The sequence below is a fragment of the Scatophagus argus genome, chromosome 8 (assembly GCF_020382885.2).
Source record: "Scatophagus argus isolate fScaArg1 chromosome 8, fScaArg1.pri, whole genome shotgun sequence".
NCBI classification, from domain to species: domain Eukaryota; kingdom Metazoa; phylum Chordata; class Actinopteri; family Scatophagidae; genus Scatophagus; species Scatophagus argus.
This window is the reverse complement of record NC_058500.1, coordinates 5,763,396-5,882,958: the sequence shown is the minus strand read 5'-3', so window position 1 is coordinate 5,882,958 and position 119,563 is coordinate 5,763,396. Positions and strand designations below refer to the sequence as shown.

At 41.7% G+C, this 119,563-nt stretch overlaps 11 protein-coding genes across 27 annotated transcripts; 5 read left to right on the top strand and 6 right to left on the bottom strand.

Annotated features, from left to right (window-relative positions):
- Positions 1 to 9,997: 9,997 nt before the first annotated feature.
- nt5dc2 (5'-nucleotidase domain containing 2) lies at positions 9,998 to 18,343 on the bottom strand. Its single transcript, XM_046395945.1, has 14 exons — positions 17,864 to 18,343; positions 15,804 to 15,988; positions 15,640 to 15,714; positions 15,483 to 15,538; positions 15,185 to 15,278; positions 14,283 to 14,411; positions 13,825 to 13,885; positions 13,639 to 13,741; positions 13,451 to 13,552; positions 13,207 to 13,288; positions 12,945 to 13,031; positions 11,667 to 11,807; positions 11,160 to 11,224; positions 9,998 to 10,758 (listed from the first exon to the last, which is right to left on the bottom strand). Exons 1-14 carry the CDS (start codon positions 18,240 to 18,242, stop codon positions 10,497 to 10,499), a joined length of 1,821 nt encoding a protein of 606 aa, XP_046251901.1. The 5' UTR covers positions 18,243 to 18,343; the 3' UTR covers positions 9,998 to 10,496.
- Positions 18,344 to 19,605: 1,262 nt separating this feature from the next.
- Positions 19,606 to 34,969, bottom strand: zgc:162200 (uncharacterized protein LOC558638 homolog). Of its 2 annotated transcripts, none has more exons than XM_046395946.1 (10): positions 34,608 to 34,969; positions 33,166 to 33,498; positions 30,914 to 31,126; positions 30,617 to 30,769; positions 29,055 to 29,573; positions 26,989 to 27,852; positions 26,220 to 26,399; positions 25,013 to 25,164; positions 23,200 to 23,560; positions 19,606 to 22,165 (listed from the first exon to the last, which is right to left on the bottom strand). In XM_046395946.1, exons 2-10 carry the CDS (start codon positions 33,415 to 33,417, stop codon positions 22,160 to 22,162), a joined length of 2,700 nt encoding a protein of 899 aa, XP_046251902.1. In that variant the 5' UTR covers positions 33,418 to 33,498; positions 34,608 to 34,969; the 3' UTR covers positions 19,606 to 22,159. The 2 variants fall into 2 exon arrangements, with proteins under 2 accessions (XP_046251902.1, XP_046251903.1); XM_046395947.1 differs by lacking the exon at positions 34,608 to 34,969 and adding an exon at positions 34,504 to 34,600.
- Positions 34,970 to 35,001: 32 nt separating this feature from the next.
- Positions 35,002 to 38,350, top strand: apex2 (APEX nuclease (apurinic/apyrimidinic endonuclease) 2). Its single transcript, XM_046395948.1, has 6 exons — positions 35,002 to 35,245; positions 35,359 to 35,442; positions 35,680 to 35,860; positions 36,066 to 36,209; positions 36,585 to 36,654; positions 37,078 to 38,350. Exons 1-6 carry the CDS (start codon positions 35,131 to 35,133, stop codon positions 38,215 to 38,217), a joined length of 1,734 nt encoding a protein of 577 aa, XP_046251904.1. The 5' UTR covers positions 35,002 to 35,130; the 3' UTR covers positions 38,218 to 38,350.
- Positions 38,351 to 38,956: 606 nt separating this feature from the next.
- Positions 38,957 to 50,660, top strand: LOC124062886 (sodium-coupled neutral amino acid transporter 3-like). 4 transcript variants are annotated; one of them, XM_046395952.1, is made up of 16 exons: positions 38,957 to 39,315; positions 42,792 to 42,903; positions 43,099 to 43,183; positions 43,339 to 43,454; positions 45,254 to 45,327; positions 45,433 to 45,525; positions 45,632 to 45,713; positions 45,826 to 45,908; positions 46,113 to 46,171; positions 46,272 to 46,400; positions 46,621 to 46,700; positions 46,797 to 46,897; positions 47,055 to 47,179; positions 48,889 to 49,033; positions 49,162 to 49,265; positions 49,374 to 50,660. In XM_046395952.1, exons 2-16 carry the CDS (start codon positions 42,863 to 42,865, stop codon positions 49,476 to 49,478), a joined length of 1,422 nt encoding a protein of 473 aa, XP_046251908.1. In that variant the 5' UTR covers positions 38,957 to 39,315; positions 42,792 to 42,862; the 3' UTR covers positions 49,479 to 50,660. The 4 variants fall into 4 exon arrangements, with proteins under 4 accessions (XP_046251908.1, XP_046251906.1, XP_046251907.1 ...); XM_046395950.1 differs by having other exon boundaries at positions 38,958 to 39,315; positions 42,788 to 42,903; XM_046395951.1 differs by lacking the exon at positions 38,957 to 39,315 and adding an exon at positions 39,322 to 39,457 and having other exon boundaries at positions 42,788 to 42,903.
- A 204-nt stretch (positions 50,661 to 50,864) lies between these two features.
- On the top strand, positions 50,865 to 55,042 carry LOC124063308 (wiskott-Aldrich syndrome protein-like). 3 transcript variants are annotated; one of them, XM_046396826.1, is made up of 11 exons: positions 50,865 to 51,127; positions 51,949 to 52,089; positions 52,268 to 52,354; positions 52,486 to 52,582; positions 53,006 to 53,035; positions 53,134 to 53,169; positions 53,290 to 53,494; positions 53,589 to 53,767; positions 53,878 to 54,491; positions 54,623 to 54,734; positions 54,810 to 55,042. In XM_046396826.1, the coding sequence occupies exons 2-11, from the start codon at positions 51,979 to 51,981 to the stop codon at positions 54,866 to 54,868; spliced, it is 1,530 nt and encodes a 509-aa protein (XP_046252782.1). In that variant the 5' UTR covers positions 50,865 to 51,127; positions 51,949 to 51,978; the 3' UTR covers positions 54,869 to 55,042. The 3 variants fall into 3 exon arrangements, with proteins under 3 accessions (XP_046252782.1, XP_046252780.1, XP_046252781.1); XM_046396824.1 differs by having other exon boundaries at positions 50,865 to 51,134; XM_046396825.1 differs by lacking the exon at positions 53,006 to 53,035 and having other exon boundaries at positions 50,865 to 51,134.
- Positions 55,043 to 55,231: 189 nt separating this feature from the next.
- On the bottom strand, positions 55,232 to 65,948 carry LOC124063307 (semaphorin-3F-like). Its single transcript, XM_046396823.1, has 18 exons — positions 65,531 to 65,948; positions 63,603 to 63,739; positions 60,460 to 60,620; positions 60,281 to 60,343; positions 60,045 to 60,164; positions 59,761 to 59,854; positions 59,526 to 59,645; positions 59,256 to 59,401; positions 59,034 to 59,148; positions 58,857 to 58,926; positions 58,556 to 58,700; positions 58,218 to 58,440; positions 58,035 to 58,123; positions 57,904 to 57,945; positions 57,633 to 57,790; positions 57,478 to 57,545; positions 57,252 to 57,379; positions 55,232 to 56,811 (listed from the first exon to the last, which is right to left on the bottom strand). The coding sequence occupies exons 2-18, from the start codon at positions 63,712 to 63,714 to the stop codon at positions 56,434 to 56,436; spliced, it is 2,232 nt and encodes a 743-aa protein (XP_046252779.1). The 5' UTR covers positions 63,715 to 63,739; positions 65,531 to 65,948; the 3' UTR covers positions 55,232 to 56,433.
- A 4,483-nt stretch (positions 65,949 to 70,431) lies between these two features.
- Positions 70,432 to 76,216, bottom strand: tspy (testis specific protein Y-linked). Its single transcript, XM_046396653.1, has 8 exons — positions 74,574 to 76,216; positions 74,390 to 74,467; positions 74,183 to 74,294; positions 73,464 to 73,618; positions 73,047 to 73,123; positions 72,566 to 72,783; positions 72,178 to 72,225; positions 70,432 to 71,949 (listed from the first exon to the last, which is right to left on the bottom strand). The coding sequence occupies exons 1-8, from the start codon at positions 75,537 to 75,539 to the stop codon at positions 71,912 to 71,914; spliced, it is 1,692 nt and encodes a 563-aa protein (XP_046252609.1). The 5' UTR covers positions 75,540 to 76,216; the 3' UTR covers positions 70,432 to 71,911.
- Positions 76,217 to 76,841: 625 nt separating this feature from the next.
- On the top strand, positions 76,842 to 86,379 carry si:ch211-167b20.8 (protein phosphatase 1 regulatory subunit 3A). 8 transcript variants are annotated; one of them, XM_046396649.1, is made up of 5 exons: positions 76,843 to 78,019; positions 81,045 to 81,091; positions 81,641 to 81,726; positions 82,092 to 82,156; positions 84,513 to 84,645. In XM_046396649.1, exons 1-4 carry the CDS (start codon positions 77,151 to 77,153, stop codon positions 82,116 to 82,118), a joined length of 1,029 nt encoding a protein of 342 aa, XP_046252605.1. In that variant the 5' UTR covers positions 76,843 to 77,150; the 3' UTR covers positions 82,119 to 82,156; positions 84,513 to 84,645. The 8 variants fall into 8 exon arrangements, with proteins under 8 accessions (XP_046252602.1, XP_046252605.1, XP_046252603.1 ...); XM_046396648.1 differs by having other exon boundaries at positions 76,844 to 78,019; positions 82,092 to 82,118; positions 84,513 to 84,646; XM_046396652.1 differs by having other exon boundaries at positions 76,845 to 78,019; positions 81,644 to 81,726.
- Positions 86,380 to 88,839: 2,460 nt separating this feature from the next.
- On the top strand, positions 88,840 to 94,220 carry LOC124063754 (probable G-protein coupled receptor 173). The gene is made up of 2 exons (XM_046397725.1): positions 88,840 to 89,909; positions 91,013 to 94,220. Exon 2 carries the CDS (start codon positions 91,179 to 91,181, stop codon positions 92,388 to 92,390), a length of 1,212 nt encoding a protein of 403 aa, XP_046253681.1. The 5' UTR covers positions 88,840 to 89,909; positions 91,013 to 91,178; the 3' UTR covers positions 92,391 to 94,220.
- Positions 94,221 to 97,960: 3,740 nt separating this feature from the next.
- wdr13 (WD repeat domain 13) lies at positions 97,961 to 104,194 on the bottom strand. 2 transcript variants are annotated; one of them, XM_046396658.1, is made up of 10 exons: positions 104,087 to 104,194; positions 103,451 to 103,538; positions 103,085 to 103,316; positions 102,590 to 102,699; positions 102,206 to 102,336; positions 101,812 to 102,119; positions 100,189 to 100,369; positions 99,893 to 100,034; positions 99,614 to 99,732; positions 97,961 to 98,873 (listed from the first exon to the last, which is right to left on the bottom strand). In XM_046396658.1, the coding sequence occupies exons 2-10, from the start codon at positions 103,489 to 103,491 to the stop codon at positions 98,689 to 98,691; spliced, it is 1,449 nt and encodes a 482-aa protein (XP_046252614.1). In that variant the 5' UTR covers positions 103,492 to 103,538; positions 104,087 to 104,194; the 3' UTR covers positions 97,961 to 98,688. The 2 variants fall into 2 exon arrangements, with proteins under 2 accessions (XP_046252614.1, XP_046252615.1); XM_046396659.1 differs by lacking the exon at positions 104,087 to 104,194 and adding an exon at positions 103,771 to 104,015.
- A 2,050-nt stretch (positions 104,195 to 106,244) lies between these two features.
- On the bottom strand, positions 106,245 to 119,003 carry LOC124063229 (protein-serine O-palmitoleoyltransferase porcupine-like). 3 transcript variants are annotated; one of them, XM_046396657.1, is made up of 18 exons: positions 118,497 to 119,003; positions 118,303 to 118,396; positions 116,829 to 116,979; positions 113,324 to 116,685; positions 112,445 to 112,582; positions 112,152 to 112,344; positions 111,962 to 112,005; positions 111,628 to 111,809; positions 111,376 to 111,506; positions 111,257 to 111,277; positions 110,958 to 110,972; positions 110,724 to 110,849; positions 110,516 to 110,616; positions 110,307 to 110,383; positions 110,129 to 110,192; positions 109,836 to 109,921; positions 108,623 to 108,733; positions 106,245 to 108,102 (listed from the first exon to the last, which is right to left on the bottom strand). In XM_046396657.1, the coding sequence occupies exons 5-18, from the start codon at positions 112,578 to 112,580 to the stop codon at positions 108,001 to 108,003; spliced, it is 1,389 nt and encodes a 462-aa protein (XP_046252613.1). In that variant the 5' UTR covers positions 112,581 to 112,582; positions 113,324 to 116,685; positions 116,829 to 116,979; positions 118,303 to 118,396; positions 118,497 to 119,003; the 3' UTR covers positions 106,245 to 108,000. The 3 variants fall into 3 exon arrangements, 2 of the variants coding, with proteins under 2 accessions (XP_046252613.1, XP_046252612.1); XR_006844072.1 differs by lacking the exon at positions 110,129 to 110,192; XM_046396656.1 differs by lacking the exons at positions 106,245 to 108,102; positions 108,623 to 108,733; positions 109,836 to 109,921; ... (9 more) ...; positions 112,152 to 112,344; positions 112,445 to 112,582 and having other exon boundaries at positions 114,558 to 116,685; positions 118,497 to 118,819.
- Between the last annotated feature and the right edge of the window lie 560 nt (positions 119,004 to 119,563).

Below are 119,563 nucleotides of genomic sequence, written 5' to 3'. Positions count from 1 at the left end.
TCGACCCTGTGGAGTCTCGGCCTCACAGCACCGCTGGCTGTGCCGTGTTTCAAAGGCGTCTTAGTCAACAGCAGTGCTGCTTATTGATCAATAAGAAAGAAGAACTGCAAGTAAACTAAAAGGGCAACAATATAATAAATGTAAGCATAACACAGTGCACATCCACCAGTGAATAATGCCACAATGTGTCACATGGTACTGATTAGCAAGAATCCACTCTAAGTAAATGAGCTATTAGGCTAAATGACCACTTTAGAGCTGTTCGTGATTGTGACCAAGTTTTAAATGCCACACTGATCACAACATGATCGTGTCCAGCACTTGTTTTAATGCGTTTTTTAGTGTTTTAATTACATGTAAAAGTTACAACTAATTTTATCACAGAAACTCAATTTAAAAGGTCCCATTTAATGCTTTAGGTTGAGTCAAGGGAAATGAACTTAGCCTGATTAAATTAAATTAATGCAACTTGTATTTGAACTTTATGTGTTTATTCAAGTGATTATTATTATCATTACTCAGGAATGATACATTAGAGAAATGCATTTCAAATTATTATTTTGTTTCCTGTGCTTGATTTATAGATATTGACCCAGCATGAAAAAAACACTGCATTAAACGAAACCTTTCACACTAACCAAGCCATCAGCTCAGTTATTTTTAATCCGGTGAAACAATGTGAAACCACTGACTTCATCCCAACAAGCAGACAGCTATTCGTCTCGGGCCCAGCCGCTGTCCAACTTTATTTAAGTGCCACTCTATTGATTCAGCGCATCAGTCTTGGTGCTACCTTCTTGTCTGCTTTCCTGACAATTCAATTAACTAAAGCAGTCGTGGCGTGTGCGAGGCATTTGAATGGGTGCAGCCCAGACAGAGGCCTTTAATCACATCACCTCAGGAACAAGGCCCAGTCCTCTGGCTCCTCTTTTTGTCTTAAAGGAAGTGGACGGGCAGGAAAACTCTCAAGAGGACAAAAGAAATGGAGTTCCCTGTCTGATATCCATGTGGTCAGACTGCCACAAACTACTGATACCGCAAAACCAACAAAACACGCAGCAGAGTTCACAAAATATAAGCGCTTTCATATAAGAGACAGAAGCAGACACTGATCAAGACCCTTGTTAATGAGCTGCTTCTTAATTATCTTAATCATTTCAGTGCTTTTATGGGAAATCTAATTTTTGGTGTGGGGGTTTAATGTTGTTTGAGGCTGGAAACAACATAAATCATCTCTGCAGTAAACAACAGGACAAAATACTGTCCTGCTGACTCAACAAAATCATCGTTTGAAAGAAAATGGAGCAATCAGACTTTATGCTCCATCTTTTACTCTCACTGATATTAGATTTTTTAAACTCTCCTAGCCCCTCTGTGCTTTCAAAGCAGGGCAAAGAACTTGTTTTATATGTTATTTTTTTCATAAATAAATCAATTCATTTCGAGACAATCATGACATGTGACAAAGTGGCTGATTTGAGATGCAGCAGAGTTAGCACCAAATCATATTTGTAATTAATCACTTTAATGACAGTAAAAATCTATTTTGTCAGTCAGCGTTTTACCGTGCGTGTGGGGCTCCTACATGAACACACAGATTTCTGCTAAAACAGAAGTTTGAAGAGATTTCTTAAATTCTGTTCTTCTGTGTGCTTCTCTCACCGGTTTGCCGTGAGGGAGACTCATTTTAAAAAATATTTGAATTAGAGTCTGATGACTCTGATGGCTAATCGCTTGCTTACTGTCAATCAAAACAAAGCAGTTTCTGAGTGTTAAACAATCGCTAATGACACCCCATCATTATCTACCCACACAAGTTGGGTACATTTAGTTTAAAATATTTAATTTGAAATCATCTGAGGTCAGGCAGGATGTTGTCTGAGCTTCATGGGTCAGGCAGTCAGTGTATTAATTTAGAGAGAAGCTCTATTCTAAATTGGTGGATGCTGAGCTACCTAACAGCCCCTTAAAAGACGAGGTTAATGATTCAACAATGTTTATACTGTATCGTTATGAACACACCGCCTATGGTCAGGGTATATTCTAAATATTTTCCAGATACTTGACTGAACAAGGAGCACACATACACTCGGATATTTGGAGAGGGTGAGTTTGCAGAGGAAAGGGGTGCCATACAAATATTTGAAGGGAGTGAATATTCAGGGGGCGATTGTGCTTTGAAGCATGAGGAAATAAGCTGGGCCTTATCTGTGCAAGCACTTCATTTTCATTACACTTTTCAAAATTCGGCTGCTGACCGAGCATTAAGAACGCATGACTGAAGCCACGGCAGATGCAATTATTTTAAGTTTTATCTATTTCTCGGTCTGGATGGTTCACATTGCCTGTCAGGTCACAGTGACCAGAGGGAGGCTGCTGAACTTGACTTTATTTATTATCACTTCAAAAGAGTAGAAGGGAAATTTAACATCATATTGCCAATTCGGCCCTCCTTCTCATTTCATCTTTTGTTCATGTAGAATTTTCACCAGATTCACATCCTCTGCTGGATTCGTCCCCACTTAAAGACCAGACTCTTCTATCAGACGGCGCAGCGGAGAAGTTGCAGTACGGCTTGCCGACTGTCTGGCTGGGAGGAATGGATCGAGTCCACTGAATCGCCCTCCTCCCAGTGAGCCTACGCCCCCTTAAAGTCCCTCCGAGCCACTACAAGCGGCCTCACGCGCACACACTGTGGCCTTTCATAGCTTCTCATTAGAGAGCCAGGATATTATGGTGGACACAGAGGAAGAAAAGAGGTGTTGTTGCAACGTGCTCGAATCGAATGAGCCCTCTTCCACTTTACATTCCACTCTGTTGAGGTTTGAATGCAGTCATCAGTTTCCTATATTGTCCCCATTCTTTTAATTACCACGAGAGGCTGGCTATAGTAGGTGACAAGAGAGATTATGCATGTTCATGTTTTAGTCAGTTTGTTTCATTTCTCAACTACAAATGGCATCATCACAAATTTACAGTAACTTTCCAAGAGCTTAATAATAACAGGGACATAACGAAGGCTTCCTTAATGTATTAGCCTCAAAATCAATGAAACACAGCATAGCACTCGGTCTTCCTCAGACAATTTTGATTCAATACAGGCGGAGGCTAACAGCTACAGGGACATGCTGCTCATTGATCTCTGTTGCTCAGAAAGACCTGTTTCACTTATAATGAATCCTCAGTGCTGTGCTATCTCTTCGCTGTGTCCCGAGCAGCTCTGTGATGGATGATTCTCTGCGACTGAGAAGGACTTTGTCTTCATGCCAGGTGATCAATAAATGACTCGCCACACCAGAGACAGACTCAAGTTTAAATCCCTGGGCGGGTGGAGAAATGCCAAAAAGCTAGAGGGCAACTTTTAATCTCTCCGCTTTCAAGTCACGGTGGCAGTAGTACAAAGTGAGAGCTTTCTTTTCCACTGATCGCTATTGCTGAATTGAGCGATTCAGTAAGTATGAGCTGTTTGTGGATTCCAGAATCGCTTGTGCTGGAAATGTCAATAAGAAAGTTGGTTAAGAAAGTAGTGCTGAGTGACTTTAAGTGTTGCAAAGAGAAAGTCTACATGTGTGCATTTATTGCTGAATTTTCAGTGATGGTCATGAGAATGCAGAGTAACAGCGCCCTCTCCTGGACACTGTGGGTTTAGTTATATTATAGCTGACATTAAATATACATGAATCTTGCTGCAGGATAAAGTCTGTCTTGCGATTTGTTTAACAGCTTGAGTGGATGCTGATCAGTTTCTACATTTGCATGTAAAATAAGTAAATAAAACTGAAATTCACATCTAGTGACTGTTTTAAAACCTTTCATATTTTCTGCTTCAGAAAAATGACTAAACATTCTGAATCATTCTTTATAATAAGCTTCTGCTATTTCTTGCATGTTATCAAGTTTAATGGAATTTTCATTATTAAGCTTAGATACTTAAATCCTGGACTTCAGAAATAGTGTTTTAATGTATATATTAGCTATTACAGTACATTATTTATTTTTGTCTTAAAGGTTGCTCCCATTAATGTCATCAAACACACTTATCTAAATTATTTGGTGTACATTTCTTCTCCTTCCACGCATGATTTCCTCGTGGTTTTTAGACCATTTGAGGAGTTCTTAGAAACCAGGAGAAGACTGCACATCTGACGGTAATCTTTAAAAAGATTAACGGTTAAGTAATTGGACTAAAAAGGCTTCGAGAGAAAATCCTAAAACCTCTTGTTAGGTAACTACTGTCCTCCTGCTCATGTCTGGTGCCAGGCTTGACAGCTACTTCTTCTCAGAAACCAGATATAGACCTAACAGTGTGAAGAAAGAGTGTGAGTGTGTGTGTGTGTGTGTGTGTGTGTGTGGGCAGCAGGTGTCTCTGAGAGAGTCAAAGGTCTGCATGTGTCACCCAGAAAGCAGAGAGGGCAGGACAGCAGTGTTGAGTCAGGAAATGCAGCGGAGTGTCCTGCAACTGAGACAACCTTCAGACCAAGCTTTAATCCGCATCTGCAATACCATATGTTACAAGTTAACACTCTGAGTTTGCTATCGTGGCCGTTTCAAAGCCAAGCTTCTGCACACCAGATTGTGTGGGGTAACCTTCCCAGGATCCCTGAATTTCTATCTGCCTGTTACACATATCAGAGATGCAGAAAAGAAACATTATGAAGTCATCACAGAGAGGAAGAGCACATCCAGTTTCTCATTTATGCAGATTTCATGCTTAATCAAGAATAACTTTTCACCTGAATACTTAATTGCAGCTAGCTGTAGGATTCTCCACCACAGCACGCCTTAAGTACTAAGTAATCCAATTCCAGCATCTGTGATTAGTCAGCCATGTATTAATTTGTGACGATTTTGAAGGGTCTTATTGCTTTGAATCAAAGGAGAAGAGACAGAGACTCAAAAGAGCCTGTGAGGAAGATAAGTCAATAGTCAGATATCATGTAAGCCCTGTTCATACAAACCCTGTACTGCAGCAATATGTAGTATGCTGACTCTTACAGTACTCAGCTACCTGCACTGCATTTTAAAGTGTACTAATTAATTTTAACATTTTACTGCATCCAATTAAGGGATTGCTGTGCGACCAACGCTAATCTTAGCACATTCAAAAGAACTTTTCAGTAATGGCTGTTTTTAGGATCAGTGTTTCTCCTGTCATCCTCCAGACTTTTATCATGCAAGTTGTTATTTCTTCTAAATAAAAGCCTAAAGCACCGCCTGAAGATACTGCACCTGTGACAAGACATTTCTGAACGTTAATAAGGTGAACCCGGATGTGACTTAATAAATCAAATAAAACACAGTGAGACCACTGAGCAGACAAGTGTTCAAAGGCAACTTGTGGTGACAATCAATAATAAACATAGAAGCGGCACAGATACGGAGGCAGAGAGTGGGTGACTCATTCAAAGCCCATCAAAGAGACGGTACACTTTGGCTTTAATAAGCTGTTTGCAGTGGTCCAGCTGACATCCTCCTCTGAGCAGAGAATGCACACAAATGCAGTCTGCAGATGAATAATTCAACAGGGAGGAATATGATGCATCCAATTTCTAAAAAAAGACCTTTAAGTATCAACATGAGGCTTTAAATGTTATTTGTTTTGTTGTGCCTGCAGCAGCACTGGGACAGCTCTACAATTAAGATTTCACAAAAGAAAATACAACACAGGGGCTTGTAATACAGGACAAGATGGAGGTAAATTTAAGATTTAAAAAACTACATGACTAATGAGCCAAATCTAATTATTATTAATAAAATATCACCGCTGTCCAATGATATAAACTGTCCTTTGTCCATGTCTCCATCAGTCAGGTTTCTCCAGCTTCACAGTGACACAATACGCCTTCATTTAATGAAGCTTCTCATCCCTGACCCGCTGACTATGTTAATTACAGCACAGGCTTGCATTTCAGACATCACAGACAGGGCTGTAATTTACAGAAGGGTTCAATAACATATTAGACATCAGACGAGAGGGCTGGAGAGAGGAAACTGCACCACTACCGGGTGCATCTTCACGGACATCTATGTTTGACACGGAGCCAAAGGGGCATCCTACATGTATGATGATGAAAGAGTGGAGCGTCTCAGGAGCAGCCACTGGCCTTGCATAAACCATCATATAAATAATCCATGTAAAATCTGGCGAAGCTCGTGTGGAAGTTGACAGGGTGAAGCTCTGAGGCTTCCTCTGTTCTCCTTCAATATACAATAGAGGCTCACAAATGGAGAAACTGCAAGGTTGCATCATAATCCAAAGCTAAAGGTACAACAGAGATAGCAACAGGACTATAAACGACAACATGTAAGACTGTAGAGCAGTAAAAGCAAGCGATTTGAAAGATTTTGTTCCAGTATAATTGCATGTTTGTGTCCAAATAACTCAGAGTCAGGAGCTCAGACAGACTGTCATGGACGAGACCACGAGACAGGAATTAATCAGTCAAACTTTAAGATAAAAAAGGCATCCAGAGAAGTGACACTAAACAGAGATATGGACTTGTCTGTTTTGGTTGCCAACCTTGCTGCAGCACAGTGTAGATATCATAAATGAGTGTGCTGTAGAACTGAAGCTCAGGTCAACTAGGACTGTTTTTTTAAAACAAACAAACAAACAAACAAAAAACAGGCTTACCAGGGATGTCCAGTGATTTCACACAACAACATCTGTGCCACATACAGAAAACAGTCATATGAAGCCTTTAGGGGGAGCCGTGCAACATCTTATATTGCCTCAACTGAAGTCACTTGAGCCAATGTCGACTGGAACTGAATGGTAAAAAAAATCTGACAGTGCGAAGTTGGAAAGGAGTGATGTTAGCAGACGTCTGAAGGCAGCTCTTCACTTCTATATCAACCGCGACTACCATAACTCACCAAATCTCTTGCATTATGGGTAACGTAGGCAAGGAAGGTGAAATGAAAACAGAATGAAAAAGCCGATATCTTTAGTACTGCTGTATCAGTTTCGATACTTCAGTACAATACAATATTATAACAACTGTCCATCCAGTTACGAGAGATGCATGATCACTGCCACACAACGAGATCAGTTATCTGCCTCCAGTGTGACATGTTGCTAATTTAATATCAGCCTAAAGTCAAAATAGCTACAAAAACAATTTGTGCTAATGGTGATTTAACTTTATTCATTACAGACTAATTGCTTATCATGTGAGATCTGATTAATGATTACACAACAGTGAATTCAAACTGCCCCACTCCAGGATGTCAGGCAGGAGCCAATTAGTCGCTGCCCTGGGGGCCCCTTTCCCCTGCACATCCTCCAAGACTCTGGTGTGTGTTTAAACCAAAACTAAGACTTCCAGTCCCGGCAAGCCGAGCCCATTGGCTCCTTTCTTTGTTGGTCGACCAAAAAGGAATACAATGCTCTTGAATTAACAAAGGTTTTATAAAGTTTTTGCAGGAGAACAAGAATGGTGATACAGTAAATCAACATAATGCAACGTTTTCTCTGTGAGGCTTCTATTGTTTTAGTTTTTTTGGCTGATGAAGGTATGCAGCCGAGAAATCTTCTTACACTGTGCAGAAACCCTACGGTTCTCAGCTGTAAAAGTAAACGTCCCATTACATTTAATAATAGAAGAAGCTGCCGTGTGGAGGGACTGGCTGCCAGCGCACACAAACCACTGAGTGCAGAGCCTCCCACAGCCGGCACAGTGACAGACACAGAGGCACTCAACCGGAAGCATGAAGATATGAAGGAAAGGGGGGTTGCGCATGGAAAAGGAAGGATAGGTTTAGAGGTGAGAAAAATGGAGGAGCGGGGATGTAAATGGCGAAAGAGAAGGGACAGAGAGATAAAAGGAAAAGGGTGAAGAAACTGAGCTGCAAATGCAGAGAGAGAGAGAGAGAGAGAGAGAGAGAGAGAGAAATACAGGATGGCACGACTGGAGGACGAATGGTTCACCGTGGGTGAAGGAGGGGCTGATTTTAGAAGACCAAGATCCGTGCGGTCACTTCATTTTGACAACATATAAGTTTCTATATCAGCTGAATCATGTCGTTATTGCAATATACAGTAAATACATCAACACGTTTAAAGAGGTCACCAGAAAGGGAAAAAAATTTAGTCCTGGCAGCTGCTTCTGCTGCTCAAAGCAGACTAAATCAGTGAAGGTAGGCGGCCATGAAATGAACTGAAACACCAGTCAGCCCTGCAGATTCAGGCGTAGCAGGATAAACATCTCTCCTAGCACTTACTGTGCGTTAAAATGGAAAACTGTGTTAAATGATCACCAGCCACAAGAAATCAATTTGACGTCATATTATCTTGGCACCTGGTATCATAGCATTTAAAACGGAGAAATCTATCTAATGCTAAAATCGAACTTCTAACAACAAGCAAAAGGCCAAAAAAATACACTCATGCACTCAGAATGAATGAGAATGGGTGCAATCTTTAAAAATGTGCCAAAAGATGCCGTGTAGGGGGGGTCAAATAACACACACCCAGGGCTTCTCTGAAGAAACATATGTCCATAAATCCAAATGGAAAATTGAGAGAAAATGTCATTCTGTCATCAAATGTCACATAAATCTATAAACTCTGAACAGTAAACAATCACTGAATGTCAGCTGGTGTCATGTGACATTATAAAAGGCCGTCCATACTAAACAGAAGGCAAAGCTGCATTATTATGCAGTCAAAACACTTGAAAAGGGATGTGCTGACGCGAAATAAATTCTGTAAGGAAATAAAAATGAACTCCAATAAAACTCATTTCATTCTCTATATATTTCACTAGTTCTTCCATATAGACTATGTATTTCTTAATATGAGCGCTGTTGTTTGATAAGGACTTATTAAAAGTGAAAATATCGGTTTTTAGAAGACCCATTTAAGATTCGTTTTATTTTGACGTGAGAACTGTTGGCCTCGATATGTCGATGATCTCAACATGATTAATATGGACAGACGGAGAATTATTGCCCAGCCCTACTTTGAGGTGACCCTAACGGTGCAATTCAATACATTTAACACTGAAAGAGTGGGGTGAAAAAACGGCCACAGGTGACCCACAAGATGAGCAGGCTATTTTGGATTTTAAAAATCGTTCAGACGCGCGTTGTCCCAATATTGAAAAGTTTATTCCAACAGATTTTTTTAATAAATATAAAAAAATAAAGTAAACGTCATATTTATTCAGAAAAAACAACCGTGTCATACTTAGTAGACTATTAAAGACAAATTCCAGCTTCATAATCGATATGTAACGGCGATAACGCGGCCAATATCCGAGGAGTCTAATGTTAATTTTAATTTAGAAAAGCGATTCTCTAAAAAAAATAACTTTTGGACGTTTAGAGTCTGGATCCGGGTCAAAACGAGACACGAAATAAAGGGAAATAAATTCCCACACAACCACTGAATGAATTATTTCAGTGACTCAGTACGGGTATCGATACGTACATTTCTTTACTAAGAAATCCAACCTGCTGTTTAATCAACACAAACGTCCGAGCAGCGACGCTGCAGCCACCGCAACGATTCCCGCACGGGACAGCAGTGAAAAACTTGAATAAGACGGCAACACTTGGTCTCCCAGCTGTTTGAATTCAGCAGCAGTCCGAGCACACACACACCACATCACTTCACAGGAGTCTTTCAGTACGAACACTTTCTCAAAGCTGACCGCGGGAGGCACGTTACCTTTACTGTCGTCTTCAGGCAGGCGTCTGCAAGTGAATGACTTAGTGATGCCTTATACAGCGGTGATGAATGGATGCTGCGCTGCCTAGCAACCTAACGACCAATCAAATAAATGGAAGACAGTTTAACCGAGAAAGCTCCAAATGGACAAATCAGCAGATGTGTTTAATTAGCGTGTTAAGTGTTAACTCAGTGCTTGGCTGTACCAATTCTGTTCAGAATCCGTTAACGTTAAGGTAACTTGGTTTACTTTAACCTTAGCTATTGTTACATTAACACATGACCCGCATAAGAGGGTCAATAAGAGATCGACACTTCAGCATGTCAGATTTTGCTTGTTTATTTTTGGTAATTGTGCAAGGACAGCTTTATGTTGTTCGGCATTTTCATACTGAGGGTTGAACAAGTTCTTTAACATCGTCCTGTAACAAAAAACGATTAGGGTCTAAGTTAATGTTATTTTAAGCATATATGAACTGATATACTAAAGTGGTAGAAGGGGTATTCAGATACATCACCTGTTTAGAGTAGCAGCACTACTAAATGATACCAAATTACAAGTGATTCTGACAGCTACTACAGTGTCTGTCATCTTGTACTACAACACGTTTAATTGCATCGCATGCTTTCTGGAGAGCAGCTACATCTACAGTGCCCTCTAGTGAATTCATTGGGGAAGTGAGTCACAATGTAGAATAATGATACTTTGCCCCATTGAAGGGAGTTGTGCGGCGTAGCTTTATCAAAGAAATCCTCAGGCATTATCAAGTGTTTGCCAGGCCTAAAAACAAAAAATCTAAAGTCACTGGGGAGAGCACAGCTCTCATCGTATCTGAGACATTTCCTCCAGATGGGGCGTCTTCCTGCAGCCTGTGCAAAGCTGGTCCATCCACAGAGGAGCCTCGTGCTGCAGAGGGGTGCGGCGGGGATAGAAAGTGTACGACAGGTCATAATTCAAAAGACAGCTGAGGGAAGTCATGTAGATGTCGGAGAAGCGACACAGACGTCTGGAGAAGTAGGTGGGGTTGTGACACGTTCTGAAGATGCTGCCGAACTGAGGGTTGAACAGGTTCTTTATCATCGCCCTGCAACAACAACAACAAAAAAAACATTAGCCTCTAAGTTTTAGGACTTGTATTAGTATGTATGAGTATTCAGATCCTTCACCAGAGTTAAGTAGCAGTACTACTCAGTAGAAAATACCCAATTATAAGTCAAGTCCTGTACTCAGAATAAAAAGAGGTGAAAGGTCCTCTAAGTATCAAAACTAAGAGCATTAATTATGTAGCCATGATGGCTTCCATTGCTTTCATAATATTCAAATATCAATACTGTGGAATTAACATGTAAAAGGTTTTACTGATGTAGTATTTGCAACCCCGGAGGTACTCTTTGCAAATCACTAGAGTCGGGGGATAAAGTATTATAAATCTGAAATAATCAAGTACCGTAATGACCAAGACTGAGTGGAGATAACTGCACTCACCTGAGTTCTTCTCTCTCATTCTGCCATTCCTGAAAAACCTGTTTAGACTCTGCGTCCTTATGTGTCTGGGGATAATGAAGAAGACAAAACTATTAACAAATCAGTGTCTGCTGTTATATTTACCACACACATCACCAGCGTTTGCACTACAGTATAAAGATATTTTTCCTGCATTTTTGCTTCAGTCATTTCAGCATAGTGACTGGACAGTTTCTGACATCCTGTTTTGCTAACGTCATCATACCAGTTCCGAACTGATGATTAATATTTGGAAATGAGCGTCCGTGCAGATTGCGGTTTATGATCAGATCATTTAGCAATTTGAGGCTCCCCAAGCGTGACTAATCACTCGTTATGAAAAGTCAACCTCTGTCTCTTTTTACCCTTTGCACATTTGGGTTGGAGCTGGTTAAGACTGAGAGTTAAATTTTTAGGTGTGCCTGTGCTGTTATTTGGTGAATACAAACACAGTGAAAGCTTTGTACAATCCTGAGATTATCTGCTCACCTGTAGACGCTCGATCAGACCTGTTAAAGCCTGTAGCCAGGTGAGGTTCAAGGCATACCGGTCTGTCCTCACCACTTTGGTTTCCTGCTCCAGCTCAGGCACTATAGCTGCTGTACGCCAGCCATGTCGCAACATCAGGTCCTGCCACAGGAAGTGAAAGTGTTTTGGTCAAACTGTACAATGTGCAATGATTAGCTGTTGTATCATGTACTCATCAAGAACTAGCATGCAGGATCTTTATCTAAAAGAAGCAGAAGAAAATTACAGGTGAACTGAACGCACAGCAAAATATTTGATTGCTGAGGTGAGATACGTAGCAGTCACCCCTCTCCGACCACATATTTACATTTTTCACCCATTCTGGATGTCTTCAGTTCATGAGTGAATGAGCTGCTTCTGGTTACTTACAGAATGGATTTTAATGAGTTGCTCCAAGTTTATAAAACACATGCCTTGGAGAAAAATAGATTTCTGATCTGCTTGAAGGAAACAAACCCTGTAGACCCTTTAGACCTCTAGGAAGCAGTCAGAAGTCAAGAACGACTATAGATACTCTGCTATGTACACAGTGAACTAGCTAGTGCCAGATCTTTAGCCATTTTCAGATTTAATTTAAAAACTTTGCTGCTTTGCTGACTGGTTTCGCTATTGCACTTTTATTTCTTTTATTCTTACTGCTTTGTAATTGTTTTTCTGGTCTATTACATACACTTTCTTTTAATATTTGTATTTTATCTTTTGAAGTCTCTTTTTATTCTATTTTGTTTTATATATATTTTGATGTTATTTTACTTTTTCTTTTTTCCACCTTATTTAAAGCACTTTGAATCGAGTGTCTGAAAGATTCCATCCATCCTGTGGTTGGTGTTCTTTGTTGATTGCATCTAATCAGAGAGCACTTCATAGCACTGTGGTATAACAACAAATGTTTATAGCTGTTAACATGTTTGCACAACTTCCACAAGGCAATTCATGATTCAACATTTTGTGAATAATATCAGCCTGTCTGTACTGCCATCTGGTGCTTGACATTTTCACCGTGCAGCCCCCTCATGTCCCACATAACGCAAGATTAGAAATTTTCAATATTATGCAATACAAAGGAATAGTGGGCATCTGACAATGTGTGAATCTGTTTTGTCTGTGTTTGTGTACCACCATTTGCAATCATTAAATTAATGTCATAAAAGCAACAAACAATCACGTGTCAGTCAGTCATAAGTGGATCCTTAACGAGGTTATTCATCAGTGATGCTGTCACCACAATTTGACACTTACAGCCAAGTCACTGTAAAGATGGTCTCCAAAGTAAAGCACCTTTGAACCTCGCCAGCCTGTCAGCCTGAGAAAGTCAAACAAGTTTCCCTGAAACACAGAAGAAAGCCGTAAACCACAGGCCATTCTCTTTAGTTCATTATGACACACAAAATGCAATAAGTACAAGCATGCAAGACACAGTTGCCACATACAGATGTGGAACAAACATAAAGCAACATTTAGCTTTTAGAGACGTCAGACAACAGCCTGAAGTAATGCAGACCTGTTTGTAGATTTGTCCTTTATCCAAACTGTTTATCTTTTCCCACCGAAGGTCTCCATTACCGTCCAACCGCCTGAAAGGTCTGTAAGAGTACACATATTTAAGGACATTTCTGAGATCGCTTTCCAAAACAAGACACCAACGTGAATAAATGTGAGTCAGTGCGACTGTTTAGCTCTGCTAAATTCTATGAACAGTTCTGAATGAAGACTCATTACTCTGTTCACCACTTTGATGCACTCACTTGATGCAGTCAGTGAAGAAGTGAGGTTTGTCTGCCTGCACAATGACAACATCAAAGAAGTCTCTCCAGTTTTTTCCCACCATGTAAGTCATTCCTTTATCCCTGCACACAAAAAACAAACAAACTGCAGAACAGAACAGTTTATCTTTGCTATGAGTCAGAGTGGGTCACAGATAACTACCACTTACACAAAGCTGAAGGGACTGTTGGTGATGAGGAAGAGCTTCTTTCCATGACTGACCAGTCGATGCAAAACGGCATCAGTCTCTTCACCTCTCAGTATGAACTTATCTGTGAGGACAAGGACGACAGAATGTTATTTTATATGCAGCAATCTGCTGGCTTGATACAAAAAGATTAAAAGGATTTCTTACCGAGATCTTCCATGACCCATTTGTACATGTAGCCTTTGAGGTGAACCATGCCAATTGCCTCCTGAGGATTAAATAAGTGATACAGATTTGTGTTATAAAACAGATCATCTAACATGAGGGTTTCTGCTGAGCAACAGCTCCAAACTACAAAAAGGAATTACACATTTGTGAAAATGCTTAAGACTTTACAGTTGGCATATTTTTTGTTTAATCAAAGTGGATATTATGATGACATAGCAGACACATTGTTCATTGTTCTTTGTTCTGCCAATGAGAGTCCATTGCAAACTACTACAGAGCTCAGCAGATTCCTGAGCGTCCAGCTGAAGAATCACAGTACATGAAAACAGTCAAATACAGCAGACCAGCGTGCTTCTAAATCTCAGTTACAGGGTGAGGCCACAACTTAAAAACAGGTTGTAACATTCAACACCGTGAGAATCAGGGAGCTCACTCACCGAGACGTCCTTGAACAGATGAACTGGATCATATTCAATGTTGTTTGTGATGAAAAAATCATTTGCCACGGCCAAGAGAGTCATCTCTGGTATGGAGAATATGTCCATGAACTGCTTCACCTTTGGTCCCTGGGACAGAAAATGTATTGTAACGCCACCTTCTTACGTTTGTTTACAAGGACCGCAGTAAATTTGTAAAATTAAAATCATTGTACCTCCGTGATCTTTTGGGTGACTTTCTAATTTCATTTGGAACCATTTTCACTAATTCTACTACTCACAAAGGATAGAGGCTACCCTGAAAACAGAGCCAAGTCCCCTAATGAGATTAGAGCCACATCAAAACTATTTTGAATAGGACTGTTTTCAAGGAGAATTAGTAAATGGGAGGGGTGTACTTCCTGCTGCAGCAAAGCACTTAAAAGATCTCACAGACCGAAAACTATGTGAGCCTCATTCAAAACATCCCAGTCGAAATTGCTCCTAATTACCAAACAGGTCAGATTAGCATTTGTGACTGTCAGAATCAATAGAGATTTCTACTTGTTGTAACTGATTGAGTGCAACTCCCAAACGCCCTAACAAAAAATATTTTGTTGGACACAGAGCTCTTGGGGTCAGCTTTTCCGGGACCAGAACACTGCCTTCCAGCAGATTCGATGGAACAAATGTGATGACAAGGTTGAACATTGGGACTTATGTAATCGTAAAGCCACACAAAGCCAGACACTTGAAATATCTCGGTACAGTCACAGATTTAATCCTGAACTACATCCCTGTTTGAGAGTGGCCAGATGAGATTATAACCGATGGAGCTTTCCCATCTGTGCCAACCAAAACATGTTTCGCAGAGAAACATTCAGAAAATCTCTACCACACTACACCACAGGAACCCTCCTCACCTTGCCATAGAATCCACTGTCCTGCTGCAGGGGGACATGGTAGGTCCCCCCGTAGAGTTGAAGGACCTCCTCATCTGGCACTGGGCTCAGACCCCTGGGGACATCAAATAAAAATGAATGCACCAGCGCTTTCAAAAGCACATGCATAACACATACATAAGTAAGAAACAAGCAGAAAAACATGTGACATATGTGGACTAAGTGGAATTCATGACTGTTTAGTAAATTCCATTTCAGTGTTGCCCAAATGTCTTACTTATATTTTGCATCATTTATTCAGCACAGCATCAGCCCTTACCGGTACACCGTTCCAGGCTGAATGTAATGGAAGGCATCAATCTTCATCAGAAGGCCCTACAGAGGGAATAAAAGTATTCCACTTGCAATGATGTATACTGGGGAATATCAACACTTGTCTTCCTGCAACAGGACATTTGTGAATTAAAAGAATTTACCTTTTGGATGTCATAGTGAAGACCCCGAGCAGCAAAGTTGGGGATATAATCATATCTGTGGATGCCTTCAGGGTACTGTCAAGCACGAGGGAAAAAAATGGATAAATTAAACTTAAAAGTGGTCGTAATGTCAAAATAATGAATGCAATTACTGTGAAGCACACCTTAAAATGTTCGATTAGGAAGCCTTTCGCTGCATTGTAGATCATCGTGTTGAGCGCATTTGAGTAAAGAGCCAGCGTGTAGTCGTAGTCAAAACCGTAGATGTCCACTTCAGCCAGGCTGACTTCATTGTTGGCATAGATGGTGGAGGAGTTCAGGAGGTTACACGCACCTGGTGGAATCAGGTCTGAGAGCAGACGGGAAACCCTCATTCAAATGAAACAAGTACAATCAGACATCAGTGACTAAACGCGATAAGGGAACAAAAAACATTTCCTCTTTTTCATTTGAGGGAGGGTCGGATTAGGCCATTCACAAAGTCCAATTCATATCCTAACCTAAAAACAAATCTGTAATATTCTTTCTTACTATGAAATCTGCTGATTCTGTACTTCTGCAGAGGAAACAAGTAATTCCAATTGCTGTTTTCAATCTAGTGAGGCTGGCAACTTCATCGGAGGAAGATTGCGTAACGTGTGCTTCCAGAATATCAACTGACTCTGCACTCAACTAAGTCAGTCCAAAAAGAACATTTTGTACAGCCCTTACAAAATCAAGAGCTTTAAATTCACCGCTAAAGAGGAGCATAACATTCATTTTATCTTCTTATGTTGTTTTCTTTTCACTTTCAACGGCATGCAGGCCACTGTTTTGATAAGCACAACAGCCTAACACATGGGCACAGAATAAACAAACGGTCTGAAATCTGTTCATGACAGTCGGCCTCTAATACCCTGACTGCAGTAAGAGCACAGCGCTGTGCCGCTGCCAGTCTGTAGGTGGAAATGGGTCATGGTCTTCTGTCCTGGGACAGTTCAATGAGGGCTGCAGCTGGGCAGCAGACACGTATGTACCAACCCCGAGGCTTGTTTCCTTACAGTCGCTCTATACCTGGACACGCCACTACTTCCATGCTGAGACACATTTCAGAACAATGGATTTATGAAACCGCAAGTCAGTCTGAGAGTGCATCACCAGCTTTAATTAAAACCCATTATGTTTACTGCATCAGTTACTTTATATGTGAACATTATGCAAGAACTGTACTTATAACACAGCTTTTATATACTTGTACTTGAGTGTTTACACTTTATGCTACTTAATACTCCCAACACCTTACAAATATTGTACCTTTTACTTTCCACTCCTCTGTCACATAATCCAGGTCTACCTTAGCAAACAACATTAAAAAGTGTGCATGTTGATGCACCATAATAATAATAATTTATCAGAGTGGCGCTGTGGGGAGCCATTATGCCTCACAATAGGAACTTTAACTGCTACTTTACTGTTACTTCTCTTGTTATTTGCTGATATTGTTGTTTAAGTAGATTAATATTTCTCCCACAACTGTATTAACACGCTAAACATACGTCTTCGCATAATGTTAACCTAGCAAACTGACTCCATGAAACCTCATAGTGTTATAAAGTCTAATCACACTTGTAAGTAAAATAAATAAATTAAAACGATAAAGAGTCAGTGTTATTACAGGTACACACCAACTGTAATGGTTAACCTAACTAGCTTTTTAATTCACAGTAGCTAACATCTTAACTTCTCATGAAATATATTTTACATGACAGTAAATTAGCGGCCTGCCCTTCCCAAAACAATATGTTTTTCAACACTTTTAGTATCTGCTGACTACTAAATAACAAACAAACAAAAGTGTAACCTGTAAGCTAATGTTTTTGTTAGCTTACTTAAGTTCAGGGGTGTTTTGAAAACCAAAATAGAGGAACCGCGGGAGAACTCTCTCGACTTCATGTTGACTCCTTATTTATTTTTGTTGGTTATTTTATTTTTAATACCGATTGTTAATCTTCATCCCAAAATGCGTTTGTCGTGGACGAACCAACGTGTCATCTGTCCGATCTGACTAGCGTTACTTGGAAAGAGGATAAACACAATCACCCCAAGAACAAAATGTCTTCTCTGACATAAACATCGCTCGTGCTGGGAACAAAGCGCCCTGGTGACGTGGATGCTTCACCCTAACGCTGCTATATGGGGGTGGGGGGGACATATGGGGACAACAAGTTGGGGACCCTCTGCTTACCGTGAACTAGCCGTTTCATGTCATCGTAACGAGCCCACAGGTAGGACCTCTGGTCCACTGGAGCTGTGATGGAAGTGAATGACCGTCTTCTTACACCGGTAACACCGGGAGCACCCACGGGCTCCTTAGCTCGCTTCTTATCCACAGTCTTGCATCTGTGCGGAGGCTCGCTGGACGCTGGCACGTCGTCGCTGGGCCTGTCGGTGCAGGAGCCGCAACTTTGCTCTTTTGTTTTTTCGCGGCCCTGCTTTGTTCCTGCAGACGCCCTGCACGAAGTAGAAAGTCTGTTCGCTTTGGGGGACCGCACAACAGGAGGGGTCCTGTTTCCTCTAGTCCATAGTGTACGGGTTAATGCTATGCCCGCTGTTTTCAGGGACATTTTCACAGCTGTACCGTTACGTGCACACAAACTGCTGTCGAAGTTGCAGGCAGGCACGGGAGAACACAGCCGTATGTCTGGAATGTAGCCACGCCCATTGATTTAAAGGGGCGGGGCGGTGGTCCCCGCTGCCAATCAGAACTTTAAACCCGACTGTGTTCAATGGTCATGAACACCTACTCACATAATTAAACATCAGTGGACCAAGACTGATTGCAAGACCTTTCTTTGTAGTCTGAAACACAATATCTTATCTAATATAAACGTAGTTTATATTTAGTTTAATTGATGTTAAAAGACTTTGTGATACTATTCAGATCAGGTTTCAGAATTGCCTCCATCATGGCTGTATTATTACTTTTGTAGCTGGTCAAGATGGATTTAGTTTGTAGTTTTAGTTTTTTATCATATTTCAGAAAGTGATCTTACTTTGTAAAGTAAGTTAACTTGTAAAGAGTTAAGTAGATACAGTTGAATTAAAAGGACAACCTTTGCCTCTAAAATCTAGTGGAGTAGAAGTAAAAGAAAATAGCCTAAAATGTACTGTATTTAGTATATTGTACTATATTTTGTAAGTATGTTATACAGCCTGATCACATTATATATTACTTTTCTATATCAGCACAGATAAACATTATCAGTACTTAATCATCTTATATTAGTCTGGTGGATGCTGCATCTACAATACCTGCTGACTTGCTATTAATGACTACTGTCACTTACCTGCTACTTTAATTACTCTTGTATTTACTGTAGTACAATATTGAATGGTTATACCATAGTATAATATTGTGTAATTGCTATTTTTAGTTCTATTGTTTTGGCTTTATGCCTGCTATTATGTTTATCAGTAAATGAAAATGCAGCCTAGCTTTCATTCTGCATAACAACACAGGCGTCATTGCCCTGTTTGTTTATGAATGTTTTCTAAACAGAAATCTGCTTTATCTAACTTCTCACAGTGAGATCTGTGGTTTTCAAACTCGTTTTGCAGGTCAGTCTTAAGTTACAGGTTCAGTACTCAACACGGAAATTCTGCCTCTGACTCTAATTAGTTTTAAGAAACTCTAGTTCTTTTCTGTACTGTGTACAGCTGCAGGTACTTGTTTCCTGTGTATTTATTCTTTTTGAATGCTCATCCTTCCCTTATCCTTGCATGCTTTGCACCCTCTATATCTATATCTATATCCAATCTGTTTGCACTGCTACAGCATAGCATTGTAATTTCCCAGCGATGAGACTAATAAAGGATTATCTTATCTTATCTTATCATTTAGGGCTTTAATCCTTACTGTAAATGTTTTAGACTAAAGGTTATGCTTTGAGTGACTGCTGTTTTCCTTTTAAATAAACGTCACTGTGATTTATTATTTTTTGCCACAAGCAATGAACAAGTTGGCTTCTTTTTATTCGTCATGACAAAAGTGGTTCACAGGTCAATAAGAGGAACTTGCATACACATGTATATGTGCAGGTCATCCTCAAGAACAATTTAAACAGTATGCAGACCACATAAATACAGTTAAAATATTATACAACAGTGTTAATTAAATTAAAACACACATCTGCACAGAGTGAATTAAATAGATTAAGAAATCCATTTACAACCTTCCAAAGCAATATGACATAATGTTAAAGCATTTCCACTTTTTAGAGTTCATGATCCTGCTCCCCTGACAGTAAAAAAACTGGTATCATCGTTTTTAAAACTGTAACACTCAATCTGTAAGGTTTCTGATACATTATATTCTTATTTTTCTGCATTCATGATCTTTATACAGTAGTTTTTCTCAGTTCAGTAACAGTTCTCTAAATAAAAATAGATACTAACCATTAATTTCAGGGGAGGCTAACATCAAGTAATTCAATAGCTAATACTAATAGCTAATAATAGGACATGGCAGCTAAAAAGTGAAAATATTTTACCAAAATGAAATATCACCATATTCAGTGCTTAAACTGCTCAGTGACTTTCTTCAAAAATAAGACATGTCTTCAAAAACATCACAACTACAGTGTTGAATAGTAGCCTCTATTAAGAAAATGTGATACAGTCTAAAAACAAGATGAAAACCAAGGCACTAAAAATAAAATAAAAAATTTTTAAAAATCAGCAGGATGTGTTTTTAAAGCAGCCGTTTCCAAATGTGGTCTAAAACATTATGATTGGTCTCATCAGGTCAATTAAATTTGAATGAGACAGGTGACAGTGCTAGTGTCAACATATGTAGTGCTGTCCTCAAATCACAGCTGTGGTATCTGCTCTAGAACCCTTAACATAACGGGGGTATCAACAGATAGACATACATGTTTTGTTCTTTGCGACTTGTCCTTGCAATCCAGGCTCCTATGTGTGGATGTTGGAGTTACATCTTGCTTTGAAATTTTTGTTTTGCAAAATTTATTCCTTGTTTATTTTTGTTTTTAGTTGTAATGTGCTACTGGATATAAAATTCTGGGACAACACAGTTTAATTTTTCCACTAGCAGCAACGCTAACCACAGCCTGTTAGCATTCCTAAACTGAAAACAGCGGATGCTTCAGCCACAGGGGAAGAAAACTACTTTGCTGTGGGTGACACTCAATCATTACAACATGCTTATGCTGGTAGCACACAAAAGCATGGCAACATTTAATGATGAAATACAAAACATGAGCGTTGTTGCTTAGCCGTTCAAAGGAGTGAGGAAAAAGCAGAAGCTGAGTGGGAACTGTTACTATGTCCATGTAACCAAGACACACGAGCATTGCCCAACATGTTAGTATTCTATTTACCTAAACCAAATCACTTGTATTCTTAAATGATGTGAGACAATGTCTATCAAAGCACCAAAGCCCAAAAAGCTTAGCCAACAGGATGCTTGAACGTGAGCCACGTAGCACCACAGGCTGACTTCCGAAAGCTGCTTATTGTGAGAGATGCTAAATGGCTGTTTCAAAATGGCTGCAGGCAGTCACTGTTAGCTGAAAATGATGGTAAGTTCGAAAACCCACCCTGATCCTAAAGAACAGCTGGAAGTTTACAGGCACTGTCCTGACTTGATCTGCATAGTTTGCAAAGTAAGACACACATTAAAGATCTCCCAAATCTTGTATTTGATTACTCTGTGTTTGACCTGAGGTGGTGAATTTATGGCTGATCTATTTCCATCAATGAAAGGGCATGTTTACTGGCCTCCACTTAAAGGGCATGGCTAATAGGCAACAGCCAAAGAGCCAAACATGTAACAGGGTAAAAAAGGGCATGTAACTGTACCATCAGTAAAAGGGAGTAACCTCGAGACAATAGCAAGCTCTCTACTTGTAGGATAGCAATTCTGTAAGTAAGGCTGCATTGTTCTATAAAAACAACTACCTGGGAGAGCTATCACAAATAATCTAATGGCTTACGGACACTAAAAGAAGCCAGACAGGACACCAGAAAAAGGCAAGTGCCTATAAAGACATACAGCCTTAAAACAGATACAAGCCGTGAAACAAGTCTGAGGACCGTCAATACTGTACATGAAAAGTCTCTTGCTGTGGGGTAAACACTGTCAACGGCTCACCACAACACATAGCCTTAAACAAGACCAGATGGAAGCTGGATCCACTTGGGACAAGACACAATCAATGACCCCACAGTGCAACGAGCAGCACATTTGTCTCTTCATCCTTCTCCAGGCTGCATGCAGGTTTCTCTGCTCCAAGCAGAAAAACAAAGGGCGGGATGAGAGATTTTTTTTTGTTTGTTTTTTCGTTTTGTTTATTTATTTTTTTTTAACTTTTTAATCCATGGTTGGTAGAGTGGGGAATGTTGCATCATATCTGGGATGGACAGGATGTCTTGAGTCAGGAAAGGAGGTGGGAGCCGGGGAGTCAACATGAAGACAGGTCCTTATGGAGAGAAGGGGGTTTGGAGTAATGGAAGGAGTGTTTCAGCGCTACAGAAACAGGGTGAGACAGAGACAAAAAAATAAACATGTTTAGTTCAACTTAAAAAATTAAGTGAAAAAGGTGACGGTTATTTAGCAGGATAAACACATCATTACAACATATAAAGGAGCAGCAAATTAGGGGCCACCAACAGCAAAAACACATGATGATTGATTGATGTTTGATCCAAATATTCAACACTACTTATTTAATATTTCTTAGTATAAAGCTGGGTTATTCATTTCAGATATAGTAGTTTAGTAGAGAGAAAAGATCTGCTGGCTACTTCATCTCATCGCCTGCGAGATGACTTTGAGTGTGAACTCCGGGCCCTGGCAGGTGTGCCCTGAATTTTACTACCAGAGCTCTTACTGACTTGCGATTCCTCGGTGGTTCGACTTGTGGAGGTGGATAATCTATGCCTAGACTCTCTACAGACCCCAGTCATCCTGGTCTTACCAGAGGGAATGTGACCAGAGAGAGATGTAGTTGACAGGGCATTCATCTGAGAAGGGACGGTGTCTGACTGAAATCTGTTACGGCATGCAGCTACCGCTTGTACAGAATTAGATCTGTGACCCGACTGTTTTCTTCTGACAGAAGTATCTACATTTGGTTTGAGATCAGGCTTTTGTTTACTTTCACCCCATGCTTCAGATGTGTTAGGATACACATGCAAAGCTTTAGAAGAGGTTAGATTATCCATGGATAAAGATAACATGGAAGACTTCTGCCTGGTGGAAGAGGCAGGTACCACAGGAGTTGTAATAAAGGTGTCCTGACGTGTAGGAACTGAAGCTCTCCGGCCTGACAAACCTTTTCTTGAATCACTGACTTCTGCTTTGACCATTAACTCGCTGCTCATAGAACTGGTGGAGCCTTTACGCGCTGGGGAATAAGCAGGACTCATCTCTGCGTTAAAAACATCACTGACACTATGACTTCTAATGAAGGTGGCGTCTCGTGGGAGGCCTTTGCCTCTGCGAGAACGGTTGCCTGTCTGCGTGGGGTTCTCAGGACAAAAAGAGAGAGGGGTTCTTACAGGGCTTGTGTGGAGGCTTCGGGTGATACTTCGCAGGTGGTGTGTTGCCATAGCAGGAACGCTGCTGCCAAGGACCGGGCTAGCCCGTGGACTGCTCCTCAATGGGGGGCGTGCAGGACTGCTTCGGGGGCTGCGTGGAGCCCGGCCTGACTTGGTGGCCAGCTCTTTGGCTCGGGAGCGACGGGGGCTGCTGTTTAAACTGTGTGGAGACAGAGGGGCCTCCAGATCCTCCAAACGTTGAGTAAGAGCCAGTTTCTGCTGTATGGCCATACGCAGCAAAGAGTTCAGTGTCTTCTTCTCATCTTCGGCTGCTGCCAGCTGCCGTTGCATCTCATCCAACTGGGTGACATACTGGTCACACCTGGGAGATGCACACACAATGAGAAGATGCAACATGCACAAGCAGGCGAGAACACAATAAAGCACAAAGTTGGAGGGACACAACACACACAAACTTTCAACACTAGCTGTGACGAAACACAAGCTAAATTTTTGTTTTTTCAGTAATATAGCAGTTGGTTAATGAATTAGTTGTAAAACCATCACAGTTTACCAAAGTCTTTGCTGGTTACAATTCTAGTGTGGGTCGGAGAAATTGCATAATTCTGGGTCATCGTCTAATAGGAAGGTTGGTGGTTTGATCCCCAAGTCAAAGTGTCCTTGGGTAAAACCACCCCACCCCACCCCCCCTCAAAAAAAAAAGTGTGTGAAAGTAAACGGCTGATCTTATGCTGTGGATAGGAAATACTGTATCACTCCTGATGAGCAGGTTGGTCACCTGTAAAGTGCTTTGAGGAATCGGCAGATTAGAAAAGCACAGTATAAATACAAATACACAAAAGGAAATCTGCAAAATCAACAGATGAGAGACTGGTGACAAAAAAAAACCATAAAATAACATAGATATATGAGATTTTAATTAATACCGTAGATCAACTATTATTAATTTCCAAAGGAAGGAAAGAGGGATGCATGGGAATCATTATATATACTGTGGAAATGCAGTCACCCCAACTATCCACATGATGGCACCAGAAAACTTAATTATAAACAAAAGGATCTTTTAAAGCTGTAATCTTTAGCCTGTTACAACAGACCATAACAGTCCTTGACTACTGTCTGTTCCCCAATCCTTCTTAAGGATAATCAAATGCCAGCTCATAACTGTCTGGAGAGAGCCCAGACAGGTAATACAGGTCCAAGAGGCTTCTCTGATACATCTGATTAGCAACAAGTAAAAATGAAAATATTTCTGCTAACCATTACAAAAGCAGAATAAGGCCATGGAAAAAAAAAACATTAAAAAACAACTCCTCCAAACAATTAGTCATGCCAAGGGATTCTCAGAAGAGGTTAGCGATTAGTGAGTGAAGTGTTGTAGCCTTAAGAGCACCCTCCCACCGTATCTAACATCCCAACCACCAGACTGACATTAGGCGCCTTCTTCCCTAAGGTGACCTGGCCTGATGGGACAAATCTGTCTTTGCCCCCCCCCCGTCGGCACAGGGCAGAGCATGTGGTTCATAATCTTCACGTGAACCAGTGGACTGTCCAAAGGCGTGATAAGCATGGTAAGCTCATTACATGAGTGGTAGCGAAGGCTGTACCATAACAAAAGCACCATTACTAAGCATGAACAACACAAGCAAAGGGGCAGACCAGATAATCAAGACTAATATCTTTCTGTTAAAATATATTTTAGAGCGATGAATAAGCTACTTTGCTGTGGAAAATGTGTATAGTGCCCCATCAAATAAAGCTTTTTTTTTGTTGTTAACAGTATAATAAAGTTTTCCTAAAAAGAAAATCTTACCGACTGGCAAACATGACACGGAGTGAAGAGAAGGTGGCAGCGTCCTCCTTCAAGGCTTTGAGCTCGTTCCGCAGCTTCATCATCGTCTCTGACACCATGCTCTTCTCTGTTTCATACTTGGTTTTCAAGTTAGACAGAGCCAACTCTGCAGTCTGCATTGACAAAAAAAGACCAATTGCACCATGACAGGCAACTGTAGCACCATCATTCCCCTTTCAATGTGGAATGTTAAAATGTACATTATAGAACAGACAAAATATAGATTTGTAACTTACCAGAATGGGAAAAAGATTAAGAATATTTTTTTATAATTCAGCGGACAGATTATTTTTTATCTAGATGGTTAGACTGGTCTTTGGGGTCTGCCCATTATTCTGAAGCAACAAAGGACAAATCTGATATTTTCAGACATTGCTGGTCAATTATGTATATATTATGAAAAATAAATGGTTACTTCTGTGACTAGAGTATATGCTAGTGTAATGAGCGGTTAAAAAAACAAAACAAAAGAAAACTGGGGCTAGGGAGAGACCTGCTGCAAGTTTTCATATGTGACACTTAAACACAATCATAAATACAAACATGTCATGTGCAAATACCCTGATTACATCAGAGGAACACAAGTGCTGGCAAACACAGCCCTTGAAATCAGACTTTGCAAAGCTAAACCACTCTGTGAGAATGGCGAGGCCAAAGAGATTACCTTGAGTGTTTATGTGTGTGTGAAAGGGAGAGTGACAGCTAAGGGAATGACAGAAGCAGGTCACACAGTGCTTGAGGCAGAGGAAAGGAGAGGGGGAGGACAACTGAACACCTACGGAGTGCATCATCACACCGTACTCAAGGTGCAGGACCATGTGAGCCCAAGGGACAGTCTAGACAAGACACTCATAATACAGGTTGACTGTACTGCTTGCCTGTATAATAGTGAAGGCAGGCTCCCTGACCTCATCAGGACAATCAGTTTAACATTAAATGCTGAATATGGCTGAGTAGGTAGAAATATTGGCAAAAGAAGAAACACTATATTTCACAACAGAAAATCCATCTGTACCACAGGAGTTGTTTCTGTACATGTAAAGAAACTAATGAGGCATCTCACTACAAGCCAAAAGGAACAAATGTGGGATAGGAAACAAAAAACAACCAATCCACCAATTGACCTAGAGTTGAACATTGGCATTAGCCACTGTGTGTTGTAACATACCTGTTTGTTAGCCTTTAGGACAGTCCTGAGGGTCGCGATCTGCTCTCTCTTGGTGCTGAGAAGGGACTTAAGTTTCAGTACTTCTTCCAAGAGGCTTTCAGCATCCCGCTCTGCCTCGCCACTGCTGCTCAAGCCTGAGTAGGGCATCGCGCCCCTCTGACGACAGAGGTCCACGGCCACCTAAGAGAACACAAGCACATTTGTTCATAAAACTCTTTTTGTCTTTATATACTTTATATTTGAAAATCACATTATCAACAATTGAGAAAACCAAACAATCTGTTAAAAATGTTTAAATTAACCTTAGATTTCTTAACAATATTATTATACAAATGTGGAATAAATCTGCCAAAATGGAAAAGAGCAGCTCTGTGTGTTTTAAACTAAGTACATACTGTATTTACATAGAGTTCCACTTAAGACAAGTTCCAACACAACTACACAACTGTTTTCTCAACTCAACTTTGACCTCTGATAATCCAATCCATTCAAACCCAAACACACGTGTCAACAAGGCCACCATCAGGTGCTGGATTTGAACAGGAGTTACTCATCTACATTAAACCGTCTGAGCTGAGTATTAGGCTCAGAAAGAAATTTGTGTGGGGGGGCTTCAGTCAGAACAAAAGTCTATCTTTCAGTGACTGGGCCACAATGAAGGAGTTAGAGAATTTGCATTTTGATTTTTCCTTTCGCAAAGAGTCAGTAGTTGTAGAGTATCGCTCCAACAAATGTCTGACACACTAAGTGATAAGCAGTACTTTCTTACCCGCAGGTGTTTGATTTGGCAACGGATGACTGCTACCAAGTTGCGGACATTGGAAGGGTCCCTAAAATCCAGGGTGGGGGATCCAGGGCAGTTAGGAGAGTCTGTGCTGGTTCCTGCGCTGTCCACCTCCCCCATACACTGCAATGCTGAAGCTTTGGAGATGAACATGTCGTTGCCTCGTGGCTTCTTCTGCGAGCTGTGCTGGGGGTAGACATAGTGCGATCTTCGTGCGCTTGCCCTGGCACCATCACGGTAATAGTCCAGGGTGACTCGTTTGGGTGTCAGGTTGTTGCACACACAGATATGGTGATAGAGGTTGGACAGTTCCTCGGAGAAGGCCAGCAGCTCTTCCTGGGCAACGCTCAAGTGCCCTTCTGAATCGCTCGCCACTTTTCTCGTGGCTCCAATTTCCTTCTCCAACTCACTGATGCGCTCCTGGTCCTGCTTGCTGGACTTGATGCACTGACGAATCTTGTCAGCCAGCTCCTGAGCCTCTGCCCTCCAACGATCCTTCTCATGCTTGTATCGCTGCTCCAGGTTGTTATAACGAATTCCCGCTTGAGACAGTTCATCTCGCAGCTTCAGAAGCTCTTCGCTGGCTGAACGCATGCGTGCCTCCAACACCTCCTTGCTCTTGATGTCTACTTCATAGTCGAAGGCCGCATTCCCACCATTTCCATTCTCTGTCTTGTCATCTCCCCTGTCATCTGCTTCCTGATGTTGCTGGCTGCTGTGCACAGCTTCCAGCTGTTGGGTGAGAGATCCAACCTTGTCCTCTTGCTGGCTGAGTGCCTGTTTAGACATTACAAGCTGCATCTGCAGTTCCTCTACCTTGTTAACCAGAGTGGACTTCTCTCGTTCTGCCTGGGTAAACACAGAGAAAGACACATAGAAAGATTAAACCTTGTGAGATATGAATAAATTCAAATACAAATTTGCAAATTTGAAATTAAATTACTTTAAGCTTAGTTTATTTATTACTTTAGCTTAGTTTAGTTATCAGTCAGATCAATACTGATTGTTGATCAAACAAAAGAACAGTTGTCTCCATCAAAAATTTCTCACCCCAACCACCTTCACTCTTAATGCATTTTTAATGTAAAATAGTGGCTGACCCCATTCAGCTGCACACTCCCAACATCTGGTGTCTATGGTGTTGCTAGCCCAACCCCCAATTTAAGTGCATCATGAATAATATATATCCACCAGACAGAGACAGATAACAGTTCAAACATTCTTAATTTTCTAAGTGCCCTTTATTTGTGAAGAGTAACTGTGCCAGATGGGAGTGGACTAAATTGTTTGGTGAAGTAGATGATGCAAAGTGGTACCAGGTGGTTTTTATTCATATGGAACGGCTCACCCCTTCGCACTCATAAAGCGGATGTGGTCTAAAGCAGGAAGCAGCAAATATCCTTGTCAACAGCTTAAGACACGCAAACCAAACTGTAGGACATGCTCACTGCTCAGCTCATAAGGTGAAACAATTTTTAATTCATCCTGATCAGAACAGACAACTTAATCTAACTATACAGGCAGTTATATTAATCACAAAAGAATTCCAATATATTGAATTCCACAGAAGTTTGTAGACAGCAGTAAAATACAGGCATTACTAATCTCAGCACTGCATCTCCTTTTGATTTAAATAATATAATGCCAGTAAATACTTCCTCCATTCTTGAAAAACCGAAACACACAAAAGTGTGTTTCAGGCTTGCAGCTCTGCAAACAAGCAACCAAAATAATCACAAACTAAAACTATTTAACCAAACTAAAACTAGATCCAGTATTACAGGAGGCTGTGTCCTGATGTCAACATTCAAACTCCTTAGACAATGAACCAATTCCAAAAGTTACTTCAAAATCTTAAGTTGTCAGCTTTGCACATAAGACATCCCATAATAAAACAAAAGGGCAGACAACCATTGAAACTGTTGACCAATTCAGGCTAACAATAGAAAAAAAACATGTTAATTCTGTTGACCTGTAAGCAAGCACAGTTTTTTTTTTCTTTAGTGCATCATTTAACCACATTAATAAGAGTGGCACATATTGTTGCTTACCTGTAGGAGTTGCTGTTTTAGCTTCTGACTGTCTGAAAACTGTAGCTCACTGAGCAGGTCTGAGACCAGCCCAGAGGCTGGAGCACGCAGAAATATGTCACTGTTGCGTGGCGTTGAGTAGCGATGGATGAGGCCATTACTTTTGGAGCCCCCTGAGTGAGGAGGGTGAGCAGAACCGGGAGCAGACCCAGGACCATTATTAAAGCCACTGTCCTGGTCCTCTCCCTCACCTTCACCACCTTGGCCCTCTCCCCCCTGGTCGTCTTCTTGACTGTCATCCAGCTGGTCTAAGTGAAGCTCCAGGTTCCCCACAGAATCAAAGGGGTTAAGGGTCAGGGCAGAGAGTTCTCGCCGCAGACTGTTCTTCTGCTCCCTCTCCTCCTTCAGGGCTTCCAAGGCCTCATCCAACTGCCTCTCTGCTATCTCCCTCAACCTGGCTGCCTCGTCCAGCTGAGCTCGCAGCTCCTCCTGCTCATCATTCTTCTGGGTCAGCTCCAGCTTTATCGATTCAAACTCAACCTGAAATGCAACAAAAAGCACAGACAAAAGGCTGTTTTTAATAGGTCTTACTATGTTGTTGTATACAACCCATATGGGTACACATGCTAGTATCAAGATGTAAATCACTGCATTTAGCACTACAGTATTACAGTCACACCCAGATGGAAACACCATCTTTATCACCACACCTGGTGATAACTTCACTATCACCCCCTAATTCACTTGGAAATAGATATGTACAATCTACTGGTGTCAAGTTTAAATTCTACATGTTTTCTTTATGTAACATTTACAGCCATATACATAAAAGAACAATTTATGACTGTTATTATTATATTATATATTTAAACAAAACCAGCATGCAAATAAATTTGATACTAAAAGTACAAAAGGGTATAGATTAAGGTTTTCATGTAAAGAAACAAAAAAGGGATTTCTGACATCACAGACCGTAAAGGCAAGGGTAGGCTTTTATCTAAAAGTCAACTGAGGAATCATGCAAACACTAACAAGTCTCTGCTACATTTAGAACTGGTCACAGACACTTTGTCTTGGCAGAGCTAAAATATACACAAAACAGGCATTTGGATTCCTGACTGTGTGAGACACGTGCTTCGGAGTGCAAACAATGACACTTTCACATAACTACATAACACAATAATCCACAAGAATACTGAGTATTGCTCAGAAAGCAGGACAGACTTAAAATCTGATAAGAACGACCACAAAAAAATATGAGAGGCATTTGGAAGGTATGCTTATGTTAAGAAAATTTGCATTTTCAATATTTTTAAGGCTGAAATGACACAAAACATCAGTAAAACACACATGTTCTGCAGAAATTAAATTATTACTTTAAAAGCTTTCAGTATGGTAATTGCCCAACCATGCAAAATGATAAATTTATAGCAAATCATAAATTTAGGAAAAAAAAGTTTGGCAATTTTCATTTTCACCAATTTCCACAGAATTCAATATTCTCAATTCTGAATAGCTACAGTTTTGATTTGTTATCCATCTATTTACAATAACAGCCAGTGGGTAGAACTTGTGAAACTGACCTGGTTTTCCTTGAGCAGAGACACCTGCTTTTGCAGAGATATGTTCTCATCTTCTAGCTCGGCATTGTCCTGCAACTGGCGCTGCTCACGTATTTTAAATTCCTTCATCTCATCCCTCAGGTGGGCCTTTTCTGCCTCCAGACACTCACACTCCTGTAGAACACAACCCATTGTCAAATCCAATACTAATTTTATGTCACAAACGTTAATTTTGAGAATGAGGTCACTAAGTTTATATAAACTCCACAGATTCCCTTAGTACACCAGTATGCAGGCGTACTACGGGAGTTGCCATACCTTCTTTAGCTGGGTGGAGAACACCCCCAGTCTATCAATCTCTGCGTGGGTGTTGCTCAGAGCAAGGCGTGCTTGCTTGAGTTCTGCCTGGACTTCTTCTATGCGGGTTGCCATGGCAGCCTCCTTTGTGGCTGTCTCCTGCAGCAAGCTCTCCTCCCGGCACTCTCCATCAGCAGCTGCACGTTTCTGGCTGCTGACAGAATCTGCAAATGCCTTTACACATACAAAAAGGACTAAGGGAAGGACTAAACTTTCAGTATCTAGTAGGCTACATTCACAGCGCTGAAAGACTGGATTTGTGCATTGCTACTCATATAAAGGCAAAAAATGCACACATATTGAACAAAGGAAGGGAAACGGAACTTCACTGCACCTTCAACCTGATCACAGTGAAGAAACAGCTGTTATGGTTTGATAACAAGACACCTTAACAGCAAGTAAGTAGTAAGCCTCATACATGCAGTATGCAGTAGCAGGCATTTATTCACATCTGTAACCTTAACCCATTTTGCCTCATTGACTGCACATGAAACAACCACCAAATAAGGTGTTAAATGAAATGAACATGCAACTAAACACGCTCAACTGAACATCATGTTGTGGTTATATAATGATGCTAATTCACAACATGAGTCTACTCTGCTTTGTTAAAACCCTGCCAAAGCCTGCGTAGGTAAACAGCCAAGACACGAGGTTTATGCAGATTATGAAAAATACCTCAAATTCTGTACCACTGAATCCCTTTAGACATAAAGAGCTTAGCTTGATATATGGTTATAAAACATTAGGATGGACCAATTTTAGGGTTATGCTGGCATATATTAATTACTAAATGTTCAACTGCTTTTAAGAGTGATTTCAAGCATTTCTCTCTAAGTTTAAACAGGTGGGTGAAACAATTGCAAAAGCATAAACCTGCCCACATGATAGGATTGAATTTTACGGGATTACATTCTTATATAAACCAGTGTTTAAAGGCCTGTTCCAGCATTACTAAATACCTTCAAGGCCCATCTGGTCCATTTGTGTCAAAGTCTGCAATCATGGAACATTATTAACCCATCATACGTCAGTATTCCAGCACTATGTCAGCGTCTGCGTGAGCATAAAGGTCTAATACAAATATTATCACAAACTGCAACTTCAAAAGATTAACTGTGATGATCAGGTAGAGTGCAAGTGAACAAACAAAACTACTCCTGTATAAACACAGTTGATGGGATGACGGTCATTTTTACTGAACATTGCTTAATTATTTAAAAGAGAGGAAATGCTGAAAAACACTGTGAAGCACAAAGTTTGTTAAAAGATTAAAGGAATGAGAAGCATATGTTACAATTTCAATACATCTGTGAAAGGTTTGGATTACATGATAATCTGAGCATATTGGTCTAATCTTTCCATCTTGACTAGCTGGCGCTAGCCAGATTCAACCCTTAATGCTATTCAGTTAAGTATCAAAATCAGTTTAAGACAGACAGAAAATGCAATATATTAAAAGCACCGGATACACTGACTAATTGGCTGTGGAGCTTGTTTGACTCACTATACAGTCTTCTTCCTCTGAATCCATCAGCACCAAATGGCATACAAAAGCAAGACTGACTCAGCATGTGATGACAAGCATCTTCAGTGAAAGTATAATAGGAGTTCACAGCTATAACAGAACTGTTATTGTGGTGGCAGATTACCAATGAGTACTGAAGGGATGAGCAATCAAATTCATGTCACAGATAGGTTGCTGGTAGATAAAAGAAAATGCTATCTTTATAGGACTCCTAGGTAAATTGCAAGGCGGCTCCTCAGCTGTGAAAATGCTGATGCATCATTATATTACATTTGCTCGTCTATTTCTCACACATAAAAAGATCACAACCATTGTTATTTTAATTCCTACAGTAGTCTTCTTTCAAAATGGAGTAAAACAGCAACATCCGAGATTATTCTGTGAAAATCAACTATCATAGCTGTCAACATAGGAAATGCACCTTACTGGAAAATGTCAAGTGTTAACTCGTCTTCATAACACATTGTGAAATTTAAACTTAGGAACTGGTTGTTTCAATTATAAACAGCACATCATCACTCCAATCCAGTTTGATGTAATGTAATATAATGACAAAACATCTACTGAGTACAGTCAGAAAGAAGTAGCATGTTACTGGAAAATAAGGCTTGGAACGGTGGGGGAATGACTACTCTACAAGCCGAATGTTTTCTAAATATAACTAGAAGGACTTGGGTGCTCCTACCTCTTTAAGCTGCTGTAGCTCCCCTTTCAGGGCTTCATGCTCCTCTTCCAGCTGCCTGTGTTTCATCTTGAGAGCAGCACTTTCCTCCAGCACCACCAGGCCATAGCGAGCAGCCTGTAGCTTCTCTTCTGTGGCCTCCTGTAGCTCCAGAGTCAGCCGCACCACCTCAGCCTTCAAGTCTCTGCTCCCCATCTCGTCCTCCCCATCTCCCTCCACTGCTTGACCTGCTGGGTCTGCATCTGCCTCCAGCATCCTTGCCTGGCCTCCCACTTGTCTGCTAACGTTTTAATGGGACACCTGCCTCCTTCACTACTCTTCTCTCATTACTCCACGCTACAAAGGCAAAACACAAAGAGGTTGGTTACATAAACTACTTAGAACAATGGCTAGAACAGCAAAGAGGTTTTGTATAAATCGCATTGTGACACCAAACTAACAGCAAACTGCATAGAGCAAGATTAACATCGGGATTAGTTGAGTGGGAAAACACTTCCACCTTCACCTCAAAAAGGCCTGGTGGACCCAAGACAAATCCAAGCCACACACTACCTGCTGCAGTTAATGATGATGTCTCACTCATGAATGCCAGTTTGTCAAGTCAATACAGGTTTTATGATGAGTTACAACAAACTATTTAGGCCTACAATTAACATTTGCTACCAGTTCCCCTTTTGTTGGCACTCTTCAACTCAACAAGGTTCACAACGCTGATTACTGGATCCAAAGCTGGTCTTTAAACATCATTGACCAACGTTATTACTATTGAACATCAGCAACGTTGCATCTCTTCTGAATAAGCTTATAGCTACTCTTAGTTACACATTTATGACAGCCGGTTGAAGTCTCGTATTCCCAAGTGTCGTCCACAAAGTAGCAGTGGAAACAATACGGATTAACATTACTCTGACCACCCGTATTCACTGGGTGGGGCAAAATTACCCATTTCCTCATGTCCTCTACTTTGACCGAAGATGGACACGCCGACCGGTTGTCCGGTACCTACCCCCCTAGATCACAACCTGGCATCAGTTGGGAGTACATTAAATAATGTGTTGAGAGCAAATATTTTAGCAGACTATATATCCCCCGTTTCTACAGCAAGCTGGTATGATGGAGTGTGAAAATAATTTGACAAGGATATAATCCTTAAGGCGACACCGGACTGGGAACAGGACACGACCGGGCAGCTAGCAAGAGTAGTTTTTAGCTTAATGTAGACAGAAATTACACCAATACGCTTACAGCGAAGTCCAGTTGAAAACTAGCTAACAATAGTATTTTTTAGCTTTGTAGTTAGCTAAATTTACAAGGGCTTAGCAGAATATATATATTGATTACCGGACTCAGGAGGTAGTTGTCCTGTAATAACGTCAGTCGGATCCTGACAGACAAGCTAATTAGCTAACGCTAGATAGCGACCGTTAGCCAAACTTGCTACTCACCCGCTGGTTTTATTTAAAAGATGGGGCTCGCCACTTGCAAGCGAACAATAACTCTGTACTCCCTTCTGGAGCTGTCAGCGGCAACGGTTGCTAAACTCGATAGTAGCCAGGGGTACCAGCCCAGGTTACTGAACAGCTGCTTCCTTTCCTCCCACCCGGTTCTCTCGTTTCATAGTGAGGTCTGGTGTCAAAAGCGCGCCGAAAACGTGAAGGCACTATTACCCCCTCTAGCTAAACAACGACGCAATGCAATTGCACCAAGAAATGGTATTTTCTGTTTCCGGTTGGGCATGCCACTGTTGTCAACGCGAACCTAAAATTAATTATGGATGCAATCAATACAACATTTCAGTTGATCAATACACACGAAATATGAGCGAAATTAGCTAAGAAATGTACTTCCGCTCGTAGCTTTTTGTCTTCCTTTTTACTTCCGCATATAAAAAATGACCTTCCGGTTATGCACACTGACTGAATGGAGCGTCTCCAGTGAAACAGTTATAGTTTTATATCCTCATGCACAATGAGGATCGTTACATGGAACATAAATGGCATAAGGACTTTCAGAGGCGGTATTAAAAAGGCTCTTGATTCCCTGGATGCAGATATTATCTGTGTTCAGGAGACAAAAGTGACAAGTAAGTGGTTAGCTCAGGAGTTTGGAAAACGCGGGGGCTATCAAGTAACGTACCACAGTCGGACGCCTGTCATCAAAGAAATAACAGTTAAACCTCAAATTTGTCCCCCACAGGAGACCTGCTTGATGAAAGAACTGCAGTTGTTGACGGCTACAACTCGTATTACAGCTTCAGTCGGGGACGCAGTGGCTATTCAGGTTCATTGCAATGTCATAACAGCTCGTTTTGTCTTTGAAACGTGTTGGGTCTTTTTACTCTTATGTGTATCTTTCCAGTTACATTAAGCTTCCCCAGACAAGAAATATATACATATATTGCCATAATTAACTGAATGTGCGCTTAATACCACTGTTCATTGTTACAAATGCCTTATAGTTGCTGCCGAAGCACTAAACTGTACACACTGATTTACCTCCCATTTCTGACATGCACAGGGGTTGCCACTTACTGTAAAGACAGTGCCACTCCATTTGCTGCCGAGGAAGGTCTCACAGGTCTGCTGACCAACCACGAAGGAGCCGTTGGATGCTATGGTGACCAGGCTGACTTCTGTAGCGAGGAGCTGCAGCTTTTGGACAACGAGGGAAGAGCCGTCATCACACAGCACAGGCTCATGTAAGACAAAAATATTCTCCTTGATTACACTCAAATTATTATTGAAAAAATACGGACTATCTGCATACTAGACTGGTGTGTAGTTTTTTTAAGCAGCCAGATTTAGATCAAGATCAAAACATTGCTGTTGTATATTCTCTTTATTTTGTAAAGTTGTTCTAAACTTAGCATGTCTGTGCCTCTTTTTGACTGTTTACCTCCACAGGTGTCAGGACAAGGAGAAAATGGTCACTGTAATCAATGTATACTGTCCACGGGCTGATCCTGAAAAACCAGAGCGAAAGCAGTTCAAACTGCAGTTCTATAAGTTGCTTCAGTGTCGGGCTGAAGCGATACTGAAAAACGGGAGGTGAGAGTTCAGGAAGGTTTCTAGACACTGAAAAAGCATTCTAGTCACAACGAGGCACAGGTCAATCGTGCTTTTACCACAGACATTTTAACTATGGAGCTGTTTTAATTTTTTAAAATGCAGCCTTTTATCAGTTTAGAGCTGGTGTATATTTGTGCTTGAGCGATGGTATACAAGTACCTCAATACAACACTAGTATCAAAAAACTATACTCAGTAACTTCATTGATATCACAGAAAAAAAAAGGCCTAGGGATCATTTTTTCCTTTTTTTTTAATTAACCGTCTGCACACAATGTGTTACAGAAAGCAACTTATTCCCTCTCTTCTTTAAAAATTTTCAGTTAACTTTTTTTTTTTCTGCCATATTTTTCAGCCACGTGATCATTTTAGGAGACATAAATACATCTCACCAGGCAATAGACCACTGTGACCCCAGTGATATTGTAAGTAAAATGTTGGAATGCTGTCATATGAATGTTTTTTTGTTGTTTCTTTCTTTCTTTTGGGAAACATGCTTCTTCAGTGTCTTGCCAAGAGTCGGATGAGAAGATCGATACCACTCTTGTATATGTACGTTACATATAATGTTAAGTTTAAGCTAGCAGCTGGATAGCTTAGCTAGTAAACAGTTAGCCTGGCTCTGTTCAGTTGAGGTAAGACCCTCAACCTGTAACACTCTCCAGTAAACAAGGTACATCTCATGTGTTCAGTCCACACAAAAACAGATCAGTCTCCAGGCTGTAGCTTCATATTTAACACACCGATATGTGAGTGTTATCAATATCAACAAGGAAGCAAACAAGTGTTTTTTCTAAAATGTCAAGCTATTGTTTTTATGTACGTACTTTGTTTTTCCCAACACTTAGGAGGATTTTAACGAAAACCCTGGAAGGAAATGGCTGAATGGCTTTTTGCTCGGTGTCAGACAGGAAGAGGAAAGGAATGAGGACAAGCCTGATGAAGAATCTGACGTAACTTCAGCAGATCCCAGCCATGGGGGAAAATTTGTGGATACCTTTCGCTACTTCCACCCAACTCGAGCTAATGCCTTCACATGCTGGTCCACTATGACTGGAGCTCGGCAGACCAATTACGGTACACGCATTGACTATATATTCGCAGATTACCAGCTAGCCAATGAGTGTTTTATATCAGCAGATATCATGCCAGAGGTGGAGGGGTCAGACCACTGCCCTGTGTGGGGGCAGCTGAACTGCTCTCTCCTGCCCAGCTCTAAGCCTCCTCCCCTCTGTACCCGCTACCTGCCGGAGTTTGCTGGCAAGCAGCAAAAACTCTCCCACTTCTTTGTCAAGGTGCAACAAAAATCAAGTCAGCCTGAGCAGAGGGATGCATTACCTGCATCTCAAGAAGAGGATGAAAGGAGGGAGAATTTAAACCCATTCGGAGCTGGAAACACCTCTGGTAAAAAACGGTTATTAACATTAACATCGGACTCTAATATCCCAAAAGTTAAAAAGACCAAGACTTCTTCAAAGCCGCAGGGCAGTCTCCTGTCCTTTTTCAAACCCAAACTCACAAATGTCATTCCCTCTACTGAAGCACCTGCCAGGCAGTGTGAAAAAACACTGGATGAAGTTGCATCATCACAAAACTCCCAAAAAGCATCTAGAGAGGATGTGTCTTCCTTCGTGAGCAGTGAACCTGAAGATACTATGCCTGTGTTTGATTCACCGCAGCTGTGCCCAAGCGGCACCACAGAGGAAATTGAAAAACCGACAAAGACAAAACCCTTAACACCTCTGCCCAGTGTGGGACATTCAGCTGCCAAGAAGGGAGCATCGTCGGTGTTTTGGAAGTCAGTGCTTCGTGGACCACCCCCACCACCCTCCTGTAAGGTCCATGGGGAGCCCTGTGTGCTTCGTACTGTAAAAAAAGAAGGACCCAACATGGGCAAACAGTTCTTTGTGTGTGCTCGTCCTCAGGGACACGCCTCCAACCCTGACGCTCGGTGTAATTTCTTCATGTGGGTTGACAAGGGGAAGTGACAGGTTTACTGTGTGGAACACAAGTTGTTTTTCCTTTACTGAGACTCCTACACGGATGTCTCAAAGTCACAGATTGATTGATTGATTGAATGATTTTTTTCCTTTAATAAACAATAAAGACAATAGTTTTGTATTACTCTGACTTTGGTTTTATTTGATCTTGGAACTGATACTGTTAGGTAATCAAGATTAGTCATTTTTTCAATAAAAATATGTGAACCGTCCTCACATTCTGGATTATTAAATGTAAGGATGTGTTTCTTTTCTGTTTTTATATCATTCCAATTTGCATCTCTTAGAGTTTTGGACTGATGGTTGTACAAAACAAGTAATTTGAAGACCGCACCTTAGGCCCGAGTGTTGTTGGCCTTGTCAACAAACTCCTGACATTTGAAAATGCTGAATGATTTTATCATTGAATTGTTAAAGGAATTGTCAGAATCATGAAAACAACCACATGAGTGCCTTATATGATATGGAGTGTACTGATTATTATTTGTAGATTTTACTCATCAGTGTTTGGGGTTTTTTTTAAATTACCATACTGTTTGGTGCCAGTGGATGGCACTGGTTGTGAGCTTGTGTCAAAAAGCTGAAGCTCATATGAAGTCAGAAGACAGTTTGCACAGCAACACATTTTATTGGCACCACCAGCTGCACAGCCACAGTATAACCACTCTAATGTAGGCCTGTAAGCAGAGTATTAGTATTAAGTTTTTATCTCTCTGCTTTAGATTTACATATCATTGGAAGTACTGCTTGAATATCCCACCAGGATCAATGCTGCCATTGTCCAATGCATGTTATGCATAATTAGATTATAGAATTTAATAGAGTAACAGAGCACCAAGTGTGGAGTGAGCAGTCTGTAGGAACAGGGAGGGGCTTGGCCTGTGACAAGGCAGGATGTCTCTTAACGCGCGCAATTAATACCGCCCTCTTTCCCCATTTTTCTCTCTTCCCTTGCAGCCAAAAAGAGCTGTAGAAAAGCAGACTTTTGTGGAGTGAACCAGCCAGCAAGTTTTAACTTTTGCCCTGCTGCTTCTGTCTAGACTGAAGGGGTGTTTTCAGTCTAGATATCTCACTGTTACTAGAGAGGTGAGTACCAGAAGAGGGCCTCAATACCAGCACAAGAGAGCTGCTACAGCATTTGAGCCACGACACAGTTTCCATTCATACGTGCAGAGGGCCGCACGTATGAATGGGGAAAAAAACTGATAATGTAGAGTATATAGAAAAGGTAGGTGTAAGGTAAGGAGATTTTCTTTTCAGACTATTTCTGTTATATTCTCCAGTGGGAGATATATTTATACTCTCGTTTGCAGTTTATGCCTTTTGTGACATGCTGGCAGTGCACACAGCAGAGAGGTGGGATTTTAAATGACTCACTGAAATGCGAGATCATCTTGGCTCTCAATGTTGTCATGAGTGTTTGGTACAAAAATAACATTAAATGTTGGAGCCACGGTTTTAGTAAGACAAAATGTCTCCTGTTGAGCTATATTTTACACAAGCTTGCAGTTTTTTTTTATGTTTGTATGTTTTATCCTTGTATAACTGACTTCCAGTCTCTTAGATCATATCAGAGGGCAGAGGTAGCCTTTAATCTTTACCATTATATGGCTTCATACACACCAGTATTCTGATATTTTTCTGGCAAACTGCTTCTACCAACCTGAGAAGATCACAGAAATGTGGATGTGATATATTGTTTTGCTTGTAATAGGATGTATAGCTTCCTAGAAATGACTCAAAATGTTTTTTTTAAAATGGTATAAATAAAATCTTCCATATGCGCCTGTCACCATTAGATGAGATCCTGATTCAACAGACACATTTTCTGGTAAATGCTTTGTGTCTTGGTGAGATAAAGAAAATGTGGGTGTTCCTTGGGTGTGCTGACAAAACTCATATCTCAGTTACGTTGAACTTTATCTGCCAACTGAAGGTAGTTTTGGTGAACGACTGATGTCATGTGGTCACTTCATTTGTACAAGTTTTCTGTCAGTTTGAGTGTTTGTCTTGGACCAAGCGCGTGATAACTTGTGAGCACGCAAAATGTTTCCACTCTTAAGCACCATCACATGTTAGTAATCTTAAAACAGCACTTATCTCCTAAGCTAATTACCATCACTGTGACTTCCAACAGGATGCAAACTGTCAGCGAGTATCCGCCCATGCTGTAACAAAACCCACCCCAGATGATACTCATTTTGCCCCTCCTTTCTACTTGCATAGTCTGTAACAACATGGTAATTAGTCCCTAGTATGAACATCAGAAAGCCTGTTGTTGGATGGTTTTCTGGGATTACCAGTAGCCCTTAACTGGCAGACTGTCTCTGAAAAGTACAGGCAATTCCTTTCCCTTTGTTTGGGTGCCAGTGCTGACACTTTCTCTGTGCAGACACCAGGTGAGTTGATCCCTGCAGTCTCTTTGCAGCAGTGATACTACCTGGCTCAACAAAGGGTTAAATATGGGTGTTCCCATTTCCCGCTCAATCCCTCCCAGGCTGTAATCTCTCTCTCACCCTCTTCTCTCTTCACTCACTCACTTTCAAGGAGCTTGCAGTCTCCTAAGAACAAAGCTATATATAAACATTGGAAGGGGAAAAAAAGTGAGTCAACTTGCACAAGGATTTAATCTGTCAATATCCAGAAAAGAAAACTAGCCTTGTTCTTGACCATTTAGGTAAGTTGGTAAAAATTGTGCGTGTGTGTCCTTGTGTTTTAGATTTTGAGGAAGAGCAGGGAAGGGCTGTCAATAGTGAGCTGGTCTTGCGTCAGACAAAAGCCATGTGGTGTGCTCTGTTGGCTACTGAGTAGTACTGTTACAGTAGCACTGTAACTTTTTGTTCACTGAGCATTTTCCTGTGGATTATAGATGAATTATTATATTTGAAAATATACATATATATATATATATATATTTCTAAGTACAACACTTTCATGGGTTTCGGGCATGTTGTTTGGAAAGATGGCTGTATGGGAAGTGCAAGACCACTCTTTGCTTTTACTACTTTTTTCCACTCCTCTATTGTTTGAGCTGTGAAAGAGCTGGCTTTGGCTGATGAAATAAATAACATGGAGCACGTTTCGAGTTTCCCAGGTTTGTCTAGTTTCCTTGACTCTCTCACCTGAAAATGCAAAGCATGGCCCACTTGCAAAATCACAATGTGAGAGTGGTGACTACTCCATTAAAACTTGCGTTTTGTTGAAAGGTGAATGATAAATATTTCATATTCTGTACAATTTTTCTAACATCAAGTATATTTTTTATTGGTTGTGTGTATTGGCAATGGGCCATGGGAAAGTCATCGGGTATGTAGCTAAATAAAGTTAGTCCGACCAAACTTGACCTGAGGCCAGTATGTAGGGAAAAGGCTACCCTGTATTTAGACTAAACAGCACCATTTACATAGTAACCCTTTGTTCATCTCTGTGGCCCACTGCTGTCAACCTCCAATCTGTACAGATTATTGTACATCGACAGGCCGGTTCAGTGAAGTGTAGGAATGTTAAAAAATTCCTGTTTTCTGTGAAACTCTTAAGGAATGGCACAATGTAGTGTGAGAGTGCCTTCTGGGGTCAGCTGTGAAAATCATGAGGGCAGCCTGACCCACACAGAAGGGAAATATCCCATGACCCTGTGGCGTGAGTGCAGACCTACACTCATTCCCAGACTCTGTCCAGATAGATAGATAGATAGATACTTTATTGATCCCGAGGGAACTTCAAGATGCCAGCTTTGTGTGGCCCACTGAAGATTAAAGCCATATAGGCCCCCACATAACAGCATTTGCTATTTAAAACGTACAAGTCAATCAAATTTTAAACGGTCTTACATCCCAAAGCAAAACTTTTTCTTTTTCTTTTGAATTTTGTTTTGTGAACTATGACGACAGTCTCTTAATGTTGCTGTTTTATGGCCTTGCATCTGAAGAAGGGAGCAGACCTCCAAACTAAAACTGGTGCCAAAGGATTTTTGCAACGACCAGAAAGAAAAAAAAAAAAAGCAACATTTTTGTTGTCCTTGGCAAGCAGAAAAATTACAGTGGTGTGTGTCTCAAGACTTTATAAATAGGTTTGCCCTTTCGAAGCCAAATAGCACTTTCTGTTTGTATTCCGTTCGTCACTTTCTGTGTTTCTTGAGGCTTCTTTCTGTTCAAGTAAAAGTAAGTACCTAACCTTTAAAAGGTTTTTAAACACCATCACCAGTCTGCTACAGTCACATTACTCTAAATTTATTGTAGATACAGCAAATATATCACAGTTCTTGTTCAGGTCCATAGACCTGAGATAGACCCTTAAACTTTAACAAGTGTTGACAAGATCTCAAGAAAGGTGACACATACAGAAGCAATGCAGAAGCATTAAAGACCCCTGCTTAGTTCAGTCTGCTCGCAGTTTTCCTCTCAAATAATGCAAAGGCAAGATCAGAGTGTGAGCTTGGTGGGGATGTTATATTATGCCAGCTGACATCAAACCTTCTTCATGCATAAACAAGTCACAAAATCTGGAGTTTGTGATAAGCAAGTTCTAAATTAAAGAAGTGGTTTGTCTTCGCTTCCAGCCAGGCAAAAGTTTGAAGAAGGTTCTTTCAATTCGACAAAAGTAGATCTCCAAAGACTCAACACCAGCAACCAGAATGGAGCTTCAGAAGATGAATGGACACAGCAGGGATGATGGGTAAGAATCACAAAATTACAGGCAGCCACACCATATCACAGCAAAGGTTTTCAGCTCAAGGAGTTGAATATTTTAAGTGGATCTATTATTCTCAGGTTTATCCACCTAATGTAAAAGATACAGTGTTTTTGTAGCTCCAGGTGCATTTTTCCAAGCCTTCATTCCAACCAAATATTTTTATTTTCTCCATTCTAGCTTCGATGGAGTGGAGGCCATGGCTGAAAACGACGAGTTTCTCCCACATAAAACTGGTGGCAAGAAAGAAATCCAATTCACAGATGTGAGTGCTTGTGCTCAGCCATATGTCATAAAGTGCTGAAGTCAGATTGTTTTGCTGTAGGAAAACGAGATACACTGAATACCACCGATGTTGTTGTTGTGATGTGAGGTTCACACATTTATTGTGTAACATCCTCTGTTGTCGTCTTTCTGCAGTTCGAAGGAAAGACTTCATTTGGCATGTCCATCTTTAACCTCAGTAACGCCATAATGGGCAGTGGAATCCTGGGATTGGCTTTTGCGATGTGCAACACGGGAATCATTCTTTTCATGTGAGTATGTAAGCCAAACGCACTGTCTCTGTCTCTGTCTCTGTTTTGATTTAACGATGTGCCCGGATATATTTGTCAGCATGCATTTAGTTGTGTGCATTATGAGGACGATAGTATATTGACTTCAACTTCTTGTGATTTATGGTTAATATTTGGATGAAGTCAAATATACACAATCACTGAGGTTTAGAGCTGGGCTGTTTGTCACGTGTGTGTGTGTGTGTGTGTGTGTGTGTGTGTGTGTGAGTGTGTTTGAGTTTATGAGTTGTAGAGCGACTTTATTGCTAAATGAAGTCATTTTGGCAGGTCCTCTCTTATCCAAGGAGCTATTTGTTAATGACTTCTCATAAAAACTGTTCTTGTCTTATTTTGACATAGTTTTAAACATAGCTAATTTCTGTACATGTGTATGTTTTACTTTATTTAATGTAAATGTTAACTTATTTTTTCTTTTTTATCTTTTCTATGTTGTGTGATTGTTTACTGCTTGTGCCTCGGTTTTAAAGCTGCCTAACTCTGTCTCTCTCTTTAGGTCTCTTGCTTGAAAAGTGCTCTATAAATAAATTAGAGCTAATAATTATCCTGGGTTAAAATTTTGGTTTAAGGCAAGTATTAGAATCTGGACTGGGATAAAGTTTGTGTTAGTGGATACGCATTGGCTATAGTCATTAGAGGGTCCTTATAAGGCAGGAAGAAGACGCCACAGGGGCTCATGTGTATCATCTGACTGCCTGTGTGTACTTGTGTTTGGACAGGTATGCGTGGTGGCAGGGGGATGGGCTCCGTGTTTGAGTGCGCGTGTGTTTCTGTCTACCTGTGCGAGCTGTAGGTGTAATACTGCACACACAACAGCGACAGTACAAAACCTGATCTGTCAGAATGTACATTAGAGCTCATACACACGCAGCTTCCCTAAATCAGATTTGAGTGCTTAAAAATAGCCCGTAGTGATCAGATCCAAGACACGCCTGCCTGGATCGGTCTTGTGCTGTGTGGCTGGGGGGTGGGGTGGAGGAAGGCTGGAGATCCAGTCTCTCAGAGTCAAACTCGCTTTAGGATGGGAAAAAAAAACAAACAAAAAAGTCAACAATTACAAGAACTGCTTGAGTTTAGTTTCAGAAGAAGTTTCCTATGCGTATCGTTATTTCTCTCTTTCTTTCTCTTTTTGATTTATTTAGATGGGGATGCATGATATATCTTAGGCCACAGAATTGTTGTCCAAATAAATTATTGGTCCAATATTGAGAAATTTATGTTATCAGTTATTAGTCAGTGTCTGTGAAACGATAGCAGCTAAACAGAGACGAAAGAGAACATGTGAATCCAGATTGCCTGATCGTTGCCACCGAGTTATTACACTGAGCATCTACACACTCTGAAGCAACAGGCTGCCGTATCCACGTCTGAAACTGGTTTTCTGATCTGTTAATAAACACAGAGAAGAAGGTGAAGGAGGATGGGGAAGAGGAGAACAACAGCAACAACAAGTGTATCACACTGCTGTTGCCCTCATGATGTCAAACACTTGCATTTGGGTAGAGCCACACACTGCAGACTAAAGAGCCAAACTTTGCTCACTTCCTTTCTTACTCCATGAAGTTATCACTTTTCTTTTTGGTGCTGGCCATGAGAAGCAGCTGAATTATCAGCACCACCTGAAAAAAAATCTGTATTGTGCTTCTTCAACCGTTTTATAACCGTTTAATAACAATCATGTCCAGATTTGTGAGACCCTTTCTTTTATGTTATTTTGTGAATTACATTTTACAGCAGATCTCTCTGTTCTTTCTGTGTTTCAGAATCCTGTTGGTGCTCATTGCCATTCTGTCTGCATATTCAATTCATCTCCTACTGAGAAGCGCTGGAGTCGTTGGTAAGTCAGACTCGACACACATACTTTAAAATATTTAGCCACCGGATCAATTCTGCATTCATAGCTCATCACGCTGTTATATGTACAATGTCTGTGGTTTTTCAGGTATCAGAGCTTATGAGCAGCTTGGGAATCGGGCATTTGGTCACCCAGGAAAATTACTGGCAGCATGCATCATTACAGTACACAACATTGGAGGTAATGTCTTAACATTTCCTTCCTAATTGAAAGAACGTGCATTTGATAAGATAAGATTAAACACACATAAGTAGCACAGAATAAGACTGTTTTCACTTCCTTTTAGCAATGTCCAGCTATCTTTTCATCGTCAAGTCTGAGCTGCCACTGGTTATTCAGGCTTTCCTCAGTAAACAAGAAAATACAGGGTGAGCATCAAAGTGATCATCTGACAACGATTCACGTATAGTTGCAGTAGTTTCTTTTTTTTTTTTTTTTCCATGGTGTGTTGAATTTTTTCATCTGTTTGGCTGTCCTTAGAGAGTGGTTCTTGGAAGGAAAATACCTGATCATCATTGTTAGCCTTTGCGTCATCCTTCCTCTAGCAGTCATGAAACAACTTGGTATGTCTTTCATTGTGTCATCACATTTTTATTTGTTTTTTTTTTTTAATCTCCATACCCCTCCATGTCCATCTCCATGTCTCCACTACTCATTTCTGTTGTCTTTGCTTTAATGTCCTGTACTGAAAAATGAAAGGTATGATCACTGCCAAAATCTGTCTTTGACTATAAATCACTCTGCATCATCTTACCATTGCAACACAGGTTACTTGGGCTACACAAGTGGCTTCTCCCTCTCCTGTATGGTGTTTTTCTTAATTTCGGTAAGTCTTTACTATCCAGACAGTACAGATGAATAATACACTATCAACTGTTCCTTCATAAAATATTTATCTGATTAACCAAAGAATGATTCTTCCTCAGGTTATCTACAAGAGATTCAACATCCCATGTCCACTGGAAAATAAGCATTACAATCAAACTATTCTTGGTGACCACTTTAATACGACGGATGACATCTGTGAGGCCAAACTTTTTACCATCAACTCCCAGGTCAGAGGAAAAACAGTCAGCTATATATTAATTTCTTGATGTATTGCTCTTCACAAGAGCGTGTTATGTCAGTAGCATTAAGGTGTGTAATCTCTACAGCAGTGCTGCGTATGAAACAAGCGTTTAATCGGGTTCCCCGCTGGACTTAAAATGCTGTTTAACCTTCTTCATGCCATGTTTGGAGGGTTTCTCACTGACCTTTGGTGTTTTTGGCTTTTAGACAGTATACACTATCCCAATTCTGGCCTTTGCTTTTGTCTGCCATCCCGAAGTGCTACCCATCTACACCGAGCTTCGAGAGTAAGTCCTCCAAAATCCAAATCTGTTTCCTTGATTGCCGCATAGAGAAAAGTTTTGGTTACATTAACATTATTTTTCTGCTTGCCTTTATGGTAGTGCCAGCAAGAGACGTATGCAGAAAGTTGCCAACATCTCCATCCTGGCCATGTTTGTCATGTACCTGCTCACCGCCCTTTTTGGTTACCTCACTTTTTATGGTAAGATCCTCATGAAACTGAGAGTCAAAAGTCACCAAGATTTTCAAATGAATGACCCACTTGTACCCAGAACTCACATGCATTTTCCAGCTCTGTGAATGAGGGATTAGACCAACTGAGAGCCATGTCAAAGCATGTCTGCCTCTCTGTGGTATAGGTGCTGTGGAGTCAGAGCTGTTGCACACCTACAGTCAAGTGGATCCTCTGGATGTCCTGGTTCTCTGTGTGCGTCTGGCTGTGCTGGTGGCCGTCACTCTGACTGTCCCTGTGGTTCTTTTCCCGGTAAAAACATCTATCAGACTTGTTCAGTTGGAATATTTATGCTGTTTCTTATGATTTCCCTACAGTTTTATTGAAATTCAATGCAATTTACAGAATAACAAAAGTACACTCAGATAAAATCTATAAATGAACTGGAATTCCTATTACCCACTGTGGGTGGGTAATAGGATTGTCCCTCAACTGATCAAATACTTTGTTCATCAGTTAATTAATTTTTTTTTTTTTTTTTTTTTTGGTCAAAATGGTTCCAGGACTTTTTTCTGTTTGCTGACATTTTACTGAACAAATATTTAATTAACTGAGTAATTAAGAAAATAAGTCGTTTATACACAGTCTTCAAAGTCTTCAAATGCATCTTGGAAGTTTCTCTTCCAAAAATGTCTGACCTACATAAAAATCTTTCGGATAAAATATAGTTATATATTATAGTAATTATGTTTTCAAAATTGAATGATCAGCCATTAATGTCTAAAATTCAGTGTTCAAGCATTTGTAGAGGACACTGTCTGTTTAACAGTTAAAGTCAACATTATAAACAATAGCTTTTAGTGGTAGCAAATGGTAGAAACTTAAAAGCAGTGGGCCCAGAACTGAGCCATGGGGCACTCCACATGCAAAGCTTGATCTGTTTATTATGAAGCTGAAGCCAAGAGACAGCTAGCTTATCTAGTTAGCATAAAGAGTGAAAGCAAGGATAGACAGCTAGTCTGGCTCAGTCCAAAGGTTTAAGGATCCATCTACGAGTGCCTCCAAAGCTCACAAAATTTAATGTTGTATCAAGACAAAGTCTTGGTTTTACATGTGGGAGACATACCCAGGTTGACTGTTTCTTGTCTTCATGCTAAGCTAAGATAAACAGCTGCAGGTTCAAACTTCATATTGAACTGATAAATATGAGAGTGGGATCCATCTCATCTGACTGTCCAAGAGAGGGTATGAGCAGGTTTCCAAGATTTCAGAAAGTATACTTTTGGTATTGAATCACTGTGCAGAGAGCAGGAAGGTGCTGCTGAATGTCTCTTTGTATGTTCAAATGGCAAATATGTTGCACTTCTGGTCTCCCTCCACAGTATATCAATGCACGTACTTTTCCTTCAGGGGATGAAAAATACTTGTCATCTAGCTGAAGTTCAGTAGTTGTATACAGAAACTTAACTTTATGCAACAGCTTGTCAGCAGCAGTTTTGTAAAACTATAACGTCAACTGAGGTGATAAAACAGCCTATACTTTTATACATCCAGTATTTATTGTCTCTGACCAAAAAAAAGTAATACTTAACAAAGCATTACTCTTATTCTATTCTGAATAGCCAAAAAAATGGCAAACAAAAACAAATAATTAGTGAGTTGTGGTTCATGATGACCTTTGTTTTTTGTACAGTATTGCACTTAATTTTGACAGTTTTGATATTTGTGATATTTCTGACAGAGTTCGTGGTCTATTTTCACTCTCAAGAATTTGTTCTCATTAACCCCAAGAGTCACTTTAGAATTGGTTTTATAGTTTCCCAACATAATTAATTTTATTTACTTAGATTTAATAACATTCAATCAGAATCCAACCACTTCTTTAGGGTTTTCAATTCGCTTTCAAAAATTCTAAATGTAAACGACACCCTTAAGTTTTCCTTTCACACTCACATTCTGTCTTAACTTTTCTTTACTTTGCATCCATGACATTCTCCCTCTTTACTTCCTTCTCTCTGCAGATCCGCAGGGCCGTGCTCCAGATCTTGTTCCCGAACAAACCTTTCAGCTGGGTCATACACATCGGCATTGCGTTTTGTCTCATTTTCTTGGTCAACGTACTTGTCATCTTTGTGCCCACCATCCGTGACATCTTTGGCCTCATCGGTAAGCTTGCACAGAAAGGACGTCCATCTGCACTTTCTTTGCAGTGTGATCTGTCATCAGTAAAATGTGTAATCACATTTTCACACATAATTGTAACCGTCTTCTCTGTTCTCCTCCTTCATCTTCAGGAGCCACATCTGCACCCAGCCTCATCTTCATCCTGCCGGGAATCTTCTACATCCGGATTGTTCCTGAGGACCAGGAGCCTTTACTGTCCAGACCCAAGATTCAGGTACAACTCAGTTCCTTCTGCTATCAAAAATACTATCAATCTCTCTTGGTCATTTATAATTTCTGTGCATTTTTCAAATGTATTGTTGATGGTCTTCTACTCCTGCAGGCCGCATGCTTTGCTGCACTGGGATTCATCTTCATGATCATGAGTTTGTCGTTTATCATCATTGACTGGGCGACTGGAGAGTCTCGAAGTGGAGGTGGACACTAGTCACCACCACTTAGCACAGATACTACAAAGAGAATGCCAACCAAAACTCTCCCTGTCATTAAATTACCCCTGATCTGCCGAGTTTTCAGCCAGAGCCAATCAGGAAAGTTTGACTTAAACGAAACGAAGGATTTGTGAAGAACCTTCTCCTGCAACAAGAAAAAAAAGAGCATTTTGACATGTGATAGGGCAGACAAAAGGCCCTGTAATGGAGGAGAGAACACAGAAGCTTCTCAGCCAGGATGTTGTTTGGAGGCAATGCAAAAGAGAGCAAAAAAGATGAATGGGAAGAACATGACTCAAATGGAAATCTCCTTTTAGAGTATGGATGCATACACTTCTGTGGAATAGCTCAGTCACTGCCAAAATCCATCCAGTCCACTTCCCTACCCTTTCAGATTTTACAGAGATTTGATAGTTGTCTTAAGGCGATCATTTCATTCTCCTGGGAGTTTGCATTTCATCTCTCTCTCACACACATACACACAAACAATTTCAATTTGTTCATTCATCCGTCGCTTCTTCGCCTTTTGAGACTGTCACGTCTGGTGTTTTCCAAACCTCCCTGAACGTCGCATATTCGAAATATGATCAGCAAGGGTTGACTCTGCACGTCAGCACTAACCTTTCCAATCTGCCGAAACTACAATTTAGTAAAAGCTACTTTTATGCAGAGTTGAATTAATGTTCTTTAATGTGATATTTTTTCATCTTTTCTAAATAATCCAACAGACGGTGCAATTTGTGTTGTTCAGCTGCTATCCATGAAGTTCACACAGACAATCACATTTGAGTCAACAGACACAGACAGGAGGTTTCTACATTTTTTTAAGTTTTTATGTATTATTGAAAAACTCCCTAGCTGCATACCAAAGAATTTATCTATTGTGTTACATTGAAAAAGGTAGTAACACTTTTTTTTTTTTTTACCACATTTGGCAAAGGCCAATTAAAAATTGTATTTAAAAAAATCCAGTGTTTAAAAATGTTGTTCGTCTTAGCAGTCCTGGAAGCTATTCAGTATGATGAACAATGACCTATGGGTTTATTAAGTTAAAATGAATGGAGTCTTCTATTATTGTCTTGAAAATATATTTTGACTTTGTTATTCATCCTGTACATTTTTAAATTAATTTGAATGTTGTTATCTGTCAATAAAATATGTCTTTCATTTGTACAGTAGTTCTGAGTAGTTGTTTTGTTTATTTTGTTTTTTTCAATCTAGATAAAATGTTACGCACAATAAAAAAGTCATCTGTGTGGCCATAAAATGATTGTACACACAGCAGGTGAAGAGCAGTCGAGCGCTGCTTCTGCTCGGAAATGGAAATAACACATTCATTCGTGCTCTACGTCTGACAGCAAGAAGAAAAGTGGGGGTTAGAGAAGTGCGGTTGGCCGTTTCCGGCTTTGGGCTGATGTGTGCACAGAACAGAGAAGAGAAGAGAAACTTCCTTGACTGTTGAGCTTAGTATTCTGACAAAGCAGAGAGGACACCTTTTCAAATGCTGTACACATTAATTTAACACAAAGCGGGAGATTTGCTCGAGGATCATGAGCCGTGGATCTAAAACTAAAACCGAGGGCATAAGGAGCTCTCTGCTGAGCCTACCGGAGAATGAGAAGTTGGAGGATCTGTTGGGTAGAAGGTGTGCTGTAAGTTCTGAACTGACCAGGGAAGAGATTTTTCATTTTGATAACAGTATTCTGCTCTACTCTTTCTGACATGTTTCCTTTCTGGTGGCAGAGATTAGCATAATAGTGAAAGGAAAAGTTCTCAAAGATGGAACAGGTTGTTAGGGCTGCTTCAGAGATGATAATAAGTAAAACTTTTGAGACTTTCCTGATTAAACATCATGGCTTGTACTGTGTGTGAGCACATTTGAGGGTTAAACCGCTGCTTGAGGAGTGTGCACTGTATTTTCTACTTCACTAACACCAGCGTTAGTGTCATTCCACGCTTTTTCTGAGCTGCTTTTTATTTGTTCATGTACTTCCTTTTATTAGTTTTATGCCAGGGACGTTTGTACTCTGGTCTTACTTTGACATTGATCTTCTTCAAATTAATCTATGGTACACTGATGTAGTTGGACTTTGAAATGAATTGCTGACATCAGGTCAACAGAAAAGAGGTAGTTGTAACAGGAAATGGTTGGCTGAACCATTTCTTCCTCTGCTGTCAGAATTAGACTCTATCTTTGAGCCAAATCTGTGTCAACTTTAGAGTGGAAGCTGTATGTTTTAAAGCTTCTGACATAAACACTACAGTTGTACCAGACTGGACAGAAGAAAACCATCAGCTGCCCATTTTAATGAGCAACTCACATTGTTATCTGAACAAATGACAGTAGACAAGGAAGTGACTCCTCAATACAAAATGGCAAATTTACATGTCAACTGCAATAAAGTGCTCTCAGGTGTCCTCACAGTAGTGATCTCTTCTCATTGTATGTACCGCCTGTGTGTTTAGTCCGTGGCCACTGCGGTAGCACAGCTGTTTATGGCCCTGCCTCACAGCCCGTCCATGTGGAGCTTGCAGCACACTGGAGTTGTCTGCTTCGTCAAAGACAATCCTCAGCGCTCCTACTTCATACGGATGTTTGATTTGAAGGTAACCTCTCAGGAAATTCTGATATTATGCCAATAATATAATTTCAAGGTGGCTTTTGAAAATGTTGGCCCTCATTAGAGTTACTCTTTAATCTCTGTTGTCCTGTGAACGTCTCACATCTGTGAAATATTAGTGAAATATTAACCTTGTTTTGTTTTTGTTTGGTTTTTTTTCACAGTTAGGGAGGCAGGTGTGGGAGCAGGAGCTCTACAACCAAATAATTTACTCCTCGCCACAGCCGTTTTTCCACACCTTTGCTGCAGATGTAAGCAGACCCTCATTTCTGAACAGCCGACTCAAGTCACTATGGAGTTATTCAGTGATGCCTTGCGGTGACTTGTGTTAAGCCACAAATATCACAAATGTTTAATGTGCATCATTTCTTACAAAATGCAGGACTGTCAAGTTGGGCTGAACTTTGCTGTGCAACAGGAAGCAGAAGCTTTTCAACATGCTGTCGAGGAGAAAATCAACCAAAGGCAAAAAAGTCAAGGTCAGTGAGGTCATTATTTATTTTTAGAATTACAGAACATCAAATACATTTTGACTCATGGCCATATTTGCAACTACAAAGTGTGTTTTATGTGTTCTTAGGCTAACAGGTTGTTTGACATGATTTCAAAAAAGTGAAACAGTTAAAAATGAATTTAATTCAACTTACATGCCAAACACATGATAATACATTTTGCACATCAAGACACTTTTGTATGCACTTAATATAAACTAATTCTTAGGTGCCTGTGGATTGTATCACCTATTACTTGTTTCAGTAAGTAATAGGTGATAAACAACGCCTTACTTCCTTGTCTGAACAATTGGTGATTGTTTCTGATGGTATGTTTAGCTTAATAAATATTTTGTCATGGTGGGGTTCTGAGACGCAAAATGGTTTCTCTCATCTCTTTGTTATTGATAGAAAAGAAACAGCGCCCCCTGCCGCCTAACGGTAAGACTGCAATAAACTTCAAGCCTGCATAATTGCATTCACGTGGACCAAACTATAAGATTATTTCTTCCCACTTATCCTGTTTCCTGTCTTTGTAGAGAGAAGTTCCCTACCTCCAGTCCCCCCAGAAAAAGGTGTGTAAAACTCTTTCACCTCGCTGTGTCTCTCATTGAACTTTTATTACCACCAATGATGCACAAAATTAAATAGTAATAATGTACCTCCCTGCATCTGCTCTGTATTTCCTCCAAAAGCACCTGGTAGCCCTGGTTCTTTTCACATGGCCACAGTGGACATCCAAAACCCAGATATCCAGTCGTCACGCTACCGCTCGGTACCCTCACCCGCTGCTGCCTCAATTCTGCAAATCAGCAAAGGAAAGAAAGATAAAAAGGATAAGAACAAGAAAAAGGGCCCCAAACTCTCCAAAGCAGACATAGGAGCCCCCAGTGGATTTAAGTGAGTGTTTGAGCCAATGAATATGTCGCCTTGATGTCATTACTCATAAAAGTGTGTAACTGTATCACACTGTCTCTTCTTTTCTTTCTGTCAGGCACGTTACTCATGTCGGCTGGGATCCCAACAACCTTGACCCTGACTTGTGGAAACTGCTCTCTCAGGCTGGAATCAGTGAAGCTGAGATGAGGGATGAAAAGACCTCCCAACTCATCTATAATGTCATCGAGCAGTCTGGAGGAATGGAGGCGGTGAAAAGGGAGGTGAACAGAACAGGTTAGACAGCATCATTTTGTTCCTCCTTATTCATCTTTCTGCTCCCAGTGGCCTAATGGTTTAAAGCTCAGGCTGAGTTCTTATGCACATCTTGTTCCATTGTATTATAGCTCCTGGACCTCCACCACCTCCACCTGGCAGACAAGGGCCTCTGCCTCCTGTGCCGGGTTCTGGTCATTCTGCTCCAAACCCTCCACCACCTCGAGGTCGCTCTGGCCCCCTGCCTCCTATCCCAGGCCAGTCACAGAGAGGAAGCCCCTCCACACAACCAGCTTCAGCACGTGGAGGCCTCCCACCCCCACCTCCTCCAACAAACAGAGGTGGTCCTCCACTGCCACCACCACCACACTCTGCACCTTCTCAGTTCCCCCCACCACCTTCCCAGTTCCCCTCACCACCTTCCTCAAAGTCGTCTTATGCTTCATCCCCGACCTCCTCCCACAACACACGTCCTCCCCCTCCTCCATCAGGCCAACAGCGCCCCATGGGTTTCCCGTCTCCTCCTGCCCCATCTGCACCGAGGGGTGGAGGAGGAGGAGGAGTTCCCCCACCTCCTCCCCCACCCCCTCCGCCCCCACCTCCTCAAACCTCTATTCCTTCAGATTTCCCTCCTCCTCCTCCTCTCTCTGGAGGGGCACCCCCACCCCCACCTCCATCGGTTGGAGGAGGAGACAGCAGAGGAGCTCTGCTGGATCAGATCCGACTGGGAAAGAAGCTCAGAAATGTAAAGCAACTTCCTAATCTTTAAAAACATTTCATACATGCTATGCATAAGTACTCAAGATCACGCTGCAGTGCATCATTTGATACAGAGATGAATGTTCAAACACTCTCCTGTCCTGGTGTGTGTCACAGGTGACAGACACTCCTGATGCAGCTCCACCCACAACACCAGAGTCGGGTGAGGGCATCGTTGGTGCTCTCATGATGGCCATGCAGAAGAGGAGCAAAGTCATCCATTCCTCTGGTAAATATCAGAACACTAATTATGTCTCATGTGAGGGGCAGTATCTCTTATTTGTATGTTTATCCTCTCTTTCAGACGAAAGTGAAGATGAGGGTGGTGATGAAGACGACGATGAAGACGAATGGGACGACTGATGTGGAGGTTCTCCTTTGTGGTGCAAACCTCTCGATTGTAATGCTGTTACATGCTGTGGGACTTCAGGTCTGCAAACTGGGGCGCGACTTGTACATGAAACTGTGTGGATGGTTAAATAAACATAAATCAGTGTAATAATGAATCCATATAAAAGAGTTGAAATTGAAAGGAAACAAGTTTCTGAATTGTTTATGTATTTGTTGGAACATTTCCAGTGTAGGATTCATCAGCATGGCAGCACTGCGTTACAGTGAAGGTGAATGGTGGCTCTGGTTGGATGGTATCTTGTTTCTTGGGCATCCATTAAAAAAATCTGTAAATACAGCATATGACAGAACACCAAGAATCAATACTAAATCTGAGCCAGTTTCATTCCCATTTTTATAACATACTGTACATTAAAAAAACATTATGTTCCTATATAATTTTCTCATACATCTGTGCAAAGATTCCCCAATTCCCTCAGAAACCACCACCGACAAAGTGCATAACTGGAAGAACACTGTATGCTATACATATCTTCAACACTCACATACTGTAGGTCACAAGAGCACAGGACAGTAAGGGAGTCATTATATGACAACATCAAATGGAATTAGCTTAACAGAATACATTACACCATACAAACATCGTTACACACAAGGTTGAAAACCGAACAACAGTAAAATGTACAACTTGCAACAAAGGACCACAGATATGCATGCAACAACTGCATTCATCGTATTATCTTCATACAAGAGTAATCCAAAGACCATATCATGAACATATATATTATATTCACAATCAATATATTACATTTTTGTTTCAAGATAATTAAAATACCGTATGTGTGGTTTTGCATGTTGAAGCCTTTTAACCGCCTGCTTCATTTATTTTTACATCACAGTCTACCATTTTCCAAAACAACAACAAACCATTATGTGATTCATCATGTTGACTATGAGTGTGTTATTTTTCCATCCCGGTTAGCTGCATGCTAATGCTCCAGGTGTATTTTCAAAACTTTGTTGGTGCATTCACGGACCAACCCAAAAATCTGCCATTGACGAATCAGCAGGCTGAAAATCTCTGCTTTCACAGGTCATGTTGATGGAAAGTCAAACTTAGAAGATGAAACACACTACTTAAATGTGTTTCCTTTTTATCCTAGTTTCTTGCACTAAAAATGCCAATCTTGCACTGTGATTCTCATGTGTTTTTTTCCACCTGAACAAACCAGCAAAAAGAAGTTTTAAAACAATCTAAATGGTAGATAATCAGTCTTGAACAAGTATCATGTCTCTAAGATGATTTAAGTGTCAAACTAACAGGAGGAGCTACCAGTAGAAACACAAACTGAATATGCACAGTATTCTTTGGGAAGTGGTCACAGGTAACGTACAAGACATACAACGTGTCTTTTCAAGGCTGCTGCTTGCAAAACCACCATCATGGTATTTCAACGACACCATGAGAGCATCACCTGCCTGTTGAAAAGACGTGACACACAAACATGCATGTCAGACACTAAAAGTCCACCTTAAAGTCCAGACAGGCCAGTGTTGGACAGCATCAGTCCCGTCCTCTAGCCGAGGCCTTGGTCCTGGCTCTCTGTGTGCCTGCGGCTGGTGCGCTTGCGCTGCTGCTGCTGTTTGGGACTGAGTTGTTCCCAGTAGGACTGGCAGTACTGGTTAATCAGTCTGATCTCAGGTGGGAAGGGTGTGGAGACGAGAGAGGACTGCGCGTAAGGTCCCGCCTGACGAGTTTTTGGCTCTTCGTCCTCATCTTGAGCGGTGAGAGCTAAAACGATGTCTCGATCTAGGATGCGCAGGGCCACACGGGCCACTGTGTGTTTAAAGTTGTTCTCAGTGGCGAGGCAGTGGTAGAGCCCCGCGTCTGATTGGTTGAGAGACTTTAGGAGGATACCATGGTTGGTCTTTAGAATACCTCCCACACGGTTGAGCTGTTCAAAAAAAAGAACAAAACAGGGGGAAAGTCAAAGAGAGCTAACAACGTATCTGAATTTATATACGGATTACAAAATGGGAAAGTGGCCGATGCAACAGAGGCTGAGGGAGTCATTTTTGGGAAATACGCTTATTTGCTTTCTTGTTGAGAGTTAGACAGGAAAAAGAAGACGAGATGAGAGTTAGACGAGAAAAAACTGGCACCCTAAAAACTAATATGAAGCTGCAGCCAATAGGCAGTTAGATTAGCTTAGCATAAAAACAAGAAAAAATTTCATCTGTCAGAACAGATGGCAGCACCTCTAAGGGTCACTAATCAACATGTTATATCTTGTTCGTCTCTAAAAACATGCTGAAGTTGAACTGGGGGTTGTGTGCCTGAATAAAAAAGCTTTAATTTAATAAAATTTACTAAAATGCAACTGTTCTTCCTCACCAATTTCCTCTTTCCTTCCCTCTGGAAGAGCCACTTGACGGTGGCCTGGGGAGAGCGAGGCTGACACTCCAGGAAGGTACTGCTGCCCTCCACCCCAAACTGCACTGTTTCTCTCAGACGTTTCTCCACTGCAGTGATAGAGAGAGAAGATGTGGTGACAGCTGCTCAGAACAGACTAAAATCTCAAGTTTGCGTGGTTTTTAAAAACACTAAAAACTTGCCACACCTTTGGCATTAAAGCCTCTGCACTGCCTCAGTGGGTCACCATGTTTAACATCCTGCCTTCTGCTCCTCCTGCAACAAAGATCAGAGGTTGACAGAACACATCCTGGCTTTAAAGTCTAGAAACAGTTCACTGTGAAGACACGAGACATCCCTGACCTCTTGGTGGACGGGGTGAAGGCAGAGCAGCTCTCCCCATCCCAAGCACAGTAGGGGTCTCGAGCCAGACAACAGTCAGAGCAGGCCCTGCCATACACACCACAGCGGTGCAGCGACACCTGGGTCAGCCCCGCGTCCGAGGACACATAGAGCTGTTGCTGTGGTGACACAAGCAAAATAAACTCAGTGTGGCTGTGAGGAATCTACTGTTGCATAAGCACTGAAAAGTGTATCGCCAAGTCAGATTTGTCTTTACGAGGAATTTACTTACTCTTTTGGAAGATATCTTCATTGTTTTGACTGGAGCTCTGGTCTGTGAATTAATCAACAGCAAAATGATAAACCAATGACACTTATTGTTGAGATAAGAGTGCTGTTGTCTTTCCACATATTTAGACGTACCCGGAAAACTTCCACTTCCTCTAGCGTCAGTTCCTCCATGCTAGTTGGATCCTTAGGTAGAACGATAACTTTCTGGACAGTGCCTCGATCTAGAAGTGAGAGAAATTATGTTTAAGACAGACATTTTCTTGCCAAAGTAATCCCTCAGTCGGACAACTGCCATCAGCCCTGCAGCTGGCTTACCTGTCCCCAGGAAGAGCACCTCATAACGTCCATCCACAGCATCCACCTGATCCACCACCAGGGCAGTGAAGCGGTAGTCCACGCCAGTTCTCACCACCAGGGGGCGGCGGTGGATAGGATAAACTGGATGGAACATGAGTGGATGGGATCTGATGAAATTCACAGCTTCGTCTGAAAAGTTCTTGGATGAACGGATACCAGGAGTGAAGGTTCCTCCCGGACACTGGATGGGAAGAAAGACGGGGTGGAGTTTCTTTATGTATATAATTTTTAAAAATTATTTAGAGGTCTGTGGTTTATTATTACATCTCTTTGGGGATAACATGGTTGAAACATACTGTTCCGGGCCGTGGGTAGGGAATCTTGCCATTGTATTCAGTCCACTGGTAATTATGGCCATGTTTGTGGGCAAACGGTCCATTGAAGACATTGCGAATATCAGCCATTGAGTAAACACAGACAGCTGAGCCCTTGAACACAGAGCTTGAGCAGAGACAGACAATTAAGATAAAGTAGAGGCAGGAGACAGCTTGCATCCTATCCCTGAAATTAAAGCATGAATCGTCCGCAAAAATGTGTGAAAAAAAATGAGGTTGGGTGAGGTGTGACTTTGTCAACCAGCCTCCCAAAAAAACTCACCCCGCTGTAGTGAAGAGAGCGTACACCATGGGGTTTCGTTCGTCTTGTGTGGGCTGAATAAACACATCCCCTGGAAGACGAGTGCGGGAATACAAAAATCAATAACACAACAGTAAAAGCATCTTGAATTAAAATGCAATCAGTTTAAACGTGGCGCTTATTTTATTGTGGCCTCACGTAGTTCATCAAAGCGCGTCTCCACTCCATCTTCTCCTATCACTGAACAGATAAGGCGAGCCTTCAGGAACGTCGTCCAGCGGTTCACCAGGGACTTCTGCCCTCCTTCATCATTCTAGACAGGAAGGAAATTAGGTCACGGCTCAATACGCACAATGTTTTGCACGTTACAAGGTAAGCGACATATACTTTCACTATGTATACGATGTGGTTTGGGCTCACCAGACACACTCTTCCAACCCTGGCTAAAACGCTGGGACTCGCTCCGCCACTCGAGTCTAGACTCTTCTCGCGGAAAAAAAAGTAAAGCTTGTCGTCGTTCCTTTCTGCACTGTCAGGGATCTGCTGGATCTGAACAAACACAGGCTCTGGGGTATTAAAAAAAAACAGATAAGCAGAGAGAGGATTGAGACAAGTAGTTGTCAAATAAAAAAAGAGGAACTATAACCTGTAATCAGCAAAATTTACCTCCTCACACCCACACTTACTCACCGTTGAGCCACCTGGAGTCGTACTGCTCTGTTCTGATTGCTGTTCTCCCTCCCATGGTCCTAAACAGAGCAGCATCTGTACTCATGAAGTCAATATGGACCCCTGCATACAGGTTACCATCTGCATCGGTGAGACAACAGGCGAACAGAAAGGTGAGATTTTGTGATTCAGTGGCACAAGAAGTAGGACAAGACTGTGACTTTTTTTTTCTGCCTATAAATGGAGCATGTCTTACTGATCAGGACTGCAATGTTCTCCTGTTTGGGATCATAGGAACATTTTCCCTTCCCTGAATCCACATACCCAGGGACCAGCCTAAACAGGTAGTCCTGCAGAGGGAGAGCGTGCATAAAAATAGATCCCTAAACGTCACAAGGGAGCATGAGGAAATCATCAACAAATCAGCGTCCCAGTTTGTAGTCCTGAAATATTTAACAGGACAAACGCTTTCCAGGCCTGCTGCTGAGGGATTTTTGCTGTAAATCCCACTCGGGGAACTGTAAATGTCTTTGTGTTCACCTCTGCCCTCCAGCCTCTGTTGATGAATGTGCAGATAGGTTGGTAAGCCCCTGTTCCACAGGTGTAGAGGTGGGTGCGGTTCCACGGCTCTATCAACCGCACAAAGTTGGCACACTCGCCCTGCACAAAGAGGAGTAAGACAAATGGAATTCATACATCATCGTCGTCATTGTCCCGTCTTGAAAGAAGGGAGCCTCAGATTTTTGAAAGAACAGGATGTAAACGTGCGATCCCACCTGTCTTCCCTTTCCTGTCATCTGGCATTCTCCCTTTCTCTTAGCTGACGCTGGCCAGTGGATCTGCATTTTCAAAAACAGCAGACACCCGAAAACACTCGATTATTAAGGATCATTGCATGTCGAGGCTTAACTGCAGTATCAGAGTGGATTTGGAAACAGGCAGAGTTTGTACGCACAATGAGGGGCTCCTTGTTGACATTGTGCATGTCCAGGGCCACCAGGTACTCCCGGCTGCCCAGGTACAGACGGCCCTGGTCCTGATCCATCAGGAGGATGCGGTAATCACTGGTGTTGAAGGAGAAACTGAAGGGTCGCGCTGCCCTTGTGTCCATTAGTTCTGTGTGAAAAGTGTTGAAGCTCTTAAAAAACTTCTACAACATTTGAAAAAAACCAACAGCAGGGGGAGCGAAGGTTACTTCTCAAAATGCTCACATTATTCCCTTTACGCCTTTAACATCTTTCACTGCTGACTTGGATGAACTTCTGGTTCCTTGAAAAACACCCTTCTCACTTCTTCTCTGGAAAATGTGTGTCACTGATTAAATATAACTCAACTTAGTGCATTTTAAGAAACATATTTGCTTTTAAGATCTCAATATTTTATGTGTGCTGACTGTCTGATTGAGTCGGAGGCACCAACGTGGCGTGGAGTCAGACGAAAAAGCGGGTCCCTTAGGAAACACGGTCAGTGGAACTCGGAGCTAATTCTTAAGGTCGGGATTGTGTTCAGCAGAGCGTAGCCTGTTAAGACACGCTGCAGTGGAAAATGTTTCTCCTTTTTTTGTTCTCCTGAAAGCTTTGATTGAACAATTTTCATGTGCTGTGAGATAAATGTAGCGTGTGCTGCACTCTGCCTCCAAATGTGACTTGTTTCTTCCATCTGATAATTCACTGCATCATTTTAAGCACATCAAAAAGCAGCACGCACACACACACACACACACACACACACACACACACACACACACATCTGTGGCATGTGTAAGATACTGGCCACCATATGTGCACACTGTGACACAGCGCAGGCATGTTAAAGACAGCAGGCTTATATCATGACAAATGTTCACAGAGAACCTCAGAAGCCAGCTTACAGGGATTCAGAAGGAAGCACACTCTTTATTTACATCAAAGTGCCTGACATCTTCCTTTTGAGGTCAATGTTAACAGGATGCAGTCAAGGTGCCACTAAAATAAGCTATGCAATCGGATCTCCGGACGACGTGAGGTGGGAGTCTTTGAGGTGGGGACGAGGTCCGGTTCTGTTCCTGAGAGGTAAACACAGGATAACAAGCCTGTGGCCAAGCTCCACTGGGCCATAGTGGATTCACTGAACAGGCTAAATGTAGAAACACCACACCCCTATACATGTCTCCATTCTCCAAAAATAGCAAACAATGTACTGCCATCATCTGGTAAACATTCAGCAAACACTTATCCCCTGACAACATTCTCACAGTGATAGGGAAACACTGGGAAGGACACACTATTATAGTATGAAGCTAAGTCTGGGCCACTATGGGCTCTCGAGTTACAACCTGACAACATATTGTCACTACGGCACTAATGACCACCGCTGTGTAGTCCCCAGTATGAACAAACTGGTGACAGCAAAGAGAGGGCATGAGAATCTGAAACACGGCTTCAGTTACGCCACACGTTTTTCTCTCCAACAATGCTGACTAACTCTATGGAAGGGGCCTGAGTGAATCCCTTTGAACTGACACAACCTCCCAGTGACAGAGGAAACAGTGCAGGATCTCTCGCTCTCTCTCTCTCTCCTATGCAGGCCTCCTGTACCAAAAGAGCGTCACTCAGGCCGGCTCATTCGCTCAGAAGAGTCACATGTCCTTCAGCCGCCCCGATAACCTCCTCCACAGGCGCCTCGGGGAACAAAGAGGCTCGGTGTCACAAACAATGAACAATAAATCCTTGGAGTGGCAGAAACAGTTGGGGAGTAAATCCAACTTTTTTCCTATTTGTTTGGTATTAGGGGGAAGGGTGGCCGAGTCCCGTACATGTGACTGCTTTGTCGGCAAAACCTTACCGACAATCTAACGAGAAACACCCCTCTGCTGCTGTGAACGAGCCTCTCTGAGTGAATTTGTCATGGTGAGCTCTGTACAGATGTGAATTCCTGTATCTCACACGTGGAGGAACATGATCAAGTTCAAGACCAAACTTGTGTAATTGGTCAGACCACTGCTTTGTGCACCCTACTGCAAAAACAAAAACCCCACACTGGTGAGCGTAAGCTATTTACTGAAAGGGGATTAGTGTTAAAGGTCATATAAAAATGCACTGCAGTTACTCCGTAAAGCCTCAAATGGAACTGTTAGCGTATGCGACAACCACAAACAGCATGTAGACAGCTGTTTTCAGTCTTACGAAATGAGCTGAATTCAAAACAGCACTGCGTGTCGACTCCATCTTCCATCAACCGCAAACATCGTGATTAGCTCACCTCTAATTTGCTTCAGATGTCTTTTCTCGTTGAAATCATACACCAATCATAAATGTTTCTCATTGAATCACTGCAGTTTAAAAAAATAAAAAAAATAAAAATAACACCACCAAATATGTTAACCCTGCCTGGACTTGACGTGGGACCCGAACATTTTGACTCACCTTCACACGTTATAAATCTCCACCACACACTTAATTCTTACTTACAGGTGTCTGTGAGTTCTCACCTCCGCATGTTCAAACACACTTGATGTGACAACATGACAGGCAGGCAGAAATAACTGTAATCAACTGGCATTGTTTCGATCAAAGTTGTGATCCACATATTTGTAACGTGAACCTCTGGTGTAAGAGTTAATGAGGACAAGGAGCAGACTGCATGGGAAAATCCCAAATACCTAGAAAAAAGGTTTTAAAACCACTATCCAGCCACATTTTGAACCTACACCTCGCGGCCAAAGCATCAAAGCATCTGAAATATCATTTTGCTCTTGCGATCAAATTTCAGGTGTTTCCTTCTTGTGTCATCATGTCAGACATCAAAAACAGAGACAGGTCAGACTCCAGTGTGTGTTGGTTCAAGGGTGTGGGGAGAAACTTTGTCAAAGGGCACAACCATTACCCAACCACACGTAATATCCACCTTTTGTTTCCAGTGTCGCGCTGTTTGACATGTGGCAGGAAATACGTTCTTTACATATGTATAAAGAGGAAGTATGACTGCTGGTGTGGATGTGTGCGACCAGTGTGTGTGTGTGTGTGTGCAGGGGGGGTTGTCAAACAAACAAGTTAAAGAAACTATTATGAAAATCTGTGCTGTCAGAGGAGGAGTTTTAGTCGATCTGTGCGAGCTCACCTTTGAAGGAGAGGCGAACCCGCGGGGCAAACTGCTGCAGGCCCGAGCCTCCGCAAACACATAAGGCCAACAGGAGGAGTCGGGCTCCAGATGCTGTCATGGCAACAGTCATGCAGGTAGCCCACAGAGATCTAAATCTGGACGAAAAAAGAAAGAGGAATGAACTATTATTATAGAGGGTCCCATGGGAAATGTGAGACAGAAAAAGCAGGAGGGACAGGCAAGAGACTCTCTCTCTTTCTCTGATCTCTCTGATCAGAAGTTTGGCCTGCAGCCTTTCAAGGCGTATAGTTTGGCAGGAGAGAACAACGTCCAAATCTTCACACCTGCTCTGGAAAATATGACAGCCCTATTATTTATTTAAAGTGTAAATGTACCGAGGTATGCGTTAAGACTGTACAACGCCATTTGCCAACACAGTCGCACAGAAAAAGTCTTAAAAAGGACATTTTATTGACATATTACCTTTACTTAAATATAAATTTCACCCCTCCTTTCCTTGAAAACTGACTAACACGAGTCTCTGATGCCCATCAGTGATTCCCCGCGGCCTCCCTGTCTCTCTCTCTCAGTCCTTCAACAAAGCACGTCGACATACTCTCAGAGGCTGATAAGTGAAATACATGACAGTTCAAAGACACAGGTAGTCCTCGCTGAAACAATTTCTGACAGTTTAGGGGTGCTGAAACGTAGCCTAACTGTTAGACCTTAACTCAAGCATTCATTATGCATCTGCACTTTGCTGGAGAGGATCCCATATAAATTATGAATACTAAAAGCTGAGTCCACAACATCCATTAAATTGTCTCCCTGAAGGTGTGCTTTGCTCGGGCTATAAGCCATCCCCCTGGCTTTTCGTTTTTTCTCATGGCATCCATGTAGCCAAGGCCTCCAGTGGCACACGCTACAAGCCTTGAAATGAGGGCTTTTAGGGAGGCTTGTTCATGGTGACAAAAAAAAAAAAAGATTTCACAAGACGTTCATCACATTTCACAGTATAATTGACGTGTGAGGGGTTCTACAAAAGTATGTTCCCATTAAGAATAAATGATGAAACTGCACTGACTGGCATGTTGAACACTTACAAATTACAAACAGAAGCCACTGGGAACGCCTCGCAGGCTTCCTGGCATAATATTCACACAGCTGCCATATATCTGCTCACCAAGGAAGCTTGATCTGGATTCGTCCCATCACACACTGCATATTCACTGTTATAATAATACACATGGATGTGTGCAATCAAGATGATGTGGACACACATTTTCTTTTCACATGGAGTCACCCAAAGAAAGGATCGTCCATTAAAACAGCACCGGATCACTTCATGGAAAATAAATAAACAGTCATGAAAAGCGCTTTTAGTCAGTTAATTAGAATCAAATGAGCATATGACACATTTTTAAGTCCTTGTTTGAATATTATTTTTTTTTAAAAAAAAAAGGACAGGCAACAGGGCAAAAAAAAAAATCACATAAATTATGTTTAATCTACTTTTATTTAAATGAAGAATAAAAAGGAATCGGGGGTAACATGCCCGTTGGATTAACTTTAACATATCATCAGTGAAAAGCTAAAATGGGCTCCCATAATGCGCCTGTGGATGATGATCTGACTGCGCTTCGTACGGATAGTGTTTGTATGAATGACGGTTTTTCTACTGGTTTTCTGCGCTGGGTGGTGCCTACAGGACAGATTAAAGTCCGGCTGTAATAACATATGGTCTCCCTTAAAAAATAATTACAGGATTTCAATAACCAAGTTCTTCTCTTTTTTCCACTGAGGACTGCGCACTTACCTGTGAACTCAACATCCAGAAATAGGAACCGAACAAATGTGTGTACTTCAGTCATGTACCATTTAAACCACGCTACAGAGTAACCAAACCCGAGTTAAAAGTTAAACCAGGGAGAAGTTAAATGTCCTACCTTTGAGTTCTGACTTTCTCTATGCCCGCTACGCCTCTGAGATCCAAAAAAACTTGCGGGATGTTACCGCTGCATTCCCCGCGTTGTGTGCCTCGGAGCTGGATTGGAAAATCTGCCTCTTTCCTCTCCCAGCAGCGCTGCGCAGGAATAAAACAATCCGATAGGTCTGCAAATTCCCTTGGAGAGCAAAAAGACAAAAAAACAACCCAAAACAAAACAAAACAAAAACGCTGCCTGATCAGTTGCTAATAACCGACGGCGTTTCTCCCGTGAAACATTAAAATGAAAAGAAAAACCCACAGTTGATCCGTGAACGCTTGCTCCACTCTTGACAAGAAAAAAAAACAAAAAAGAGAAAACTTTAAGCGTGGGAGGCAGCAACCATCACCGGGATGTGAGGACTTTTGACTTTTGAGTGTGAATCAAGTGACCAGGTGCAGGTGTGGGGAGAGTGTCTGCCCTGCTGTCCTCTCCCTTCTGTTCTGCCCCCACCCAGCCTTCCCTCTCCTGTTGGCCCACAGCAGCATTGGACCAAACCTCTTGGTACACCATATGGGTGATGATTAACCCTGTCACTGCTGGTGAGTTCAACACTGCTCCACTCAACTGTAAACTGCTCTAAATCAGTTCAGCAGTTCTCTCTTGGCAAAGTTTATTAAAGCTGAATAATTCAGTGCAATGGTGACAGGCATGCAGCCACTGTTTTATATAAATGCTTTTCTCATGCACCGGGAGGGCCACAGACTATTCTTATATGTGATGCAGGGGCTTAAATTCACTATTAAATGGGAGCCGGGGCCGCTACTGGGACAATGTCGCCGTTACTCCCCAGTTCTTCATGAGAGTCAGGTCAGCTGAAAAAAGATTCTTGGGATTCCTCTCTGGCTGGCTCCAGCGCTCATGACAACAGTGACAAAGCAACCAGAAGTGGGGGGGTGGGAGGGGGGACGACGTAAAGGACATCCATCCTGTTAACAGAGCCTTGAGCTTGAAATTAAAACAGCTTTCAGAGCCCCTCTCACCGTTACTGGCTTTGTGGAGAGCTCTGACGCAGTATGGCGCACTAAAGACACAAAGGCGGAGGGTGAATGTATTCTGAGCCAATGCCCCGTAAGACAGTAAAATTGAATAAACACATGAGGCAATGGGGTGTGTGTGAGTGTGTAGAGGGTCACGGAGGAGGGCAGTTCCTGGCAAGCCTCACAAAACTTTAATTCTAACTTTTTGTGGATTTGCCTTTAATGTTCGTCCTTGGGCGTGATTCATTGTCACACAGAGTATGTGAGCACCTTATCTCAAGTTGGGTATCAGCCAGGTGTGATCTACAGGCAGTGGTGTGTCAAGATGTGTCCAGGCGGGAGTCTTTGTTTCCCGCCCCACAGGAGGCATCCCTCCATTTCCAGCTGAGGAAATGAGTCATGAGTGTGTGCCGAGTTCAGGTTTCCGTGTGCACTCAACTTTGGCCATGGATACCGGTACACTGCCCAGCTCCCACCGCCTCATAAGCGCCTCTTAACGTCATCCGCGTCTCTTGCTGTACCATCCTGCTGTCTTATCTGACTAGCATGTGCCCACCGCTGCCTCAGCTTGCTGAAGAGATAGCAGCAGCTCTTCACTCGCCCCTGGAATGAATATTTGTGCTCTGCGTACGTGAGCACAACGAGCAGGAAATTGTGGCCGAACAGCCCTCTTACCTCCAGTGTGATGGATGGATTTTTTCTTCTCATGGAGACAGACAGAGTGGATTAGAAAACAAACACTAAGTCTGTTTTTCCTGCTGCACAAAAAGCTCTGTCAGGAGGATCTTTTCCTCTAATGGATAGGTAGGTTGTGAAATGAGAGGTAGAAATTGAGCCCTGCAGGCCAACCAAAGGCTCAGGATAAATCCAGGGCCCTCAGACACATCAATCAAGACAATGCCAGGGTCCCCCCTGAGGAAAAACAGCCCATTATTTGACCTACTGATGGTCTTGCCAAGAGTATATTGATGATTTGAAGAGTGTCTGAACATGTCTGCTACAGAGAGACATGTCCAGGGCGTCACCATGCTGTGACCGACCACCATGACCCCCGAGAGGAACTTACAGGGTAGGAAAAGTACAATATTTTCCAGCATTGTTTGCTTTTTTTCCATTTTTTTTCAAACCACAGCACTTGCTGTGCGACTGTTTAAGTCCTCTAATTATTATCTTACAAGTCACCAAAAAATGTAAACATTAAAATGCAAGATAAAGGGAACAGGTGCTGTGTGACATCCGTGAACTTCACACATCAGCGCTTATCAAAGAGAGAGCTACTTTGGAAAACATCTTTGACATGAAGGGCGTATACGTGGCGCACATTCCAGTCACAGCCTGCTCGCCTCGCGCCGTATTGGAAGTGAGGTGATTGCAGGTTTTTACAGAGCACACTGTACAGGAATTCTGAAGCTGCAGCTTCCTCAAGATGGAGCACCGTCTGCAGTCGTCCAACGTGCCACGTGTCCACCAGGCCAGCCAGCCAGCCAGCCAGCCACCATCTGCCTTGAAGACAAGACTGGCACTCTCCCTCGCTATAAAATGCAGCTGGGAGAATCAACAGCTGTTCAAGAAGAGCCTCTTTCCAAATAGTGGAGGGGCGGGGAGGGGGGTTGTTGGAGAGGGAGGGTTACTGTACATGAAAAGTGAGGATGTGAGGCAGGTGAGTGAAAGTACTGTGCTGTGCCTTTAAAAGGTAAATCTATCAACGCTCTTGCAGAAGCCCTTTAGTAATAGATGCTTCATGCTTTTAATTGTCTCAGTGCAAAAAAAACAGTCCAAAAATTTTTTTCTTGATGATGTGTGACTTCAGCTCCATCTTAACCTCTTTATTTGTGCTCAAAGATTCAGTGAAAAAATCTGCCTTGCTGAAAAAAGTGAGAACTGAGTGCATGTGGCTTCGTCCTCCCTCAGGCAGACAAATTTGTATGCCAACATGCATGTATACAACAGACATGGGATGCACACACACACACACACACACACATGCGCTTGTTCTACTGCTTCAGTTTAAGTGAAATTGATTTCTCTTATCTCTTTCCACACCCTTCCTTTCGCCTGCCTTTGCACACATCCTTGAGACACCGGACTCCAGGTGAATTTCAATGTCAAAGACATGAAGGTAACGCGAGCGCTGCAATCTGTTCATTCTGTCAAGTGGTTGCGGGTGTAGGTGTGCGCGTACACTACACTGTGTGCGTGTGTGTACTGTATGTGCAATGTAATTGGTGGGGGTTAGGCCTATTCATCTGTCTGGTGTGATCATGGTTCTCTGTAACTGGGCCTAGGCGTGAGCATGCACTCTGTGATCTCCCAAATAAGAGTCATCCATCTGCTGTGTGTATCTGTCGGGGCCCAGGGAGCTCAGCTTATCGCTGCACTCATCCATTTCCCTCAATCTTACTCACTCTATTCTCCTTTCTCATTCCTCTCTATTTTTCCACCTCTGCACAGTACAAATGTTGTGCTTAATCTTGATTAGCTGACAAGCAGACAATCACGCATCTACCGGCACAAAGCCGCTTACAAACATGCAAATATGCATGTGGCGTTCAGCTTCTGCGACTACGCGTGCATGCATGGAGGTGCATGAAAGAATGCAAGCTTTCACAAACAAGACCTCAAGCATGCAGACATGTGCAGAAACACACACACACACACACACACACACAGGTAGTTGGTATTCAGGGGCCTTGCCTCAACCTACCAAATTATTCACTGTAGATGTGCCTCGGAGAGCAGCCCGTTTCTTGTACACTTTAAAGAAGGAAATATCCTTCCTAACATCAGTCACACGGATAAAGAACGAGCCCCTGAGTGTGTTATCTTTTCAATTCTCAGTCTACAGTGAATCAGTCTCAATAGCAGATTCCGCTGATCTACTTTGTGAGATGTGAGAGCATGAAGCAGCATGACAAGATGGTCTGTGTACAGTAGCAACACCGGCTCAACCCAATGGGAGTGTAGTTTACACTGGGGAATCCATTTAGGCCTTTGCCACCCCAAACATAACAAAGACTTCACAGACAACCCTCAGACTACAAAGCAAGCTGAGGATGGCTTTGTTGTCCCAGCAATCTGTACTTAGTTTGTCACGATCAATATTGTAGGAACCAACCACATTATTAATTCATAGTCATAAAAACATGTTGTGCTCCGAGGGGGGCTGAATAAAGCTACTTCAAACAGGAGACAAACACTGTTTCACATGGGATCATTTCACGGGGTATGACGTGTTTCCATCATCAGTATTAATAGTATATGCCCATCCGAGACTGCATACCCCGGGCGCTGCTGGGTCTGCAGCAGGACAGGTTTTTGCTGGAGGAATATTTATAGCTGTGCATTAAAAGTGGAATCAAGGGTTTAAGTGTACCATTGCAACACCGCTGCTGTTCCTTTGTCTGGGCCTGTCCAAAAATGTCTTGCCTGGGGCTATTATTTGCAGCGCTACATTCAAAATGTCAGATATCACACGCTGCTGTCACATCAAAGACAGGAAACATTAAAGAACAGCTGTATCTCACGGGGGTTTTGTTTGATTCTTCTGCTCCATGTTTCAGCCGAGCGTATCTGAGATGACATTTATGTAAATAAGTCACACTTGTTCGCTTTGTTATTACGAGTTTTGGGGTTTTAAGAGAGTGAGATGTCACTAGATCTCATTTATGCAGTCTGAAAGCTTAAATACTGGCATCAAAGTACCGTATGATGTACTCTTTAGCCGACATTAACACTGTGGCAAGAGGTGTGACAATAATCTGAACTACACTGCCACCTTGTGGTTCTGTCACGCACAAACTCCAATCATGTGAAGAACAAGCTCATTCAGCAGCACGTGCAGCAATGTGGATTTGTTGTACAAAGTTACAGCGTAACAGACAGCAGGGTGAAACAACTGCCTATTTTATTAGGTCTGAGTCAAAAGGTGGACATTTATCGTTAAGCAAACAGAATTAACCAAAGCAACAAACGAGTCGGTATCCTTACACTACAGTGTTCTATAAAACACGGCACACAAAATATAATTTGGATTATGAAAAAACTCCAGATTAATTGTTAAACTTATCCATGGATTAAACGTGTGTACTTGTGTCATCCAAAAGACAGTGCGGAAATATTATTTACAGGTCATTGCTAGGAAAAGTAAGCAAGTACAAACACTCATTTTGTTACAGTGCACCCCATGATGTTGCCGTGAACTTAACCACATTTGCTGACACTGTGCAGAGAAAAAAGTAAGCATTTTAAGTAATGTAACCATCCTGTCTCACATTTCATGTTCACAGGCATGCGGTGACGTGGACACGAGGACCAGAAAAACAATGTAATAAATACTAGCTTTTTCAAACAAGATAACATAAATCTTAAACCACATTACCAGAAAACAAGTCTTGAATGCTCCAGAAAGCAAAGTCAAATTATATTAAAATCTAAAGCAAAGAAAATACAAAACTCAGCAACTTACTGCAGCAGCACAGAAAACATTGGTCAAACTACACCATAATTATAAACATCAGAGCTGGTTTATGGGGTGACAACAGGGATGGACGTTGGTTTGTAACAAGACTTAACATACAGATGAAAAAGGAGAGACACAGGTAGCATATTAAAACAATATTTGCTCCTATTTACTACAGTAGAGTACACGGTTCCTTATACACAGCCAACAACAACCGGAGTGTAAATGTCTGAAAATCAGTAATTTTCTTTCAATGAAACTGCCACCATGATCATCCCTGAGAACAAATTTTGGTTCAGTACTCAGTGCACCTGAAATGTACCGTCATGATATCAATTTAGTTTGCGACATCTTTGTCTCGTTACGTCAATTCTACACACCAAAACATTTGCCTTCAAATGACCACTAATGATGCCACTGAAGGTTTCTGCATTATACATTACACTGAAGAATTCGCAATGTAAAATTTCATGCCAACACGTGTCTGCGATCAAAATTTCACCGACATGCGTGCGGGCTGTCGTGACGCGTTCCTCGTTAAACAGAAGAACACTACTTGAATGAATTGACTGGGATAATATGCCTAAAAACTAGTTTAGAAAAAATGCATTTGCAAAAAGTGATTCAGAGTACATCAGTACACACAGTACAGACTGTATAAAATAGAGGGGAAAACATGCTGCCTTGGCTTTATTATTACAGCTAACCCTGATTTTTAGGTTTTCCTATTTTTTTTTTTTTTAGGTAAAAAATAAACAAAAACTGATATTCTGTGCATAAAAATGACAATAATTTGCTCTGCTCTTTGCCAGCCGAGGTGTCCTATCCAACGGCCCGGTCTCTGGTCCCTTGACGACTCGCCTTCTTTGTCGACATATTGATCCTCTTCCCCCTTTCTTCTTTTCAGGCCTCCTCCTCTCCCTGCTCGCTGTCATCGGAGCCTACAGGACAAAAACAGATGGTTATAATTTTAGGTGATCCTTGCCAATATGACGTATGACTCTAATCACACCCCAAACTCAGTCAGGTCGCTAAAATAAAAAGCACCCAAATCATAAAATAGGAAATATGAAAAACAAGAGGAACTGCCACCCCAAAGAGTCCCGCCTCCCTCGATTGATTGTTGTGATAGTGAATTTGCAACACTGCTGTTAAGAGTGGTGTCTTACCGTCAATCACAATTTCTCCACCATCATCCTTCTCCTCTGGGCTCTCATCTGAGGAGGAGATATTTCCTGTCTATTCAGTTTAGCCTGCATACATTTATATTACAGCTACAATACAAGCCAGTGAGCTTGCTGCTAGCAAGCCCTTGGCCTCTAATTCACAACATGAGCAACAGTAATCACTGTGGATTTCAAACACTGAATCATTTTCTAACAGCTATCTGCTGACATCCATTCCGAAAATAAGATTCTAAACGCATATCAAATCAAATTTAACGGAAAGGCGTGGGAAGGAAGGTCTGAATTATAAATAACAGGTCAAAGAACCCTAACCGGTCGTGTGGACCAGTGGGGTGTTAACCGTCTCTTCCTGTTCTATTTTACCACTGACCAGCGCTTGCCCCCCTCTCTTCCTCTTCCTCTACTTCTTCTTCTTCTTCTTCCTCCTCCTCCTCGTCGTCCACCTCCTCTTCCTCCTCTTCTTCCTCCTCCCTCCTCTGGCCCTGTTCAGCCTCACCAGCTTCCTCACCAGGATCGTCATCTGAGTCAGAGATCACCACACACTCATCTCCATTGCCGTTGTCAGCTGCTCTGGCCCCACTGCCACCGCTGGTGAGAAGAAACACACACACATACGTATACATTTGTGTGAATGGTACACACAGACTGTTTGTGTTTAGGTATGCAGCCCACCTGGTTTTATCGGCAGACAAAAAGAAAGACAAAAAAACTGGAAACGTTTGCAGATGAACTATCATATCAAAGCCCTGAGGCTGAGAATATTTCAAGAATTTATAGCTTAATAAGTGGTTTGTCCATCGACTACACACTGCACTGTATGTGTCTGTGGCTTGAATACATGCATGTCCTACCTGCCGTTCTCCCTCGGTTCCCAGAGTGGAGTGAGGTAGTATCTCAGAGGGTCCCTGTACAGGTCGTCCTTAAGTATCTGAACAGCAGCACAGGGGTCATTTCAATACATGTGAGCTCTAAAGCGTTTTAATACACCATCCACGGTGCTGCTGATTTCAGGCAAAGCTTTGAGTGTCATGTAGCACATGCATGCATGGCAACAGTGTCATGGTTGTATTATTAAAAACAAACTACCCATTATTACTGACAGCACAATCTAATTACAGGCTGACAAGAAAGCAGCGCACTTTTAACAAAATGGGAGACTCTTATTAATCTCCAAAGGCGGCAGAGTTAACGTCATGCTCAAATTAGTGATCTTTGTGTGCTGCAATCATGAACTTTAGTCAGAATAAAGGTGTAGGTGTCAGCAGTACCTGTGCTACATCATCTTGTCCTGGGTTGCTATGGTCACTGAACCAGCTGAAAAAGGTCTGGTAGACCCCACGTGACGACTTCCTGGGTTCGCTGTGTGCCGTCAGGTTCTGTCCACGATGCCACAGGATGGGGTTAGAGAATGACATGGGAGATCCTGAAACATGAGCAGTCAAGATTAGAAAGTGTTTTTTTTTGTTGTTGCAGTTGTGAAAGACTTGTTATCACTAGCTATCCCCTGTAGTGTCGTACGAAATTGCACTTTTTCAAAATCTGTTATTTATGTACTTTTTCTGTACATAGAGAACAACAACAATTAAAATAGTTATATGTTTGATGCTTTTTTTTATTTTTATCGTAGCATTAACTGCACGGCTGCACTGTTCAGTCGTTGTGGGTGTGAAGTTATCAAGTCTGTTTATCTTTGTGGTTCTCTAGCAGTGTACTTGTTACTTTTAGCACTTTACGGCAGCCGTTCCAGGGACTTTGTTGCCACTTCTCTCATTATTCCAAACTAAGACAGAATGTATGCTGATTGAAATGTAATGTTTTTGAGTGATTTACCATGACAAATAAAATGTTTTGGTATGTAATTAATTATTATTTATATTAAATATTCTGGGTTTTGTAGTGTTAGTAACCTTTATAAAGTATGACCCTTTGAGTTCATTCATGATGTAAGCAACTCTGCTATGACTTAATCACCACGTTTATTTTTTACCTCCCATCCCAAGGTGCAGCTCCTTCATGATGATGTTGTTCTGGAAGTACGGGTTGCGTCTGAAGTGGAAACGTATCCTGTAGCCTAGTTTATTATTCTTGAAGGACTCAATCTGGAAAGGACATAAGGGACCGTAAGAATTTTATGTATAAGCTACACATATACAACCAGAGCCAGATTTTGTAAGAACACACCATCTCTTCCTACCTCAAGATCAGTCATATAACTAAGAGCGTCTTCATCAGTCTCATCAATGTGAGCTGAGAGATGAGGATGGTTCAACAACTGGCACATCAATGTTAAGAAAAAAAAACTCAACATTTGTTTTTTTCAGTTACTCAAACACAACTTAGGGACAAAGAAAACAAGATTTTTTCCATTTTAAGGATACAGCTGTCACCCAGAAGCCGGGAATAGTTTTTGTAATGGAGCTGCGCTGATCCAGATGTGGGCGCCGCTGACGACTAATCTTCAGCTCCAGACGTTGGTGAAGCCGAGCGCTTTTCTTCTCAAGAGCTTCCAGTCTCATTTGTACCTGTGCCAAGAGAGCGACTGACTGCCTCATCTCTGGGGCCATCTTAACCGACACAATGGCACACTCTCCATCATCATTGTCCTCGTTATCTGATGGGAAAGAGGAGCTTGGGGTGGAGGATGATCCAGATATGGATTCATCACCTTCATCTGCTTCTGGCATATCATCTGCATCTTCTCTGTCAGTACTGTGCACAGATGTGGAGCTATCTGCAGCAGCTGCCTGCGTTTTAGAGCTTGTTCTTGAGGACTGGCTGCCACCACGTTGTTTCAATTTGCTCCCCTGTTTCAATTGTTTGGCCTTTTCAGATGAGCAAGGAGTCTCCTGACTGTCTTCTCCGTCTCCTCCTGTGAGACTGGCAAGTGCTTCAGCAGCTGCTATAGCCGCTGAATCGGACTGGTCCCGAGGAGTTGAGGGACGCAGTTTTGTTCCTACTGTTGTTTCTGAGTCTGCCTTAGAGTTGGTAGGTTCATAGTCCTGTGCATCCGAGGACTGTGGTTTTTCTGTGTTGCTGGCATCGTGACCGTCAGCACCGGAGTTGGTGACAGGTAGTGCACCTGTGCCGTCCGTGCTGTCGGAACCCACAACAGCTGTTTCTTTCTCGTTATCTTTTGACTGGCCCTCGCTCACAACTGTTCCTTTAAAGTTACTCTCAACTCCACTGCGTTTGTTACTTTCTGAAGAAGCCCCCGCTTCATTTGATGCGTCACTTAGTTTTGAGGACTTGCTGGGAACCGTGCTACCTTCATCGTGGTCGGGAGATGGACACCGTTTCCTCGATGCAGAGTCACCGGACTGTTTGCAGTCCGTCAGTTCACTCATGCTAGCTAGCTAGCCAAACAGCTAACAAGCTAGGTAGCCCGCAAGCCCAACTAAAACAAGCTTAAATGCGATCGATTACACGACTAAATCGGCTACTTAGACAAACGTTGTGATTTTGTAACTCGGATCGTAATGCAACCTACATTCTCTGTGAAGCTAGGACAGGAAGCTGGGCTCATATTTCTCCGCGGCCTTGCGGAACGCTAAAAATTAGCAGGCTATTGCTAATGTTAGCTAACGTTACCCAATTCGTGTGCCCTCGTACTGATGGCTGAACCACATTTTCACGAATGAAAGTCCAACGAGGAAGACTCAGTTTAAGTCATCAAACCACCCCGTGCGAGACAACCTTTAGCAACAATTCACGTTCTTTATATTACTTTATACTAGCATTATGCGTTAGCTTACTATCCGTGCACCGACGTGATAGAAAAACAATCTTCTGATTGGCTACGGCACGTCGCGCTAAAACCTCTCCACCAATCATTTACTATGATGTGTTTACATGATAATCCAGCCGAGGCGGTGGTAAATTCTGTTGTAAAACTGCGCAGCGACCAAGTGCGCCATAGTGAGATGATCTTGAAGTCACTGAATGTGTACATTTTTAACATATAACAGATATATGCAGTAACGCCATATTACTGTATCCCACTGTTTAACTTGTTATGTTTTGGTTACCTGTTTGTTTTCACAATAAAGCAAACCTATATTTTTCGTACCTCGAGTGACCCCTCGACTTTTTCCTTACAACTTGAATAGGTTCCCCCATAGCTTCTTATTGAACATATATGCATCATAAATACTGAAGTGCTTATATTACACATTATAATAGAGCCATTAAATTAAATTGCGAAACAACATTTCACTACAGAGACACGAGGATGAGGTTACCACTAAGTACACCGTTTCTCTGGCAATAAAATTAGCCCCTATGAAATTGCGTCAATTAATGTATTTTTTAGACTACACGAGTGGGATTACATGACACATTTAAAAGTAGTCCACACTATAAACTGATTTATCTTGGCTAAGCATTGCAGCAGCTGTAACATATAAATATACAACAGCTATTACATTAGTGATCTTTAGGCTGCAAAATTTTTCTTTTTGGAGTTTTGACTATACCTGAAATAACAATTTCCACATATTAATATATATCTTAGTGTGATTGGCGACTGGCCAATATGATATCCTATTTCAAGTAATGGGCTTCTAGACAGCCCGAACCAAATGGAACAAGGGGGGGTCGCAGGATTGTACCAACGTAAAAGACAAATTCGGGACATGGAGAGCCCGGTAGGTCAGTGCTATAATTAGAGGCCGCTCCATCCGCGACAGCGGCCAAATTGTGATGCATAAAGTCACGTAAACCAGGGGATACACTATCGCTATTACAAGGGCTGGCAGCAAAGCCACGTTGTTCCATGGGTGACATTTAACGCCACACGTTGACTGAAGAGGCTCCGTGCGCAGGCCAACGCAGGAACAGCGCCGGATCTACACTGGCCACCGCAGCGCAACTCATATTAGTATTTGGTAGTGCATTTTGGAGACGCCGTATATACAGTGTTCAGCGGGCAGCTTCCATGAGTGCACACTCAAACAAACATGTCTTTTCTAACCATACCAAGTGAAGAGGGCCTTTTTACCACGATTAAAACTCGCAAGTCAGCCGGGGAGGCAGAGAGTAGGTCCTCAGTAGACGACGAGGATAACGATAATGATGATGAAGATGATGAAGACGATGACACCGAGGACGTCCACCTCATCCCAAGATGCTCCCCAGTGCCCAGAAAGCGAGGCTCGTCCATCTACGATGAGACGGCTGAGTATATGCGGATCCACTTGGCGCTGTCTGCCGGAAAAAGAGTGTCATTCGCCGATACAACAGGTGGGGATCTGGTGGATGTGAAGGAATTTTGTGCCTATGATTCGGACGAGGAAGACGACAGTGCAAGGTGGGAGGAAGAGGAAGCAAAGTATCGAAAGCCACAGCGAGAACCGACCTATCATGTGCACCCAGAGTTTAACGCGCCCACTGACGGCGCCCTGCTGCAGGCTGTGCGCGCTAGTAAAGTGGAGGTTGAGCGGGTGTCTCCGGTGGAGAATGAGCCGCTCGCCTTCAGTGGGGTGATACGAGTCTTGAACATCTCCTTCCACAAAGCAGTCTATATCAGATCGACCATGGACAACTGGGCTACGTACTTTGACCATCCAGCAGAGTATGTCCAGGGGTCTAATGATGGGGAGACCGATCGGTTCTCCTTCAAGCTGTCTTTTGCACCACCTTACACCACGCACGGCTCTCGCATTGAGTTTGTTGTTCGCTATGAAACCTCTGATGGTGACTACTGGGCTAATAACTCGTCTATGAATTATGTGGTGACTCTGTTCCTGTCCTATGAGGACGATTCAGCTCAGAGAACCATCGACACCAAACAAAAGAGAAGTATCTTGAAACCTCCAAAAGCTTACAGGTAAACCTCCTGTCACACCTGTGCCCTCATTTGTCAGATGCAGACCAAGGGATAGAAAGTTAACAGCTCTCCACTGTCCATCTGAGATTCCTTTCACCTCTGATCTCAAGAGACCGATGCGCTCACTTTTCATTATCACTTGTGCGATCTCAGTCTGCATAAAGTTTCGAGGTGCCCAACCGTTTCATCAAGGGCAAAATTAAGATACTAAAAGGCACAGTAATTCCTGAAGATTAGAACTTTCATACCCTTTTAAACTGTCCATAGACTAACTTTGGCACTGGTTCTGTATTAGCCATCGAATCACAAAAGCACCAGATATTTGTGCAGCAGCTGAAGAGCTCCAGTTGCCTACTAATACCCTTTGAGCTTTTGTCTAATGGGCATCAGCTTTATTCACTAGTTCTGCCTCAAGACTGCGTTCAGCATAGTAAGAACACAAGTCTAAAGTAAAGCAGGATGTTAATAACCACAGCTAAGTAGTTTGTCAAACCACGAGAGCTGGAGTGAGTGTCAAAGCACCCCAAGCAACCGATCATAAAGTTTGTTTATGGCTCGTTTCACTCTTCGCACACAGGCGTCTTCACCCTGCAGCGAGAGTTTTAGGCAGAATACACGCCCCCCTCAGAATGCCAATCATCCAGTGGTGTGTGACGGCGATCAAAATAGGAAAAGGGCAGGTGTCGTTTTCAGGGCCTGGCGTTTCCCTGCATTAAATTTACTTCTGACCTTTTCTAACAGAGTCATAGGGGAGCAGCAGAACAATTTCAGGGGAGCAGATCGGCCTCTTTCCCTTGTGTAGTTGTAGACTGGAAACCCTTTCTGTCCCTTTCTCTGCTTTATTTACGGTGTTTAAGTCAACTAATCCCTGAGAGGAAGATTTGAATGCCTGGTTTACTTTTATATCAAGATGAAAGTATGCGATGAATCACACGCTGACGGAGACAGCAGGACAGCAGGTCAGATCCCCCAAGCTTCTAAGGTTCCATAAAAGGAGCAAACAATGTATAAACTGATGTGTCCGTCGTGTAGGGCTTCTTTGCTGTAGCTGTTGGGGCCAGATGGGTTATTAGGGATGGATGAGTCACTGATTGAAAAGGAGGAGTTTGTGGAGGAGAAACTGGGCCGGCGTCCCCCCCCACACCACCATAGCAACCAATATAGATACCATTAGATGCTTTGAAGTTCACTGATAATTGGATTTTAGCACATTGACAAGACAGCCAGCGGGAGACAAGGTTATTATGAAACAAAACTAGACACTAGAATGTATTATGAACTCTTATGTTAATATTAATTACACATGCAGCAGGTTTGAAGGTGGCCTACTGTTGGTTTAGTTTATGTTTAACTGAAGTGTATCTACCCCTGGTAAATATAGATATCAAAGTAGCTGATAGTAAATACTGATTCCAGAGCAGGAACAATGCTCTTCTTCTGTTTCACTATCATCTGTCTTGATTACCAAGTGGTTGCCGAGGTTTGCCTCAGTCTTAATCTTTTTTGCATCAACTTGCTGCTGAGTGCTGAGTTTTGCAACGTGACCAGGGCCAGAACGAGCCACATTTCCACATCACAGGCTTGAGTAGAGCTATCAAAATATTAAAAAATGATTTAAATCAGTCTTTAGATCTTTTGTAATGTGTGCAAACCAAAACACACACACACACACACACCTGCCCACACTGCGTGAAACCACCACCTTCTTAAATCTGAAATTTTATAAGCTCCTTGAACCAGACTGGCTTTTGTCAACCAGGCATCTGAAATGCAGCTTTCAAATTCACAACAAAAAGCTTGGTGTCTGTCTTTTTCCAAAAGTTATCAGTAATTCCTCTTGCTTTTGTAATTGTTGTTGAACATGCCGTTCTTGCTGTAATTGAGCTGGCAAAAGTTGGCAGTATGATGCAGAGCTTTAGAGCGACTGATGACGCCACAGCAAAAGTATAGCGCAAAGATCTTTGTCAGATCTCTGCTGCGATTAAACTGCGAGCGCAGTAAAAACGAGTGAGGAGTATGAACAGCTTGCCGGGTTATCCCCACTCTCCTGTCACATGCTCGTCACTCTTCTTGACCTTCATCTCATTTGGCATCCTGTGCAGGACTCTCTTGGCAAAGTTGCATCACAGCCTCTTTCAACACAAGTTCCTTATTATAGAAAACCTTTCGGCTTCATTACTTTGCATGTGCTTCTCCCATCATTTTATTGATATTTAGGATCTGATGTAGCAGCATGTTAAAACACCTATCACGGACATGGATTATAGTACTGTCAATATCCAAATAACTTCATTTATCTGAGGTCCTCAGCGTCTCCTTTAGTTATTTCTGTCATTTGACACATCAACACCAATGGAAAAATATATCTTCTACTGGCTTATATTATGTTTGCACTTTTAAGTGACCCTTACCCTCAGTTTACAATGTCGCACTCAATAATTTTCCACCTCGTCATTTATTTGAACAAACACTCCAATGAAATGGGTCATCGCTGCAGTTGTTGGCTTCACAGCACTCTGCTTAGCTGCTTTAGCAGCTCAGAAACAGAAACAGTCACGTTCAGTTGAAATGACTAATTCAGGATGTTAACAGCCCAACTGCATAGCAAATACTAAGCCATTTTACTGTGAATGTTCCTTCTTTATACACTAACCATTATTCTTACACTCAGTCTTGGTATCAGTCTGGTGTTCACAGCCTTCACGGCCAAAGTCTTATACAAAACTGTGGAAGATAAAGAATCATCAGCACACAGATGGACATTTTCTTGTCTTGCTGTCCATCCTCAGCTGCAAACTGAGCATAACCAAATCTTTTCATTGCAAAGGTCTCACCTGCTGCATCTGCCCACATTTCAACCAATACACTGTTTGTTGCATTACTGTTATGAGGCCTCGTGTTAATACAACGTTGTTTTCTAGGCCCTAGCTATGTTTGTAAAGTCATCTATACATTTGCTGTGTTTTAAAGAGTGCTATGTTGAAAGCATTTGTCTTATAACCCAAATGTCTCTCTTTTCTTTCAGTATGAACGATGATTTTGACTCAGAGGATGAGCAGGAAAAAGAAGAAGGTACAGTACGAACGCTGTTGTCACTACTGACATATGCATTCACTATCTGAGAAAAAGAAGACATAAATACTTGAACAATTGCATAATGGACAGTTATAATAATACTGCACAGGATGTGGAGTCAGTCAGTTTTATTCTCAACAAACTAATTTTAAAAAGGCAGGTAAAATTTGATGTAGCAGAGGCCGAGATGTCCTGACTTTAAGTCTAATGTGAGTGCTGATTCAAAAAAACTGAATCCTACATTTCCCAGAGTGTCACTATGGAAACCCCTCCAACACACCCCATGCCCCTTGCCTCCTATCGTAAATGCCCTCTCCTTTCAAACCCAACACCTCCAGTGTGTCATGCAGTCTTCTCTGTCAAACTCAAACTTTAGAAAGAGCCGATCAGAGTACCAGAAGTCACAACACAAATGTTTTCATATATGGAGGGCCCCTTTAATTGCTTAAGTACCATAGGTGAAAAATGCTGATTGAATAAGGCTATTGCTTTTCCTCTATTCAGACTAATCAGACTCTCACAGGCTAAGTATCTGTTTTACATCAGCAGAACAAGCAGGGACCTCCATGTCAGGACTCGTCAGGCCTACAGCTGTCTGCCCAGCCATTGTGCAGCCGGAGATTGACGTAGAGGTAAGGGTGTAGTAAGACGAATGGGAAAGACAGAAACAGTTTCTCAGGGAATAAATTGTTACCCATTAAGAAGGTTCATCAGGGTTATTTTCTTCATGAACTTTCTACGGCCTGAAAAAGTGAAAATGGCCCATCGCATCTACTTAGGCCACTTGCCAACAGAGGATACACATTTAGCAAATTACTCGTTCAAATTATATTAATTTGCATGCTGTTGTTGACACATCCCCATTTAACAGGTAAGCAGGCTAAGTGCTTTACCCCTTTATGTGAGTCATGTGTCTAATAAAACATAACAAACATGATGAACATTCAACTTTTTAAAGCTTATCATCATAAAGCTTGGTTATTTATATTGTTCACAGCTCATTGAAGCTTCAGCAACAACTTAGGTAACGTCTCGCTTCTCGCCGCTTTAGCACGAGTAATGGTATGCTGTTTTCGTTGTCAGCTTCTTATTGTATTCATATCACGATGCATGTTGTTCATGTTTGTGCGCATTTTCATTTTGTCCTCATTTATTTTGAACTTGTGTCTTTTTCAGTTATGTGATTCAGAGCACTAATATCCATTTAGACCATGTCCAGTGCCCTCAGCACTGTTGTCAAAGTGTTTTGAATTATTTGTACTGACTCAAACTCATTTTGGACCGCAGACAGCATTGCACAATCACTGTGACTCCGGTGCTATCTTATAGGAATAGTTGGACATTTTGGGGTAGTGTGCATATTTACTTTCATGCTGAGAGTTAGATGAGAAGACTGATGGCACCACCGAAACCTCTAAAGCTCACAAATTAATACGTTATCTTCATACAAACCATAAAAAGAGGTTTTCACACTCAGTTTATCTACAAGGAGGGACCGTTTCTTGAACGGGACTTTATGGAGTCTCCTCATTCAGAGTCTTTATGCTAAATTAAGCTAACCTTCTGGTAGTTTATGAACAGCCATGGGAGTGGCATCGGTCCTTTTCAGTATCGTGGGTCATTAGCACCAGTTGATTAAAAGGATTCGTCCACCAAATCGTTCGGTGCTTGACCGGAGCTCCGATTGCATTGAACTGAAGCTGAACTGAAACAAAGCCAAACATTCAGTCCATCTCCCCAACCAGTAAACTGAGAAAGGTTGTTCATGAAGGATAAGTCAAAGGTACCGTTTGCAAACTGAAAACCGCTACAGATACTAGACAACTAGATGATAACCAAAAATCAATGTACTCCCGAACTCACTGCTCAGCGAGTGTATTTTTGCACATTCAAACGCAACTGAGTGTTTTTTTAACAGTAAGATGGTGGAAGACAAAACTGAACTGCTTACAAACAAAATTACCAAGGGGTTAAATTACAAACAGTTTCATTCATAAAAGATGTTGGACTGGAAGACATTTCTATGTCAGAAGAAAAGGAAGTTACAGGTGATCAGTAGAACTCATTAAACCACCTACAGCCTCGACAGAATAACATGACAGCATGTGATGTGGTATTAATATCTTACTGATACTACAAACATATGTGACAGGCATGCACTCATCCATCATCATCTTAATATTTGTTTTACACCAGTTTCCATATGCATGATGTTACCCCTTTGGTCGAGCATTAAAAGTGAACCAGTCAACTACTGTATGAACAGCAGCTCCTTCCGGTAAATGTTTTCCTTGCTCCACATGCCATCCAGAATATAATTTTAGAATCTAGTTCAGAAGTACTCAGAGGGTAAACGTTCAAAATTTATCATTCATGACAAATTAATTCTCCAAGTTTTGTACAATAACTTCCAACTTAAATGTTAACATTTTAAATGCCAGAATACACTGCTGTAATGGCTGAGCATTCAGTTGAGGACAAAAGTTTGGTTTCCCTTTAGCTTTTTGTGGTGCTGTAATGTCATTTCTTAATAGACTTTTCTCTGAGATTTACACAAGATGCCCTCTCGAGCACAAGCCGAACACTTCAGTAAAATATACATGTATGTCTTAGTCAGTGTTGTTGTAATTCTGTGATGTCTTGCCCTCAAACAGGATACCAGGGTCACAGCTGGATCTTTGACTGGAAATAAAACATTACATGATGTTGAACATCTTCATCTGTGTCTAACACGTGCTCTGTCTTAGCCCGCCTGCTATCTGTGTGTCTTGCTCTTGCACTTGTTCCTTCGGGTGCTGTTTTGGTTATCTGTCTTCTGGTTTTATATCGTCCTGATTTCATCTTGACTTGACCTTGAATGTCTGTCGTAGCAGCCTCACCAACGGCAAAGCTTTTTTCTGGAGAATTAGCAATTTTTCTTTTTGAATAATATCAAGTGAAAATGAAAAATAAACTTCTTTTTTGGGATGGTATTAGTTTCAGTTCTTGGAGTTCAACAGAAAAACAATCACCACCCCAGCTCAGTATGTGAAAATATCTGCATTGGATAAACTTGAGTATTAAATAATTATTAAAAATTGCATTGATGTATTTTTTTTTCTCCATTTGATGACCTTGTGCTGTTTGCAAGCATCTTATCTCTGTACACCATTTAAACACATGGCAAGGGAATTAAAAGCAGCAGAAAGCACATGTTTGCCAGTAATTTTGAAGAAAGATGTCAATCCTTTCATTCTGCTTCTGTGCATTTCCTCACAATTACAATGTCAGCATGGTTTCCATCTCACAGAAAAGCATTAGTCTGGAGTAAAATGCTTTTCTTCTCTCTGCGTGCATTGCTAACGTGGAATAGAAATCTTTCCCCTTTGTCTTTTACTGTCCTAGCTGTCACTGTTGTCTCACTGTTTGACTTTAACAGATTGCAGTTCACCCATCTGGTCCCTCTGTCCCACCCAACCAAGAGCTTCCATCTGTTGATGGCACACCGTCCGCTCACACTGTATCCCCAGGTGAACAATTCCCTTGTATGTCATCCGAAGCCACACTTCCAACCAATTCATCCTTTGTACTCTGTGCCAGTGAATCAGTCCAGCCAGATAAGTCACAGCCTTTACCCAGACTCCACTGTGAATTAGGCAACCAAACGTCAGAGCAGCCCACAGACAGTAGTCCCCCTGCACTGCTGCCTGCTTCAGCTCCTTCCCTACAGCAAAAGTCAAAGCTGAGATCAGACAGCTCCCAAGCTGGTGGAGAGGAAATCCCCCCCTCAGAGGCCTCGCGCATGCATCTTCTGTCTGAATCCGAGGCAAATCTTTGGCCAGTAAAAAGAGAGGACGTGGCGACCGACAGCTCAACCAGTCGTCCTAGTCTTGAACAGCCCGCTGAGTTTGTCTCTGCCCCCCCTATGACTCAGGGCTTTGAACGAGAGGTTGCAGAGGGATTGAGTGAACTTGTCACGGGATTATCAGAAGGCTCCACCAGGTCTGCAGCAAATCATGAAAGCGGTCGGCCTGCACTCTTGCCTCCTGTGGCAGACAGCCAGGCATCCCTGGGAGGAGAGGGTGAAGCTCCGCCATCACCTGAACTCACAGAAACCCCTTCAGTGAGTCCAGGTGTCACTGAGGTGAGCCAAAACGTAGCTCTTCAGTCTGTCTCAGCTTGGGAGGAGAAGGAAGATGCTCCACAGATTTCGACTGATGCATTTTCAGAGAATCCACCAAACACGCTGTCAGAGGTTTCCGCACTCCAGTCTGAGCATGACGTCAACAGGAATCTGATGCCATCCGTCGTCTTTCTGAGTGGAGTCGTCTCCCTCTCGATAGTGTTGCAGGAACCCAGTGCCCTATTCTTGATCGGACTTCTTTTCGTCCTGCGCCATTTGTGATTAAGCCATTCGGATCTGATCTCAAGTGAAGTGCCTTTTCGTGGCCCAAAATAAGCCAAAAAGTATTTTTTAAAAAAAACAACACAAGTCACCCTTTGAGGTTGTGTCACTGTATGTTTTTTTTAGATTTCGTCAAATGAAAGACATATTAATTTATGAGTATTTCCATGCAAAGTCCAATGCAAAGGGAAAGTAATTTTACAAATGCTGGCTATATTTCCATGCATTTACTCAAACAAGTGTTAAGTAAAATAAAATAAGAACATTGTGATCACTCTGATAGTGAAGCACAGTATATCATCAGAGATATTTTATAAGTGGTCTGTAGTTACCTTTTTTCTTGTCAGATATGTTTGTGTACGTGGTGTCAGTTTTTGATCGTTGGTGTCGATGTAGCTGAGGCTGATGTCTAACCACACTGCCATGAGTTTAACTTTTGTGAATTCCATGTGTTGTGATGTCTTTAATGAAAGTCAAAAAAAAACATTACCATAGTGGAAAGCTAAAGAAACTCGTTATACAAATGGAATTTTTGTTTACAGATTGCAAAAGCAAGTCGCAGACATGTGAAGTATTTTGCCTTAAGGAAAAAAAAAAATCTTACGACCTATAGCGAGCATCACTTTGAAAGTGATGCTGCTTGAGGGACAAAACAAGTGGAAAGTGTTGTTAATCATTAGAGAAACACCAGCCTGCTCAGCGTCTCTTCACTGTTGCACATGAGTCTTCCTGTTGATCCTCGCTAGTAAACCCATAGTGTTGATGTTGCACAACAAAGAATTTTGTAAGACTACTTTGACAACCTCACAGACAGACTGAAGCACCGGATGACATGTTTGAAGTGATGAAAGTTTTCGCAGTGTATTGCCATTAAACATGGTCTTACACCCTGTATGTACCACTATGCGTCCTTGTTTTTTGTTCTTTATTATTTTTTGCCCACTTCCCAAAAATAAATGTGTGCAATGCAAGGTGCATGCACAGTAATGACACTGCAGTGCAGAGTAGAAAATTTAGAGACACTGACTGACACACCACAGAAATAAAATCAGAGCCTTCAGCTCCTCTGCCTCTGGAGCACATTCAGTTTTGCTTGAAGTGGAAATACACAGACTGCAATCTGAGCTGTAGCTGGAAGCCAGAGGTCATGCATTGCACTGAAGTCACAGTGTCATGATAGACCACAGTGCACACTGGCTATTGTAAGCTGAGATTAATTTTTAAAGGCTGAAAATCCTGAGGAAACCTCCTCAGATGGTACAGATGACATGTCACAGACTATTTCTGACTGTGATTCACCAGTGTCTTTATTCTTTGCACCCGTGAGCCACTAAAAGTTATAGGATCTACTGCAGTGTTTTCCTGTTAAATCAATCTACTGCATCTTGTATGAACTTTGCTAACTTCAAACCCACGAATGGTCTTGGCTGTCAGGTTTTCTTTTGAAATAAGTGGATTATGTATTTAGCTTTAAAACAAAATTATTACTCAGAGCACACTTGCATTTCATAGACTTGTGCAGGGGGAAAAGGGTGGGATTGATTCATTTGTGTGATGGTCACATAGCTTGAGTGTGGAGTGTATTAAAAATTTAAGCAGACTTAAAACTGACCCAAGGAGGATAATCAGTTTGAATTCTACCACAGACATTCACTTTGAAATAATTACTGCCTTTTTAAGCAATATACCACTGAAAACTGTGTGAAGCAGTGATTTCAAAAGAGGCTCTTCTGTGGGTGATTTGACATTATTACCAACAGCAGTTTAAGGAGGTATTTCTTCTCTTGTGATATCACTTTGAGGGAAGGGTTAGCTTGTTGGAATGGAACCAAGTCTTAACAAGAAACCGTTGAAACAGTGAGAAGTGCTTTTACTTAAATAACATCAGCAAAATACCCCAAGATAAGACAAATCTTGTTTTTGTGTCAACAACAACTTCTATACATTCTGAAGTGATTTTTATGAAAATTCTCCACTTTTAATATTCATGACAAAAGATTCCTCTTTTAATGCAGAGTAAAACCTTTAAAACTTGTCTTTTTAACAAAAGAAAAGACATATCAAAACATTTACTTCTAAACCAAAAAGTAAATCACTTTAAAGGACCATAAATGTTCAGTGTTCAATTTACTACATCTTTTTCAAATGCTCGTCTTTGGACTGTAAGCCCAACGTAATGAGGCTCATCATCACCTGTCAGAAGTTTTTGATATGTACATCATGATGTACATGATATGTACATCAATTCTGATGCTAACGATGAAAACGATGAAATGGCCCCCCAAAATAACACTTTAAGTAATAAATTTACATGAGGCTACTGGATGTTTTGCATGGAGTTTGGGGGTGAATCAGCCAGTAAAATTATTAGTTTTGTTATTCAAAAGATACATAATAGCATCTCTGTCAGGCTGTATTAGGACACATAGCTGCTTTGAGCTAAATGCTAAGGTCAGCATGCTAACCTGTACACAATGCTAACTTGTGGCCAGGTGTGTTTACCACATTCACTGTCTTAGTTTAGTTTGCCATGCCGACATTTGCACCAAACACCAAGTACAGCTGAGGCTAACGGAAAAGTCATATTTAAGTTTTGACCTGATTATGACACCAGATAAAAAATAAATTAATTCATCCTAGGGGGAGCATGAATATGTACCAGTTTCATGACAGTCTATCCAATAAATGGGGAGGCTCATATTCAGTCAGAACCACAAATGTCACATTTATGATGACACTGAAGGGATAAAAAGTCTGAAGCTCTTTAGGCTTCATCCTCTGCGGGCCAAGAAGGACTAAAGTTTCTTTTCAGCCCATAGTTGTTTGGACCAAGCAACTAAAATATACCTACACTCTTATGTAAAAGAGGATAAAAATAAAATAAAGCGAGGGGAAAGTACAAATGACAACAGCAAATGAAAAAGCCCCAGTTGCAATGAATTTACAAGAAATAAAAACTGAACACATGAAAATAAGAAGCATAAACAGGAACTGGATTTGAAATGTGTTCTCTTTCGGACTCAAATGCTGATGCTTTAGGGCCCCATGGAAATTCGAGTATTCTGTAAAAACAAATAGAAATTCTTCCAGAGGACCCAGAATTCCTTGCTGCCGCCGGTTTGAATCATCTTGGGGTCCAGTCTGTCACCAAGGGCAGGAGACCAATGGAAGACACAGTTTGGTTGATGGCCGGAGAAGACAGACGCGTCATACAAGATGCCAGAGACAGAGAGAGAGACGGTTAAAATAAAACATCACTTTCAAGTTATTGCTCACAACACGGCACAGGTCCGCCTCCCTCTTTCTCCCCCATCCCTCCCCTCTCTCTCTCTCTCTCTCTCTCTCTCTCCCTCTCTCTCTCTCTCCGAATAAAACCGACGCTTTCCGCGAATGTGCGAGCTGCCTCATTGCAAGCAGCCATAATTGGGATTATTCAGGAATAATTCGCCTAATCCGGCCGCGTTGTTTTTGTTTTCTATTTTCTTTTAAATTGTTATTGTGATCATTAAATCATGATCTCGACAGCGTCGGCGATGTGAATCCCCTCGTGACATCGCTGGATTTGTCAGGAGGGGGGGGGGGAGACAAAAAAAACATGTATTTGTTCTGTCATGGAGGCTTTTTATTGAGGACTATTGAGATGTAGTCCACCTTCGCTGGACAGCAAAACAAAGACTGCATATTAACAGATCAGGGTAAATACATCGCCTTTTTTTGACTGAAAGATGGGGGAAAGCGACGTATCGAGGCTGCTGTCTGTGTGGACTAATTGTTCCGGTGCCACTAGCCAATATACATGCCAAGACGATTCATTTAGGGGATGCGCGATCTTTTTTTCCTCTCTATCGTTTGTGGGTGGGTTATTGTAAGCACCGAAAATCTGACATCATTTGGATGTATGAACAGAGCGAGATATATATTTTTTTTATCGCGTCTGTTTCTCGGCTTCTGGAAATCCACGTTCGACGTGATGCAACATAAAATCTTTTTTCTCGGATGATATTCAGACACAGACCAAACCAACACATCCCTCTCCACGAAACTGTAAAAAAGGGGTGGCAGTGGTGATGTTTTCTTTTTTCTTTTTAAAATACATATACAGATATACACGTCTCTTTAATGTGGCTTAACGGCAGAGTCCTCATCCCGGATTGTTTGATCAGCTGTTGATTATTAGATAGCCTCTGCCATCTTATGCTTATTATATGTTGCTCAGTGCGATTTCCTCGCGATGGATTTATGCATAACAGGTGTTGTTTGAGCCCGAGAGCACAGCAAGAGCATGAGGCTTTATTATGTGTTTTTGTCTCGATTTAACACACAGTGAAACAAAGCGACTGGGATCCATTTTTTTGTTGTTTGTTTTTGCCGTCAAAGAAGAGCAGCCACCCCCCCCCCCACAAAAAAAAAAAAAAAATGAGGGGATGAAAGGTAGGTTATCATCTCTCTCTTCCTCAGACACACACACACGCACACATGCATGCATGCGCACTCGCAGTCTCACGCGCGCGCGCGCACACACACACACACACACACACACACCAGAGGTGATTTTGACACCTGTTCATCTGTTTTTCACTCAAGCCTGTATTTCACACATGGCAGCCATTTATTCAGGTGAAATGATTTTTGTCAAGGTGGCAGAGGGCTTTTGGGGATGGAAAAATGAAGCCTACAGATTCAGCTAAACATACTGTGTTCCATGGCCTACATAGACGAGGCCCACCCAGACAAGCACAGCTGTGTTTTATTGTCACCTCATGCCTGTAAACGATGTTTGTAGGGGAGGCTGCATGTCTGAATTTGTTTTCATTATTTATTTTTTTGATTTGATTTTCATTACATTTTTTACGTTTCTAATCGTGTCTTCTTTAAACAAGGTTGCTGGTAGGCTCCTCGATGAAACACCAAAGCCCGGCTACGAGTATGTAAAACGAGTAAAATTCCACACTTCACACATAGGCCTGCGATATAAACCAAATGATCGCCTGCTCTGCTCCATTATACTGTCATATTTGTTATGTGCTGTGAATGGTACAGATTACACCCTCTGCTCTCTAAAGGACTGTCACGCACATACACATGCACAGGGCGGCAGAGAGAAACCATTAAATGTTCTTTGCTCATTTACAACATCTCTGTTTGTTGGACATGCCCAGTGTTGGCTGTACTGTGTCTGCTCCATCCCTCTGTACACCCCCGTGCATTCACTCAAACACCCACACTTGCACAAAGTATGTGAGCTGTTGTATCTTAGCAACGGGCAAGGTAATTACTGAGAGAGCCAAGGAGCTGGCATGCTGTAGAGCTGCTGATCTGATCCCAGCCATAGAGAAACAGGAAGGCAGAGATTTTCACTGTGTTGCCCAACACAGCACTTCTTTATCAATGCTGTTAAATGTAAGTTTTGAGTCCCTTTAGTGGACTATTTTAGGCCTAACAAGCATGTCAAAAGTCTTGTTTTTCATTCCTCAAAATGTGTATGTGTGTGTATGTGTGTGTGTGTGTGTGTGTGTGTGTGTGTGTGTTCACAGGTGGTGAGGTTGTGGACAAAGAGGAAAGATGAGTCTGTCGTGTAGAAAAGATCCTCACGGCCTCTCCTTGTAAAGACGAGGGAGCCGTGGGAGACGACGGCTGTAGGAGGATCTGTAGTGTTTATAAAGGGCCCGAACCAGGCAGGCTCTTGTGGAAGGGGATAGAATGGCTAACCAGAGCTTTGCCATCGATGGCCCCGGCAGTCTGCTGGCTGTGCTGGCCTCACAGAGTGGACTGGCTAGAAGCAGCAGCAGCAGCAGCAGCAGTAGCGACAGCAGCAGCAACAGCGGAGGAATCTCTGCCACAGATGTGTCTGCCTACTTTAAGCTGGTCTTTTTGGGCTTGATCATCTGTGTCAGCCTCGTAGGCAACCTCTTGGTCTCCTTGCTGGTCCTACGAGACAGGACACTTCACAAGGCTCCCTACTTCTTTCTCCTGGACCTGTGCCTGGCCGATGCAGTTCGATCTGCTGCCTGCTTCCCCTTTGTGCTGGTTTCTGTCCACAACAGCTCGGCCTGGACTTACAGTGCCTTGAGTTGTAAAGTTGTGGCTTTTATGGCTGTGCTGTTTTGTTTTCACGCTGCCTTCATGCTGTTTTGTGTGGCTGTCACCCGCTACCTTGCCATCGCCCACCACAGATTCTACGCCAAGCGCATGACCATCTGGACCTGCGCCGCCATCATTTGCATGGTGTGGACTCTGGCTGTCGCCATGGCGTTCCCACCTGTCTTTGACGTGGGGACATACAAGTTCATCCGTGATGAGGATCAGTGCATTTTTGAACACCGCTACCTGAAGACCAACGACACCCTGGGCTTCATGCTCATGCTGGCAGTGGTGGTCCTGGCCACCCACGGTTTCTACGCCAAGCTGCTGCTGTTTGAGTACCGGCACCGCAAGATGAAACCTGTCCAGCTAGTGCCAGCTATCAGCCAGAACTGGACCTTCCATGGTCCTGGGGCCACAGGTCAAGCCGCAGCTAACTGGATTGCAGGGTTCGGTCGTGGTCCCATGCCACCCACTCTGTTGGGCATCAGGCAAAATTTACACAATCAACACCGGCGGCTGCTCGGGATGGAAGAGGTGAGGTCAGAGAGGAGGCTAGGCAGGATGTTCTACACCATCACCCTGCTCTTCCTGGTCCTCTGGGCTCCCTACATTGTGGCGTGTTTCTGGAGGGTGTTCGTAAAGTCCTGCACCATCCCTCACAGGTACCTTTCCATCACAGTGTGGATGAGCTTTGCTCAAGCCGGAGTCAACCCTATCTTCTGTCTCCTGCTCAACGAGGACCTGAGAAAAGTGCTGAGAGCTCACCTGCCAACCTACTGGAGGACTAAACAACACCTACCCCAGGACGAGGCCTACTGCATTATGTGATAAGATGTGAAGAGAATGTTTCAGGTCTTAAATGGAAATTTGGAGAATAGACGTGATGTAATGCACCTTGGTTAAGTGTCTGTTATGTTGTTTTGCACAACAAAATCCAATTTTTGCCAACAAATGCAGGCACAGTGCTATTTCAATACGAATGTTGAGTTTTGTGTAAATGTGTCCGGTGCAATGGTTTGAGCCAAGAGGCCAATAGAAAAGCCCCGGTAACACTTAAACGGTTTGCATTTCTGATGATGTACTGTATGATTAATGAGTAGGGAAAGATCACAACAATCACCGCTCCAACTAAGTGTGACAGATGCCATTTTAAAATAACGTTGCCTTATTTCAGTGGGACACGCCCCAGAGCTTTCGACAGAGAATTAGTTTCTGTGTCAGATGAGGCACTAAACAGATAAACAGAGAGTTGAAATCCTTGAAGAAATGTGCTGTGGACTGTGAATAGAAAGTGTTAATCAGAGCCTTACTAACTCTGAAACACATCAAGGAACTCAAAAGGGTCTGAACGGATTGGTAGACCACCCTGGACGCCTTTTCATGTAATTCAAAGAAGACTGCATATTGAATGGACCCAATAACCTTGGATACATTTAAATAGCTGTTGTGAACCCAAGAAGCCCCTAACATGCTTGATTTTTTGGACTTGATTTAGGGCGTGTCAGGTTTCTTTGTATCATAAAAAATTGCCTGTTTTCCTTTATTTGTAAACTATACATGTTAAGCAGATGACACTATTTTGAAATATGACTTGATTTCATATTGTATAGACTGTACAGGAATGTATATTCCTGCTTGTGTGTTTTTATATAGCAACTGTGTGTATGTGTGTGTGAGAGGAAGCGGTAGAGAGATAGGAGAGGAAGGAGGGAGGAAGATGTGAGGAATAATGACGATCGAATAGGTTCCAGTGATATTGAGTCAGTATGAAAGCAGCCTCATCTTGGTGTCCCAAAATCATACAAAACTGAACAATCATCATATGGAAATTTATCCTTTAAATGGATTTCTGTGACTGAAAATGTAGTCTGATTTTTTTAATGGTAATGTACAAGGGAATGTGAACTACAGATGGATAATGAAAAAGGGGACAGAATAATTAGAAAACAACACTTGCACGCTGCAAACAGCCCACAGGATTTAATGACTTGAATGGCGATGTAAATTATGTCGGTTTAAAAAAAATCATTAGCAAATGAACATTTATTCATTTGTTTATTTATTTATTCCACAAAGGATGATCTTAGGAATGTTTTAGAGTATGCTTTTACTCTCTGTCACCAGAACGCAGACAAAGAAAAAAAAAAAGAAGAAGAAGAAGAAGAAATGAAGTGGTACTTAATGTGATGGATACTTGAATGTTAAAAGGCCCTCTTACATTTCCCCCCTCAACAACCATTTGAGTGTCCTGGATCACAGGAATTTCAAAATTTAAACGTCAGCCTGGACACGACCCCAGAGATGTTTGGTGTATGGAAACCGGCTTAGACTACGTTGTTTCTCCAAATTACGATTCATGTAATACAAATGTCAAACCTACAGTATGTTAGGCATAGATATATTTGTGCAGTCAATTTTCTAAATGTGGACACTTGCACAGCATACTGTATTAGCATGCATTCCACTGCATTTCATAGATTCAGGACTGTGGATTACAACTTGTACAGATGTTGATATGGAAAGAAGAAGTGAAAAGCGAACTGAGGTCCATAATTTTTACGTCTGGCATTCCTTCGCGAGATGATATTCTGTAACTGTACAGTTAAACTGAGGTGGTTCTTTTGCCCACTCATCAATAAAGACTCTACTTTTGATGCATTCTGAGTCATGACCTGCTTACATGTTGGCTGGATCCCCTGTGGAGAACACAGCAAATAGGCCACTTTACAGCACCTACGGCGCAAATAACATCCTGTGCAATTTTGTTCCTGAACATGTCAAAAAGAAAAGAAAAAAAGAGGTACATTTGTGGCACATCAGTCTAGCTTTTTGTACCCCTCACTGCATGAAATGAAAAAGTGATCTTGACACTTTCCTCTTCACTGAGCTCTGACCAACAACAAAAGACTTTGTGAGTCTTCTCTCAAATGATTCTTCACTCGAGTACTAAGTAAAAAAAAAAAATAATAATAAAAATAAAAAAACAGTGGAGACAGGTGTACAAATACAAAAGAAACTACAGAGCTAGCTACCAATTAGAGTTGTCATATAAGGCCTGAACTGCACATCTGTGTGAGGACAAAAAGGCAACTGGAGCGAAAAAGTGTGTTTCTTAAGCTAGTGCTCTAATATGCTTAAAACCTTCCTTAAATAAAACCTTAAATGAGACTAATGTTTGCTTTGCAGCCAGTGTTGCTATGAATGGAAATGACAGGATAATGGTAAATGCAAACACGGTAGCATAAATCGAGAAGTCATAAAGTCGATAACATGACTAAGCAGTGTCATACAGTGTTGTAGCAATACCTATCTTTGGTTTGCTAACATAAGCCACCATAAGCTGGTCATGCCAGATCAAGTGAGGCTGTAGCAGCAAAACCCCCTGACTGCACTGAACTGAACAAGGCTGCATTTTTACTGTCCATACTTGCTTGGTCTCGTTTTAAACAATGAGGCAAAGGAAACATACTGCAAAATCCTTCAAATGGCTCAAGTATGTCTGGTACTCCTCAAATGTCTCATAAAAAGAAAAAGATTCAAGCACAGGTATACTGAAGGATGTGCAGTAGGAGTGAATACCAAGCATTTGGACTTAAAACTAACTAATTCAGTATTGATGCTTCAAAGCAGAACCTTCATGTGAGGGAGCATTTTTCTACTGCATTATATGACATCAAATAAGAGAACATTTAATACAACATAAAATCCAGAAATGGTGTTTGTAAAATAATGCAAATCCTCTGTACCAGGAGTTTCAAGTGACAGCTGTGCAATCTTTTGTGTAAACCGAGACATGGGCTTAAGGCGGTAGCCAATCGCTCAATAGACCAGAGAAACAAATTTTATTCTTTAAAGCTTGCATATGTTTCTGATATGATATCTGGAAGTTAATTTTACAAGTAAAATAATGGCACTGCTGATAATAGAAAGTGTTTTTTTTATTGTTAACTTGTCTGCACCATAAGGAACATAAAATCACATAAATGAAATATAAGCACTGAATCTCCTTCTCTCTCTTCCTCATGTACAACAAACCTTATGCAGTCAGTCATGCCAGACTACGTAATTATTTCAAGGGTTCAAGGATTCAAGGAGCTTTATTGTCATTTCACACATGTAGAAACATGAGGTGGAACGAAATTAATTTCCCCGGTATAAATTACCTAACAAAATACCTAATACAAATAAATATAAAACAACACTATATAAATATAAAAAACAATCAGAATAAAAGACAGAAACAATCAGAATAAAGATATATAAACAGTACTGCAGTATTGTGCAAATGGCGGAGTAGTGCAAATGACAGTAGTGCAAATGAATTGAGTAGTTCAGAGTTCTGTGCAAATGGCTGCATTGTGCAATGTTCCATGGGTGGTTGTCAGGAAGGGGTGTGTGTGTGTGTGTGTGTGTGTGTGTGTGTGTGTGTGTGCTCCTGAAGTTATAAAATAAAGAAAAGAATGAGGTGAAAATAATATTTTTTAATCTCAATTAGGCCCCGATTGAAATCCAGCCATTGTATGATCATGTATTCTCTCGATAAACAATTTCCCTATATTTTGAATTTGAATGAGAGATAATTTCCTTTGTCTTTATTTCTGCACTCAGACTGTGGCTGATGGAAAAGATGTTCCCATAGTGAACAGCATCAGCTGTGTGAACATCCTCTAAATAGTGCAGGTTTAACAGGTTGTATCCGACTGCGCCTCTCTGCCTCCCCATAACTGATGTTGAAGATTTGTCTTAAGTGCTTATTTTTAGTTTTCTTCCCACTGCTCTCCAAGATACTCCACAACAAAGGCTCTCTTAGTCATTTATGAAAACTTACCCTCGCCCACTGTATGCTCTGAAGACACAGAGTTGTGCAGAGGCCTTGTTGCATTGTCCTATGAGAGCACTGCGGTTCACTTAAAAGTTTTGTGTTGTTTTTTTGTTTTTGTTTTTTGCGTCTTTTAAATTTTATCTGCACCCTTCCTGCCTGTTTCAAACAAAGCTCCCGTCCTGACCTTCCCAGACAGCAGCCATTCATTGTGCTTTCCCTCCCACACAGCCACATTTATATGTCACAATAACCTCACCATCCTTGGGAGGAAAACAATCAAGTCTGAGGGTGCTGCATTTGTGCATAAATCATACATAATGCATTTGAAACGTTAAAGCACAGACTCATGACTTTCTTCTATCCTGTTTTCACAATTTTTTGTTAATCGTTTCTTGCTTACACTGAGACAGCAGGAGTAGTTTGGAGATGATAATGTAAGCATAATGTCGTATGTTACCATGATACATTAACCTGACAATACAACACCAATGCGTAAATATGGAAAGCTTGTCTTGACCTACAACAGAGAAATTTTGGGATGTGTAGGAGCTTGAATGGTTGTGATCTGCAGCAGTGAGGTCTGGGCTTGTCAAAGGGTACCAGTAAATATCTGAGTGCTCACCAGACACCTCAGCTAAACAAAATCATGCATATTTTTTTTTTCAGATTGTTTCATTTGTTCTTATGAAATACAACATACTTTCACCTCTAAAAATCCTTCAAAATGAAATATCGGAAGAGGAAAAATCACTCCTTTATAAACTTAATCTTGCCCAGTGCATGTTAAGACCATGAGGAGAAAACTAACTACACCTCAGTGATGTTGACAAAACCAAGAACTGTAACATTGATGGTTTGTTAATGGCTTACAGAGACACAAGAAATCATTGAGTAAGATTACACAGCAGTGCTTTGAGCTACATGCTAACATTATTACGTTAACATTCTCAGAGATGCTAACAGGTAGATATTTGGCAGGTATAATATTGAAGATATCCACCATCTTAGTTTAGCATGTCAGCATGCTAATATTTTCTAATTTGGCTGATGTGAATGTCATTAACTCCAGAGGTATTTGGTCATAAGCTGAAGCACTGGACTGACCAATGTTGCGGCTATGCTATGCTAGCATGAGAAAACGATTGCAGAGGCAAAACAGGCGAAGGAATTGATTATTTCCTCCTCACTGCTACACTGAAAAGGACAAATGTTATGGAACCTGAAGCCTTTAACAACACATAATTTCTTCCACAATGTTAAAACATCCATCCATCCATTTTCTTCCACTTTATCCGAGGCCGGGTCACGGGCCAGCAGCTTGAGCAGGGTATGTTAAAAGAACCAAAACATTATCGCAACACTACATTACAGAAATATAACACCCAGCACCAAATGCAACAGTACACTTTTACACATACTTTAGTCACTGATGTAGGGGGAATCCTGTGTAGACCCACACAATGACTAACACACTCCTACACTGTAGGTTTGACCACCATACTACATCTTCTGTTCTTACTATTTCTGTTCTTTTACGGTTTCAAAAACACTTTGTGAAAAAAGAAACAAAGACCGCTGACAGTTACAGTAGTTTATTCTGAATGTGCATTAAATAAATTAGACGAATCTGCAACCAGCATGAACTGAACACACACCCACACATACACACACACACACACACAGATAAGTACAAACACATAGTTAAGAACACACTTGTCTTTTGTGATCAATTTGATATTCCCACCAAATGATTCCAAGTTCAATGTCATGCGCACGGTCTCAAATGCAAACAGGCAATTGCAGAACTGATAGCAAATAAGGCAGTTTTACTACACTTGGTTACACTGCTTGAATAACAGTTACATAAATAGTGAACTAGATCTATGCCAGAGGGACTGTCAGTGTGATATAAAGTATCTGGTTTCTCTGGAAGATTACGTTGGATCCTCTTCACATGAATTCAGTCATATCCGTACAAGTCAGAGGTAAGCCATGACACATGCATGGGAGTAGTGTTCTTTGTTTGTTTGTTGAAAAGCAATTTCTCAGCTGCAGCTGTAGGAGTACTGACTGACACACACACACACACACACACACACACACACACACACCATCCCCCCACCCTTTGAATTTCTAAGACATCCCTGCCACCTACACAACATGGTGTTCTATCTGATTGCACTTGAGTATCATTAAATGCAGCCTGTTACATTCCAGTGAAAATCTACAGACTTGTTATAGGACGGACATGGAGCAGCAGGCCTATCATATGCAGTGGATGGAAGCATCTTATCGGTAGGTCAGTCACTTTTGCTCCCGCCTCCAGATGATGACCATGCCGGTGGAATCGGCAGACGCCAGCAAACTCTCGTCACAGTTGAAGCTGACATCCAGCACTGGTCCCCCGTGGCCCTGTAGCTTGTTCACGATGGCCTTGGTGTTGCGTTCGACGTCAAAGAAGTAGACACAGGCATCCTCGCTGCCAGTTACTGTGTCCGGGGGGGAGAATGAGAAGATCAAGAAAATTAAGAAATGGTGAAGAGAAATTACAAGGACGACCAGATAAATAAACAAACAATGCCTATCTCAGTAGGATTAAAATCATTTGTACGCACAATACAGCCATTAAACTTCCAGCAGAGAACCAGTTGTCCTTCAGTTTGTCAGTTCACATCCGTTTTGAAATAATGTAGCCAAGCATGTTGCAAAACATCAGTGGCTTTTGTAACAGTGAAATGACAACACACCCTTAACTGAAGATTCTCAAGGGTGTTTTGATATGAGTGAGACACATCTGCTAATCAGAGACACAAACATGATAATTTGAACACTGACAAGTCTTGAACAAAATGAACAGTTGTTTGGAAATAATTAAGGCGAGAAAAGTCAAGTTAAGTAAAGCTCTGTCAAATATTACTGCTCTCATGCACACAACAGTCTGTGTAGCCGCTTACATACTGACATGTTTTTCAAAAATCGTACAACCCTTTCGTACATGAATGTTTTACAAAACTAATAAAATACATGCACACTCAAAAATCCAAACAAGCTAACAGGATAGGTTAAATAATTGCTAAAATGTAGCTATTTGGGTTTTGCTTTTTAGCCAAAAACAGCTGAATGATGTCTTTTTGCATATCGTTTTTTTTCCACACTGCATAGCCCCTAGCATATATTGAACTAATTTTCTATTCATATATCGCAGCAGGAACACTGAGAGACTTCTTACCCACACAGGCCCCCTGTCTGAAAGACATGAGGGGGCAGAAGATGCTGTGAACGAGCTGGGATCCATGCTGGATCGGGAAGCTTCTCTTTAGCTGTAGCGTACCATCATTGTCCACCACCCTGCCAACGCAAAAGTGCCACAGCCGATCAAACTGAATGTAACAGAGCAGGTACACCTTCACGTACATGCTATACCAAGAATATGGCTTTAAAGTGTATCTCAGCAGAGCAGAGGCAAAACTGTCTCGTAATAAACAGTGACATGCCCTCAAAGACTGACCTGTATAGCAGCAGCTTATTCACACAGGCGTTGACCAGCAGGGAGGGGTCCCTGGCCTCTCGGCTAATCCAGGACCGAGCAGATATGCTGCAGATGGAGCTGCCTTCACTCACCACCAGACGCTTGGCTTTGGTCAGCTTCCCTGTGGGGGGTGGCAGGCAGAAAGAGACCAGCAGAGACACATCAACCGCTTTCCCTCTCAACCAGAGAAACCATTCAGGGGAAGATACAGAGAAATTAATTATCATTAGTGATTCATTTTTGCCCTCTGCAAAATGGAAATGCTGCGAGTGTACCTGTGGCCATGTCAAAGAGGAAGGAGAAGATGCTCCCCCTGTCATCACCAGCCCAAAGGATCCTCCCCGGAGCATCAAAGGACAGAGACAGCACGCGGCCTGTCAGCTTACTGGAGCCCCCCTTTACCTTCTTCCCAGTGGAGATGTTCACCACCTGCAGGTGGTGCTTGCTGTTTCCCACCTGCAACACAGAATTGGGAATGAGAACCTTCATTATTTCCACAGGACAGCACTGAGAAAATGACTGGGAAGAGAGCCTTTTGCTGTGCAGATCAACTAGTGAAAATCACTGCAGGATGATCACTGCAAGATATGAAGTATTTCTTTTAAGTCTAAACCTGGAAACAGGAAACTCTAATGTTTTTACTAACTCTTGGCGCTATCATTTAAAAACAAACATCCATCTTCCTCATGTTAGATTTAATAAGGCATTTAAACAGATGCTGCTGTGCACAACTTTGTTTCCACTTTACAGTCCTCAATTAAGCATTTACCGCAGAAAAAGCTGAGCAAAAACATAATTACCCAAGACATTTAACAAACAGTTGTGACATTCACTTGTAAAATTTAATTAATGTCTGCACAGTGTAAATGTGCATTAAGTAACTGGGAATGAGATTAAAAGCTATTAGTATAAAGTTCACCCTCAGCATGCTTTATGTGTTTTTGTAATAAATTTCTTTTAAACAAAAAAATATGCATGATGATTAACTGATTTTACAGGATGTAATGTACATAGAAGAGCAAATAAACCTACAAAACTTACTGTCAGTGATTTGGGATTGGTTTCTGGGAAATAGCAAAAATCAAACATTTTCCCTAAACTCTGAAAGCCATTTGTCAGGAAATTGCACCATCTTCAAGCAAACAAAATAGAAAAGGTGTTGCAGCAAAGTTAGATGCTGTTTGGTAACTGGTACATGAGCAGAAAACTCTTCTGGTATTTTTCAGGTTTAATCAGTGGCCTGCCTCACAAGGTATTCACAATGGACTTCGCATAGTCTTTTTCCAGTCTGACACAAAAGAAATACTGATACACAAATGCCATTAGCACGGTGTCAAGTCCTCTTTGTAAGACAAAATCTGCAAACACAGTTTTCAAACTGCTCTTGAAATCCAGACATTTAAAAGTAAGTGCTACATATTTGTGCTTCACTCTCACTTAGAGAGCATGTTTTAATTGTGAACAGACTCATGAATTACCACATTAACGCATGCAGCGATGCAACTTAATTCTAGCAGATATTTTTTCAATTATACTTTTTAGAACTATGACAAGATCAAGTATCATACCTGGCATTAAAGTCAAGCTTTCAGTTCAGAAATGGTTTTGTCAGCTGTGTTCAAGTTGACAAAAACAAACATCAGGATCTGGTTTATTATTAACACAGTGTGAGGATTTTCCTGATGTTACCATAAAAGAAGACCATATGCATATGAAATGGCAGGTGAAAAGGAAAATAAACAGGATGTACGATAGTCGTGCTGCATCCTCACTCACTTTTTTTTCTAGTCTTACATTTAGTTTGTAGGTGTTTTTCCTGTAGTCCAATCACTGGCACATACTTCATGATACAAGGCAATTAGCACTAAAGAAAAATGGTAACTTGAAATGGTACTAACCACAGTAAGATTGTTATTCATGGGCTGGAAGGTGCAGCAGAGCAACTCGCTGGATTCAGGGTCTCTGACCTCTCGGATGCACCGACCATCCTCCGTGTTCCAGATACGCAGAGTCCCATCGAGTGATGTCGACACAATGATGTCATTGCTCAGAGACCAAGCAAAGTCTGTGACGGGACCTCCGTGACCTGTTAAGGTCACCTTGACACTGGGAGGAGATGGGGACAGCGTCATGATGGACAGGGTGCCATCCAGCGAGCAGCAGGCGAGGAGGTGTTTGTCATCATTGGCAAACTGCAGCCGCGGAACTAAAGAAGAGGAGGGTGGAGTCAAATAAAAGTCGAAGCTTAGTATATACAAATGGATTATCACTGAACAAAAACCACCGACTTACCAGCAGAGTCTACATGTTGATCAAATATGTGGTGCATGCCAGCAAAAGCATAGTTTTCACTCAAAGTTGTGTCTCCTGCCATGGCACGACTGGCCTCTGCCACTGAGGTGGGCACCAAACTGCCCGGAGGCCTGCAGCCACAAATAAAAACCACCACGTAAGCATATAATAAATACAACACACCCGATGACCCTTGCCTACAGCTCACAACTCAATATGAGAGATCTGATGCAATGCAACCAAACCAGAATTACAGCCAGTAAATCCAACCAAAATGCAATAGCTCAAAGAACAAAAAAATCAAACATAATTCAATTGCTCAAGGCAGTGAGACAAGTTTCTGCATGTAAGCTGAGAATCTCCAGGTGATGTTCTTCTGGGTACCTCTCATCATAGACAACTCTGTTCATCTGGGCCTGTAGCTGGTAAGAACCTCTGCTGACAGATCGGCGGTGACCACGAGCCCCTTGGGTGCGGGGGTCCTCCTCAAAGTCCTGCCCGACAGGGGAGGAGAGGGAGGGGAACCGTAGGGGGAGACAAAACCTCACAGGAGTGAGTGTAAGTAAAGACAGTACATGATACCACAAAAAAATCATTAAATAACCACCAATAATTACTTACAAACTTACTGAAATTACCATGCATTTTTAAGTTGTATATGGGCAATGCCAGCCATTTCAACCAAGCTGCTCAGCTTAATATGCATGGGCAACCACAGAGCTGTTTGGCTGGCTTTTCACGAAAACAAAGCACATGTTCTATCCTATATTTTCACTTCAACTTTCAGATATTTCTATGTCTCCTTTTCCAAATCAGTACACCCTCCTCCTGTCCTCTCTCTTTTACTTTCCCTGCCCTTTCTGTTTCTTTGGGTCTGACCTCCATGCGGTCCAGTGTGGTGCGGGAGCTGCGCACACTGCTGGCCCTGAAGCTGCTCTGCTCAGACAGGGGCCCGTAGCGCAGGGCCAGCAGCTGACTGCGCAGCCTCAGGTACTGCCTGCGCAGCCCCGGCTCAAAGCCACACTTGGCGTTCTCTCTGAGCAGCTGGCTGCGTCTGCGGATGTATTGAGTTCGGAACTGTGGGAACGTAGGCGTGCGGTAAGCATTGTACCTGGGCAGGGGGGAAAAATGACACAGCACATACAATAAGTCACAACTGATCCATAAGCAATTACACATCTGAATAGGTTCTTCATCATTTTAGACTATTAAAGCTTGCTGCTGTGCTGGATGACTGAGTCTCACCTTGCGTCCACTGCCAAAACCTGCTGCCAAACTGCTGCCATTCCACAAGCACTCTGGGTAGAGAGGAATACACCGCCAGGGCAGATTCCTGTCAAAATACACAACTTATAATGTAAGATGATTTCGCTAATAAACTTTATAATCTTGCACTGGTGAGAATGTTGCCTCGTTAACATGAATGCTAAATTCGCCGAACTGTAAGATCACCCACACCCTCCTATCAACAAGATTGAATCAAGTGATGCGGAATCTGATGGCACAACACACAACAGAATCACTTAACAACAACAACAACACAGTCGCTATGTTATCGGACATACTTTTCGAAATGATCTAAAATAGTAAGGTGGACATTAAAAATCAATATATTTGGGGGTTTTGCCTGCGGATAGCTACCAGCACCAAGAGCAGGCGAGGCTTCTTGACAGCTAACGTCGCAAAGCTAACTAACGTTAGCTAGCAATTAGCAAATTAGCCACAACATCATACGCGATGTCCTCAAATAAAAACCTGTTCATTGTTCATTCTTCAATATACACAGAGAGCCTATCGGTTAACAGTTAAATACAGAGTATCGGCCATAATATTGCGATAACACAGCAAAGAAACTCTAAGAAATAGTGGAAAACGGCTCACCTTCCTTAGCTTTTCTCCATCGCTGCTGGGTCAAGTCACGTGACACGGTGTAGCCAGCCCACTTTCTGATGTGGGTCTACATGGATCCGGATTTTATTGTTTGTGGTAATTTGACTGGATTTGGACAAGTAACACAACAAAATTACAGTTTCTTTGGATGGAAATTGCATTTTTATTCAGCCACTCTGTAAAATTTCGCCACATTGTGAATTTATTCAGTTAACAAACACACCCCTCCATAGACACACAAGCACAAAGTAATAACAATGGTGCTACTAATATTTGCATAGTTGGAGTGGTAGCTACCTTTAGGGAGCACAGGGGTCCTCCAGGGGCATAATCATCAATTGGTTACTATCAGCAATATTTTACTTGCCTGTGTGGTGGGAAGTCCACACAATGAAGAATGCTAAGGATGGCAAATCTGAGCCTCACTTAATGATCCCTGCTATTATCTTCCTCTCTTACAGTCCTGACAATGAAGGCTAATTTAGCGCCATACGCATCAAAAACTTCTTATTTGGGTTTCTGAGGACAAAATCCCAATCCTCTATCCAGTTTCTGATATGGCTGATAAAACACGAAAGAAAAGTTGTCCCTGAATCAGTACGCTATTTAAAAAAACACTATCATGTCTCTGGTAACATGATGAAAATGCTTTCTTGTTATGGACAATAGGTGTACACACAGTTCCAGTGGCTTCACAATGGCAGTATTACAAGGTCAGCTCTGAGGTTTCGCCTGGCTCAGCAAAGACCTGCAGAGCTGCGGGGCATGCTGCTCAGCTGACAGGGCTCTTTGCTTGTTCACGGTGCTCTTTCTCGAAGGGGCCCCAGTGACAGAGCCATTCACAAGCACGGGCCATAAATGACCGAGTTGAACACCACATTAAGCACCGCATTCTCAGAAATCAGCACCGACTCTGGAGCACAGCCAAAATGCCAGGAACGAAAGGTAGGAAATGTGAAACAGAAAGGTTTACAAAATATTTGTTTAATTTATCTGGATATCAAAGAGCTGCATGTCCCATGACATATGAAAATTAGATGAGTAATTTCAAAAAATATGGTGGACTAATTTAAAAAAATGCACCAAAAGTGACCGTTTCCACTATTTTCAGGTAATAAGTCGGACAAGAAGTCAGCTACCAAGGTAGGAACGTCATTATTAAACTTGTCCAAAATCCTCATTTTCTCCTCAATGTTTATGTATTCGTTGCTTCAATTTATATTTGCTTTAATTTTACAGCAACCTCAGAGTCCTAAAGAGCAGCCGAAGAAAGGTGATCAGAAAGGAGATGATAACAAGAAGCAAGGAGGTAAACATTTATATGAACCTACATTTTGGCAACAAGCTAATTTAACCCAGTTAATGAATGATCTGCGCACAGGCAACATCATTTCCAAGGAGTTGAAGAAACATCTCCAGCTTTGTGCAGAACTGCTGTAGGTCTTCAGTGACATAAAATTCACTTCTCAGGGTCTCATATACAGTGTGGAAATGAGATGCTGTGATCGCTGTGTCCCCAGTGAAGGTATCTGTCTGTGTTTCATCCCCTCGCAGGACAGCCGAAGGGAGAGAAGCAATAACTTCCAGGCATTTGTGAAGATGGCTTTGGAGACACTGCTGGGGTCCTGCCGCCGCAAACACGGGGGCACCCGGGGTAAGCAGGGCTGAGTGCTTCACACTCTTTCTTCCCTCCCCGAGCCTGCAGACTGGATCTTCTGTGCAGGCAGTTCCAACACAGCATCTGCTCACCTCTTGCAGAATCAGAAAGTGAACCTGATCTCCATCCATCACCATCTGTTGTTCAACTTCTGTCCCTTCTCCTCCCTTCTGAACCCCCCCCCCCCCCCACACACACACACACACACACACAAACCCTTACTGGATGCTCAGAAATAAACTCCAGGTTAAACCTGACCATTGCTTGAGCTAAAATTAAGTTTGTCAACCCCTTCCAATCCTTCCCTGATTCACCCTCTTCCCACGATAGACTGTGTAACAGTCCACATATTCTTCTTGTAAATAATCACTCAAATAAACAAAAATTTCTTACAACAGTCCATGTGTATCTGACTTGCTTTTTATTTTTACCCGTTATCCTAACATTTCACACCTTTTCCCACTGAAATAAACAAAGACAGTGCAGACAGTACAGGTTTCATGTAAAATTTTATAAAAATATCACAGGTGTATTAGTGCCTTCACATTTACAGGGAGAAAAGTTGGCTGAAAGGAAACATCAGAGCGATATTTAAAATACTGTACTTGTTGGATTGAGTGGTAATAGGTCTGTGGAGACTGAGCACTTGTTCTCAGGCATGAACGAACATTCAGGCTCTAATCTAAAACACTATGTCCTAGTCAGGAGGCACATCCTCCGACGTTCTAGATTTAACAAAGATATAGACAGTGTGAACACGCTCATTTGATTCTTTCACCACGTAACCATCACTTACATAAATGCATCATTAAAAGCAGCAGTGTAATAAAAATCTGTACTTAAGGATAAATATTTAATATAGTATCATTTCATCTAATGTGAAATAGGAAGAGAGCTTTAAACATTTTCATCTCTACAGTAACACGAGTGGAATACCCTGATTCTAAACGTTTACTTTCAATACTGAAGAGCGTTTCAAATGTTCACAAATACTATTAAGACATCCCTAAGAAAAAGCAAATATTTCAAATGAAACAAAAATGTCAAAATAACACAAAGAGGTATGAAAAAATTTCACCACAAAAATCATTAAAATCTGAGATTTACTGATTATTTTCCTAAAATTCACAAAGAGGGGAGGAAGTAATTATTGGTGACATTATCGCTGCTGCTTGTGCTCTTTTCATCTAAAAGTAAACTCTTTGTTGTCTTACACATGCTCAAGAGACAAACTCTGTTAAAGGAGAAAGTCTGGTGATATTCTGTGTTCATCTTATAACCAACAAATAAATAGACCAAAAGCCAACAATGAATTAATTCTACTAGAATTTACAAGTTTGGTCTTTGTAGCCAAAGTCTGATACGACTTATCCCTCTGCGTCACAGACTACTGTCGAAAACATATCAAGTTCCTTAACTACAGTGAAAGCAGGCAATGTAATTTACTTTCAATCAGTCCCACACATGCAGTCCTGTATGCACTCACTAAAGCCCAAAATATTAATCCGCTCTTGAAAACAGTTCCCAGCAAATGCACAATTCACTCCTGTGTGAGGAACGTTTGCCAGAAACTACAGTGCCGAACTATTTGGGAAAATAATTCAGCCTTTTTAAAAACATAAGCATACAGAATGTGTTTGACCAACAACCACAAGAGTCAGAAGTACTGAGAGGTGAACCAGCACTTTGTTGGCTTTGGTCTTTCATGGGGTTCATTGAAAATAAGAAAACCAAAAAATATCATCAGCCTTAAACCTGAAACCTAAAAATACAACTGTAAAACACTTGAGGCGAGGGGGAAACCACATCTGGGGAACATCTGCCGCAGTCGATGCTGAAACCTAGATAATGGGCTCTATCATGTGTCCACAGAAAGGAGCAGCCGATCTCCGCCATGCTGATTGGTATTGATTGTGACTCGCAGGGAGACATCAGTAACTGCTGTCACAATGTGAGGCCTTGACAACCGCAGCTCAGATAAAAAGGATGCGATACGGAGAAGGGGAGGGAGGAGCGGGCTTTATCGTTTCACGGATATCAAAACTAGTCCGCAGCAGGTTAGAATAACAGATTACCCAGCCAACATGCGGTGCGACCTGAACGCTGCGTGTTGGTTTCATTGTTGCACACAGGTCGACTCCGTTCTCTTCGGTCTGATGCAGAATTAAGTCACAGTGCAGAAGTGGAGAACAAGCCTTACAAATCTCATTATTGCTTCCCGTACCTTCTGTTTCTCTGTCTCTGATTATTAGAGGATGAGGCGATACAATATCCAGCATCCAAATGTGACCCAGTGGCTTGTCCAGCTCAGCTCCGACCACTTCTGAATGGTATGATGGGTTATATCGTCCTGTAGGGGGCAGTACATACTACGTAAGCTCAATGGGAAATGGGCTCAACGCCTTCACACAACCTTAAAACATTTTTACAAAAAAAAAAAAAAAATAGGATACATCATTCATTTCTTTTTACTTTCTGGCCAGATATTAGAACAATCTAAAAATACTCGCGTATGAAAATAATTATATGGCAGCCCTCGTCTCTCCTTTGAACTATAAATACCACCGCTGAGGTTACATTCGCATCTAGAATTTCACATGTTCAAATGGCACATAGTGTGCTATACAGTTTGTGAGTGCAGAGTGTAATTTTAAGTTGGCATGTATTGCATGTATTGCAAAGATCCCTCCTCTGCTGCTCCTCCTCATGTTTCTTTTAATTTTTCCCCCAATAAAGTGTTTCTTTTTCCATGCTTTCCTCATACAAATTAAGGGTGGATGATGTGCAGGCTGTAAATCTCCTTGTGAGTTGGGATGTATAAATAAAACTGACTTGACTTAATAGAGTTCTTCTAAACATGGTGACCTCACCTCATCCTCCTCCATGTACTCCACGCTGGAGTTGAACACAGAGCCCAGGTACGTCAGGTGGAGTATTGCCAGTGCGCTGAATGCTATGTTAATCATATACACCCATAGCGCCTGCAGGGGGAAAGACAAGGTGTCATGTAAGAACAAGGAATCAAATTCTCTGACAATTTTCTTTTCCAATGATAAAATGGGCTGTTTGGTCTTGAAGAGTATCTATTCTTTCTCTCTCTTCAGGCTCCTGCTTCCTCCTGATGAAGCAGATTAGCCGAGTGTTTCGCTGTTTCACTCTCACAAAATAATAATACCTTGCATAATATTTAGTAATGAGTGATGAGAATGATTTGAGAGCACACTTTGTTATTTTAATGTATTAACATCTAAAATGTGATGCAGGCTGCTTCTTCTTGGCATAAATCATTATTCCTCCTCCCGACAGCTCTTGATGTGTGTAACCAATACAACATAAGGGATTTTTTGCTGGGCACCCTGCCAATAAACTCCCAAAATACATCGACTGAAAGCACAAGGTGGACTGTGGCCGACTGCTGTACTTCAACTGCTGCACGAGTTTCTTTTTGTTTTGTTGTTTTGTTTTCCTGGCATTAAAACCTGAAGCCGACATTTTATCTTTATAATGATTAGACTGTTTACTGTATTTTCAAAAAGACAGCAACTTTGCCTGCTGAAGCTAAATCATGGAGAAACATTATAAGGGGTGTGGGTTTCATATGCCACAAAACAGAGAACACATTATTTTCCGAATGCTAACCAGCTCAAAAGAGCCACTAGGTGGGCACCCTTTGAGCGTCTCCTGCTCTGAAGGGAAGTGCCAGCAATGCCGGTTCAATAGCCATTTGCGCAGATAAACTAGCTGGAGCAAAGCCAGAATATGCTCATGTATGTGCAAAACACCGCAGGCCTGTGGTTGGAATAGAGACCTCAGCATGAAGCAGAATCAGAATAAAATGAACTACAACTAAACAGAAATGAAAATAAAAGCAAAATTCTTCATGCTGAGCTAACAGCCTCCTGGCTCTGGCCTCATATTTACTGAGAATATTTAGAGACTTGTGAGAAGCATCGATTTCAAAGTACCAAACTCTTACTTCAATATTCATACAAAAGTGAGGAGCCCACTGCTAACCTTAAATGACTCACAATAAAGGCACATCTTTCTCAAAACAGAGAAGAAAGAGAAAGGTGCACTTTTTACCTTTTTGTTCCTGTGAGTGCAGCTCGGCTGACATTTTTTTGACAGCACGCAGGCATTAAAAATGACTGCAAGCCTTTTCCGCAACACTGAAACACAAAACACGGCCGAAGCATTAAAATGAAACCAGAGGAAGTAGAGTTCTTTTCCAGCCACGAGAGGTAAATTACAGGCACTGCAGTGAACAGAAACAGTGTGTTATAGCAGGTGCAATTAACCATTACTGCAAAGCTAAGCACCTTCTCTAAATGGAAAGGTCCTAATGTGGAAAAGAGACAACATTAGCTGGCTCTCACCGTGCTCAATGTACGTGATGAACCCAAGAGATATTAGTACTGCACCCAGATGAAAACTCAAACCCTGGCAGACACGAGAGCTTGAATCAGAACAGTCCACTTGTTTAAGCAGACATACAGCAGTGCAGGGTATAACTGCTTATGTAAAACTTGGGAGACGATCCCACATAGTACTCACATGCAGGAGGGCGCTGGCTGTATATGTCACCATGACGGCGGAGAACGTCCCAAATTTGAGAGCACTTTTAAAAACATCTGTGAGATGAGAGCAACGGCTTTGCGTGTGAGCGTCTGTTTGAATGAGCCATTTTCATGCCGTTCATAATGAGGACAAAAAGCAAAAGCAGCTGCTGCCATCAAGCAATCACTGCTAATGTTATAACTCACAGGTGTGCAGAAAGCGAGACATGGGCAGATTCCACGACGTTACCACCTCCACCATCGACCGGGGAAACTCGATATTCAGTGGCTTGGATACGGTCATGTCCCTGCAAAACAAAAAGCAAAGGTGAGTGAAGGTGCCAGTGGGGCTTTTTTTTAAATGTGAATACAGAGAAACACACTTTATATGAATAAGTGCACATGCAAGTCTGACCACTTTAGGTTTTCTTTCTCCTCTGTGAAGCCTGCCCCAGCCAGGGTAGCAGTGGTCTCGCTCAAGTAACCAACAAAATAATTGCTGAAGTGGAACGACATCGTGTTCTCGTACGCCAGCAACCACCTAAAGCAACAACATTAAAAGAAGAAGAAGAAAGTGGAAAGTGATGGGTATTACGTTCTAATTTTAGGTTAATGAATTAGTTAAAAGGAAGGGATACGGGACACATACTTTGCCGGTGTGCCTCTGAAAAGCAAAAGAACAAAGAGAGAAGGTGAGGCAGTTAATGTTAACCATACATTAAATTCATAGAAATGTTCTATCGACTTGCCATGTGATGAACTACGCCGCATTTTTCGAGATGGTGAGACAGTTGTGGTAAATGAGAGGGTGAGACGGGTGTCCTGGGGAACGATGTGGACACATGCATGCAGGTAAAGGCGTTGCACATGTGGCAAACAGAAAATCCATTAAAGAATGGAAAATATATGGATTCAATAGGTGATTCACTGACGTGGGCGACTGATTACCTGATCTTCCTCCTCTTCTTGCTGTAAACAAAGGAGGCAACGGAAGATGAGAATTAAGCCAATGAGCAACCCAAGCCAGAGGATAAACAGGGATTTTGGTTTGTTTACACTCCGCTCACCTTCGTAGTAGTTTGTCTCCATAGATTGGTATGAAATAAGGGAAGAGATAGGGTGCTACACAGTTGGAAATAACAAGGCAGACCTGGCTCTTCACCCAGCTAACAGACACTTTGAAAAGCCACGAAAAGCTCTGAGGAGAAGAAAGGGTCAGAGATTTGAGCAGTTAGCAGCCTGTCTCAGGATAAATCTTTTAAATAATCCTCGCCTCCCTCCTTCTTCATTACTTAAGAGATGCATTGTATCGCACTTACCAGCTTACGTCCTTCCAAAGCTTCTTTGTAGCTGCTGAAGCTGATCCAGGGACCAAAGATGACTGTGCCCACAAAGTAAATATATCCCATGAATTCAATGGGTGAGGGCACACTGGTCACAACGCCTCTGTCCAAATCGAAGGCCAGAGAGATGGCTTTCATGGCAACCACCATCTGTGAACCTGGACAACAGCAGCAGAACTTTAATATATTCCAACGCAAAACAATTATCAATACTGAATATAATGGAAACCCCAGGACAATCACATTCATTGCTTTTATCTAGCAGTAATGTGTCGAACGCCACTGCCTACAGAAAAGAGGCCTGGCCTACCTCTCATCTTGTGCCAGTTGGTGGTGTCCATCATGTGCAGCTCTCTGATAAAATTGGATAGGAATAGTTTCAGTTTTGTTGTAGTGCTCACCAAACATTCACCAAAACAACTTGACTCTGAGAGGAGTTCACTCCAATCACAGACTTGATGTCTCCTGAGCTGTCGGGTATCAGAGGGGGGCTCTCTTACCCCAGCAGCAGGTAGATGAGCACAGTGATGGAGAGGAAGGTGCCTCGTATGGTAGAGTGGCGGCACAGGAACAGGAAGAGGTAGCAGAGAAGGCTGAGAAGGACCACCCAGATCATATGAAGCTCAAAGAACAGGTAGAGAGCGTAGAAGCCTCCTGCCACCGTGCTCAGGTGCTTCACAAACGAGGGGAGGCCTGACAGTGCAAGAAGTAACAAAGAACAGGTGATTACAACGACACAAGCTCCGTGATGGGGGAACAACGCTGAGCGGGCACGAAATAACCGGACTCTCACCCAACATCCAGAGAAGCCGACACAGCAGGCAGATAAGCAGCAGCTGCCATACCTGCTCCAGGCCCTGCTGAGCCGTAGGCAGCAGGCAGCCATGAGCGAGCTCCTGGAAAAACTTCTGGCGGCTGAACACTCCCATCACTGAATTTAAATTAAACAAGAAAAGAAAAAAACAGCAGTGGGAACGTGAATCTGTAATCTCAGAGTCAGCATCTATGGCTACAATGCATAATCACAACACACTGTATGTGCATACAAGAAAGTGGACACACACAGCACTTCAAACTTCAAATCCCAGCAATCCCTGCACCTCACTACAAATCCGTGCAAATTAATTAAGTGATGACAGTGAAATACTTTTATGCTAATTTCCAGGATCTACATATTCGATAAAGAATTTAGAGTTTGCAACGGACACTTCAAACTAGATCTATGAGGATGATGATGATGATGAGTCAAAATGAAAATCTCAGGATAAGAGAAAGCATGCAGATCATAGCACAATTAAACACCCCTCAGCATTGGGTGCATTGAAGACCTATTTACAGGGCCGTATGAAGAGTTTTACACACATGCTATTCTGCAGGGCATGCTCTCTCTCTCCGCAATGCAGTCGACCAGGGGGGACGAGTTGACTCACACATGCCTACCTACAACCGCTGCATTAACAGAACACGCTGCTCGGCGCTGTGCGACTTGCCAGAAAGCAAAAACATCTCAGATTTATGCGGGGAGGCTGGAAAAGGTCGCCAACCTCGCTTCACCTAACCAGTGGGATTTACAGTTTTCCTACCAACGGCACTGGGGAGCTTTCCCCCAGCCCCCCACGCAGCTAACTGGACGCCCCAGGCATGTCAGTTTGTTTTCCAGCGGTAGACTTACCCTCTTCGGAGCAGCAGCCGGAGATTCTGCCTGGCGTTTCTGCCGAGCTGCTTTCCCGTCCCTTCACGGTGTGAGTGTGTGTTGCTGCCGCTGTGTTTTTAAGCACACTCGGTCCAGATGCTGCTTATCTGGATCCCATTGTCACAGCATCAGCACCACTTTGCCTGTCGTGTAAGCAGCCAAGGCGGAGACATATCAGCCAATCGGCTGCCTAGATTCAGGCCAGTCAGCCAATCAATGCTGTCGTTATCCTTAAGTGGCAGCCACAGCGTCCAATCAGAATCATCGCCCACCATTACCGGTGTCTGCTGACCAATAGGATGTGTACAGCGTGCAGATGGAATCAGACAGGGGACACTGAACTCTCATCTGGCTCGAAGAGAAGTGGTAGGACAGGGATGAACTGCGGATAGTGCCCGTAATATCAGTTAACATTTAACCTACAAAATTAAAACAAAAATGCAATCATATGTGATCTGTGATCAATGACCTAATAAACATTAGTAAATGGTTTGTTAACCATTCATAAAGCTTAACCACAAGTTTATAAAGGATGCCTTATTAGAAAGGAGTAAAGGTATTAAGAAAACATGCTTCTTATTCTAAAATAATCGTTATGACCTATGCAGCTACAAAAACCTTTCTCTAAATTTGGCTATATGTAGCTGTGCTATTGGGAAACATTCTTATTTAGTCTTATTTCTAAACCACTGTGTAGCAGTTAAAGCACCCCTTGAGAACCACAACTAAACTGAGTGACAAAAACAGGCCCAGCAAATGAAAGCGTGAAGGCACCTTTTTGTCATTGTGCTCTGGGCCTTTTTTTTCCCTCCCTGCATCAGGATTGCATTGCAGGTCACAGAACAATATGGTCATTTTGATGCAGTATGACAGGCTGATAAGAGGTCGGTTAGAGACAAGCAGGCAGACAGTTTTAGGTCAATTTAAAAATCCCTCTAGTGCCAGCAGCAGAGCAAATCTGACAAATCTTTTTGGCCTGTAAATCCTGAATACCACCCTCATGCCAGTGATGCAAATAAAAAAAAAAGAAAAACCCAAACCACATTGCAGATCGGATGCTTTTAGTTACACCTACAAATGAAACGGTTCATGAATAATAATTTCCTCAACACCAGTGCTTTAAGTATTAGCATAACATTTGGAATTGTTTTCGGTTTAAATGGAGAATTTCAATGTCCATGCTGTGAGGTCTAAATGTTCTGACAGCAGCTGATGCATGAGACAAAGAAAACATTTATTGTTATAAAACTGATATACATTGACTGTAGTGACTGAAACACATATAAAGTTCATTAAAAAAACACACATAAAACAAAAACAAAAAAACAAGATATCAGCAGGCTGATATGTCAACAATCATCTTAAACCTGCAGCTTTAGAGTGCAATGATGCATACAGCAACATGACTATAACACAATATGTTTGACTTGTCTCCCTCCCTTGTCTCTGGGGTCAGCGTCAGCCACAGAACAGCAGAGTTCCTCCTAAGTTGCCATTTAGCAGGTTTAGCACTTGCTGTTGCAGGAAAAACCTCTGCAAAGTAGTTTTCTCACTTAATACTCCACTCTGCTTTCGGACATGAGAGATTTTAGTACACACAAATCAACAACATGACACTTGTATCTCAAATAACAGAATTGCTACTGTGTATTTACATACTTATTGGAGAAAATGACGGGAAAGTTTCATTAATCACAATTCTTTTCAGATAAAATGCTAGTTAATTCATATTCAAGATCATAATTTATAGCAAGAACTGATCATTACCTCACAAACTGTTAAGTACAGACTATAGCCTGCAGGACAAATGCATTAGTTCAGGTCAGTTACAGATCCTTCTTACTACCACAACAGTATTATTTACCAAATAGCAGTGGGGGGAAAACAGATTTCATTTTGTCAGTAATTAGAAAGTGACAGCATCCTAAATACAACTTGCTGTTATGAAATAAAAATAGCAGCATTATGAGTTCAGTCCCACACAGTAAAATAAAGGCACTGTGTGCAGCAGTACATTCACAGAATACATACATCAGAGGAGCGCTAAACAAAACATGACAACTTAACGCCACACACAAGGAAAAAGTAGGACATGGCAGCAGAATGAGCCCAAATGAATTTAAGTTTGAGCTAATGTGTTTGACAAATTGTCCTACACTTTTTCACACAAAGCACAAGTCTTGGAATAAGCAGTAGTGAAATGTGAAGCACTGTGGTTGAGGCAAGTAAGAGGTTAAATTGTACTAAAACAAAATACAGGACTTGTTCACTGTTTGTGTTTAAACAGTTCAGGATCACAGCACAATCTCCAGGTCATACGCGATTCTTTCGTTTTTGTTGTGCTCAACAACGCTGTGCTGATCTTGGGGAGTCATTGTGCGTGGCTCCTCCTTCACAGTATTCTTATTAATCACAACTCCCGATTTGCTTAAAATATATTCGTAATTTCTTTTAACATCGAGTAACGCTGAAGTGAGGTACTGAGGTGAAAACATCTGTAGTGAAGGTGGGAGTTCTGGCTGCTGGGCGAGACTGGGCTCTGTGAAGGCTGAAAGGTAGTAGTTCCTGAAGAAGCTGGGTACTGGTGAAGGTGGACGTGGCACAGGGTAAGGTTTCTTCAACACCGGTAAAGGGATTTCTGATATGATTCTTGTATATGAGGCTGGAGGTAGGGCATTATGGGTTTTGGATAAAAGTGCAGGATTCTGGGGTGCGAATGAAGCAGCCTGTTTGGTAGTCTGCAACTGCGTCACAGTCACGTTGCTCTGAGTAGCGTCATCCAAATCAAAAGACTGCTTTGGCTCAGGTTTGTCCAGCAGAGACTCAGTGATAGAGGAATCTGTTTCAGACTTGGTCTGTGGCAGGAATAAAACGTGGTTATGAAGTCGACAGTAGCGCGTGCCACACTTGTGGCACCTCCTGCCATCTTTGACATGCAGTAGTTTATGACGCTTGAGGTTCTGACTTGTATTGAAAGATCTATCACAGATGTTGCACTGAAACAAAAACTCGTGAGTGTGTTGGTGCTCAGTGAAATCTGCCTGACTCCTGAAAAGCTTTCCACAACTTTCACAGATAAAGAGCTTTTCTTCTTCATGCAGCTGTTTGTGTTTTAGAAGCTGTGAAGCATTGGGGAAGCTCTGGTCACACAGCTCACACTGATACCCACCTGCTGGTACAAATACAGGTTTTAGGAGCAGAGTGGGAATCATTTTCCCAAGATCTGGGATGCCTGCTGGTAATTTAAATGGTGATACTTTGTTTGGACTGGATGTTGTTTGTGGTTTGAATGTTTTTGTTTCAGTTTCAGTCTCATCCCCTTCAGTTAACGTTCCTGATTCCTGGAAAACACACATACAGAAGAGATACCCTTCAAGTAAATGTTATGCTATCTAAATATAATTATAACATAATAAATTGTACAGAATTTGTGTTTTCTAAAAGCATGAAATAAATACAGGAAATAAGATGTTGTGGCTTCTACCTTTGGCACTAATGGAGATGATGGCGTCTGTGTTTCTTCCATCAAAACAGAGGACTTTAGTTTCATAGGGGCATCACCTGCAGATTGAGTTGTTTTTCCTTCCTCTTTCATACTGGCTTTACGGTACTGCCTTTTTCTACGACCGTAAACCCTTGGGGGGCAAAAAAAAGAGTTAAAAACAGTTTCATATATCTCTTCGACAAAGCATGTATGCTTTATCAAACACAATAAAGATGTTCAGCATTAACAGCATTAGCTTGTGATGTGAGGACAACTACTGCCGCAAGGCTGTGACAATGCAGTAAAAAGTTCAGGCAGTTAGCTGTTGCACTGCATAATTATCCATAAACAGTTATATTTCTTGACCAGTTGTTTAAAATGGCACTCGGGCTGCCACTGAAGATTATTGATTAACCTGCCAATTATTTTCATGATAACTCGACTGATTGTTCAGTCTGCAACATGTCAACAAAAAATCTCATCACAATCTTTTGTCCAACCAACAGCCCAAAATCCAAAGACTCTTCATGTACTACTATAAATAACAAATAAAAACAGTAAATCCTTAAATTCTAACAAGCTGGAACCAGGAATTTTTTTACATTTTTGCTTGAAAATTGACTGAAGGGATTAACTGATTATAACAATAGTGGGCAACTAATTTTACTGTGATCAAATTAATAATTAACTGACTCATTGTGACAGCTCTTAATGGCTCAAACATAACAACATGCATAGCTTGTAAACAGCAGTATTTGTTTGTATAGCAAGAAGCCCGACACTGGGGTGTTGCGGGCAGGTGTACAAACATAAAGATTGTGAATCCTTGCATTGCTGCTTTATGACATATTATCTCCAGGCACATGGAGCACAAGTGCCTTTAAACAGGAATGTTATTATCAATTGGTCTGCCACTTTCTTTCTCAATCCAACTGTTTTTTCTGTTTGTTTGTTTATTTCTTTTTACACAATACAACAACAGAAATTGTAAATTTTAATGGAAATGGTAAAACATGACATTTTCAACATATTTAATTTGTTTGAAAGCTCAAAACGCAGAAATGTTCAGCTTACAGTCATAAAACGAAAAGCAGAAAATCCTCTCATTTGAAAAGATGTTTACGCCCTTGCAATCGACTAATTGATTAATCATGTAATTGTTTCAGTTCTTTATGAAAAAAGTGACTCCAATTCAAGTGGCCTCCTCTAACAAAAAGACCAAAAGTAAGACTTAAGTAATAACACGAGGGAATTAAGTATATTTTAGCACAAAATTATAAGTGAATTATAAAGTGATTTTGCCATGTTTTGTTGTTCCAGGGTTACTAGTTAGCCAAAACGCTATTAACCCCAAATTGGGGCTCTTATGAATTACTGAGAAACAAACTACATACTATAACAATTTACAGTGTGTTCTCGTCGACAATATCTCAACTCAGTTATCTAGCTGACAACGTTATTTTACATTTCTTACCATTTCAATTTTGTCTTGTTGCTCGGGCTCTGTTTAGTGCATGTAAACACCGAAGGCACGAAGTCGGGATTGTCGACGTCCATGGACGCTTCCCCTATAAAAGACACAACAAACATAATTTTTAATTTCAGAGATAACTTTAGAGACACCTCATCTTCCATCAAAATAGCCTAACGACATCACGGTTAGCTTACCCGATATAAAATGAGCGCCACAAATACGTGCATTCCCTTTAAGCTCCTCGGCACTGCCGTTCACTTTCTGGATCGCTTGTAGCCACAAACGTCTCCGGTTTGCCTGAAACAGACGGTATCCAGACGGTATTCTGTAAAACTTCAGTTTACTAGTTAAGGAATGTCGATTTTTGCAGCCGGACACGCAACATGCCGACATTTTTCTTTAAAACAGGTCAGACTCGTTGTTTAGCTTCGGTTAAGGAAGTTATCGACAGCAACACACTTCGACTTCCGTTGCCAAGACGCGCGCGCATCCTCGAAAAAAAATATTTTTGAATACTCGGATTGGTTTGTTTTAACGACTTCTAGACTTCTGTGATGTCGGCTCAAAATCTAATGTATTTTATTCAACAGGTAAGATATCGGTGGATTGTTAGTGAATAGCGATTCCAGCAAAACTACAGTGTTGAAGAGAGTTTTGTCGTGGCCGTTTGCTTCTTTGCTTTTGGCAGAGCGACACACAGTCACACGGCGCACTGAGGACCCCTGCTGGCCGGTGTTGGGATCCCTTAGATTCAGTGGCCTGAGTAACTACATGTTTTATAACGCTTTATAAGAGAGAAAATACCCCACAGAAACAGAGAGGTCGCAAATTTTGATAGCTGTGCTTCGGGTTTACTGTTAAACTAGAAAGCTATCAAACTTTATGATCCCCATTATATGTGGAGTCCATTTTTTTCTTTACAGTTATGAAACTTTGTGTGTGTTACAGTGTAACAAATTTCAGTGTCACTGCTACTGGTAACATCTATCAACAGCCCTATATAATAATAATATGAATTCATAATAATAAATAATAATTAAGGTTATGGGGGAAGTTGTCTTGGATTAAGGGAACTGCTGTATTCAAACCAAACATCATTATAAAAACACAAGCAGTGAGAACATGTAACACGTGCATCAGCCTGAGGCAAAACAGCCGAGCAAATCAGTTACAAATCCATTCACTCTGTTAAAAATGACAAAAAGCATACATTTAGAAACACACACACACCTTGGTCAATAAATAACAGCAAACAAACTCA

What these genes read in the sequence shown, in the direction of transcription:
- nt5dc2 (XM_046395945.1), bottom strand. Translation starts at nt 18,242, where the DNA reads ATGTCCCTGAAAACAGCGGGCATAGCATTAACCCGTACACTATGGACT. An exon ending in AACAGTCCCTTCAGCTTTGT is followed by an intron (nt 13,553 to 13,638) that starts GTAAGTGGTAGT and finishes TTTTGTGTGCAG; the next exon opens with GGATAAAGGAATGACTTACA. An exon ending in GTCTGATCGAGCGTCTACAG is followed by an intron (nt 11,225 to 11,666) that starts GTGAGCAGATAA and finishes CATTATCCCCAG; the next exon opens with ACACATAAGGACGCAGAGTC.
- zgc:162200 (XM_046395946.1), bottom strand. Translation starts at nt 33,417, where the DNA reads ATGCTGGAGGCAGATGCAGACCCAGCAGGTCAAGCAGTGGAGGGAGAT. An exon ending in AGCTACAGCAGCTTAAAGAG is followed by an intron (nt 31,127 to 33,165) that starts GTAGGAGCACCC and finishes GTATGTGTAAAG; the next exon opens with GCATTTGCAGATTCTGTCAG. An exon ending in CGTGTCATGTTTGCCAGTCG is followed by an intron (nt 23,561 to 25,012) that starts GTAAGATTTTCT and finishes TGCATCTCCCAG; the next exon opens with GTGTGACCAGTATGTCACCC.
- apex2 (XM_046395948.1), top strand. Translation starts at nt 35,131, where the DNA reads ATGAGGATCGTTACATGGAACATAAATGGCATAAGGACTTTCAGAGGC. An exon ending in ATCACACAGCACAGGCTCAT is followed by an intron (nt 35,861 to 36,065) that starts GTAAGACAAAAA and finishes TTACCTCCACAG; the next exon opens with GTGTCAGGACAAGGAGAAAA. An exon ending in ACTGTGACCCCAGTGATATT is followed by an intron (nt 36,655 to 37,077) that starts GTAAGTAAAATG and finishes CCCAACACTTAG; the next exon opens with GAGGATTTTAACGAAAACCC.
- LOC124062886 (XM_046395952.1), top strand. Translation starts at nt 42,863, where the DNA reads ATGGAGCTTCAGAAGATGAATGGACACAGCAGGGATGATGG. An exon ending in AAGAAATCCAATTCACAGAT is followed by an intron (nt 43,184 to 43,338) that starts GTGAGTGCTTGT and finishes GTCTTTCTGCAG; the next exon opens with TTCGAAGGAAAGACTTCATT. An exon ending in AGCAGTCATGAAACAACTTG is followed by an intron (nt 45,909 to 46,112) that starts GTATGTCTTTCA and finishes ATTGCAACACAG; the next exon opens with GTTACTTGGGCTACACAAGT.
- LOC124063308 (XM_046396824.1), top strand. Translation starts at nt 51,033, where the DNA reads ATGAGCCGTGGATCTAAAACTAAAACCGAGGGCATAAGGAGCTCTCTG. An exon ending in GCGCCCCCTGCCGCCTAACG is followed by an intron (nt 53,036 to 53,133) that starts GTAAGACTGCAA and finishes CTGTCTTTGTAG; the next exon opens with AGAGAAGTTCCCTACCTCCA. An exon ending in TGGGAAAGAAGCTCAGAAAT is followed by an intron (nt 54,492 to 54,622) that starts GTAAAGCAACTT and finishes TGTGTGTCACAG; the next exon opens with GTGACAGACACTCCTGATGC.
- LOC124063307 (XM_046396823.1), bottom strand. Translation starts at nt 63,714, where the DNA reads ATGACTGTTGCCATGACAGCATCTGGAGCCCGACTCCTCCTGTTGGCC. An exon ending in CCTACCCACGGCCCGGAACA is followed by an intron (nt 58,441 to 58,555) that starts GTATGTTTCAAC and finishes CTTCCCATCCAG; the next exon opens with TGTCCGGGAGGAACCTTCAC. An exon ending in GGTGCTCTTCCTGGGGACAG is followed by an intron (nt 58,124 to 58,217) that starts GTAAGCCAGCTG and finishes TCTCACTTCTAG; the next exon opens with ATCGAGGCACTGTCCAGAAA.
- tspy (XM_046396653.1), bottom strand. Translation starts at nt 75,539, where the DNA reads ATGAGTGAACTGACGGACTGCAAACAGTCCGGTGACTCTGCATCGAGG. An exon ending in GCTGCACCTTGGGATGGGAG is followed by an intron (nt 73,619 to 74,182) that starts GTAAAAAATAAA and finishes CTCATGTTTCAG; the next exon opens with GATCTCCCATGTCATTCTCT. An exon ending in AGAGAGGGGGGCAAGCGCTG is followed by an intron (nt 72,226 to 72,565) that starts GTCAGTGGTAAA and finishes TCTCCTCCTCAG; the next exon opens with ATGAGAGCCCAGAGGAGAAG.
- si:ch211-167b20.8 (XM_046396644.1), top strand. Translation starts at nt 77,151, where the DNA reads ATGTCTTTTCTAACCATACCAAGTGAAGAGGGCCTTTTTACCACGATT. An exon ending in AAACCTCCAAAAGCTTACAG is followed by an intron (nt 78,020 to 81,044) that starts GTAAACCTCCTG and finishes CTTTTCTTTCAG; the next exon opens with TATGAACGATGATTTTGACT. An exon ending in TGAGCAGGAAAAAGAAGAAG is followed by an intron (nt 81,092 to 81,640) that starts GTACAGTACGAA and finishes GTTTTACATCAG; the next exon opens with CAGAACAAGCAGGGACCTCC.
- LOC124063754 (XM_046397725.1), top strand. Translation starts at nt 91,179, where the DNA reads ATGGCTAACCAGAGCTTTGCCATCGATGGCCCCGGCAGTCTGCTGGCT.
- wdr13 (XM_046396658.1), bottom strand. Translation starts at nt 103,491, where the DNA reads ATGGCAGCAGTTTGGCAGCAGGTTTTGGCAGTGGACGCAAG. An exon ending in AGAGTTGTCTATGATGAGAG is followed by an intron (nt 102,337 to 102,589) that starts GTACCCAGAAGA and finishes TTGTGGCTGCAG; the next exon opens with GCCTCCGGGCAGTTTGGTGC. An exon ending in CCTCTTTGACATGGCCACAG is followed by an intron (nt 100,035 to 100,188) that starts GTACACTCGCAG and finishes CACCCCCCACAG; the next exon opens with GGAAGCTGACCAAAGCCAAG.
- LOC124063229 (XM_046396656.1), bottom strand. Translation starts at nt 118,695, where the DNA reads ATGTCGGCATGTTGCGTGTCCGGCTGCAAAAATCGACATTCCTTAACT. An exon ending in AACAAGACAAAATTGAAATG is followed by an intron (nt 116,980 to 118,302) that starts GTAAGAAATGTA and finishes TTGCCCCCCAAG; the next exon opens with GGTTTACGGTCGTAGAAAAA. An exon ending in CATCTCCATTAGTGCCAAAG is followed by an intron (nt 116,686 to 116,828) that starts GTAGAAGCCACA and finishes TGTGTTTTCCAG; the next exon opens with GAATCAGGAACGTTAACTGA.